Source organism: Ostrinia furnacalis, unplaced genomic scaffold, assembly GCF_004193835.3.
Source record: "Ostrinia furnacalis isolate ACB-3 unplaced genomic scaffold, ASM419383v2 OfSCF3271, whole genome shotgun sequence".
NCBI classification, from domain to species: Eukaryota; Metazoa; Arthropoda; class Insecta; order Lepidoptera; family Crambidae; genus Ostrinia; species Ostrinia furnacalis.
The window spans coordinates 493,371-637,549 of record NW_021133510.1 but is presented as its reverse complement, the minus strand read 5'-3'; the positions used below and the strand labels follow the sequence as shown (position 1 = coordinate 637,549).

At 38.3% G+C, this 144,179-nt stretch overlaps 10 protein-coding genes across 22 annotated transcripts in view; 8 read left to right on the top strand and 2 right to left on the bottom strand.

Moving 5' to 3' along the window:
* LOC114357616 (protein Wnt-5a) overlaps positions 1–723 on the bottom strand; it is a 28,704-nt gene extending 27,981 nt beyond the window's left edge. For 6 of the 10 annotated variants that reach the window (XM_028311323.1, XM_028311322.1, XM_028311324.1 and 3 more), the window contains exon 1: positions 455–720. The gene's annotated coding sequence lies outside the window, so the exon portion shown is untranslated. Of the gene's footprint in view, positions 1–454 lie in introns of all 10 variants that reach the window. The other 4 variants (XM_028311330.1, XM_028311328.1, XM_028311332.1 and 1 more) reach the window with 3 other exon arrangements.
* A 10,357-nt stretch (positions 724–11,080) lies between these two features.
* Ppa (F-box and leucine rich repeat protein partner of paired) lies at positions 11,081–14,576 on the top strand. The gene has a single exon (XM_028311313.1). It carries the CDS (start codon positions 11,267–11,269, stop codon positions 12,593–12,595), a length of 1,329 nt encoding a protein of 442 aa, XP_028167114.1. The 5' UTR covers positions 11,081–11,266; the 3' UTR covers positions 12,596–14,576.
* A 9,831-nt stretch (positions 14,577–24,407) lies between these two features.
* On the top strand, positions 24,408–33,924 carry LOC114357614 (odorant receptor 4). 3 transcript variants are annotated; one of them, XM_028311318.1, is made up of 7 exons: positions 24,408–25,110; positions 27,267–27,444; positions 28,511–28,607; positions 29,069–29,173; positions 29,483–29,571; positions 31,068–31,134; positions 33,464–33,924. In XM_028311318.1, exons 1-7 carry the CDS (start codon positions 24,471–24,473, stop codon positions 33,515–33,517), a joined length of 1,230 nt encoding a protein of 409 aa, XP_028167119.1. In that variant the 5' UTR covers positions 24,408–24,470; the 3' UTR covers positions 33,518–33,924. The 3 variants fall into 3 exon arrangements, with proteins under 3 accessions (XP_028167119.1, XP_028167118.1, XP_028167120.1); XM_028311319.1 differs by lacking the exon at positions 24,408–25,110 and adding an exon at positions 26,621–26,665; XM_028311317.1 differs by lacking the exon at positions 29,069–29,173 and having other exon boundaries at positions 24,420–25,110.
* A 12,862-nt stretch (positions 33,925–46,786) lies between these two features.
* LOC114357621 (odorant receptor 4-like) lies at positions 46,787–49,804 on the top strand. Its single transcript, XM_028311338.1, has 4 exons — positions 46,787–46,835; positions 47,063–47,159; positions 49,516–49,671; positions 49,748–49,804. Exons 1-4 carry the CDS (start codon positions 46,807–46,809, stop codon positions 49,802–49,804), a joined length of 339 nt encoding a protein of 112 aa, XP_028167139.1. The 5' UTR covers positions 46,787–46,806.
* An 11,205-nt stretch (positions 49,805–61,009) lies between these two features.
* Positions 61,010–64,212, top strand: LOC114357610 (odorant receptor 4). Its single transcript, XM_028311314.1, has 7 exons — positions 61,010–61,610; positions 61,883–62,087; positions 62,235–62,331; positions 62,550–62,654; positions 63,263–63,351; positions 63,800–63,866; positions 64,104–64,212. Exons 1-7 carry the CDS (start codon positions 61,025–61,027, stop codon positions 64,164–64,166), a joined length of 1,212 nt encoding a protein of 403 aa, XP_028167115.1. The 5' UTR covers positions 61,010–61,024; the 3' UTR covers positions 64,167–64,212.
* A 366-nt stretch (positions 64,213–64,578) lies between these two features.
* LOC114357612 (putative odorant receptor 92a) lies at positions 64,579–71,790 on the top strand. The gene is made up of 8 exons (XM_028311316.1): positions 64,579–65,292; positions 65,821–66,019; positions 66,294–66,390; positions 67,082–67,183; positions 70,276–70,364; positions 70,727–70,793; positions 70,889–70,957; positions 71,687–71,790. The coding sequence occupies exons 1-7, from the start codon at positions 64,716–64,718 to the stop codon at positions 70,946–70,948; spliced, it is 1,191 nt and encodes a 396-aa protein (XP_028167117.1). The 5' UTR covers positions 64,579–64,715; the 3' UTR covers positions 70,949–70,957; positions 71,687–71,790.
* A 200-nt stretch (positions 71,791–71,990) lies between these two features.
* On the top strand, positions 71,991–76,176 carry LOC114357611 (putative odorant receptor 92a). The gene is made up of 7 exons (XM_028311315.1): positions 71,991–72,567; positions 72,970–73,168; positions 73,675–73,771; positions 74,042–74,146; positions 74,320–74,408; positions 75,192–75,258; positions 75,812–76,176. Exons 1-7 carry the CDS (start codon positions 71,991–71,993, stop codon positions 75,875–75,877), a joined length of 1,200 nt encoding a protein of 399 aa, XP_028167116.1. The 3' UTR covers positions 75,878–76,176.
* A 3,800-nt stretch (positions 76,177–79,976) lies between these two features.
* LOC114357605 (ALK tyrosine kinase receptor-like) lies at positions 79,977–86,377 on the top strand. The gene is made up of 9 exons (XM_028311307.1): positions 79,977–80,031; positions 80,573–80,842; positions 81,536–81,664; positions 82,458–82,565; positions 83,259–83,395; positions 83,797–83,925; positions 84,624–84,820; positions 85,435–85,709; positions 86,199–86,377. The coding sequence occupies exons 1-9, from the start codon at positions 79,977–79,979 to the stop codon at positions 86,375–86,377; spliced, it is 1,479 nt and encodes a 492-aa protein (XP_028167108.1).
* Positions 86,378–90,422: 4,045 nt separating this feature from the next.
* On the top strand, positions 90,423–97,704 carry RYBP (ring and YY1 binding protein). Its single transcript, XM_028311335.1, has 3 exons — positions 90,423–90,724; positions 95,212–95,384; positions 97,371–97,704. Exons 1-3 carry the CDS (start codon positions 90,589–90,591, stop codon positions 97,473–97,475), a joined length of 414 nt encoding a protein of 137 aa, XP_028167136.1. The 5' UTR covers positions 90,423–90,588; the 3' UTR covers positions 97,476–97,704.
* Positions 97,705–113,368: 15,664 nt separating this feature from the next.
* Unr (cold shock domain-containing Unr) lies at positions 113,369–142,232 on the bottom strand. 2 transcript variants are annotated; one of them, XM_028311311.1, is made up of 17 exons: positions 142,102–142,232; positions 141,296–141,770; positions 140,990–141,219; positions 139,433–139,612; positions 138,616–138,812; positions 135,525–135,732; positions 135,256–135,441; positions 132,563–132,714; positions 131,733–131,865; positions 130,391–130,573; positions 129,338–129,463; positions 126,158–126,351; positions 122,401–122,618; positions 121,014–121,205; positions 120,050–120,221; positions 119,380–119,540; positions 113,369–116,344 (listed from the first exon to the last, which is right to left on the bottom strand). In XM_028311311.1, the coding sequence occupies exons 2-17, from the start codon at positions 141,411–141,413 to the stop codon at positions 116,328–116,330; spliced, it is 2,667 nt and encodes an 888-aa protein (XP_028167112.1). In that variant the 5' UTR covers positions 141,414–141,770; positions 142,102–142,232; the 3' UTR covers positions 113,369–116,327. The 2 variants fall into 2 exon arrangements, with proteins under 2 accessions (XP_028167112.1, XP_028167113.1); XM_028311312.1 differs by having other exon boundaries at positions 121,026–121,205.
* Positions 142,233–144,179: the final 1,947 nt, after the last annotated feature.

Sequence of the window (144,179 nt, the reverse complement as noted above, 5' to 3'; positions counted from 1 at the left end):
ATTTAGTTGTGTACTCGTAAATAAGTTGTAGGTATGTAATACTATGATTTATTTAAAATACAAGCTGTTACTATTTTGGTCAATTACCTTTTTTTAATTCGCGGTATTAACTCTACCACATGATTTTGTATCTTTGATTTTACAAACTTAAATTTTAAGATGACTGAATCAAACACCGCAATAAGCAACCTTTATGTGAGTTTTAGGATATATTTTAGAAGATGAGACATTGACACCTTTTAACAAAGTTGTAAGAGTTTAAAATATTTTATGATTTCCAAAAATGTTTAGTTACCTAGAGAACATTTTAAAGTCTTTAAATAAGTATGTATGTAGAATGAGTACCTACAATAATTTCAATTTCAAACTATTCTAGACATTTTCAACCGGCATCTTCATCAAAATGAAACCCAGCGTGAATTCAAAAACAAATAAAAGCAAAATGCAAATAAACCTCGTGTTGTGAAATCACAGTTAAATGTACACGGCATCCTACAAAAGTATTTTACGCATTCCACTATAATAATAAAAGAAACAAAAAAGTTCGCACTGGTCTCTTAACCTTGCTACACATGACTTAAACTTCACTTGAAATCACTTATACCACTTAATTATTGCTCTATTTTGACACAAAATAGTTTTCACTTAGAATATTTTACGAAAAATCGGTTTAAGTTACGATTAAGTTAGGGTTAAGTGGAGGCAAACGTGTGCCTTTCACCGGGCATGGGAACAGACTGGCTTACGTCTGGCTCTGAGGCTCTGGCGGCCTACTTGGGTATAACTTACTTAGTCGGCTAAGCTAGGTTTGCTAGCACGAGATTTGAGTCCGACATTGCGAAGTACAAAAAGTTCGACAGGTTTTGAGCTTTAATTGTTGGCTTGATGGCGACTTCATCTAAGGATCAACATTGATAGAAATGTAGTGCCCACTTCAGTATTTACTTTAAAAAGGTCGTGTGAATTTGAATTTGAATTTGTGTTATCTAATATTGTAAACATTTAGTTGCAAAACTATCTAGTTCATTGAAGTGTCATTCTTATTATGAAGTTTTATTGAACTCTAAAATAGTTAATCGTAATGGTTTTTGTACAGATTACAAATACGAATTATGAATACACATACAAAAAAGAGAGTCAAGTGACAAAAAAGCAGAAATAATTTAATTATCTTTGAATATTAATTATTTAAACGAGGTCACTTGCAAAGTTTACATTACGATTAAGTTGTAACCTGTTACTCCGGATTTCTATCTATGGAACTATTAATTTGTTTAATTGATATTATTTTATAATTAGATGCTTAATTATTTTGGAAGGCCAAATTTAAAAGGAGAAGCATGTTCTAATAATAAAAAAAATACGTCCATTTCTTCATTCGATAAAATCCTACTTTGGTGAATGTTTTCTTTCTAGTTTTTATATCCTATTTACTGTGTCGTACCATCTCTAGCACTGTCTAGCAGTGTCTCTACTTTCTATTAACTAAGTCACTTTTTGTAGTACCTGTGCAAGACTCATTTTTATGGTTGCCACATAGGTTGGTTGGTTTGCGAGCTTGGCTATAGGGCCAGCGGGTGTGGGTTCGAATCCCGTATGTTGACGGCAGGCGGGATGTTTAAGGCAAATAAAACACGAACAATAATGTAAGAAGTTTTCTCATTGTGATTGATTTAGCCACTGATAATTTTCTTGAGATTTTGACACAATCAACCAAAAAGTTTTACCAACCAAAAATGTGAAAACTAAGTTTGTCATATAATTTCAGGATTTTAAAAATCTACAATTTAAGCATCTTTTCTAACTGATAGATTGTAATTAAATAATTCTATGAGTTCGTACTTACTTAGGGCCTAGGTTTATTAATTCAAAATTACAATGTCGTCATTCCAAGCCAAGCCAAAGCTAAATCTCGTCAAGTGATCATTTACTAGTGATTATTATTCATAAATGCGCACTCCACTGTGTCTAATTGCCGGTTCCTGCTGTCTCTGAGGGTGTGTCTATGGTTTTATTCTTGTTGAGATGCCTTGAGAGTTGAGACTATGGCTGTTTTTTAAAGGGTTAAGGGATTAGTCATAACCGTATCGTGTGCCCTGTACGGCTAGCTCGAAAAACTTTCGATTTCGAATCGTTTGCGTATTCGAATCGCCATCAAAAGATTTAGTACGATAACTACAACAGCGCCCTTGTGAACGTGTCGTAATGTGAACTTAGTATGAGAAATGGTTGCACTGAGGGTTGCACGAAACTTATTTTGAGAATCAAAATTGTCACGTTATCGTTTAATTCGAAGGCTGAGTATCGAATTTCGTCGATTAAGGACACGATTCGAAGACGAAAGTTGTTCAATGCTAGAGGTACTGTACCATATTACTTAATCTGGTGGCTGCGTTCAGGTGCCACAATTGAAGAAACAATGCAGCGTTGATGTGATTCGTTGCATAGAAAATTACACAATTTTATGGGGCGCCTAATTTTCTGGGCGAGCACCTTAGACGCCTGTTATGACTAGTTCCTAAAAATTAGACGGATGTCTGTAAGCAAGTCTCTAATACACTATTTAATTCTCATTCGAGTTCGGTACACTTTGATCAGAATCAAAAATATTTTATTCAATTTCATGATGATGATGATCATGGCTTGATCAACCTTACACCCGCCATACACGGACAGCTTGAAGCAGCTAGTATTCGACAGCTTTCAATCTGCGACTGCATAGCAAACTACGGAAGCAACTGCTTCCGTAGTTTGCTATGCAGTCGAAGCTTGAAGCTATCGTCACTAACTGCTTCAAGCTGTCCATGTATGACAGGCCTTTGAGTGATTAAAATGACTTCGTAATAAAACCTACTATTACAAAAATAAGAGACATCATAAAAAATCAACATCATAAAAAACAGAATTTAGATTATTATTTATCAGTCTCAAAGGGCCAAGATTTTCATTGATACTTTGACCTGGATTAAGCAGCAATGTCCAATCACATTCTCAAAATACCTAAACAAAACTAAATAACCTGTTGTACCTCAACAGGTTATTTAGTTTTGTTCAAAATCCATAGAAGATATCAAATTATCTAGAACTCATAAACACCATCGAGGCTATCTCTAATTAAATCAACTAACGCTTATCTGGTGAACCTGGTTGTTAATCAATGGTGATCGTGACTCTTAATAGGGAATGCGCGAACGCAACAAAACGCTAAAACATGGGTAAAATGATGGTAAAAAGTTATAAAATGTAGCAAAAAATTAAGTAGTTTAAAAGTTAGCTGACACCATTATCTAATGAAACCTAGGAACAATTTCGATAAAAAATAGACTTCCATTTATGTTAAAACTGCGTCAGATATGAAGCTAACTAGTTTAGTTCAGCTTTTGGGTTTGCAATCGGCATTTGTGTCATTAGCTCCTTAGGCTGGGTTGCACCATCTCACTTTGACGAACGTCAAAAATCTGTCAAACTCCATACAAAATACACTGGTTATCGTTATAGTCACGGTTCAAGTTAGGTGATACAACTCAGTCTACGACACGTTGTTTCGAGTATACATTTTGGATACTGACTTATCTGATACTAAGGCCCGGTTTTTTTAATTGGGATTTTTACTTTTCATATTAATGCTGAGTTGCACCACCTAACTTTAACCGTAGCTATAACGATAACCGGTGCTTTTTGTATGGAGTTTTACAGATTTTTGACGTTTGTTAAGGTCAAAATAATATGGAGCAAATCGGCCTAAGAATTCAGAAACAGAGTAACTCAAATTGCGTTGTGCTCAGTTTACATCGTAATTGTTTTGTACCTTGGACGAATAGTGTTTGTACACACTAATTCTTCGTCGCAGACTGACAAGCAGATTATTTGCATTAGATATCGCGTGTTATCCAGCCATTAGGTCCAGCTTCGTTAGGGTCGGACTTAGATAGATCGCACTGGTTGAGACTTAGTGTTGACTAATGCGCGTGAGTTGAAATTAACGCAATATGGCTTGTGGAATTTAAAACTGGCCCAACACCTTGAGGTAGACGCTGATAACGGTCATCTATTATAATCGTCATTTGCTAAGATTTAAAAATGTGTAGATCATGGGTGTAGATCAGTATTTTCTGATTTAAATTTAGGAAGTAAAAAAGCTCCCCTTACCTATTACTGCTACTGCCTACTCTATACTTGGCATTGGCCTACATACATACTTACTCTACATATTTTTCTGGCGTCAGCCTTACCTGAAACTACAATCATCATGACCATCATCATTTAGTCTCCACAGCATATAAGCACGATCCTCTCCAATCCCTAAAATGAAGGATTGATCTACACTCCCCACGCTGGCCAGACGTGGTAAACTCGATTATTAAAGGATAATAAATATGGAGTAAAAGAGACACTTGAGAAAATCAATGGCTGCCTACTAACATACTATTAAATAGATAAGTAGGTACAACAACTTGTTGACTAGTTTGTGACTCTCGGTGAGGGCCGTGGAGAGCCCTCGAGTGCTTACGTTGGGCTTAGTCTCTAATCTCTATATTACTACAGTCTGTTTGTTTGTCCACTCGTCTTTAGACAAACATGCTATATTTATTATGTTATCAACGCAAACTCATGCTATAAACTTACAAGTCAAATAACGGTGTATTAGGCACGGTTTTCGCGTGGTGTGGAGACGAGAGATGTGCAGCGAAGCTGGCAGGCTATTTCCACCAATGTGGACTGGTGGCGTCCCCCTGTCAATGAGTTTGGTGGTGGGACAGTAAAATTTAGTTCATCTATATCTATGAAACACCGCACAGTTCTGCAAATCTCCGCAACCGCTCCGCTCTTCTCCGCTCTCAAATAGAAAAACAAGTGCGCCCGACACTTTGCCGCTCGATGCATTTTCACTAAAACGGAACAGAGTGGAAATCTGCAAATAATGGAATGTGATTGGTTATTCAAAAAACTTTTCTGCTCCGCTTCGCACTTGGTGGAAACCGAGCCTTAACTGGCCACCGGGCAAGTTATTGCTTAGGACTAGTTTTTCAATTTACATTAAGTACGTTTTCAAAGTTACCAGCTAGATTTACGGTTTTCTTCTAACCGCAACATGTTTGCTAGTTAACCACACACTTGTGGCTTAGCCGTGGGGTAGAAGTTATGCTGCCGGACCGGTAGGTATGCATGGCATTTTCCAGAAGATACAATTTTTTTTAAGTAAATAAGATTTAAAAAACTCAGTGACCTATATAGAGAAAATGTTAGTCTCTAGTAGTCTCTACATTCGCTGAAGACAATATTTAAAGCTTTACTTAATTAAATAAAGCTGAAATTGGCTTACAATCTTACGCATGTAAGAGATTTTTCTCTAGTAAGCGAGTAGAGAAAGCATTTTCTCTGGTAAACTAAGAGATACTATGTTTAAGGACACTGCTACTTGTGCTGCTACTGCATACCTACTTCACTTACTTAAACAATATAACTATGGTGTTAGTCAAGGTGTATATTGAAGGCGACTATTGTCACTACTACAAATGATGGTGCACTTGGTTGCACTAACTTAGATTATTGAATTGGCGAGAACAAAGGAAAACTTCAGGCATTAAAACAAAAATAAATTAATAACTTTTAAAAAAATTTAGGGTTGAAAGTTGCATTTCAAGATTATTAAATAATCTTTATAAAAAGAACCCTAAAAAGCTCTAATAACCTAATGTAAGAAGGTGTAAAAGCGCCATCTGTTATATTTTTCCTGAAATATTTTCATTTATAAACGCCATCTATTATATAGATTTTGAACTACAAGAGAACCTTAAAAGTCGCAGCTACTCACCGCTAGATGGCGGTACTACTCATTGACAAAAGATTTTATCCACTCACCGCTAGACAGCGTAACTAGTTTTAATGCGTGTTTGCATCGTCTCAACCAGAAAGTTAACTTTACTCTGTCATGAACTTTTGAGTTGGTTGATAAGAATATTAAGAGTTCAACTTTTTTGAAAATAGGTGTGAAGAAGTTTTTAAAGAAAGAAAGAAAAAAAAGAAAGAACATAAAATATTTATTTTGTGCAAAATTGCGAATTACATGTGACTTGTTCTAAACTTCAGGATTTACCCAAATTAGTACCAATAATTTAAAGTTTTAATCGATGTTGAGATTCCTTGGTTACCTGAAGACGAAAAGAAGCAAGTATGGCGAATGTTATCGAAATTAGACTAGTTCAGAGATCCTGTCTCATGCCTACACCATTTTTGGAAAGCTCATATACCTTGCAATGTTAATTTCAACCTTGCGTTTCAAGTTCACATTACTTATAAAAAGAAGTTTATTTACCCTCAAGTTTGCCTTCGAACCCAGTTTAATACAAAGTAAAACGTTACCGAATAAGCAAGCGTGAAGTTTCAACTTGGGAATTTTATTTATTTTTCGTGTTAGTGCCTACCTACCGCCGTGCATATGGCAACACTGGGTGTCTATATACACTCGTGTCAGCAGGACGGACGAGTGTTTTGTTGTTGTTCAAGATTTTGTAAATCAAGGTGACCTGAAGAAGGTCATCGAATTTGAGAGACCGGAAAAGTTTTTCTATTTACACGGTTTGACATTAACGAAAATGTTAGAGACTCAATCAATACTAATGTTTTTCAGATATCATTAAGAAAACATACATACAGTCGAACATAGAACCTCCTCCCTTTTTGAAGTTGGTTAATAAATTACTTACTATGTTTGGAATTTAGGCAGTGATTTTTCATTTTTGCTCTGCACCAATTACTCGTAGCGTGATGATATAGCCTATATATAGCCTTCCTCGATGGGCTATCTAACGCTGAAAGAATTTTTCAAATCGGACCGGTTAGTTCCTGAGATTAGCGCGTTCAAGTAAACAAACAAACAAACTCTTCAGCTTTATAATATTAGTATTTATTTATTCACAAGGTAAAATGTGTTGTTACCTACCTACTTGTTCTAGTGGCTCTGGTTATACCTACTTTTAAAAAAATAGAGTCAAAAAGATACAGTCCCTACCCTACACTACAGTTACATACACTAACGATATGTACAGAACCCTAAAAATGCAATCGAAACTATATTCTTAACTTTTCATCTCTTTTTAGCCTTCTGTCAGAATTAATTGCACAAAATAGCAGGTCCTTGCACAAAATAGCAGTTCAGTTCAAAATAACGACTCAGTATAAGTAAAGTAGGGTCGCCCTACCCAGGTAGGTGGGTCTGGGAACATACCCTACGGTCCTGGAGCTGTCACTCACGCCACAAAAAAACGGTTTCCGTGCAAAAACGCTCCTTTGAACATCGGAGACTGCGGCGGCTTGAATGAGGTTCCAAATTTGAATTTGGAGGAGAAATTATAAAAAGGTATGTGGTACTGGAGCTGAGAATCAATTTCAGTTTAGGAGGAACAAAGTTGACATAGGAAAAGAGTGCTTTTAAAGAAGGACAGATACATTTGTAGCGAATTAGAAATCTCTATTTTTTATATTTATTAATGTTACAGGAAATGTATGAAATCCGTCAAGGTATACAATTCCTAGGATTTGTGTATAAGTCCTAAAATCACCCGGAAATGTGTGATGTAAATTATATTAGACACATTTCCTAGGAAATTTACACATTTCCTAAACAGCAATCGTAAATGTAATTAAGAGTTATTTTTTTTCTCCGAAACTTAAATGGCGCTACCGCGCCGCGGCCGCTCTGTATGTGTAAGGTCGCAAGTCTAACCTAACCTAACCGAGACTTTGTTATCCAGCTACAGGAGTACTAAAACCTTCATGTCAATAATAGTTTAATAAAAGAGATGTTAAAATTAGGGTTTTCCAATACTTCAGCGTAATATGCGTGATGCCGAAAGAAAGGTATGCCAATAGGCAAATATTTTTTTCAGCCGAAGTATAATAGTGCGAAAACAACTTTCAGGTTAAACAATAATAGTTGTGAGTTAAAAGTACCTATCGGCCAATGTGGTTTGGCTAAATGAAATTTTATTCGTACTGAGGGGCACCCGATCACACGACCGCGCTTGTGCTGCTTAGTTTTATACATTTCCTAATACAATATTGGAATTCTATAAAATTCCTAGGAAAAGTATACATGTCCTAGGATATGTGCGTATTAAAAAATCTGTGAAGCAATATTTTATACATTTCCTAAATAGCTTCGGAATTGTATACATTTCCTAGGAATAGTATACAATTCCTAGAATTCATACATTTCCTGTAACATTAATACTAAATACGAAGTTGTGGGGAAGAAAAACAACACTAATTTGATCGTTTCTAAATAATATGCAAATGGATGTGAAAAAATCTAAGCCTCTACCAGGTTTTCAAATCGAATTAGGTATTGGCGTAAACTTTAATGTTCACTAACAATTAAATTTAATAAATAAGATCTATTATCAGAATTTTCACCATGTATTTCTGTAATTTCATGATAACTGTGACAAAATATTTATCTTCAAAAATTGTTGGTACAATAAACACTGGCATCTACGAGTATTATAGCTTAAATAAATGCTATTTAACGAAACATAATACACGAGTAGTTAATTACTTAATGAACCTAAAATAGTACCATAAGTTCATAAACATTAAATAAATAAAATAAATTGAAAATGTGTATGTAGGTAGACCAAGCCGTAATATTTACCTGCTTCAATCCCACATTACAAAATTATATTCTATAAAATTTACAGATTTCAATGTTATCACGGAAAATACATTGGTATATTTTCCATTTATTAAGTGAAATCGCTTGGTTCATAAGTTTCCTGTTTCATGAGCTCCCGATTTTATTTTTGCTTATTTAGGAACAAAACAGTCAACTAGGTAATGCGACCTAATCGAACGAAAAGTTATGATTCGAAAGCTAAAACGAATGTCACATTGTCTAGTCAATTTTCCGAGATGACATAAACGGGAGCTAGCGTCCCAATAATGAAAGTCATATAACATTATTTGTCTCGTATCCTTTTAATATTAAGAATCATCCTCACATTTTATTATTCACCTAACGTTTTCCCATAACTGTAGCGAGAAACGAACCATAATGTTACACAAAAATAAAATAAAAAAAGCATTTTAAGGCCAAAACCAGTCATGTGGAACGGAGGGCCTGCATGTCCCACGCACACAGCCAACTCAGCTGATTTACATCTTGATGAACCAACACGGTAAAATAAACTCTATCTTGTTCTACAAAGAATCGTCTTTCGAAGAGATACGGAGTGGTTTTTAACCTGGTACCGCTGTTCATGAGAAAATGCGCTTTATTTGTATCGTTGTAGAGTCTGTAACAGAATGGTGTCAAAGTTATGGTGCATTTTATTAGTTTCGTGTGTGCGTGAGCTTACCTGTGGAATTTGTGCGTGTTTTTAAAAATGGCCGACTCAGATTATAATAATAAATTAGTGTTTATGTCATCGGCATTATTTTTATATTCACACGGATATTTTGGAATTACTCTGTCTTAGTGAAGTTTATTGTAATAGCCTTTAAAAGTTTCTTTTGCACTCAGCCATGCAAATGAGCCTGTAAAGATTTAAAAAAAAATTAAAAGCTTTTATAAGTTTAAGTGTTAATGGGGTGATTTTCCGTATGTTTTAAACTCTAAAAGCTCTGTTATTCTGTTTTAATATAAACCTGTAACGGTAGAGACTGTCCTACTTAGATATTTAGGCATTTATTTTTAAGACCTTTAATTTTCTGTCACACTCAAACACTGTAATATTAAATTAATACAAAAATTACTTTCATGAATGAAACTCCTGAAACTTAACGTCATGAAACTTATTTAAGTGCATATTTGCTTCAGCTCTACATTCATTGGTATAATTCTAAAATAAAGAAGTCTTTATGTTTTTTTTCTTAGCAAAGGTTTTTAAACTTGAGCTCGATACGATAAATTACCAAAAGTTTATTTTCAAAAGTTACCCGACTCTACCGAAACCGAGAAAAACTTAAAACTTTTGCCACACGATGAAAAATGCACGCGCATTCAACTAACAACCAGTTTTCACAAAAATAACTATTGCATTCTCACTCTAGTCCTAAACTAGCCGACTCGTCCCAAACGGGCCGCGTTCCATTCTGGAACACGTTTCAATTCGAAATTCATATTTGGAACGTTCGCTACCGGTCGCCCTTGTAATAGTTGGCCGGTGTTATCAAACGGCCAGTATTTCTCGACCTCTGGCGGCACAAAGAAGTTTGTATTTCCGACCTTACTGGATAAGATATAAGGATGAGCTCGTGAGGTGACAGGGGCTTTCCCAAAATGGCGGTAAGTCGTCGGCAAGTGCAGCGCGAACGAAAATATACGACGCTGAGTTGTTTTGCCGCCTTATCACTCGGGCCAAAGGTTAAACAGGCGGCGGAGAGTTCATGATGTGCCTATACTCCTTTGATCTCTGCGAGCAAGGCGCGAGATAACAGTGATGATGAGTGAGGGACGTTTCAAACGTTCTATTGACAGTAGGTAATAACCTAAAATTCAACAAAACTCTATGTAGGTTACATAGAGTTTTGTTGAATTTTATACCTATTTAAATGGGACAAAGATAATAAACAGTCATTAGGAATTTTATTAGAAATTCGTAAAAAAATTAAATACATTTTAGGACTCTACATTGTTCGTAGGAAATAATTGAATTTTATCGAATGTTTGATATGCATTATTGTAGGTAGCTACTGCTCATTACTGATTAGTGATTAGTTATCATTAGCAAAATGATAGAATTACCGTTATTGATAAAGATTAAGGTAATAGCGAAATGAAGAAATAATGTTAACGTCTGATTTATAAGAAGGCCTTTACTTAAAATTGGGGAACAAAATAATTTAAGTCGACTTAGTTATAACGTTATCGACTTTTCAGAAACTATGTTTCGTTCGGAAAACAATTTAGTAGCGACACAAAGAGATGTCGTTTTGATTTTATTATGATCGAAAGCGAATTTAATTCGAATCTCAAAAAGACAAAAATGCGTAGTCAGGCCAGTCTGCACGTTGTCTAGTCTAGATCGCGGGCGAGGGCCGCGCGGGGCGGAGGCGGGCTCTCAGTCCGCCAACTTAAAAATGCCGCTCCGCAGAGCCTCCGAATCGATACCGCGCGCGTCACGTGCCGCGAGCGCGACCAATCGCCGCCGCCCCCCGCGGGGCGCTCCGCGGCCCTCAGTGCACGCCAGACCGCCGCGCGAGACGGACGCACGCCGCGCGCCGCAACCACACGAAACCGGTCCGATGCGTGACATGTTATAGTGCGATGAGTGCGTGGACGGAGGACGCGCTCTCGTGGCGCGACGAGCGGCTCAGCCTGACCGAGCTTCCGAGCACGGCGCGCAGGAAACAGCGCAGCGCGCCCTACCGCCTGCACCGGCCGCATCTGCCCGCGCCGCACGTGCCCGAGTCGCCGCCGGAGCCGCAGGGCACCCACATCTCCCGGCTCTACCCCGAGCTGCTGGCCTTAATCTTCGAGCGGCTGCCGGTCCGGGACCGCGGCCGCGCTGCACAAGTCTGCCGCGCGTGGAGAGATGCCGCCGACAGAAGATCCGTCTGGAGAGGAGTCGAGGCGGCGCTGCATCTCCGGAGACCGGCGCCGGTGCTGTTCGCGTCGCTCGCCAGGCGAGGCGTGCGCAAGCTGCAGGTGCTCTCCCTCCGGAGGGGCCTCCGGGACGCGGTCGCCGCGCTTCCCGGACTGGAGTCGTTGTCGCTCAGTGGATGCTACAGTGTCACCGATGCGGCTCTCGCCAGTGCGTTCGCGGCGGAACTGCCGGCTCTAAAAAGACTAGACTTATCGTTGTGTAAACAAGTTACGGATTCCTCGCTCGGTAGAATAGCGCAGTCGCTCAAAAACTTGGAGGAACTCGAGTTGGGAGGTTGTTGCAATATCACAGACACTGGACTGTTGTTAATAGCGTGGGGGTTGAAAAAACTGCGTCGATTAAACTTGAGGTCGTGTTGGCATGTGAATGATGCGGGGATAGCGCACCTCTGCGGCGGAGGTGAGGCGCGAGGGACGCCGGACCTGGAGCATTTGGGTCTGCAGGACTGCCAAAGGCTAACGGACGAGGCATTGAAGCACGCCGCGACGGGTCTTCCAAATCTGAAATCCATCAACCTCTCCTTCTGCGTGGTGACGGACGCGGGCCTGAGGCACCTGGCTCGGCTGCCGCACTTGGAGGATGTCAATTTGCGAGCGTGCGACGGGGTGTCGGACGCGGGGGTGGCGCACCTGGCGGAGAGCGGGCGTCTCAGGGCGCTGGACGTGTCGTTCTGTGATAAGGTGGGCGACGAGGCGCTGTCGCACGCCACGCTGGGGCTGTCGGGCCTGCGCTCGCTGTCGCTGAGCGCGTGCCGGCTGACGGACGAGGGGCTGGAGCGCGTGGCGCGGCTGTCGCAGCTGGAGACGCTGAACATCGGGCAGTGCACGCGCGTGACGGACCGCGGGCTGCGCGCGCTGGGCGACGGGCTGCTCAACCTGAAGGCCATCGACCTGTACGGCTGCACGTGCATCACGCCGCAGGGCCTGGACCACATCGTCAAGCTGCCGCGCCTCAGCGTGCTCAACCTCGGCCTGTGGCATGTGCGGTGACCACGCTCGCGCTAGTGTAGTGCTGTGTGAGTGCGACGGCCGTCCGTGAGGAGCCGCCAAGGTTGTATACTGGACTGTGGATAAAGAATTAACCAATTTTATGACATTATCGAATTAATTGTTAGGAAGTGGGGTCGCTTTCTTTTACGTGTTTCTGTTTTGGCCAGTTCCGTTGAAGTTGTGTTTGTATTAAGTTTGAAGTTCGAAATTCGGTTACGTTTCGTTTGTTTCTGAAGAAAGTCGCCCCAGCGCCTAGTCGTGATATTGAGCCAGATCTTCTTGAAGACGCCATTTATTGTAGTGTACTTGAAATGATAATAATTTGTTTACTCGCTCCATTATGCGATGACGCAAACGGCGAGCCGTCTGACTATGCAAGTGTTACTAATTCAGGAAGATCTGGTTGTTCAATATAATTGCTCCATTAGTTAGATAGACATTTAGCCATTCTTCAAATTAAAATTGTTATGGTTCGACCTTACGCACAACTAGGGAACTAACAACGTTGCTATATTAGGTTATTTCAATTGTTTTTGTGGCAAATGTTTGGGAGATAAACTGTACATTTTGTATTTACTAAACAAAGGCTCTGTATGAGTAATAAAATACGTAATATAATAGGGACGAATACCGTTAATGCTTCTTGTAAAGGGAAAAAGCGGCTTATCTTGAACTGTCGTAAAACCACTATCGTATTTTGTAAGGAAATTTTACCGTTATCCCTACAGCTTTTTATAAATTCAAAGCATGGGATTAAACAATAGTGTACACAGAACAATACAATTACTATTCAAAAGACCAATAAGGTTTTCTTTACTTGGTAAATAATACTCAATTATGTTATAACGGATTTTTATAAATAAATGGGAAATCCGGGTAGTTTAAAGAATATGTTTTAAAACAAGCGGATTTATGATATTAATTAAGTTACTAGCTATCCAGAGAGCAAAATTTTTCCTACTGCAATAATTTCTGCTATTCCGCCTCCAACAGATTATTATATAAAGACGTACATTATTCGTATAAATAAATGTGACGCAATATAAAGCTGACGTTGATTTATTCGACCCATTTATTATCTTAGCACTGTATATAATCAACGATTTTCTCGTAATAAATTACAACAAATGCCTTGACACACTTGCGTCCGGACAAAACTTGGAAAGTTAGAGATACCAACGTTTTGCCGTGCTACATTAGCTGTGCAACGAGGAAAGCAACTGTAAGTTTAAGTTAAAAAATGTCTTCCAAGTATATAAAAATTACTACCAAACGAAAAGTGAAATGTAGAATACTCAAACGATACTTAAACATTATCGGTACGCGTATAAGTCCATTTGCCATAGGTTTAGACAATTATTATATTGATAATCATAAATTGCTTATTAATTATAAATAAGTTTACTACAATTGTAATTTGACAGTATCCTTTTTGTGGATCTAAAATGTATTTCTTGCACAAGTTGTTACTGAAAACGAAAAAACCGAATCAGAACAAGTTGAGTTGTTGGTGGATTCGCGTAACTCAAAAGATTTCGCTTTTTTTAGATTTGTTTTTCTATTGTGTCCGCTGAAACGCGTGTCGGCGTGCGAAGTAAATTCCAAAATAAAATCCAAATGTACTTCCATTTTATTAGAAAGTACAACTTATTTGTTTGAAAAAGAAACTGTATACTCGAATCCAATTGTTGATTGAATTTGCTTTAGGAAATTGTCTTGGCTTATGAATGTTTTTCTTTTACCAACTTATTAAACTTTTTGATACATTTACATTTATAAATTATCTCCCAAAGTCCACGATCTCGTTCATACGTAATTTTTGATATTATATTAAGTTATTAACTTCAATTATTGTGATGTCTGCGTAAGGTCGAATTAGTAACAAGGAATACGTTGTATACTTCATCGATACGTTGTTTTTGTACAAACAAATGTAATATAGGAGAAATGTATTAAAAGTCATGGTTTAAGTTACAAATTATTCTGGACATTTTATTTTTCTCCTTGGAATATTACCTGAGATACTTGGAACCGTTTAGAAGGATGTTACGAGAGAAACAAGAAATAAAGCTGGAGTTAGCATCGGATAAAGTTAGACAACAAAAGTTAACTCTTCGCGGTGAAGGTCTCGTCGACTTAGATAGCATTGTCTAACTTTGATCAACCTACAATATTAATTTACGAGCATTTTGTAAATAATCTACGAGTAACATACAATACAAATTCATCATCTGGTCTTTTCCAAAAACAGCAGGAAGTGTGCCAAAAGAACACTTAAAATGTGTCTACAAGAAAAGCTGAAAGTAAAGTGATAATAATTGACGATGACATACCTATTTGAAAAAAGTGCAATAATAATAAATTGACAATATTTTTGAATAGATGCCATTTCTTTTGAATAAAATTAAATGATGAAATACATATTATAATATTATAATGGATTATCTGCTGTTTTATATTATGTTATTTAATTCGATAATTCGTATAATTTCTGTCGAATCAAGTTAATGAAAAATAAAGGAATATTCAATCCTAAAACTTTCCATCTACAATCGTACTGAAAGAAACAGAATCAGAATCTTTATTTGCGTAAAAACATGGTACTCGTATATGAAGATGTTACAAATTATAATGATAAACAAAACACTCTATGTGAAACAGGACATTATTTTATTCCAAGTGATGAATGGACAAACCAGAGCAATGCTTCTAAATTATTGGGTGCCGTTTGAACCAGTATCAATGAGCAAGACAATAAAATATATTGGCCTCAATGCGACAACGATAAAGCTATGTTTCTTACGTGTTGATAAATTATAACAGATATAGAGCTGTATCTATTGTATTCGGAATATATATCTATTCGGAAGTTTGATAATACCAAATTATCAAACTTCCGAACTTGCAAATCATTAAATTCTTACATCATTATTATACCGGTTCTATAATATCTATTCTAGTAGGTAAAAGTTGATGGTCATTTAAAATCTACGCTAGGTAGACTTACTTAAGAAACAACTTCCATTCTACGTTGTCTTTTGTAGGAAAGAATCATCTGGCATTTCTGATTAACATTTTAAAAATATTAATTGAAGGCATTCCTTTGAAGGAAATTTATTATTAAGGAATGACTACGACAATGTACTACACATTGTCCTAACAGTTCAAAAACAAACCATTATTATGAACTGACGGAATATCATCGGAAAAGTATTCTAATAATAATAAACCCAGTGGATATTTTATCTGCATGAAAAACCACATAGGTCTTGATGACGTTTTGGGATATTACAAACATTTCCTAAAAGTGTTTTAACTATTATTTTCTGACCTCAGGTTGACACTGTAAGTTGTTTTGTTCGTGCATAATTGGGTATTTTGATAAAATATTATTGCAACTTACTTCAAACACACAATTTTAACCTCTTAGCTGTGGCTGTGTGGTTTTGTATAGAAAAAGTCCAGCTAAGCCTATGTGATATTCTTATTTATAAACTAATATCTGAACTAGCTGGACTACACATTTTTGTAAAAGTGGCTCATAGTACCACTGAAGAAGATGCTACAGTTTTTATCACCTGGTGTCACAGTAAAATCAATTTTGGAAATTCTGAAGACTGCGCAGTGGGAAATCAATACAATGAATTATTTCCTATTTCTGTTTCCAAGAATATAAATGAAAAAAAAATATTCAACGTGAGTCATAAAGACATTGTCACCCAACCATTTCGCCGTGTAAACACGAGGAGGGAAATACCGGAGGAAATACTAGGTATTTGTAAAATGAAGTTCCAAGAATCAAGGAAAATGATTTTATTTACGAATATAATAGGTATTAAATCTCCTACCAGGTGAGGTAGATGAGGATTGAAGAACAAGCTAAACATTGGTTACTTATTCAGTCGTAATAAGTAAGATTTTGCAAGAAAAAATTATGTGATATGATGTCCTGGCAACTAAAATACAGTCGAGCACTAATAAAAGTTTTAAATTTCAGCTTGAAAATTACTTTTCAAATGCTCAAACAGAGGAGTCATTTAAAACAGTACCTAATAAATGAGATACATTTTACAATGAAAACTACACTACACTATCCTCGATTCTAAGTCAGTGTCTCTAATCTCTAATATCTATTCTGCAACTATGCTTAAATCTCGATTAAATCTTAAGAATAGTTTCAAGTCATCATCGTCTCTTTAGTCTCCACTGCAGGAGCCAACACATTTTTTTCCATTTTACCAGAAACAAAATGCAGGATTTGGCCTATAAGTAATCCTCACGCTAACCAGGCGGAATAGAGAGGCCTGATGTTCGCATATTTCTCACTTAGTCGCCCCATACGACATCCACAGGAATTTTGATAGGTCTAAAGTTCTAAACATAGTTCAGCCAATCTCTGGTTCGTACTTTGAATCGAATTTGACTCGTTTCATAACTCAAGCCCTGCTGATATTTAAAGCTGATCTGACAAGCGTTGCCCACGCGTCTTATTTATAGATTTGTTAAATCAGTAAATAATCCCATCTTTATTACGTAACGAACCTTCTTGTTTGTGAGAATATATTGAGAGAGTCGCCTCTGGAAACACTGATTCGATTTAGCTAGTAATCAAACGAATTATTCTTGTAATTTTATTCAGGTTTAAAACGGTTTTAGTAATTTTCTTATATCGAGTTAACTTTGAGATCTAACACACTGTGGGCCGAGTGTGAGTTTACATAAAAAATGTATGAAAATTTAAGGTTTTGAACGTTTCCCGCTAGGGGCGCTGTACAACCCGTTATACATTTAATGTCATTTTTGACGGCCCTCTGGTTGTCAAATTTTAAGACTTATTCTGAAGTTAAGTAGGTACCTACTGAATTTAAAATGCTTCAGATTTAGTAGCTAATCTATTAGATACATTTTACAGTTTGTTTCTTCATCCAGAACACTCATTAAATTATCACCTTCATCTATCAAAATCAATGATCTGCAATAATTAGAAGATTGTATTAATTCCGATCATTACTTTATTGTATTTAAAAAGTCAAAACACTATAATGCTTCCTACTCATTACTGTTCGTTCGTTCGTTCGTTCGTTTCAGCCGAAAGACGTCCACTGCTGGACAAAGGCCTCCCCCAAGGATTTCCACAAAGACCGGTCCTGCGCCGCCTGCATCCAGGTACTTCCCGCGACCTTCACCAGATCGTCGGTCCACCTAGTGGGAGGCCTGCCCACGCTACGTCTTCCAGCTCGTGGTCGCCACTCAAGAACTTTCCTGCCCCAGCGGCCATCAGCTCTTCGAGCTATGTGCCCCGCCCACTGCCACTTGATTTTAGCGATTCTGCGGGCTATGTCAGACACTCTGGTTCTCCTACGGATCTCCTCATTTCTGATTCGATCTCATTACTGAGTTCTAATTATTTACTAGCTCTTGTTTAATTGTAATTTTACAATATTTTGGTTTCCGTATTTGGTTTATTTCGTTTCGCCTCAAAACATTGGCCAAAGCAACTTTCTACTGCAGTCAGCCAGTCGGCCGACCAGTCGTCCGACTTTGACATGTTTTGGCTGACAGATCTTATCTGGTTGGATTAATGACAAATATTCTCAATATGTGCACTTTCTATTTCATTAGGTAGGTACCCAATTAATTTACCTACTATAGTTTTGCTTTAGAAGTAAATTTAGTTTGAGTGAGTCTGTTGCGGCGCCTCTTGTCAGTATAGTTCTTGCAACTCACGAAGGCGAGTGAGCTTTACTTGTGTGTGTACGTGTACATGCACATAACGATAGTGTAATGTCTATCAAAACTTTTGAAAAACGAACAGTAGCGAGCCACCACACATGTAAAGCTCACTCGCCTGCGTGGATAGCAACAACTACATATTATATCTACTTGTCAAATTAATGTTTGAATGAATCCTGAGTTTACTTTATAAACTTAACAAGATTTAGAAGTCTTTTTTTATCACAACTGAAAATAGTCAGAAAAAAATGCACAAAGATATTGCCACACCATAGAAAATTCCTCACGGTTCACCTACCATTGATTCAGACTTCACAAGCCATAATAATTCAGTACCTAACTACAACAATGGGAAAATTTAGTTCACACATTATTCTACCGACGGCACTTCAAGCTAAACATTCTGGCATCTTATCTAGTATTACATAGGGTCTGTTTTAGAACAAAAACGTATAGTCAGATGTGGTGTCGACTCAACATCTTTTGCTATACTTGAGTAGGTACCTTAATGAGTTACCAAAATAGTCTGTGGTCAGGTTTGCGAGAGCCAAAAATAAATTAGCATAAAAAATTGACGATGCGAGCGTGTTTTTTTTTCTGTTTTGTTGTTCCATTTATGTCAAGTAACAAGAAAATCTTGTGTAAGATTCAATGTTCTTAGAAATCTTCACTGTTACAAGAACTATTTAATCCAACGTTAATGTTATGTACCTATTTGTCAATCGTTCCATAAACTTTGATTGAATCATGGAATACTTAAATGCTGAGTTTTTTTTTCATAATCATCGGCGTCCCTTCCTGAAAAAAAAGGAAATGTCAAAATAGGTTAGTTAAAAGCTTACTGCACAATTTAAGATATTGACAAAAATGACTCAGTTTAAATAACTAACGACCCTATTATTTTGCAACTAGCTTTTGCCCGCGTGAAATTTCGTTTGTCACAGATCGTCATAAATTATAGCCTATATCTTATTCTGGGTTATAAACAATAATACTGTAAAGTTTCATCAAAATCCGTTCAGTAGTTTTTGCGTGAAAGAGTAACAAACATCCAGACATCCAACATTTCGCATTTATAATTTAGTAGGAAGTAGGATATTGCTATTATAATAACTGTTACTCTTTGAAGGTCTAACTTTAACGTCATCTTTGATGATGCCGCTGCAATATTGATCTCAAAAACAATAATAGACATTGCCTTTGAAATCCTTTTTGAACAATTACGAGTAAATGATTTTATTAAAGTTACTTTAAACGCGTTTACGGCTTCAAAAGTTTCTCTGAACCAAATGGGGTGCAATAAAAACATTTCTTGGCGTTTGTTTTTTAAATTACTTTATGGCGTCGTAAACGAAAGTCCGGGTTGGAGTAAAATAAATAGTAATTAATAAGTTTAGTTAACTTTAGTTGTTCCGTTTTGTACAAATAAAAGTGACGCCGACTGTTTTGTATTTGGTTCTGAATAACTGTTTTGTAATTTTAATGGATGAAGTCGAAAGTATTTCTGCTCTAAGAATGGTATTGTAAATCTGTACCAAAGGGTTGTTTTTCAGGCATTTTGATTTAATTGTGATGAAAAGTGACAATCATAACAGTGATTTTAAATTTTATTTTTTTGAATAAACGGGTCATTTATAGGCGCACATAGGTGACTTTTGTCTCCGTCACTGTATTGTTTCCATAGATAAGAATAAGCACTAAGTTACGTTCTCTTTTACTCTTTACAAAAGTGTAAAAGAGAAAACTATATTAATACGTTTTTACCAATTAGGTACTAATACTAATTCAATTATCTTCCGAAGATGGTCTACTCTACAAATTCCTATTATGATTATCTAATAATTTAGTCTAGTCTCTTGCACCAAATAAAATGATACACTCTACAAAAACCTTGATATGGGGCCGAGAGTGATGAACTACTATTCTCAATCTTATTACTGAGGCGTGAAGACGCTATATCCAATGGTTAATATACCAAGATGTAACAAGAAGTGTTGTGTATTTTATGCCTTTGTAGGTTCCTCCTATTGCTGTAGCGAGTGTGTGTAGATGTGGTGAGTACCTAGCTAATAGGGGACCTACTGTGTATTTGGAGTTTAAATAAAACCGTTGAAGATTTTACACTGCGTTTAATTCAACATTAATAATTAGTTTACGGTACAGAAGAGTAGAATTGAAAGTTACGAGCACTGAGTTATCGAAATAAGAAAATATTAAGAATGATAGATAGTAAGAAAGAAAGTTAAAATCACAAATTAAAGGTGAGATTGGCGTGTGTTTATAGCGTATGGTTTTTGTTTAATTAATGGCAAATCATCAGTTGTAACCTATTGAACTCTTTACGGGTCCGTAGGCATAGGAAATCCTTAGGATCGACCGTCCGTAGCTTCGCAATTAACAAGGTATTTCATGTCTAAGTTTGCGCCCTTGAACGACTACAGAGGTACATTTTTAGACAAACGTGACAAATTGACAATACTGTTACAACGCTGAATCTTCAACTAGCAACGCCCCGGCTTCGCACGGGCGGTATGCATTGTACTTACATAAAAACCTTCCTCTTGAAACACTCTATCTATTGCTGAAAACTGCTTCAAAATCCGTTGCGTAGTTTAAAAGATCTAAACGCACAGACAGCGGGAACGTTTTTGTTTTATACTACGAGTAAGTACGAAAAGATTACAAGTTAGTTAATGCCTTTAAGCTGAAGACTACAAGAATCTACAGAGTAAGTTGCAGAGTTGGAAATGAATGAGAGGTGAGAAGAAAAGAGCATTATTGTTTGCCTGTATTATTTATTATACAAAGACTTGTACATATTGATGGTCATGAAAAATAAACACAAAACTTTGTTACTTACATGGGAAATCTTAAACTTATGAGAAATTTATTTATATAGCCTTTTAAATACATACTTAGGTAAATATAAGAAGAAACTAAAGTGACTTTACTTTGCACTCAAGTCGGATATGACTCTACGATGAGTCACAATGTAAGGTCAGACTTCTCACAACATACACGAAGTTTTGTTAGGTATTTCTTTTCCTTCATAAACATCATCCGAACCGTATGTTAATTATTAAAAGTTAAAGTTTTTAATCAGGGTTTTTCATAATTTAGATAGAGTCTTCTTTCAAGTACCTAAGTACTTTTTGACAAAGCGATAAATAAATAAATTCTCCCTTTCTTTTTAATTTATTATTATTATTTATTCCTTATTCTCTAGACATCTACTCGACCTTTCTAAAATTCATAAAATTGAATTACTTGTTGAAAAAATTAGAAAGAAAACTATTTCGATTGTTTATAAAAGTCGCGACTTTTTGTTCATGAATACCTATTGTGTGCGAGTTTGTCTGTAACCGCGTATCAGCCTACACGAGGGCATACCATAGTAATGCAATATTCAATGCAAATGTATGAGACTATTATGATGAATCACCGTGCCTTCCTACGGCCTTCCCGGCAACAGATTTGTGAAATGAATTGTTTTAACGCAATAGGTATTCAGTGTTTTTCAGTCATCTGTTTTGTAGGTAAGTTGTTACAAACTCTGGAGTTATCCTAAGAAAACAGGTATTTTTTTTTGTAATCTTTAGACTTGTGTGTTTCACTTTATACGCAGGCATGTAGGTTTAAGTTACATTTTAATCTCATTAATTATACATAATTTAGTCTCTATAATCAGTTCTGGCATCCTTTACGAACTGAAAGAACCAGATATTTCAACAGAACCAAATTAATTCGATATCTGCCTTTTAAAAACGATAGGTATTGTTAATTACCTTTTTTTATCACCCTGAAAAGGAAATAATAATATTTAATAAACATAATCAAGCTAAATTTTCACGACCAATCTTTATTATCACAAAGAATTTGATAAGATATTAGACAGATGATAAGATAACAGGCTAAGACTTTACTTCCAAAACAATTTACCGCTCCTTTCCTATAATACAATCACCTTCTTTCTTCACTTTACATTATAATTATATTTATCTTAAGATAGAGCCCTATAGCAAAAAGCCAACTCAATTAGCCCGACTCGACTGAATCTCAGTCAGATTCTGTGGTTGGTCTAAATTTTAGACTCTAAAACATTGTTTAACGAATCAAAAGCTTAATAATTATGCTTGACATTAAAATTGATGGACCAAAAACTGTCATCATCATCATCTTTTCAGCAACAGGACGTCCACCGCTTCACATAGGCATAGGCTATTAACATTTCAGCCTAAATGGTCGTCGAACTGAATGAAAGTTTTTCCAAATAGCGCCAAAGGGGGCGACCAGACTTTTTCCAGCTATGCCGGCAGCACCAGGAGAAACCAAAAAGTTTAAGGCTGGTTTTAGTGTCACGTGGACCGTCCGGTGCGGACCCGCTCCGCACGGCCAATCTGTATGAACTTCTAGGGAGCGTTTTAGAGTAATGCGGTCCGGAGGAACCGCTCCGCTCCCTAGCAGTTCATACAAATCGGCTGTGCGGAGCGATCCGCACTGACAGTCCGCGTGACACTAAAACCAGCCTAAATACTTAACATCCGTAAGTATATGATAATAAAGCACAGATTAAAATTCAAGTAACAAAACAGTTGAGGTGCGATTCTGAGAATACTGGATTAACAATGCCGACGGCTAAGACCTTTTCTTCCGCTATTGGAACTTTAACTCTATTGCATTAAAATTAAGGTGCATAAGCTCAGCAAAAGGATAAGGATGGGACATAACGGTGAAGAGTATCCATATTCATGAGGCTTTCTGGACTGTACCCAGTCCTTTGTCAACACCGCTTTTTTCGGCCGCGACAACGGTTCGACTCTTCAGGCTACGAATAGGATCCTGATCTTGTAGGGTGACAATGTGGATATGATAAAACATAATTTAGATAAAAATGGCTCGTTAAATCAGACAAACACTCTACAAGTAAGCGATTTAACAAGCAAATGAATGAATTAGAAATAATAAAATCATCTTATTTGATAAGTACATTTTAATAGGTGGTTTAACATAATCTACTATAATAACGTCGTAGTTAATATGTAACGTCTTATTAAATCTCGGCTACTTCCTGGTGATTCTGATGAAGCAAGACATGACTGTAAAAATAAAACCAGGTGCGATTGCTGTCAAATACCTGCCTTGTCTTGTATAAAAAAATATTGTTAAGAATTTTATTGAGATTTGAATATTATATGAGTCTTTTTTAACATTCCCGTACAGACTAAACGATAATAAGTCGTAATTTAAAGAAAATGGGCTTACATTAGCTAAAATCTATAAAATGTCTCGTACCTCCATCTTTGTTTATTTTCATTTGGTCACCTCGAAGGTCCTTTTATTGTCCTAGCCGGTTGCATCAAAGGACCGCGAGTCCGAAGGTCCATTACTATTGTGGACCCCTAAACAATAGATTAAAACTAACCGCCGGATTCATCTTCCAGATTACATAGCTTGAAAAGAATTTGAAGACACAATAATGTCCCTTGAAAGAGCTTGTACCGTTAGAGATTATCTTTACTGTTTATTGTAAGTAAACAGTTGTAAACTTGTTGAAATATGTTTTAATCTATGTAGAAGGTACATAAAAACCACAAAGTACAACTTTTACGATGTTATGTATTTAAAGTAATGAAATATTTCGCATTCAATAATTTAAACTTTTATTTTGACAAATTGTTAATATTTAATACAAAATTATTGCTATAATATTAAAAGTAAAAAACTTATTACATACTAATTATACTATAATTAATATTACTTTTAATTTGATAAGTGATTAAAAATTGACACGTAGCGCCTGTGAATATTTTTTTAATACTGCCGCCATTTATATGAAAAAAAAAAACTACACGTACAAACGTGGAAAAACGTAGTGAACGTAGGTGTAATTAATCTGTCAGTCATCCACAATAAAGTAATTAGTTAGTAAAACAAGCTATTAATTAAAACCTTTGACAAACCAAACGGAATACAGAATCAAGATTCACAATTTTTCTCAACAAACAGAATAGCGTAGTTAGAACCTTGTAATTAAATTCATTTGTCTTTTTATTTATACTTCATTTCGAATCCGAAGTTTTTAGATTTCGAACGTCTCAGAAAAAAGTTTGAATTTAGATTTTTAAATTCTGAAATCATTAAAATGGCCAAAGAGGCGTTTGAGAATAGTCTGCGCTTGACAAAATTGTTTCTTCTTTTGTCTGGCATAAGAATCACAAGAAGAAAATGGCGGAAATCCGTCGAAAACTTCTTCGATTACTATTTGTACTATATTAGCTTATCCTGGCTATACACAGATGTGTGTGGAGAGCTAAACTGGTTAATAGAAGGAATATTAACTGGAAAAAGTTTTATTGACCTGTCTTTGACCGCCCCTTGTATAACTATTAGCATGTTGGCAACCTCCAAATCTATATTCCTGTATTGGAACAGAGATGTTGTAGCTAAAATTGTGGATAAACTAAGGGACATCCATCCTGAAGATGAGGAATTTGATGAATATAAACAACTAGGTTTATACCAAGTAGAATCCAACGAACCAGATGTAGAGAAGGAAATAGTGGAAGAATCCAGAAAATTCTTGAGCTTTGTGGTGCATTTGCTTTTCTACATCTGTGCTGTGGTGATCTGTGCCTTCCCTCTGATGCCAGTGACGTCAATGGCCTATGATTACTATACTACCGGCAGTACGGAGTGCAAGTATCCGTACTTGGTGAAGTACTTCTTCGATCCGTACACTATGAAGATGTGGCCTGCCGTTTACTTCCACCATGTTGTGTCAAGTTAGTACTTTTTTCGTGTCCATAACACATTCTATAGGATGTATTAAATTAAGAGTCTTTTTTATTGTAGGATGCTAACAAACACATGTCTTGAAAGCAAACAGAATGCCATATTTTTTCTAAGCCATAAATTATTAAGAAATGTTCATTGTTTGCACAAGAGTACTACGCAGTTGATCTTGATTTATTTCTTAATCCTTACATGAAGTGAGCTACCTCGTGCTATGTTACTTGAGAAATAGAGTAAAGTTCAGAAAATATTGACTTTACAAAAATCATCGTGTATTTAATTAGATTTCATTAACATGTCACTTCTTAAAATTGGTGATGTAGTAAAGAAAAAAAAATCATTAAAAATTTGATTAGAAAAAGCATACTTTAATATGTATGTGGCCAGCAATTTCGGCAATAGCCTAACCTAGACAAAAGACAGTAGACAGTCGTTCTATATTCAGAATTTCAAATTGTACGGTTCCATCACCATTTTAACTTCCATTCTTAATTTAAACGCTTCAATTATCAGCCAGGATTAGGGATATTCCGATACTAATAAATACGAGTAGGTACTCGATACTTTTGATTCGATACCAAGTATTTATTGTATCGAATCAATTTTGCGATACATAATCGGTATCGAAACAAAAATACTTGGTATCGAATCGAATCAGCAAAACAACCGAAAACAATAAAAAAAACCGAGAACGCATCATACAGAACTGAGAGAGCAAAAACAGTCAGCTAATCAGCTTTAATCGGTTACCGAGTTACCGGCATTCGTCGCGTGGCGGCGTGAGTGACGCGTTGTCTCGCCCTGGGCCAGCCGAATTCGTCCGACTTCAGCCGAGCCCGAGCCGAAAGCGAGAGAAGGAGACACCCACACCCGACCGCAAATCATCTCGCCATTCCGCCATTGTGAATGGTTTATTCCAATGTTATCATGGCACCACCAAAATTACCCTCAAAATAATAAAACAAAATAAAAGTTCGAAAAAGTATCGATATCAGTAAGTATCGATACTTTAGGAGTACTTATTTAAGTAGTATCGAAAAAAGATTTGAGTATTATCGAAATGAGTAGGTATCGATACTTAGGTGGTATCGGAACATCCCTAGCCAGGATGGGTAATTCGTCATATTCCATAACAATACGACGCGGTTGTATAACCCTGACTCATGAGCCACTTAAACACTACTATGACTCTTATTTTAACGGAAAAGAGTCTAAAACAGAATAACAAACTGCACAGAACTTGTCCACAGACTTGCAAAATGGTCCAAAGCAGGAAAACCTTTGTTCGAAAGGATGAACGTTTATAAATAGCGTTCTATCTGTATCATTATTAAATTGAAAACATTACAAGTATATGAATTAAACTAATGTTGATTCAATTTGCATTATCTGGGAAACTAGTTGTGAATGTAAACGCCTTTACTTTAACGACTGTAATAAGCTGATGGGAACGGGGCCCATTCTCATTTCTTATAGATTTGCAAACTGCAGTATTACAAGCTATTACTGTAAAGTGCGTATTGGTGTGATTAGCATCATTTATGGGTAAGAATATTTCAATTCCATTGACCAATTAAAAGACATTGCAGACTAAGGCTGGGTAGCACCATCTTACTATAACTTTGACAAAGGTTAAACATCTGTCAAACTCCATACAAAAACACCGGCTATCGTTAAAGTTAAGTGGTGCAAATTGTCCTAAATGTCCACCAGACGGAATCATCTTTGCCTTTTTGATTTTGAAAGTTGAGTTCTGAATCACCAATCATCTAGTAGTTATACAGTTTGAATTAAGTTTTTTTTGTACATGTTTGTTTCATAATAGATCTTATTACAACTAAATGGATAAAAACATGTGTTCAGCTAGATGTGCCAGTTTGTGGTCAGTCGTCTGAATTCTTGCGCCTGTTACTTTATCTACTAAGGGGGACTCATGGTCACACTGACCATGATTTGGTTCTCTGACCAAAAGAGAACTAGAGTGATTGTTGTTCTGGCTTCAGCATCTTTTCCCCTGCAAGGTACCCATGGAAAAGCAGTGACTTGGTACTTGGGTAACATGTCAACTGTCAAGATGATACTGAGTGGGTGACACCTTTGACAACATTTTTTTTCTCTTTTCGTTGTCAAATAAATATTTTTCCAGCCGCCATAGTAGGCGCCAACGTGTTCGGCTCAGACAGCCTGTTCTACGTGGTATGTATCTACATCCAGATGCATTTCCGAACGCTCTGCCATCGCTGCGAGTGCGCTGTGGTCTCTTCGAGGGATGGAACTAGGAGGAACGTGGCGAATGCTGTGAAGAGACATCAGGAACTGATTGAGTAAGTTACCAGTTAAAGCAGAGTAGAATAGTAATCAGTTCATCACTATTCCCATGGATGTCGTAAGAGGCGACTAAGAAAGAAATAAGCGAATATTAAGCCTAGGTCCACCCTCACTCTTCCCATGGATGTCGTAAGAGGCGACCAAGAGAGAAATAAGCCAACACCAGGCCAAACACCAGGTCAAACAGGTGACCAATGTGGGAAGTGTAGATCAAATCCTCCATTTGCCTCTGATAAATTGAAAAGAGTCGTGCTTCTGCAGATGATACTAAATGACCTGTTGGGTTGGTTGATGTTATTTATCTATAAAACTTTCATGATAAATCTTAAAATCTCTGTGATGGAATTTCTCACCCGGACGGACTACCCGAACTTACGAGTAGATAGTAGGTATATTCAATTCTACAATCAAAAATTAATGTTCGAAAAATACTGTAGGTTCTAAAAATACAGTTTGAAAGAAAATAGGGACCAGTTTCTTCACTTTATAGCATCGCGGCAAACAATAAAGCGTAGCAATTGTTACCTAATCCGTTACAAGTTTATGAGCTTGGTGAGAGAAATTAACAGCTTGTTAAAGCATTTTCCAATGCCGTGTTCGACAGAGTTCTAATTGACACGAATAGAAACCCGCGTGTGTTCTGCACCTAATGAATCAATCAACTTGACGTTGCTGAATACTTTAAAGAATTGTGGTACCAAATGCCTGAACATAATGATATGGGATGGGTGGTGTGTGCATGAACTTCTTAAGAATGTTCCTATTTCGAATATAAATAAAGATTTTCTCAAAACGCAATAGTAAAAACAATTGAAAAGCGCAACGTCAGCAACGCATAATATTTTTATCAATTCACATTTGGAACATCAAAACAAGTGAAGTCAATATAAAGCTTGTAATGAATTTTAAATAGCGAACAATGGAGCATCAATTTAAACTTTTTTTTCGGATTTTAGGTTTGTCACCATACCATGGAGGTTGCAATGCAATCCTTTGTATGAAAGACCTACTGGAATTTCCTAAGGAATTTCCCATGTAAAAATAAATGTTAAAAATTTTTAGTTTGGTGAATCAAGTGGAGCTTCTGTACTCGAAGTCGACGCTCTTCAACATCGTGACCAGCTCAGTCTTGATATGCTTGTGCAGCTTCATTATAACGGTAATGGCTATATCCTTATGCTCAAAGATTAGTTCAATCTTATGCGTAGATAATATTATTAATGAAAATCTTAAAGCCAACTTATACCACTCGGGTTCGAATACAATTTTGAGCTTCGTTTCTTAACGAGCCGCAATACGACGAGCTCCTGTGCCAATATTTTAAGTTCATATTCAACCAACTAAAGTGCCAGGTGGATTAAACGGGTTCTCTAATATGGAGACCTCGTCTCGGCGAACCCAGTAGGTACAGTATGGAACTGTGGACTTGGGACGTAATTTGGATGCCCCCCGTTCAATGGACTGAAGACGTAAGAAGATAGAATGGTATGGAATGGAAGCATGCATGGAAGGCAGAAGCTAGATGAGACGAGCGGGTGATTGTGCCTATTTTACATCCAACAATGGAAAGCGTAAATGCCATAAGCTGAAGTGATGCTGTTGATGACGTCATTTGCACAGGTGCTGGACGAAATCATCGTGGTGGTGACGTTCGCCACGTTCCTCGTCATGAATCTATCCCAGATTTCGCTGCTCTGCTACTTTGGGGACATACTCATGCGTTCAGTAAGACAAGCTTGATTAACTAGCTTTAGTCGGGGGCTTCTCCCGCGTCAGAGGACTTCATTCCGGACTTATGAAACTTGGACATCCAATGATTTTGATCAATAGACACGCGGGAGCGTGTCAAGCCAAGTTTCCACAATGAGACGCACCGTGTGTATATTTACACGAACCACTTAGAACTACCATGGAGCTACCGCTCATATTTTATTTAACTAGTAGGTTAACAATTCCAAGCGAATTTTTATAATGTACTAACTACTATGAACTTATGACTTTTAGTATTATTTAAAAAGGTCTATGTTTTTCCAGAGCACTGAAGTAAGCTCAGCTGTGTACAACTCTTTATGGTACGAGACTGACCAGAGCGTTAAGAAGAGCATGCTCGTGATACTGATGAGGTTAGTAAGAAGGATAGTAGTTTTCTTAGGGCCTACTTATTACTAATAGCTGTAAATCCATTCCAGACTTGAAGTGGGGTAATTGGGGGACAAATATGTCTCCCCAATAGTTCTAAAGCACAACTTTTTTGAAATGGCACTTTATTCTGGTCTTAATTTTAAATTACCTGTAAATTAAGATTTTTGGTTGCAATGTGAATTGAAAAAAAATAGTTTAATTGACTTGACTAAATACGTGTCTTGCTCCCATAGAAAATCTATGGAATAGTCCCGTTTTGACAGTTTTAAAAAGTACGTCAATTGATTGGCATTGGCATTGGATTGACAAGAGAAAAGAGGGTTTTTTTAAAAAATAATTACGTGGTTAAGTATCTGGCCGTAAAAAAAAGACAGGAGCTGTTTTCTTTTCCAGCCAATTGACATTTTTTTAATGAAGACAATTCATATAACTAATTAATGTATAGAAGAAAATAATAACCTAGTTACATCGCCGACGCCGTCAACGTCAACGAGTTTCGGCGCCGTGTGATCATCGGTGCAACTAGTCATACGGGCTGATTGGGTAACTTGCGGCTTTTTAGAACATCGGACAAATAATAATAGCTGAAAATCAGTAATTACTTTACTATTTGGAAATTGAAACGTCCCGAAAATATCACTATAGGAAAAGTGCTTAACTGAGGTATGGGAGCGGCACATTGACATAATTATTATGACAGAGCATAAATATGAAGTTTCGCTGACGTTTAATCGTCACAAAAACGTCAGCGACTTTAGTTCGTTTACGGATCTCCTCATTTCTGATTCGATCTCGCAATGAAACACCGAGCATAGCCCTCTCCATAGCACGCTGTGCAACTTTGAGCTTCTGTATAAGGCCTATAGTGAGAGGCCACGTTTCCGAGCCATAAGTTATCACTGGTAACACACATTGGTTATACACTCTAGTCTTCAGGCATTGATATAATAATATGAATTCATAATAATATGAAGGGACAAATGCGAACACGAAACCTTCCCGATCCAGGACCGTAGGGAGTATAGGCCAAATCCTCCATTTGCCTCTGTAAATTAGAGAGAGTCGTGCTCCTGCAGTGGAGACTTAAGGACGAAGGTCTAAGATGGCCTAAGCTATAGTCTGGTCTGTGAGCACGTAGAATTTTGTCCAATGACCCCAAGCTACCCATCCGTATCGCTCGAGCGTAATTATGTTGCTATCGGGCTCGCACACTCACTGCGGGTGCCAGTTGCACAGCCGCGACAGAAATATAATTACGCGCGAGCGATAAGGATGGGTAGCTAGGGGTTCACAGACCGGGCTTTAGACAAAGAAACTTTCGTTAGTTTTAAGTTTGAAACAGCTTCACGGAGCAAAGTAACTACTTACAAAAATTCAGGAGTGAAACGATTTCAGGATTACTGTTGATTTGTAAACGTTTGTCTCGTGAGGCTGATGGTGTTCCAATTTGTGATTTCTGATTGTGATTTCGTTTCAGGGCCCAGAAGCCTTGCAAGCTGACTGCTTGGAACTTCGCGGACCTGAACTTGACGGCCTTCACTACTGTGAGTTGTATTAGAGCGCTTTCTCGTCACTGAATAGCTCGTCTCTTTTGCTTGCCTAGTTTCTGATAAGAGCGAAAGAGATGGAGTTTAAAATAATATCACATCGAGTAATTCCAAGTTTCTTTTTTCATGGCTGTTGCTCATGCCAGCATTTTCAGCTATACTCATTAAATGAGTACAAAAGACAATGCCGGAAATTGGCGTCTTTTTTTTTCGCGCGGCCATCGACCAAACTTTGTTTTTTGATTACAAAATAGTGTAATAAACCAAACTTACTATGACATGTATACCTCTAAACTCAGTCTGAACTGAGTTACGAGCATTAGAAGTTTGATGTTTTTCATACTAGATTTGCTTCTTGCGCGCAAAGTTTTGTAAGAAATTGCAACAAAATAGTGAGATTGTATGTGTAAACAAACAATATCATCCATTAAAGGCTCCAGACATCAGTATGGAGTAGAATCAGCGCAATAAAAAAATAGCGCAATATTTTGTTGCAATTTCTTACAAAACTTGCGCACAAAAAGCAAATCTAGTATGAAAATAATCAAACTTCTATTGCTCGTAACTCAGTTCAGACTGAGTTTAGAAGTATACATGCCATAGTAAGTTTGGTTTATTACACTATTTTGTAATCAAAAAACAAAGATTGGTCGATGGCCGCGCGAAAAAAAAAGACGCCACTTTCCATACAAAATCTGGCATTGCCATTTTGTACTTGCCGAGTTTCTGTTAGGAGCAAAAGAGATGGAGTTAAATTATTACCACATCTAGTAGTTCCAAGTTTCTTTTTTCTTGGCTGTTGCTCATGCCAGCATCCCACTATATGGGAAAGAGATGAGTGGTTATGAAAATAAAATATTAAACTGATGGTAGAATGCAAATGGAGTGAAGACTTACGAAAGGTCGCTAGCAGGAGCTGGATGCGACAAGTCAAAGACAGGGTAAAATAGCAACTAATACGTCCAGATGTGGACTATTGCATGTTGATGACGATGATAATCATGATGCCAAGCTTTATATACTCATAGGGCACGATGAATTAAAAGCGAAGCTGAAAACGACAAATCGATTACGTATTTTTCGTATTTCAATAAAATTGACATGCATCTCTTTTCTTCACAATGATGATGATGGAGAAACCACTGGATGCGTGGAGCTTAAAGCGAAGCTGGAAGCATCAAACTGATTTCTTATTCACATTTATTGTAATGGTTCGATGACATGCACATTACTATAATTTATTAGTATTTTAGGCATATTTTCACTTTCATCCAATTCCAAATGTCAAACTATGTCAAACATGATGAAACGTGAGAATGAAACCAGTTCCACGTCTCGTTCGAGTTCCGCTGGGCTGCGCGTGGACACGCAGGTGTCCTGACAGCAGCGAAGCCTTCCTACGTCCTTAGTCATAGCTTGCACAATAGCATTCTATATGTAAACACTTAACTCAGTCAGTACCTGAGGTATGGGAAGGGCACGGGTGTTTTTCAACCGACTTCAAAAAAAGGAGGAGGTTCTCAATTTGACCCGTATGTTTTTTTTTCTATGTTTGTTACGCGATAACTCCGCCAATTATGAACCGATTTGAACAAATCTTTTTTCGGCGTATAGGTAATACCTCAAGGGTGGTCCCATTTAAATTTATTAATAAAAAAAACAACCCCCAAGGGTGGAAAGTTGGGGATGAACTTTTTTATACGCAATATCTCCGCCGATTATGAACCAATTTGAACGATTATTTTTTTGTTGAATAGGTATTATTTGTGTTCACGCATTTGAAGTCGGTTTTTTTTTTTAAAGTTATATTATGTAATGTCAAAGATCAGCGATATTCCAGATCTCCTACAGATTTATGAGTATAACAGTCTGCGCCTAGGCCGCCCCGGATGCCTAGCATCAGGGGGTGACAAAAGTCGCGCAGATTAGTACTCACTACTCACTGGCGCATCTGCAGTGAGTAGTGAGTACTAATCTGGGATGCGATTGGTATCGTTTATTTATTTATTTAAAGACTTTATTGCACACACAACAATGTTCAGTACAAAAAGGCGAGCTTAATGCCATAAGTCATTCTCTACCAGCTGACCTTGAGCAAAACAGAGATATCATTACAGCTGACTCGTACTAAAATCTTTCATCTTCGAATCCTGGGCCTGGAACCTGACCGAATTTTCAGTACATTGTTTTCCGCTTTGTCATGGAGTCGAACGAAATCGTGGAAAAATAGTATTATTGTACAAATTCAAATGACTTTACCATTATCTAGAGTCTGCTGGAGATTAGATTAGAGATACAAATATTTAATTTGATTTTTCATTTACAGATACTGAGCCGGTCCTGGTCATACTTCGCTTTGTTGAAGACTATGTATAAGTAGAAGAAATACTTATTGAAGAAGATTCTTCTATAGCTTTATCATAAAGCATCTACCTACATGCACGCTAGAATGCAATGCCCATAGACCCCACAGTTCACGTTATAGGATACCCTCAATTTGTATCGCATTTAATTTTATCCATGGTATTTCATGCCAGTTATAGTTATAATTCTTGCAACTCACGAAGGCGAGTGAGCTTTACTTGTGTGTGTACGTGTACATGCACATAACGATAGTGTAATGTCTATCAAAACTTTTGAAAAACGAACAGTAGCGAGCCACTACACATGTAAAGCTCACTCGCCTTCGTAAATTGCAATAACTATAACTCACTTTGGTTGAGTTTGGTTACCATCCGAGCCATTTTAGATTTTAATAGTTCAAGTCACTTTTCGTGGAACTAATAAATGTAGTGAAATAAAACGTTGGTTTAATTTTTGACGACGACGTTTTTGAAAAACGAAATGGATTGAAATAATTCTTGGGATAGTTTCTTTGAAACAACATTATCATTTAGCCAAATTCATGAAAGTAGAGTCGAAGTAGTCGAACTCGTACCATAGTAGGTCCTGGTAGCTGGTACTACAAGTTCGACTTTAGGGGTTAGATTTTTGTTTTTATAACAATTTAAAATTTGAAACATTTTCCTTATTCTTGCAGTACGTTCTTCATACAGCCTTGGTCTGAATAAGCAGTCATAAAAACGCACTGAAAGCTCTAAAAGCCAAGTTGGGCACTAGACGTGAGACTATTCCGTGTCGGGGAACTAAAAAGCCGATAGCGTTTGAGGGTTAACAAACATAACCTTTGCTTATACAACAACCCTTATTTTCATCTCCATAGAATTCAAAATTGCCAAGACACTTCCCCAGCTTGACATCTCTATTCCCGCAAAAATAAAACTGCGTTTGTTGCGGTTCGTACGTCCATGGGATAACGTCGTTTTTTGAATGGACGCGATCGCACTCTGGTTATAGCCTCTAAAGCAATGATCGTAAGAGCGTGTTCGAAATTTGAAATTCTAGACCGAATGGGGCTGCTGGTGGGCAAACTGGAATATGCAGTGGTGATGAACGTTATGGTGAAGGGTTAAGGTGTATTTTCTAGTGACTTGACTGGAGAATTATGTCGGCGAGGGGACATGACAGCGGGTACCCGTGTGCGACGGCATGCAACGTGCTGGCCGATATACAAGAGATTAAATAAAGAGATAGGCTTTGCAGTCCGGTTGCCGTAATAAATAATCAAGTGGTTTGCGGTGGAGGAATAATAAATCTAATGTACTCGTATAAGGCTAAAACTTGATTTTTGTACAAAACAGGCCATTCTTGCAGACCTTGCAAAAATCTTGCAAAAGTTAACTCTTATAAGGTTGAGTTGCACCACCTTAATTTAACCGTAACAATAACATTATCCGTTGCTTTTGTGGAGTTTGACAGATTTTTGACGTTTGTCAAAGTTAAGGTAGGTACGATGGTGCAACTCAGCCTAAGTATTTTTTAAAGATGGTCCTTTCTACATCGTATAGGATTTCGGATAATACATTGTTCTTGTTCTTGATGGATGTATCTATCTACACTTAGACAGTCATCTACACATAAAGACGAATGCGTAATAATGTCGAGTATCTGTCTATCTCTACTCTACCATTTGTAAAAAATTCAGTGTACATTAAATCAATCCATAATAATTCATACAAATCTTTCAATACACATTTTTTTCCAAAAGACAAAATGTTATCAATCCCAAGATCAATCCCGAGAAATTCCCCTCTTGTATCCCCAACCGGCCGGCGTCGGACTCCGTCTGACATGAGGCAGGCGGGGCGCGCGCCCGTCTAAGTTTTTGTCCCGAGTTTTTTTTCAACTTTTCCCTCGTGAAATCTGTATCGCACGATACACGAACTCTTTTCGTGCTCTTAAAAAGTTCCACAGGCTAAATCGGACAACTGCCAGTGTGAAAGAAGCTGACGCTGGATGCCTTTGCGTGAAAAAACTTTCTCAATGGATGCACGTAGGCTTTTGGTGCACGAAATCGAGTACGGTCACGATGATGTCCTATAAACTGAACCAATAAATTATTTTTCTTTCTTTCTTTCTATAAAGATCTGCTACGGTATTTTTGTGTTATTTTGTCTGAAGAATTACTTTGGAATACTCACGTACACCAACACTTTTGGCTAACTCTCTCGCTAAATACTTGACTCTACTAGGTTAACCTGATATCCTCCTATGTTATTCTGATTAATTTCGTTGCGGGTCCAATGACAGTTTAACTTTCCCTCGAGACAAACTTGACCTTCACTGGTTGGGTTTTTATTGGCGGTCAAGCTGTATCCTGGCTACACAGGAGTTGCAGAGGTGGGAACGAGAGGTAATAGTTCCGTACTAGGTATTACCTATCAATGCTATTTTCGGCCACACTTTTACAAAACCGAATGTATGTCCATCTTCTTTACTTGTCTGTCACAGTCATTTGCTTCTGATTTTATGTCACGAGTCACGCGCGTAGTAAACAACAACGGATTGTTGAAACAAAAAGCGCGCGCATTGTCCACAGACAAAAGACTGCAAATTAATATGGCCGCGATTGTTCGAACATGAATATTCAAGTATTCACGCATTTGTTTGCATATTATTGTCTCTGTCGCGATTATTTCAAAACATACCTGCGGTTTTTTGGGGCTGCGCAAAAATGATTTGGTAGCTACGTAGGTACAGATTTTTTAATCCTGCTCCGAACTGGGAGTTCCTAATTTCCGAACCCCTAGTTAACCTACCCTTTTTTCCCGGAATAAGACATCATCGTCATAATTTCAGCCACAGGACGTCCACTGCTGAACATAGGCCTCCCCAACGATGTCCACATCGCCCGGTTGGTAGCGGCTGCATTCAGCGCCAGTTATGACATTGGGGACTGCAGTTTATGTCGCTACTTGGCGAATGGTAATCAGCGTCATCGTCAAGTTTATTTACTACTAGCTGACCCGGCGAACTTTGTACAGCCTATGTTATGGGTATCAGTGTTACGGGAGCTGAAAAGAACTCAACTCTACCTACTAGAAAAGAACTTACAGATTTATAAAAATAAGTATTTAATAAATGGCAGTGAATCGTTTTGGGAGTCAGAAAAGTCAAGGTAAGTCAGTCACCGGCGACAAGCAGCAGCTATTTAAAGGCACTACATAATGTAACCTATTATGTGATAGGTCATAATAAAAAGCAAGTTCCTGTTTCTTCTATTTTGGTGGTATAGGTAGGTACACTTTTTCGGCAGCCCAGCCACTGATTCTAGGGTCCGTTTATGAAAAGGTAGTGTTTAGTGACCTACTTAAAGAATTATTTTATTTGGCAGAAATAGAAAATAAGCAAGTATACACACATAGAAAAAGAAATACAAATAATTACAACAACTGTTTAATGCTTAGACCACTGACCAACATATTGATGACCTAATCTTGAGAGTAGAGTTTAGCTATTCATAGGTATTTGACATTATACTTCAGTATTTACTTTTTGTCAAAGAGTTTGTATAGGAACTCAGGCATGATTGATTCCCCATACTTTTCATCCCGTTTTTTCACGACAAAACGTACTCTACATCCCGTCCCAAACATCTATAAATATCTATACAAAAATTCATCAAAATTGGCACAGCGGTTTACCATAGCACAATGGAACTAAATCATCATCTTACCCACATAAGGAAGACGTCTCGGGCCATTCTCAGAAGCTTGCATCTGTCAACCACACAAAGAGTTCGCGGGGTGTCCAGTGATGTATCTATTTGTGCCGGAATCACCCATGCTTTCACATAAATACGTCAAACCCACCAACGTCCTGTTGGTGGGTTTGACGTATTTATGTGACGTCACTACGTCAGTGATCGATGACATGAATTAAGATTTGGTGGAAGATTTGTAAGGTTTTGGAAGTGCCCATGTTTATCGTTTAATAAAAAATACGGATTCTGGGTAATACTTTTGTGTTCCTTTATAAATCTTGAAGAATATTCTAAATTCTTAAAATACATCGGTCCGACGAAAAGATGCTTCAAAATTTGATCCAATGGAGTATGTGTGAGAGGATGAATTTCAATATTTACACCGATAGCATAAATCTATTCCTAAATGTAGAGTCACGTTTGAGTGTCATATAAGTAATTAAGTGGTAGGTCTTAAGTAGTCACTCACTATAACTACTGCCTATAAAAATATGTAAATCACGCCTCTATAAGTCCATCATATTATTTAGTTATGTGCTATTCCCCAAGAATAAATAGGTAGTTACAAATTCAGCTACTCGATTATAATCAAAAGATAAAATATCGAATCTTGTTTGATATTTTTATTATATTAAGCAATGTTAATTGACCATTTCACGCATTCTCAAGTCTCATTACTTACCAATCAATTAAATTGAAAATTTTATTGTACACGTATCTCACTCTTGAGTCATCTTTACTATTTATTGTTAAAATTGCTAACTCGATAAACAATATTAAATAAACAAAATTCCACACATTATACTAAACATTTGCATTTTTTCCGTAAGACAAATGTCAAAAATAATTATTGGGGCGTCCCCCACAGGTTAATAACTCACTCGCCCCACGGTTCATTAATAATTAAAAAATGCAGGCGTAATATAACTTACAAAACTCTACCCCCAAAGAACAGGTTTCTCTATAATTTATGGTCCGTCAAAAAAAGTGCGCGTGTGTGAGTAACTCGTGTGGCGTAGAGTGTAGTCAGTTTCGTAGAGTTCGCATTTTTAAGTAGATTTAAGTAAATATTTATTAGAAAAATTATTAATAATCAAATAAATTCTTTAGCGTTTACTACGTACCTAATCACAGAAAGTATGGTGATAGAAATAGACATAAAACCTCTTTGGTTCATTGGAGAAATACTGCACCTTTTTAATACCCATATAGTTTCCATGTAACATGCTGTTAAAAAAACTGCATCTTAAAAAAGTATTTTTTTTTTGCCAAAAATGCAAAATGGCCAGTACTTACTCTTAAAAAAAATGTATTGTTCGAATTTGAAATGCGCCAGTTCTATTCGAATTTCAAACGTGTGTGCGTGTGTGAATTCACTTGCCGAACGCGACGGGGGGCTGGGCAAAGGGTGTGCGTGAACTAATTTCGTAGGGCTGATGCGTTTTAATATAAAATATTAAAACCTGTTTTTGGGCGTAGAACCGGGTGCCTCAGCAGGGAACCCACGCTTTTCGCTTGCGGTAATTTATGTAGCTCAGTGGGTAAGCAGCTTAAGAAGTTAGAAGATACGTTTTCGAGCGAGTTTTTTATAGATATTTTTAATATACCTACGCACTAAGCGCAAAATCAAAATGCAAATTCTCAATGATCATAATATGTAACACAAACTTTTAAATACAGAGCTGAGTGAGAGTTAGAGAAAATATTTTTATATTCGTTTTCTTGATTCTACCCAAACTAGAGTAGACTAGAGCACTCTAAATAATTGTAGTGTTCCCTTGGGTAATGATCACTGCTATTTAAAAATGGTGTTACAATAAAGTACTATGCAACTAAATAGAAATTTTTAACTCTACCTAAAAAACTGATCAAAAATAATAAAATAAAAAAAAGTTAATCAGGTGATGTGCCAACCCTGCGCACTGCGTTCATACGCAGCAGGGGTGTCGCACCAGCCAGATACACGCACACAAATCAAAATAATCGTACCTATACCTCCACACATGAACGCGGTACAGTCTTCATCAACATCACGCGAACTATTTTGAATCTTATGCGGTAAGGAATAGAGGTTATTAACAGGTTCGATTTAGAAATGCCGATACCCAGCTGTGACGTAGGGACAAGTGGAGTGCATGGCATAAAAGGTTTCTCTATAACGAGATTCCATAAAAATTCATAGTTCACGGAACTTTTCACATGACACCGTGTGCGTTTCATGGTATTCCATAATGGGCGGTTATCAGCGAGTTTTTTCATGGAAAATCACTGTACATAGTTTATAACTAAGTATTCTATGTAGCACCACCTTATTTTAACCGAGATTTTTGTGTGGAATTTGACAAACTTTTGACATTTGTTAAATAAAGTCAAAGTAAGATTATATTATGATGCAACCCAGCCTAAGTAAACTCTAACATAGGAAGTTAATTGCCAAAATAAAATTTTGTTAAACAGTAATAGTTACATTCAGTATTTTTTGAATGAAATTGTGAAAAAACATCCATAAATACAAGCTTTTGCGTTTATCTGGGGGCACGGCAGTGCCCCCACCAAGTCGAGCAAAAAAGCGGCACGGCCGTACCATCCTTTTCTCGAAGCAATTCAGGCCATTTTCGACCGCCTGTAACTTCGTTGTGGATAAAACTAGAAGGCTGAATTTTCATTAGCTATGCAGGCATTGTAAAGACACGGTATATTTAAAATTTCATTCAATTTGAACCAGTAGTTTAAGAATTATAACGGGTCAAAGTTACTTAATTTTGTCACTCACTGACTGACTCACTGACTCACTGACTCACTCACTGACTCACCGATCATCAAAATTCTAAGGCACTTCTAGCAGACCTAGAAGCTTCAAATTTGGAATATAAGTAGTGTTTGGTGTATGAATCAAGGAAAAACTAAAATATTTGGGGGCACGGTAGTGCAACCGCCAAGTCGAGTAAAATTTTTCAATTTCGGTCCAGTTTTCTAGATACATAACTGCTGTCTACAAAATACAAAAAGAAATGAGATCCCATCAAAAACAATACTTGTCAAAAAAACCAAGTCTCGCAACTCAGTTGTTCTACGGTAAAAAGTTGTGAGATCCATGTAATACCAAGTCCAGGCCAGGAAATCTTTAACGTTTTACATAAATATATTGACTTGGCCATCGCACTAAATAATTAAATTTACACGTGTTTTCATGCGATGGCCAAGTCAATATATTTATGTAAAACGTTAAAGATTTCCTGGCCTGGACTTGGTATTACATGGATCTCACAACTTTTTACCGTAGAACAACTGAGTTGCGAGACTTGGTTTTTTTGACAAGTATTGTTTTTGATGGGATAATATTAGCAGAGATAACATTAGAATATCACCTACTTAAAACTGTTGCAGTCTAAACTCATAATCAGTCAAAACCACTTTTGACTGCAAAAATCAGTCAAAAGTGGTTTTGACCAAGAGCGTTAGTCAAAACCACTTTTGAGTGCAAAACATTTTATTTAACCGACCAAACAAATTAAAATCTACATACTTATCTTTTACCTGAAGAGTACCTAGCACTATTACTGTTGTAACTAAGTTAGGTGTGATCATTTTGCATGCACAAATCATAAAAATTTTACACTTTAAAATGGTTTTAACACATTTTTGATGATTTCCATGTAATTGTCACTAATCATGACACTTTTTGACTGATTGGTAAAATTTTAAATCAGGTGAAACCACTTTTGGCAGATTTTTTGCACTTAAAAGTGGTTTTGACTAACGCCTTTGGTCAAAACCACTTATGACTGGAAAATTCGGTCAAAATGTATATTGACCAAGGCGCAAGGGCATCAATCAAAACCACTTTTGACTGATTTTTGCAGTCTGTCAGTTTTGACTGTAACATAACGATCTAAGGTAAACTGAATTTCACACGGCGAAGCTGAGTTTCAGGCCGAACTGGAATCTAGTCCCTTTATTAAGGTCACTAAAGAAAAATGCTCTAAAAAACTTTATTTATAGCAATTACTTGAACCGATGTAGAAACGATTTTCCTTTATTTATTACTTACTAGCGGCCGCCCGCGACTTCGTACGCGTGGATCCCGTTTTACCCCCTTCATCTATCTTACGCGGTTTAGATTTTTTCATACAAATGTTTTTTCCCGCTAACTCCCGTTCCCGTTGGAATTTCGCAATATCCTGTTTAACTAAGCTTTAAGTTTACTAAGGGACCTGCATGCCAAATTTCAAGCGTCTAACTTAAGCGGTTTAGATTTTTCATACAAAAGGATTTTCCCGGTAATTCCTGTTCCTGTGGGAATTTCGGGAATTCCTTTCTTAGTGCACCTCTACGGTACCTAAGCTACGTCCCTTATAAATTTCAAGTGCCTACGTTTAGCCGTTTAGGCTGTGCGTGGGTATGTCAGTGAGTCAGTCATACAAAAGGAATTTCCCGCTAATTCCAGTTCCCGTGGGAATTTTGCAATATCCTGTTGTAACTAAGCTTTAAGTTTACTAAGGTACTTGCATGCCAAATTTTAAGCGTCTAACTTACGCGGTTTAGATTTTTTCATACAAATGTTTTTTCCCGCTAACTACCGTTCCCGTGAGAATTTTGCAATAACCTGTTGTAACTAAGCTTTAAATTTACTAAGGTACCTACATGCCAAATTTCAAGCGTCTATCTTACGTGGCTTAGATTTTTTCATACAAATGTTTTTTCTCGCTAATTTCCGTTCCCGTAGGAATTTTGCAATATCCTGTTATAACTAAGCTTTAAGTTTACTAAGGTACCTGCTTGCCAAATTTCAAGCGTCTAACTTAAGCGGTTTAGATTTTTCATACAAAAGGATTTTCCCGCTAATGCCCGTTCCCGTGGGAATTCCTAAGTATCCTATAACCTGCCCAGGAGTATGAAGAATAATTGTACCAAGTTTCGTTAAAATCCGTCGAGTAGTTTTTGTTTCTATAAGGAACATACATGTACAGACAGACAGACAGACAGACAGACAGACAAAAAATTTACTGATTTCATTTTTGGCATCAGTATCGATCACTAATCACCCCCTGATAGTTATTTTGAAAATATATTTCATGTACAGAATTGACCTCTCTACAGATTTATTAAGTATAATTATAGACAGAAAAAGTTTATGGAACTAAAGTTGAAAATAAACAAAGGATTTCAGCAATTCTTTGAAAATGAACATGAAATCATTAAAGGTAATTTACTAGAAAAAGTTTTTAACTTCATTAGGTACTTTGACTAATTACTGAAATAATAAATGGCTTTAATGACATAAGATAATAAGCATTGTTTTTAATTGGTATTAGAGGGGGTTGGTTGTAGCATTTAAAATAATTTGTTTAAAATTAACAAAGTAATTTTCACATTATCATTATATTGCAGGCATAAACTAATAATTATAAACAGACATAAAGTAATTAAAAATATAATGTTCTTCCATATTCACTTTAATTATTTTGCAGCATTTCTCGTTAAAAAACCGTATGAATCACACTAGCACGAACCGTACGAAAACCATTTAAATTCGAAGAAGTGTGTAACGATGCATTGTATAGCTGTTTACATTTTCCATGAAAACGCGTAACGGAACGCAGAGTTATTCGTCCGTGAATGGCCGGTAGCGCGGGAAGCCAACTGTGGAAAAAAATGGCGCCAAGCAGTGGATTGGCAAATTCCGGGGCAAGTTCTGGCTGTATGGCGTTGTTCCTTTGCATAAAAGTAAATTTTAAAAAAATATGGAAAAAAAAAGTCTACGATTTGGAGATTCCATGTAAAAAAATAATAAAAACTTTTTTTACTACATGAAATTTTCGCGAGCTTGTAGTAATTATAGGTAGAACCAATGATATTAAAGAATTGTTTTTATATAATATCATTGGGTAGAACTGTATAGTTACTCAATTTTGTAATCGATCATGCAGTGAATGTACTTAATGCGAGCTTAAATCTATATTTTACCGTTATAAAAGAACTCCGTCATGCTTCGAAAAGCACAAGCCGTCGGGATCCAGTTGCTGCTTATGTGTTAAATAGTTTTTTAATTAAGTAGTGAAACAATCTTATTAATTTGCAAGTTAAGCAGCTTTTAACATGTTTATCTCCAAAATCATCCACAAAAAATGCATGACTCTACATGAATTTTGCTAAGCATTGTATAAANCAGCTCCCGCTGTACTCTGGATGCCCATGGGTTGAGCAGGCAAAACATTTATGTTCGACATTATTGCTCCCACAAAACCTTTGCTCGGTAAGATAAAAAAGCTTTATTGGAGGTTACTATCCTTGACACCAGCAATCAATATTAATTTGTATTACACTTAACAACGATCACAAAAATTAATTCGTTTATTGTTTTTTGTAACAACAACGCACCATGCAACACAAAACGAAACGACGAACGAACACATTTGATTGACTTGACAGACAACAGACAATTTTGACACTTGTGTGGGCTGACATACTCTCCAATCTGTGGGCTGCTGCATGAAGCTATAGATGAAAATGGAGGCCACACTCTGAATACCTACTTGAAGCATAAACTATGTATCACTATCTCGCTCTCTGTGGGCAAACTCTCTCTTTCTAAATAAACAAAAAATATAAATTTTCTCAAATTCAATGAAACTCAATGTAAAATCTTTATTTCTTGACATAGGTATCATTAATAAATGATAAGTGTAAATACTGGTAAAACTTAATAGGAAGAAATTATTGTAAAAAATGTGAAAAATGTTTACAATGATCCAATGTCGGAAATCACGAAATAAACACCTACGCGTGGAATCTTATTTCACTTCCAGGACACCACGTACTACCGCAACCACGCACTACAAAATTTTGCACCATTTCTTGTGATAAAACAATGATTATTTCCTGTAAACAATCTCGAACGAAATTAACTGCATAATAAACAAAATAGTAAACAACCGCCATGATGGGCCGTATTGGGCCGATGTTGCCACATGGTACCGATTCCCCAGGAATTGGGATTGTAATTCCCTGATTCGCCAACACATTAAACGTAAACGGTGGACAATTTTGTGATTTTTAATTCAACTAGGTAATCGTAGTTCAAATATTTAATTATTTATTTGTTTAACCTTGATTTGGTTAGTGATTTGGCTATTTCGAAGAATTTACTAGAAGATTTAAGTCAGGAGATAGCAATGCTACAGTCCACGCTAAAAAGAGAGGTCGGCCCACAGAGAGCGAGATAGAGATAAGTAGGTATTTGACTCAAGTTTTTGTTCCAAGTCTGGCCTCCATTTTTATCTTTAGCTTCATGGTATAAACCAATGTTTGTAAAAGTCTGTGGTCAGCAAAATACTTTCCGAGTTTCGGAACGTAACACTTGTTGCGCGCGAAGAAAAAAAGAAAAGTGCACTGTCGTTAATCATAGCGCGGGAAAACCGGCGCCCACAGATAACCGAAAAGCGGACTCCGCTGTCGAAGTTTTTTCTTTTAAGCTGTCTGGGTTACGCCGCCGTGTGCATTTTTTGAGGAAAAAATGCAAAATGCATGTTAGGTTGGAAGTTGAAAAATAACCATGATCCTATTTTTCTAACGGGAAGCGAATACGAATGATTGAGTTTGTTTATGAATTCCCTAAATTGGATTTTATCGTCAAATATTTTAACAGTATGGTTAACAACGAAGTAAAAGGGCTGAATTTAAGCTCTTTTGAACATTTAAATAATTTTGTGACCACTTGTTTTCAGTAAGTTGTAGTAGCAGTTTGGTAGAGCAGGGGATTCTTCAATATACAAAGTTTAAAATCTAGTTACAGTAAGGAAGAAAAGGCCAAGAACTGAGGATGTTCAATTTGGTTTTGGTAAATAAATACTACTAAGGTTCAGTACACGTAATAATCAAGAAGGGGTTAAAAAAAACATGTAACGCCATTTTAAGCTATTCATGTCGTCCAATGGATATTTTTTTTTTCTGTCATAACCATTCCAATTAGATTAGTTTTCTTTACATTAACTTAATCTTACAAAAGTGTTTTATCGGAAAGTCTGGAAAATCGTAAGCTCTACGATTTTACTCCCAAAACGGAATTTTCACGTCGCCATGTGCGGTACACGATCGCACCTCGATCCGTCGAGTATTTTTTCTCGCAAAACGACAAAAGCGAGTGACAGCTACAATGACGGCAGTGCGAAACACAGCCGCATCTCAGCAACAAGTGCCAGGGGTGCGAGGGACGCTCAACTGGGGCCGCGAGTTTAGTTTGGGATGGGCTGCGAAATTCCAGGACTTTCTTTGAAATTGTAACTAAATGTTACGTATCGAATGTTTTTGAAACTTTAATTTATTAAGTTAGATTTAAAAACTGTAATTAAATTAACGATATTATATTTAATTTAGTAATCTTTTTTAAATGCGTTTTTTATAAATCCAAAAATTGTTATAAATCCATCTTAAAACATCTTGTATAATAAGTAAAAACATTAATTAAACAACTTAAAAAGAAAAGAAAAGAATGAAACTTTCTTTAATAAGGATGATTAAAAGTTTTCCAATTGCTTCGTAATCAACTCAAACAAAACAAAGTTAATTTCATCGCACAGTTCGTCAGAGCGTCTCGTGCTTGGAAAAAATGAATCCTGAAAATAGGCTTCTTGAAACATCACTGGATAAAATAAAATTCACGTGCCATATAGCAGGGATAAATATCAAAAACAGCAAAAATAGTCTGAAATTTACTTTAATCTACCTTTTTAATTTGCAATGGCTTAACTTTGACCTGGCAGGCGCCATTTGGTGTCTTGCGATGGGAATTAAAGAAGGAAAAAATTTTGCCGAGATAACTTACTGTGCTCCTTGTATAACTTTTAGCTTTCTAGCAAACTTTAAATCGCTCGCCGTTGTATTAAACGAGAAAAAACTCCAACAATTGATTAGTACTCTCAAAGAAATGGAAGTTAAAGATCAACTGCGCCAGAAAAAAAAGGAAAATGATAAAATCTACAAAGATGAGATAAGTTTTCTGCACAGTCTAATAAAAGTGTTGCATATTGCTTACTCAGTTTTAGTGATGATGTTTTTGGTAAATCCATTGATTTTAATTGGCTACAAGTACTACCGGACAAAGGAATGGGATCTGGTGTTACCATTTCTGATTTTGTACCCTTTTGACTCGCATGACATAAAGTACTGGCCTTTTGTTTACTTGCATCAAATTTGGTCAAGTAAGTATCGTAATAATTTACAATATTTTTATATTAGAAATGAAAAAAATATCCGGTTGTAAACATTACCTATAACATGATATTATTAATACCTTCATACAAATTCCTCTAAAATTGTTAATTCTTTTTTTAATATTACAACTTTTTTGTAAAACTAATTGCTCATTAGTTTGTTCTCATCATTCTAATAATATACAATTTTCATTTACAGATGTCGTAGTAAACGTTTACATATGTTCGTCAGATTTTATTTTATACACTTGCTGCACATTTATCACCATACAATTCCGTCTTCTACAAACTGAAATAAAAGACTTAGTTAAGGAGAATACAACATTGAAAAACTTCAAGACCAGTTTTCGGGAGATGGTAATGTGGCATCAAGATTTGATAAGGTAAAGAATGCTTAAATTAAATTAATAGTCCTAATTATTAGAAAGAAAAAACAAAATATTAGAAAGAAAAATATTTTCATAGAAAAAGAATACATAGCTACTGAACAAAAAAATACGGCATCAAATTGTACACAATTTTTTTTAACTTGGCGTTAAAGTGCGTCGTCTGATGTGTCCGCGGACGAAACTTGATTTTAATTGGAGAGGTGTTGAATTTTATTTTGCAGGTGTACACAGACACTTGAAGTTATTTACTCCAAGAGTATTCTCTTCAACTTCATATCAAGCTCCGTTTTAATTTGTCTGACTGGATTCGATGTGTTGGTAAGTATACCCGTGATACTTTTCTAAATTCGTTGCATCCAACTTGTTTTTTTGACAATTCAACTTTTTTTTAGGTATTGACAGACAAGATTATGGTTATCTCGTTCGTATCATTTCTATTGACAAGTCTACTGCAAATTTTCTTCGTGTGTTTCTTTGGAGATCTATTGATGAGATCGGTAATTTCTAATATTTGGGTCATTCCACCGGCCAAGAAAATCACCTGTCCGGGGCCAAAAAGTACCCGAATATCATAATATTTTAGTAACAAATATTTTTATCTAATAGTATAACTTTGGTTCTAGTTGTTAAACCACAGAGATAGTTAATAATAGTTAATTAAGTAATTTAAAAAAAATCGTAAGTCGTCAAAAATTGATTACCACGACGTGTCCGCGCTCCCGATTTCAGAACAAATTTGCTCGTATAAATTAATCCGTTATTATTACCGCTTTCAATGCTTATGTAATCGATTACTGATTAAATAAACATTGATAAATTAAATACGATATAACTATATGACTAAAAGGTTTTGTAAAATAACTATTTGAAGTTGTGTCCGGGCGTTAACCGTGATTACCCCGACACGTCACTAATGTGCGCCTACGTCCCTAGCTACGCAATTTAGAAACGAGCTCTATCCTCCCCCGTGAACCTTTAGTGGTGGCCTGCGTGCCGAGGTGATCGGTAATGCAACTCGTCGCAGGATTTCGGAGTTATCGAGATAAGAATATGATTACCCCGACCTTGGTTCAGTGCACGATTGATTTACTCTATCCTGTTTTTTTAGGTTTCTTTACATGGAAAGTTCTTGAGAATGTACAGGAATAATGGTCCATGTAACCGCATTTTTGTGTATTAAAACATATGGGATTCAACTTACAGATTGGGCAGGGCTCAGGATAAACCTTAATTTTTTGACTACCCCGACCTTGATTACCCCGACTTTTGTCACCGAGTAATCAATAATACTGTAATTTTACTAATGAATGATTAACTAAATAACGTTTAATAAGCAAAATTACCCTTTACTAAAATGAAATCCTATCTCCTATTAATACATAATATTATCCCTCAAAATTGGCAAGACCCCTGGACTCGACCTTATCACCGCTGAAATGCTGTAAGCCGATGTAAACTCCGCCGTTAACGTCCTGACACCTGTCTTCGAAAACATCTGGATGGAAGAGGAACTCCCAGACGACTGGCATAAGGGGCTTCTAATTATTGTGCCGAAAAAAGGGTAAAGCAAGGGTATCAGTACCGGAAGACCCAAGAGATGCGATCTGGAGTGAGGAATTGCACACCGTTGGTGCAGAGGATGTCCAACGAGTCCACAATTTCACTTACCTCGGGAGCATCGTTTCAGAGCCTGGAGGTACCGAAGAGGACATCACTTCGCGCATTGCCAAGGCCAGAGCTACCTTCGCACAACTTCGAGCCGTATGGCAGTCACGGAAATTGACCCAAGCAAGATCAAAATATTCGGGTCCAACGTCAAACCAGTTCTGCTCTATGGGCGTGAAACGTGGAAGGTCACTAAGGTTATCTCGCACCAGCTGCAGATCTTCTTCAGCCGCTGTCTTCGCCGAATTCTCCAAAATCTTCAAACGACGAACTTTTGGAACGCTGCCACGAAATACCGATCTTTCAGCAGAATAAACGCTGCAAGTGGAACTGGATCGGCCACACTCTCCGAAGGGACCCCGATCACATCCCCAAGCAGGCTCTAGATTGGAACCCCCAGGGAAAATGCAAACGTGGTCGCGCCAAAAAAACATAGCGGCGCACTGTTAAGACTTGGAGCGAGATCAAACACGAAGCTCAAGACCGAATGCGATGGAGGACTGTTGTGGACGCCTTCTGTCCCATATAGGAGACATAGGACATTGAGTCACTAATATTATATGTATAATATATTTGTATGTTTTTTACTCTTTTACGCAATAACTACTTAACAGATTTTGTTGAAACTTTACAATATTGTCGTTTATACATCAAAATAACAAATGGCTAGTTATAATAACATTTATTTTACCATAACTTAAAAAAACCTTAGAAAATAAAATATTTTGTTTTATTTTTGATTACTCTGACTCCCAACTTTGATTACCCCGACCATGAAAATTTTGATGTCGCATAACTTTTTATTCCTGCTTGCTACAGATGGGCCAATATAAAAAATATGCTCGTAATAATGTCTATTTTGAAATGTTTTACCTAAACTTACTCTAAATTCAAAAATAAAAAAGGTCGGGGTAATCAACAAAATAATCCAGATCCGGAGAATGACCGATTTGATCGAGATCGAAATTTATTGAATTCGAATTTTAATGTTTTTCTTTTGTTTTCGTAGAGCATGGGAGTCGGTGATGCTGCTTACAAGTGCCTATGGTATGGTAAAGAGCCAATTATCGGCAAAAATTTGCTTTTGATATTGATAAGATCAAGCAAGCCCTGCAAGATGACTGCATACGGGTTTGCTGATGTAAACCTAACGGCATTTATGAGGGTGAGTGCGTAAATCAATAAAATCAAATAAAAATAAAAGTTATTTATTTCACTATTGAGAAAACTTTTTTTTTCAGATCCTAAGTAACGCCTGGTCGTACTTTGCATTGCTGAAAACTATCGTATTCGGTTGATGGTGTACGGCATCTATAAGTATATTTTTATGTTTAAAAACGCATGCAGTTAATTAAATCTAGCTATGAAATAATTGTAATACTTATCTAATTCTGTAGTACTTAAATAAATGAACATCACAATTGATATCTTTTAATAATTTGCAAGACTCACGAAAACTCCCGAAACTGTTGGCCCCCACTTGCACCTCCCTCAAGATACGACAGCAAAAACCGACCACGCTTCCCGGCCCGCGATCCGAGCGCTCACCTGAGTAATGGCGTGCGGTTACTCTATGCACAGCATATCAAGCTTGACACTTGCACCTTATTTAGTTGGGATAGGTGTTATTTTGCAACTAAAATGCATAATTTCATGTGCAAAGTGTCGCTTGACGACGTGGAAAATTGATTGTTTATTGCGAGTTGCATGTTAAGGAGGATTTAGTTTCATCTAAAGGAGCATTCGGATCAGAAATGAGGAGATCCGTAAAAGAACTAAGGTCGCTGACATAGCCCAACGGATTAGCAAGCTGAAGTGGGAATGGGCAGGGCATATAGTACGCAGAACTGACGGCCGATGGGGCAGCAAGGTTCTGGAGTGGAGGCCACGTACCGGAAAGCGCAGCGTAGGACGTCCACTCACAAGGTGGACCGACGACCTTATAAGGTAGCGGGTAGGCGCTGGATGCAGGCCGCCGCCAACCGGCCATTGTGGAAATCATTGGAGGATGTCTATGTTCAGCAGTGGACGTCCTTTGGCTGAAATGATGATGATGATGATGAAAGGAGCATTTCGTAGTTCCGTACTCCAGCGTGGAGCTGCTATAGTAATGGCGTGCGGTTAGCTACTTTATGCACAGCATATCAAGCTTCATATGCACCTTATGTAGTTGGAAAAAGTGCTAATGCATTCTCATGTTGTACAAAGTGAGACGGTTCTAATGCGTTTGACGACGTGGAAAAGTGTTTGTTTAATGCTAACGCTTCATATTATTACAGGATTTAGTTTCACCTAAAGGACCATTACGTATTTCTGCAGAACACTGTAAAGTACTTACCAACACTATAGGGCAGGATTTCCCAATTTTTTTTTCGAAGGAACCCTAATTGATTATACTTTTCCTAGCGGAAACCCCGTACTACTCCGCCCGCACGCCCTGCCCCTCCCTTGTGCGTAAACAAGTCGGTGCGCACAACGTCGGTCACGAAACGTGGGATAATATTTTTTACGGAACCCTTGCGGCCTTTCCACGGAACCTCAGGGTTCCGCGGACCACCTTTCGGGAACCGCTGCTATAGGGTATCCTTGGGTATACCTATTCGTTCGTATACTTTGGATCGTCTTTATGGAGAATTTAGATAATGGAGTCTATTTCATCAAATTCTTAATGTTTCTAAAATATTTACAACTGACGGTTGTTGCACCTAAAGTACTTATTATAGATATTTTTTTAATGCTAACTTAAATATTTTTTTTTGTTTTCTTGTACATTTTTTTATTATCAAATTGAAATAGTAAATTCATGGGTATTAGGTATTACGTGGCATTCAGTTTTACAAAATTATGAAGCAGAATATTCAGAATTTGTACCTATTGTAAGCCTACTTATATAATTCATTATTATATTTATATATTTTCAACGTGTGTATAGATCTGATAATAATAGTTTTATTTAATATTGTAAGTTAACCTTGATTATTGAATGCAATTATGTAATGATATCGACTACTTCCGTTTCTTTAGGAAATACTTCATAGTTTTGTTTATACAATTTATTAACGTGCTGTAGGTAATTGATTATTATTATTAAATTATTTATTAAATTATTATTGTAAATAAATACAAATAAATCAAAGTTATGAAGTATTGTAATTAATAAAGACAGTGTATTGATACCCGCGGTTGTCGATAGTTCTGTGCCATGGCGGCATTCTTGTTCGAGCTGTGAAACGAATTGTATTGCACAAGAAAATATACGGAGTGATTGGTGAAATAACTGTGTTTGAGTTTCTACGTCTTCCATTTCTGAGGCTGTCCCATAGCTTCAGAAGTGGGATCGACGAAAACAATTATAGTTTTCGATCTACGCCTACATAGGAGAAACGTAAGTACCGCTGTTTTATATTTGCAATTACAAGTGTGTTTATTATATTAAATTCGATAAGAGGAAATACAAGTAATTTATTGCGTGATTGTTTACGATTTTTTTTTCTTGAACTTTTTTTTACCTTGCCTCATTTGACGCCGTATTATTCCTATTCGTACATTTAAAATTATTATGAAAGTGAGACCGAGTTGCTTTAACTAGAAGTACTAGAAGTAAATCAACGAGTAAACAATCACGTTTTAACTAACTATTAGACGCTAATATACTTAGCAAGTTAGGAGCTGGATTCCTACTAAGGTAAATATACCCTTATATAGAATTATTACGTGTACTGGCGTTCGTCTGGCACTGGTAGTTTGCGTGCGAGACAAATAGCTACGGTTGCGGGTTCGAAACCCCGCAGGATACAAATATTAGGCAAGATAAGCAATAGAAATAAAACCAGACAGTACTATTAAAATCTTAGTTATGGGGTTTTCTTTTTTTTTTAAATCTGGTAATGATAATTATTTCACAAAACAATTATATGGTTAGGTTTACCTACTTTCTTCGTCAATAAGAGTCAAATTATACGATAATTCTGTGGTTAAACGTATCTACCTGATCAGATATTTATTTTATCTATCAGATAATTATTGTTAATCTCGATATTAGACAACGGCTATGTTGTCCTTGTACAAAATGAAAAAGGGTTGTTTTCGGTTTACTAAGCTGTGATTTGTCAGTTTCAGTTGTTGCAATGGACCGAGATAAAAGGAAAAGTCGAAACTATGAGACTTTTAGTCCAGACCCAGGTGTGCCCAGGTTTGAGGGCCAGGGTCGAGAAGACCCAGGTGTGCCCAGGTTTGAGGGCCAGGGTCGAGAAACGCTTAACTCGAGACAGCGTGAGTCCAGTTTTGCGACGTGGCCAGGAGAACCCAGGTGTGAGGGTCAGGCTAACACGTGGAGACAATCGTCGGAACAACCAGGGGTATCGCGGGCGCGCTTTACCGAGGTTGGTCGGCATGATGGTTCAGATGGAGAGCATCGCGAACAAAAGAGGGCACAATCGAGAAGGGGTCGGGAGAACGAGAGGTCTCTTCGCACACCTTCACGGAGAGAGCGGAGCCGGTCGCCGAGCGCTGCATCTGGTGAACATTACGTCAGAGGGAGAAGCCCGAGTCGGTGCGTGCGGAGACGAGAGGATGAGAAGAATCTGAAGTCGGATTCCAGGTATGAAAGGAAAAGGAGACGTAGTTCGTCACGAGAGTCTGATGAACTACATCCACCTAGTCCTAAGAAATCTAGGGAAACAGATTCGACTGATGCCATATTAAATAAATTTTTGACAATTTTGCAAACAGTTAAGAGTTCAGATAAGTCTAAGTTAACCTTTAATACCAACATTGTACCCGAGTTTGATCCTATGGCAAAGGAACAAACCGTTCTAACGTGGTTGACAAAAGTAGAGGAGTGCGCCGAAATCTACGGCTGGGATGACAGGGAAATAATCCACTACGCTCTCCCCAAGTTAACTGGCGTAGCGAGATCCTGGTATCAAAGTTTACCTACAATGATGTTCACTTGGGCTGAATGGAAAAATAAATTAGTGGAATCTTTCCCTGTTCGCGAAGACTATGCTGAACTCTTGACTGAAATGCTTGCTAAAAAGGTTAAGTACGGCGAATCGCTTGAACACTACTATTATGCTAAAATAAATATGTTAAATCGCTGTAAAATTTATGGGCGACAGGCGGTTGACTGTTTGCTATATGGTGTGGAAGACAGAGCTATAAAAGTAGGTGCACAAGCTGCACAATTTTCCGAACCCGAGCAGGTTTTAAAATATTTTAGAACCGTTAAGGTAGGACATACACGCGACAATCATGACTCGAGTTCTAGGTCCCGTAATGATCGTAAGGGTTTTGTAACTGCAAAACCTGGTAGTTCAAGAATTACTTGTTATAACTGTGATCAAACAGGGCACCCCAGCTTCAGATGCGACAAACCTCCCACAAAATGTACCACTTGCGATAAACTAGGTCACTCGTCAGCTCACTGCTTTAAAAATAAATTCCCAAATAAAGATTGTGACAAAGATACGAATCAAAATAAAGGCAACAATGAAAAACAGGTAGCGCAATTGTGTTCAAATCAAGATGTTACTGCAAAATACATATTTCAAATTAAAATCAATGGCCATTCTATAGATTGTCATTTAGATTTGGGTAGTCAGTGTTCCCTCATAAAACTGACCAAAGCCACGGAACTTAACCTAAAAGTAGTCATGCCAGAGGATTTACCTGTTCTTAGAGGTATAGGTGCTAATTTGATTTCTCCGGTCGGAATGACGACTGTTTCGGTTGAGGTTCAGGGAATAAAGGAATCAATAAACTTGTACGTCGTGGACGACTACGTTATCAATCAGTCAGTTCTTTTGGGGCATTCCTTTACGGAAAAACCCGACATAATCATCACGAAGACTCCTACGGAAGTTATATTTAAAAAAATTCAGTGTGTTAAAATGCATCTTGTAGCAAGTAAAAATGTTGAAATACCGTCGAATACGTTGCGTGTTGTTCAGATTATTTCAAGTCCAGCTGTGAATGCACGTGTCTACGTAAATGGTTCTGTAAGGGGTCCTGAGGGAAAGGAATACTACCTTTTGCCGGGAGAATACGAGGTGAAGGATGGTGTTAGTGCACTTTTAATACACAACGCGTCGCCCAATTCAATCACACTCGATAAAGGTACTCTTTTGACACGTGTACTGTACAATGACACTGAGAAATCAACAACAGTCTTAGACTCTTGTAACGTTACATTCTGTGAAACCCAAAAGAATGAGGCATTAAACTGTAACGACAATTTAAGTGAGGACGAAAAGTTAAAATTACAAAATTTAGTACAAAAATATAATCATTGTTTTTCGAACGGACTTCATGATTTGGGCTTCACAGATTTAACGGAAATGGTAATCGAGTTGGAGGATAATGAGCCAGTTGTCTACAGACCCTACCGTATGTCCTACGCCGATCGTGCTCTGGTAAGGAGCATGATACAGGAGATGGCTGATCACGGTATCGTTAGGGAGTCGACGTCGCCTTATGCTAGCCCAATCGTTTTGGTTCAAAAAAAGACGGGCGATAAACGATTATGTGTCGACTACCGGGCGTTAAATCGCAAGACAAAGAAGGAGCACTACCCACTCCCTCGAATTGAGGATCAGTTAGATCAACTGGCAGGTAACAAGGTATTTACATCACTTGATCTGGCCTCTGGATACTACCAGATACCGATAGCCGAAGAATCACGACATAAGACCGCATTTGTGACACCAGACGGCCAATTTGAGTACAATAGGATGCCATTTGGCTTGGTAAATGCGCCTTCGGTGTTCCAGCGAACGATTAACAAAATATTACTCGAAGCGAAGATTAAATACGCTATCGTGTATATGGACGACGTCCTTATACCAGCCAAAGACGTCAATGAAGGCTTACAACGATTAGAAGAGGTTTTAGAACTTCTTGAAAAGGGTGGTTTAACCTTGAAACTGAGTAAGTGTCACTTTTTCCTCGACAATATCGATTTTCTTGGGTATGAGGTGAGTTCCAATGGCATCCGGCCTGGAAATCGTAAAACTGAAGCGGTCTCAAAATTCCCGACACCTAAAAATCAGCACGAACTTAGACAATTTCTTGGTTTGTCAGGATATTTTAGGCGATTTATCATGAATTACGCCCTGATAGCGGCGCCGTTGACTAATTTACTAAAAAAGGAAGCGAAATGGGTTTGGACTGAACTGGAGGACTGTGCGTTTAGCAAAATAAAAGAAATGTTGATCAGTAGACCCATTCTCGCGCTCTATGACCATAAAGCCGAAACCCAACTACATACCGACGCAAGCAAAGAGGGACTAGCCGGTATCTTACTACAAGCCAACTCTAATGGAGTTTTCCAACCTGTGTCATATTTTAGTCGCAAGACAAACGCAGACGAACGAAAACTCCATTCTTACGATCTTGAAACGTTAGCAGTAGTAGCATCACTGAATCGATTTAGGGTTTATCTCATCGGCATTGAATTCAAAATATTCACCGATTGTAATGCGTTGCGTTCAACGATGATCAAGCGTGACTTAATCCCGCGGATTGCTCGATGGTGGGTGCAGCTCCAAGAATTCAATTGTACAATTGAGTACCGTCCAGGATCGCGAATGTCACACGTTGATGCGTTGAGTCGCAACCCTATTGAGGGAGATGAAACAGAGTCTCCCAAGTGTTTTGACGTTTTGGCCGTTGAAGGGGATGAACAAGACTGGATTGCCACTGTACAATCCGCTGACGAGGAGGTAAAAAGGATAAAGGATATTTTATCAGATCCTGATTCGGAACAGCTAATAGATGTTCATAAAAACTACAAACTCAAAAATAATCGCGTATATAGGATCGATGGGGATCAAATTAAGTGGCTTGTACCAAAAGGGGTTCGTTGGCAGGTTTTGAAAATGAACCACGATGACGCTGGTCATCTTGGTTATGACAAAACCTTACAACGAATACGCAAAAACTACTGGTTTGCCAAAATGCGCAAATTCGTAAAAAAATACGTATCGTCATGTTTAGAATGTGCACACCATAAGGCACCTGGAGGTAAACGCGAAGGTGAACTACACCCAATAGACAAACCAAGTATACCCTTTCATACGGTTCATGCGGACCATTTAGGTCCGTTTATAAGAAGTAAGAAGGGCAACTGCTACTTACTTGTTTTAGTGGACGGATTCACAAAATTTGTCAATATAAGACCGGTAAGAGACACCAAATCAACGACTACCGTAAGGGTTCTTAAAGATCACGTCAGTTGTTTTGGAGTACCAACANACCAACAAGACTTATTACTGACAAAGGCACTAGTTTCACCAGTGCAGTTTTTAAGGAGTTTGTAACATCACATGGCATCAAACATATACAGAATGCTGTTTCAACTCCGCGCGCGAATGGTCAAGTAGAAAGATTCAATAGAACCATTCTTGATGCACTTTCTACTTCGACCCATGGCAAAGACGAAAAGTCTTGGGACGAACAAATTCTAGATATCCAGTTAGGCCTAAACACGACAACTCACAAAACAACTCAAAAGTCGCCATCAGAGTTGCTTTTCGGGTTTAATATAAAATGTAGGAGTGATGGAATATTAAGTGAAGTCTTAGACGATACAGTGAATATGACAACGACAGAAGAATTAGGAGACATTANATTTGTCCAAATGAATTAGTTGCGAAAAGTACAGTTGCTAAAAGTTCATTTGGGAAATGAAACTTTGGCGATAAGTTGTTTGCGAAGTGAAATTTGGCGAAAAGTAATTTGGCCAAACGGAAGGATACCTTATTAATTAGTATCTCTTGATGATATTTTAGCAAGTTAAACCTAAAATCATGTTTTCCGTAAATAATTTAAATAAGAATGCAATTTACGAGTTTGTTGTTTGATTACTCAATTAAAAATTTAAATTTAAAAAATTAACACTTCTAATGGTAGATGGTAGGTATGGCTGGCGGCATACATTTAGTATGAAATTCGGAAACATTGAATTTTTGCATAGATCCAGTTTATTCTTTGACCTATTTATTGTTATTGTTTTAAAGAGCTCATGAAGCACTTACAGGAACAGTAAACAGTTTCTCGATATCTTGTATAATTAAAAATCAATCTTCATTTAATAGGTATTTGTATTGTAGATACTTATAGGTACAAATCAATCATTTGTACCTACCTATAAGTATCTACAATACAAATACCTAACCAACTTAGTTGACGTTTTATAAAACTATTTGTCTAAGTGTCATCGAGCGACCGCTGGTGGATTTGCCATTTACCTGACCTACCCCTTTATTACTAAACGTTTAATATCAGATGAATAGTTACGCACCTATTTCTTTCATTCAGTCGTCAGTAATAGAACTTTCGGAAAAACATGACGAAGCGTTGTGTGACCATACAGACGCTATTCAACTTTTATTAGTAAGGAAGAGTATATTTTATGTTGATAGAAACACAATATCATAGACTAATGTTTTGACACGCTGTTAAAATTTTTATTAGTCATTTATTATTTCCTGACCAAACAGATACCATAATAATATCTTTTATCTATTCTACCCATATTCTGTAAGTAAAATAATAAAAAGTTTGAAACGAAAGAAATTACAAGTCCGATTTACCTAAACAAATAAATTAAAAATATTTGCAGATCAAAAGTACTCAATCATACTACAATTTACGAAAAAATCACGCGTGACGCATATACGTCAGTGGGCAGTCAACTGACATAGACCCGGCGTCTACGAGTGCCAAAGCACGACTGATTTATGCGATTTGATGCACCCGATTTTATAGTATTTCAGGTGAGATACAGGCCAAGAGCTTCCTCGTTGTGGATAAAAAAAAAAAAAAAAAAAATTAATTTTTCATTTGAAGATTGAAGATAGATATTTTTTCTTTTTCACACAATAATAGTATTATGTTTCTTCTTAAGTATAAAGTAGTTTATGTTGCCAAATGACTTTTAGATTATGAGATGTGACCTGTTTTCTTGCAGTAATTTTCTCGAATTTTGACTATCTTAGACATGATAAAAATGCATTTTAATTAATTAAACATCAAAATTTTCTCAATAGACTTTCTTCTTCAGGGTATGCTTATTCTAATGAATACATTCTATCTTCTTACTTAGAAATACATTTGTTGTAATATTAGTTCAAAGTTGTGCCTTCGCGAGTTACCTGGAAATCAGGCTTTCGAAATTCGCTGTTTTCGTAGGCAAACATCCAATTTGAACGAGATTTTGTCAATAGACATTCCGTAAAAACGTATGATAATTACGATGATATAACTCAAAAGAAGCTATAACAATAAATTATATGACTAAAATCATTTCGAAATCTGCCAAATTCTCGATTTCTGCATGAAAAATGTGACAACGCTCTTAAGTTTCGGAGAAAAAAAAAGAAATCTTAATTACATTTCCGATTGCTGTTTAGGAAATGTGTAAATTTCCTAGGAAATGTGTCTAATATAATTTACATCACACATTTCCGGGTGATTTTAGGACTTATACACAATTCCTAGGAATTGTATACAATGACGGATTTCATACATTTCCTGTAACATATACATTAGCTATAACAATTGTTTTCTATGCAAATACATTACTAATTATTTATTTTGTGTTTAAAATCCAATTAGAGTATGTATGATTGTACTTACTTTATGTGTCAGTTATGTACATATTATTTCATAGCGAAGGGACTCGCTATCAACAGGACGGCCGAGTTGTAAGCCTACTTATATAATTCATTATTATATTTATATATTTTACAACATGTATAGATCTGATAATAATAGTTTTATTTAATATTGTAATTTAACCTTGATTATTGAATGCAATTATGTAATGATACCGACTACTTCCGTTTCTTTAGGAAATACTTCATAGTTTTGTTTATACAATTTATTAACGTGCTGTAGGTATTGTTAAATTATTATTGTAAATAAATTTGTGTTTATTAAATTNCAAAGTTATGAAGTATTGTAATTAATAAAGACAGTGTATTGATACCCGCGGTTGTCGATAGTTCTGTGCCATGGCGGCATTCTTGTTCGAGCTGTGAAACGAATTGTATTGCACAAGAAAATATACGGAGTGATTGGTGAAATAACTGTGTTTGAGTTTCTACGTCTTCCATTTCTGAGGCTGTCCCATACTATGAAAATCTTAACGATTTTTTCATTGATTTTTTCACGGTATTTGAAGTAGCGTAGGTACCTTCCAATGCGACACTGATGGGAGGAGCTGTTGGTTTAACGCCATAGACTTTGGAATATGGTGATACGATAAAACTGGCTAAAACACATAAAAGTAAAAAAAATACTGAATGGTTTTTTTTAGAGTAGAAAATGTTGCAGTTTATAGTCCACATAAACTAGCCACCTTTTCTACCTACGACAATATTCTCCTTTTTTAAAGTCGGTTAAAATACCACTGATTGCCTCATCCTGACATGTTTCGAGCTAGTGGAAAAATGGTAGTACATAGTTCTTTGGACCAATTACCAGAAAAGAAATCGGTAGTTTGAAAGTATTTTATGTTTCAATCTTTTATAATACTATAAGGCGTTTTTGTATAATACTGGTACCACTTATTATCCTTTTAGTCCTTTATTCTTGAGTCGGCTTTTGTCCAGCAGTAAACGTCATTTAGCTTAAACGAACGAACCACTAGGTACAATGCAGTATCCTAGTAAAGTGCAAATTCTAAGCATTATCAACTCTACTATATCAAACAATGACATTTTAATTACCCAATATTACGCGGCGTTGATTTAGTTCGTGAAAATGCATGACACAGTGCGGGCTCCTATATTTCGGTTGAAAATAAAGCTATTTCCAAGTAACTGACTATTCCCACCTCTCGTTCCCACCGCTGCAACTCCTGTGTAGCCAGGATCTACAGCTTGACCGCCAAAAACCCAACCAGTGAAGGTCAAGTTTGTTCTAGGAAAGTTAAACTGCCATTGAACACGCGAAGAAATTAATCAGAAGAACATAGGTGGAGTTCGGAGTTAAGGATCGACTTCCCTTCAGTGCATAGCGGATGGCAGGTGTCAAGCAAAATCTTATGTAACCTTTAAGAAGAGATTATACACCAAGGACTGTAAGGGTCTATCAAGTGAGCTGTTAGCTAGGTAGTTGCCAATAAATATTTATTGCAAAATCACTTGAAAGTTACGGAAATTTTTCATTGTCACGACAAGATCGGGCAAAAACAGGTGTATTTTTTTATGTAGGAACGGACAAAACTCACCACATTATAAAGGAAGATATACTAACAGAATAAAACGAAGTAAAAGGGCGCGAAAGTAGCATTTATGGGATCACTCAGAACCTCTAATTATGGTGACTTATTAATTTGACCTGGCTCACTAACCCTACGGTTACAATTCAAGTTACTAATTAATCCTGATTTCAAATTCAAATTGCATAGCGCCACGTTCAAGGTAACAATGGTTAATCATACAGATGGAGAAATTGAACACTTCACACTAAAAACATTTACCGATCAAACGAGCGATTGTTCGGACGCAAAAATGGAAGAAGAATCGCTGTTTGACAAATCTTTGAAGAAGATCACATTCGCTTTTCGACTCACTGGCTTAAATATCGAAAACGATAAAAGAAACTTCAAGCAAAACTGCGTCTATCTCTTCAACTTTCTTTGGCTGAACACCGACATCGTTGGAGCTCTGCAATGGGTCTTATACGGTATTGCCAGCGGCAAAAACTTCACAGAGCTTACGTATGTCGCTCCTTGTCTAACCTTGAGCATTCTTGGAGATATCAAAGCTGTTTTCATGATCTTAAACGAAAAGAAAGTACACATCCTAATGGACAATATACGAAGCTTAGAACTTAAAGCTAAGGAGTTTGAAAACTCTGAGCGAGAGGACATGATCAAACCAGAAATAAAATTTTTGAACATTATAATTAGCGTACTAAACGTATTGAATTGCCTGATGATTGTCGTTTTTGATGCAAGTCCTCTCATTTTGATAGCAGTTAAGTATTTTACTACGGGGCAGTTAGAACTTATGCTACCGTTTTTGGATGTGTATCCATTCGATTCCTTTGATCTCCGGTATTGGCCTTTTGCGTATATCCACCAGATTTGGTCAGGTAAGTCTATACCAAGTATATTTACACAAATACATGAATTTTCTATAACATTCATCAAACAGAGAACGGGCAGCAGCGCTCTCCGAAAAACATCAATGTTTTAAAATGCGATCTCCAACCCGCCTGCCAAGCGTGGGCATTATGCCAAAACCCTCCACTATAGCGGAGGAGGCTCATAGTTCAGCAGTGAACTGTAAACGGCTGTTGATGATGATGAAGTTTTCTGTCTCTACTAGCAAAGATTTATCAGCATGTTGACTATTCTAATCCAGAATGTATCGTTCTTCTGGAGATCTGCGCCACTGATTACTTCTTCTTCACCTGCTGCACCCACATCAAGATCCAGTTCAAGCTCTTGCAGCACCAGTTCCAAGAGATCATTCCCAGCAGGAGTGTCTCTGCGGTGGATTCCATCTACCAGGCTGCTATTCGGACCAAATTCCAGGAGTTGATCAAGTGGCACCAGGAAATTATAAGGTAACTGTTCATAGATGTTACTATTCTTTATTGGACGTCCAAAACTTACAAATGCTTATAAAATCCAAAACTTCTCTATTTCTATGTTCATAAGACTAAATAAGTAGTATACCCACTGAGATATTTAAATTTTATTTTATTTTTTAGATCCGCAAACATGCTGGAAGGAGTATACTCCAAATCCACTCTCCTGAACTTCTGCACCAGCTCCTTGGTTATTTGCCTCACTGGTTTTAACGTTACGGTAAATAATTTTATTCATATCATTTTTTTTAAGAATATCCCTTTAACCCTTCAAGATAGGCTAAATAAATGCTTGTGTTTCGTATTTGCGGCGGGATTCAATTTTTCCTCGTATCACGAGTTCAGACAATTCACCGTTCGGCTATTATCGCTTCAAAAACCTTCGCTTCATTAATTTGGTACAACCAATAGACAATTTTCAATATTATTTTCTTTCAGACCATAGATGACAAGGCGTTTGTGATGACGTTCATCATTTTCCTCTTCATGAGCTTGCTGCAAGTGTTCTTTCTATGCTTCTTTGGTGATATCCTGATGAGTTCTGTAAGTAGATTGCACATTAGAGGAGCAAAAAATTGAGAAAGCAAATTCCTTGGAAGCGTATGCACATTGCTCCAGTCACGTACGTATGTAAGTACGTACTTGCCGTCAGCTTCTTCATACATGCATGCAAGCTTCTTTTTCATTTTACTTACATGGGTATCGTCTTTATGGAGAGCAAGATGTCCACACGATGGCACTTTAAGCTAAACACTTTGGCATCTTTCTTATTTACTATTGTAATAAGGATGATTATACAAGAAAATGTACGTGTCACTGGAAAATAACAAGACCGCAAAATTTTGTGGGAAATTGATAAAGTTCCGTAGGCTTCTATACAAGAGATTATACTCGTATTGTATTAATTTAGCCCAAATTTTCGCAAATTGATAAACTTACTGAACTCACGCGTAAAATAATAAGTAAGCAATAACCATGCCATGTGCGCTTTGATTGGTTAAATAAGTCACGTGTTCCTTCTTCTTCCTCTCCGCCGCCATTGTTCGCCACTTACAAATACACATATTGCATAGATACACTATAGTTGATCTAAGTCTGTTTTCGCCTCTATGATTATTGACTGATGATGTTGAATGATAATTGGTTTCCAGAGCATAGATGTGAGCAACGCCGTGTACAACAGCCGGTGGTACCTCACCGATGTAATGATGGGAAGAAACGTTCTTCTGGTTCAAACTAGGTGAAAATAGATTTATAGATAAAGACAAGAAAGAAAGAAATACACAAAAAAGACGGCTCAATTTAGACTTTCTTATACATAGAGTGATCTCAACCAGACAACCTAGGGAGAGTAAAAGTAGAAAAAAATCCTTATCATAAAATGTCGTGTTGTGCGTTTTTTTAAACTTTATTTAGTCAGTCAACTGGTATTAAAATTTGTTAAATCTCTTGTTACAACAAATTAAAAGCATTTTAGATTAGTATTTACGTAGGTATTTAGGAGTTTTGAAGAAAATTGCTCAGATAATTAACGTAGGTAACATAATTAAGCTAATACGGTACGAAAATGAAAAAGTTTTTCTATAAGAGAAACATGAATAGGAAAATGAAAAAAGTAATTTAATATAAAATACGTAGGTAATTATTATTATCATACTATTTTTCTATTTAACTCTTTACATTTGTAGAGCCCAAGATCCGTGCAAGCTGACTGCAGCTGGATTCGCAGATGTCAACTTGAGAGCTTACATGAAGGTAAGGTTTTACTTACTACCTAACTTAGATAAATGTACTATCGGCAACAGTGTCACCTACCCATTGCCTGTCGTCATCTCGTTCTATCGCAAAGAATCACTATTTGACGAGAGCGAGAGCAAAAACGGAAATGGATAGTTAACAGTGTGGCCGTGTGTACATTAACTCTTATTTAGTAACTAATAAATATAATCTTTATTAAAACTTTAATCGATATGTTTAAAACGTTTGTTTCAGATATTGAGCACAGCTTGGTCATATTTCGCACTTCTCCAAACTATCTACAGTACACGGTCTTAAGTCCAAAATCTACGTAGTATTTGTGCTACTGGTAGTAAACTTAATGAGCAAATTCGTCTTTTACTTATTTATTCTTTGTTTATCCAATATTTAATTAGTTTGAAACTCAAATAAAACAAAATAATTGTATTTATCAACCTGTAGTCATAAATTTCTCGGTAAACTATACTAAAAGAGAAAATAAAGGTGCCCAAAGTATTTACCTCCCATTAAAAATCAAAAAGCAGCTTCCAATTTTCTACAAATTCTTCTTTATTTTGTCTGCGATAGAAAACTACTTTACTTGGCAAGGTGTATAGCACTTAAAGCATTAGTTGACACTGAAAAGAATTTCTTACGAAATAAATAAAATAAAAACCAACATGTTACCCGACCGTCATTATAATAATAGTTCGAATTTAATATTTAACGTTAATACATAATTATTATATGCCACATTATTTTCCGCATTACCTATATTTACGATAATGAAAGGGTAATTACTTGAAACTTTACTCGTATTATTTAAATATTCTTTAACTTTGACACGGGTGCGTTGCACAAGAAAAAATGGCGGAACAACCAATAGACAAATCTCTTCGGAAAATTAGATTCATATTCAGATACGCTGGCATGAATCTCGAAGAACGCCCGAGAACTTGGTGCCAGAGCTTCATTTATGTGGTCAACTTTCTGTGGATAGCCACGGATATAATCGGCGAAATCAACTGGATATTTGAAGGAGTGAGCAAAGGGACAAGCTTCGTCGAACTGACCCATGTAGCCCCTTGTCTCAGTTTGGGAACGATGTCAGAGTTCAAAACTGCGTTTGTGGTCGCCCACGAGAAGAGCCTTTTTCGCCTCATAGGCAACGTTAGAGAGATGGAAAGAAAGAGGCTGGTGGGTCCAATCGCGCATAAAATTGTGAAGGAAGAGTCCAAGTTCCTGTACAACCTGGTGTTTGCGATGAAGATGGTCAATTGGGTCCTTGTGGTTGTGTTCGACTTCGGCCCTTTGGTCTGGATCGTAGTGAAGTATTTTATTTACGGGGAACTGGAGCTCCTTCTGCCTATTATTGACATATACCCATTTGACTGCTACGACTTGAGGATCTGGCCGTTTGCCTACATTCATCAGATCTGGACTGGTATGGTTTATTTTACAGTTTTTAAAGTCCCCGCAAACTACAGACTTTTAGTCGGCCGATAGTTTAGTCGGCTACAAATACAGGGTGTGGTTTCGTAAAACAACGCCTATCTCAGGAGTGGTAGTACACATGAAAGTAATTACAAGAAAAATATAAATAAAGTTTTAACTATTATTTTATTAGTAAAAAACCTTGTTCAAACGTCTCCGAAAACTTTCAAAATGGCGTTTGCTACCGCCCCCACTGCCCCCGCGTACCCCGCTACACCACCGAGCACATGCGACCGTTCGCCCGCGTAATAATACCATTTTCCTGATTTCATAGATTTTTCCATGAATTTCCACAAAAACTTTGTGAGTAGAGTGGAGGCCACGTACCGGAAAATACAGCGTGTGCCTCATAAAGGTGGCAGGAAGGCGCTGGATGCAGGCCACTACCAATTGGGCTACATGGAAATTATTAAGGAAGGCCTATGTTCAGCAGTGGACGTCTTCTGACTGGAATGATGATAAAAAACTTTTTTTCCAGCATGGGTAGTGGTAACAGAGATCCTGGGGGTAGACTGCCTTTTCTACATCTGTTGTACGCACGTCATGATCCAGTTTAAGATCTTGAGTCATGAGGTTACTAACGTCATAGCAGAGAGCAGGAGCGCGAAGCGGATAGAAGTCACACAGCTTCGGGAAAAGTTTAACGAGCTGGTTAAATGGCATCAGGATATTATTAAGTAAGTAGTATGATTTAAGCCAAAGTTTTTAATGTGTTGTAGGTACCTGCCTAACATGCAAATTTTTTGAAGATAGGTACATATAACTAGATAAATGAAAACACTGTAATACCTCAAAACATCATCAATTCCTATCTACAGTTTCAAAAGAACTAGTTTATTTGTTACGTTCTTTTCGGGCCACCCATCATTATTGATGCCATCAACTTAGGGCTACTCTCAATGCAATTAAATCGTCTTGCCTGTAGTGTAACCTCAATTCTATTGTTTACAGCTCTGCAGGCTTGCTTGAAGATATTTACTCGAAGTCGACCCTGGTCAATTTCCTCACCAGCTCTCTTATCATTTGCTTAACTGGATTCAACATGACGGTAAATTTATTAGCTATTATTATTATATTATTAGGCTTTTGACAACAAATACAGATATGTAGTAGGTAATTATAAAAAAACAAACATTGTGCCCGTGCCCTGCTTATCAAATAGAGGCCCGCTCTCAGCTCCGCTTGCTTATTGGTTGAAGAACTGATTAAGCTAAGGATTAGCAAGCTGAAGTGAGAATGGGCACATAACTAACATGGGGCAGCAAGCTTTTGGAATGGAGGCCACGTATCATAAAACGCAGCGTGTGACGTGCACAGATGACTTTATAAAAATTGCAAGAAGGCGCGTGATGCAGGCCGCTGCCAACCGGCCAATCTGGAAATCATTGAAGAAGAAAGAATTTTATAGTGTACCTCCTGTGGCTCAAATTATGATAATGAAGAATCTCGCCATTCTTCTTAATCGTTTCGCTCTTGGCAGAGCGGTCGTGGTCACATTGAGGCGTTGTTCACGTCGGTGGTAGAGGCGGATACAACTCTCCGCACGATTTCCCGCCAGCTCTCACTGTTGGCAGACTGTCTGGTGCAGTCAAATACGCCGTCTACCACTGCCGATTTCTCTTGGTCGGTACAGCGCATAGGTGACCTGCCACGCGATCATGCCATAGCGAGTTCTATCACACAGGTTTGCTTAGTTTGGGACGACAGTGTAAAATGCTAAAAGTTTATAAATATTTCAGGCATTAGACAACGTGAGAATGACGGTAGCCTTTGCCTTCTTCGTCGTGGCCATGCTGCAGATTTACTTCCTGTGCTTCTTTGGAAACATGCTCATGGATGCCGTAAGCTTCATTTGTTAATTTCTTTTTCAAAAGCGAAACGACTACAATGTACATAGAAGTACCTAAACGATGTACTAGGTATGAGTCCCAGCAGGCTTCAAACTTTTTGTCGGCCGCTATGTAGATTGGTTAAAACTGGTTGGTTATTATATCGATGGGTGCCTGGAATAAAGCCGCAATCGACAAAACACAATTTTACAGGAGAAGAGATTTAGTGAAATTTTTGAATAATAACTAAACTACGAGGCGTATCCAAATGGTTTGTATATCAAACGATGCGTTATTTTTTCTGGAGTAACATATAATGTGCATAAGGTTATAGTGCTTAGAATATACCTTAAAAAAGGTAGAAATACATATTGCCGCTTCATACATTGAAAGTCGGTTCCGTAAGAGTCCATTGTGGTTTTATTCCGGTAAAAAGTGCAAAAGTAATCATACAGCAATAGTGCATTGCAGCGTTGTGCGCTGATCTGAAGGATGTATGGCGAATACAGTAATAGCGGTTTGCTTGAATTTAATGATCGACTTGGAAAATGTACTGGTGAATGCTGTGTACATTGTATGTTCATATGGTCCGTATCGAAATGAGTACAAAGTTGAATATCTAGAGTGTTTAGTTAATATCTTTATATAAAGTAGTGGAATTCATTAGTACATAATGATAATATTATAATATTACACGCTTTTGCCCGCGGCTTTTTCGTAGTTTAGAAGTTATCAATAATTTTGTAACTTTTTTTCAATTTTTAGGTGAGGGGTTTCAAAGAGCTTCCAAATTATGAATCCAGAAACAACACCGTTTTTTTAGAGACGCGGAACCTCGCTCGGAATTGCATGTCATTATAATAATATTTTTCAATAGCGTTCAGCCTTATTGCATTCCTGCGATTAGATCTAGGTATTTCCTCGAGGCTCGAAAGAAATGATAACGATGACACACATTATTTACCACTATTTAGGTCGATTTAGGTATAAGAATAGGATTTAAGATACCGCGCAAGCACTCTCAAATTTAACAGCTGCTTATAGATGACCCACGCTGAACTGTCCCACCAAACTCAATGACAGGGGGGCGCTACTATCGTTCAACTATATGGTTTCCAACATGGCAAAAATCGGAACCAGCGATCTGGTATTGACGGTGGCGCCCCACTGTCAATGTCATCTATAGGACAGTTCACTATTTTGGAACTATAAGACGATTTGACAGTTGTTTGAGTAATGCTTAGCGTTGAATGGCGTTTCAGTATGCGAAAATTCATTTAAGTGGCGTTTGAGTGCAACTTAATTTGAGAGGTGCTTAAAAATTGAGAACTGCTCAGATGTTGTTTTGAGTATGCGAAATGTAAGTTTAGGAGCTGCTTAACTATTTGAGAAGCCGTCAAATATTTAAATGGCGTTTCAGTATTCGGCCGTAAACCATTTGTACCACCGAATAAACCGAATCATTAGCAATAAAGATACGGACGAACAATTTGAATTTTGCGTGTCTGAATTTAAAAAGTATACAGATATTTTAAAAATTAATACAGATACGGTTACCGATTCTTTAATACCAACAAGCAATTCAGAATGTCCGACTACCTCTGCTGCCCCACCTCTAAATATTTCTGTCACTTGTGATCGTGGAGGAGCAGTAGACTTAGGTAGGCTTAAATATGACGGTAAGTCTTGCGTACGAGCGTTCATTCAACGTCTTACTGAATTTTGCGTCGCTAGGAGTATCTCTGATACTAAGGCCATGTCTTATGCCACTGAAATTTTCACCGGAGACGCACTTCATTGGTTTAGAAGTGTTAGGGATCGTGTGTCTAATTGGAACGAGCTAATTACCCTGTTGAGACAAGATTTTGACCAGTCTGACTTTGATTACAGACTGCTGTCAGAAATTCGTAACAGAACACAAGGCGAATCGGAAAATATCACGATTTATTTGTCGATCATGTCCGGATTGTTTTCGCGTCTTTCGAAAACTCTGTCGGAAGAAGATTATCACACCTGGTGGAAACTGTGATCAGGCTCAAGGTAGAAGGAAACTTCAACTACAGAGAAACTATGGCTTCCTACCTCCAATGCCGAAACATATTGTTATTATAAATAAGCTTTAATGAACATAAACCAAATATCCCTCCTTCTTCTCTTCCTAAGTCCCCTTTATCTTCCTAAATCTGTCGCCATAACAATAATGTTGACAGCATTACTGTGTTCCAGCAGTTGTCAGGTAGGTACACAGCATTGCTTAATGTAAATCCAATCAACTTATTTTTATTGCATAGAAGAACACCATGAAGTATTATTACTTAAGAAAGTTTAAAGAAATTGTACAAGTAGGTAATGTTTATTGTGACTTGGTACACATAGTTTGTTTCGGGGAACAAAGCCGCAATGGCCGTTACTTGTAGAAGTTTGAAATAAAACTTTTAATATTGAACATGCCACGATTATTCTGGTAAACAAATTTCCGGGAATAACGATTCAATATCCATAGTGCTTTTGGTAAATCAGCCAGTTTCAAAGATAAAATTCTGAAAAAAAATCACAAGGTGTATAGAGACCCCCAGATTACGAAAATCGCTTAATCGGAAAACTGCTGCTATGGCTATTGCGGCTTTATTCCAGGCACCCATCGATATTAACTAAGGTATTATTATATTAACTAAGGTTGGACTATTAATCAAGCCTATTATTTTGAAGCCACGATAGCCGAACGGTGAAGGGGTCGGACTGGCCGACTCTTGATCCGGTGAACGCGGGTTTGGGTGAGCTCACTCGTGATACTAGCATATTTAGCTTAGTACGAGGGGCTAACGGGACTATTAGTAATTTGTTACAACTAGTTAGTAATCTTTTTAAAAGAAAAAAAAACAGCATGAAATTAGTATCCACATTACACCGATTTGATATCGGCCGATTCCTCACAAAAATTAGAAAGCCGATCAAACTATCGCCCGATATAAAGCCTGTAGTCTGCGGGGGCTCTACAAATTCCTAAAGTTTCATGTTGTTACTTACATAAGTACTTACAAATCCTTAAATTTTTAAATAAAAAAATAAGGCTTTCGAAGTACTAACATGTTTCGATTTCGTAGAGTACGGACGTGAGTACCGCAGTGTACAACAGCAGATGGTACCTCTCGGATGCTGCCTTCGGGAAGTCTGCCCTCATCATGCAGATCAGGCAAGTGTTAAACGCTGGTCCATTAGAGGTTGCTACAAACTGCAACTTAGCAAGCTGAAGTGACAATGGGCAGGCACATAGTACGCAGAACTGACTGTCGATGGGGCAGCCAGGTTCTGGAGAGGAGGCCACGTACCGGAAAGCCCAGTGTAGGACGGCTACTCACATGGCAGCAAACTTCTTAAAGGTAGCAGGAAGGCGCTGGCTTCCGCAAAGGCTATCCCTTACCTATAGCAGTATTGTAAGCACTTGATTTACCTGTTCTTGATACTCCTTACGTGTATAATCATCATGATTTACTTAATACTTATCTGAACTTCAAACTTTAAAACCACTAAAAGTTTCTTGATTGTGAATTTCAGGGCGCAAAAGCCATGCATAGTGACCGCTGCTGGTTTTGCCGAAGTCAACTTGAGAGCTTTTATGAAGGTAGGCAAAAGCAGAATCTTTGTTCGATATTAATATAATAATTGGTCTATTAATACCAGGGATATCAGTGATAAAAGGTACATATTTTTTTGCAGATTATTAGCACGTCGTGGTCGTACTTCGCGCTCTTGCGAACAGTGTATCAGGACATCTAAGCGTTAAATGTAAGCCTTCACAGAGATTTATTCATCATGTTCACATGTGATTCTGCCACCCCACACTAATCTATATCTAATATTATAAATGCAAAAATAACTCTGTCGGTCTGTCTGTCTGGTGAGCCGATTTTGATGTTTGGCATAGAGATAGTTTGATTCCCGGGAAAGGACATAGGATAGTTTTTATCCCGGTTTTTGAAACAGGGACGCGCGTGATAAAGTTTTTCTGTGACAGACAAAATTCCACACGGGCGAAGCCGCGGGCGGAAAGCTAGTTTAGTTATAAATGCGATATAGGTATAGCATTTTTTGTTGAAGCAAGGAACTGAAAAGACACGGCTGTAATTTAAAGCATGGGAGTGTAGTTTTCCCAGACAGAAAGCTTTTTTATACTACCTAGGCGCAGACCACCAATTTAGTCGGCCGATAGTTGGGCCCAATTTTAATTTGTATGAAAATCAAACCGGTGTAATGTGCGCTCTTCCATTTATGCCCATACTGATTAACTGCCCGACTAAAGTATCGGCCGACGAAAAATCGGTGGTCTGCGCCTAGACTTAGCTCAAAACTTTTATTAGAGCCCAAGATCCAAGTAAGCTGACTGCAACTGAATGTCATCATTTAATACAAACTTTTATTTTTTTGCCAAGTAAATAATGTGCTCTCGATTCATATTTTACTTTTCATCACATAATCTGAATAAAATATACAGTATCCTTTTTATTTTTCTTTCAGATGTTGAGCACTGCTGTCATACTTTGCACTTCACCAAACTATCTACAGTACGCTCTTTTAACTCAAATATTAAATATACTTTATAATTTAAATCGTAGTAAATGTGTGAGAAAATTCGTGTTTCATTTATTTTTTAACCAGTATTTAATATGATTCAACTCTCATTATAATAATAATAGTTCGGATTTAACGTTAGTACATAATATTTACGATAATGACAGGGTAATTAATTACTCGAAACCTTTTCCTTACATTTATTTTAAATACTCCTAACCATTGACTCGGGTACCTTCCACAAGTTAAAATGGCTGAGCAACCAATAGACAGATCTCTCCGAAAGATCAGATTCATATTCCGATACTCTGGTATGAATCTCGAAGAACGGTCAAGAACTTGGCTGCAGAACTTCATTTACATGTTCAACTTCCTCTGGATTTTAACCGATATTATCGGGGCGTTTAACTGGATATTTGAAGGAGTGAACAAAGGCAGAAACTTCATCGAGCTGACCATTGTAACCCCTTGTCTTAACTTGGGAATGATGGCGGAGTTTAAAACTGGCTATGTGGTTGTTCACGAAGAGAGACTCTTTCGTCTCATCAACAATCTGAGAGAGATGGAAAAAAAACGGCTGGTTGGACCCTCCGCGAATAAAATCGTAAAGGAAGAATCCAAGTTCTTGTACGCTCTGATATTTGCGTTGATAGTAATCAATGTGGTCGTAATAATCCTATTTGTATTCGGCCCTTTGGTCGTGATCGTAGTGAAGTATTTCGTTTCGGGCAAACTGGAGCTCACTCTGCCTTTTCTTGACGTGTATCCCGTTGACTGCTACGATTTGAGGATCTGGCCGTTTGCCTACATTCATCAGATCTGGACAAGTAATATTTTTTATTCTATTAATGCTTATTAATATTTACGTCTGTTACGTTTTTCGTCTTTTTATTTCGGGAAATGATTTGTGCATGGATTGGCCCAAGGGGACGACCAGTGGGTTATCTGGGACTCTCCCCGCCAGTCTACCCACTAAAACCCAATGGTGTCCTCCGGAGCCCAATGAAACGGAGCCGCGTTGTAGTCCTAAGCTGTTGTAATTTTAATGTTGCTATAGTCTGGTCCGCGAGCACGTAGAATTTTGTCCAATGCGTAATTATATTGCTGTCGCGACTGTGCGACGGGTCCCGCAGTGAGTGTGCGAGCGCGACAGCAAATAAGGATGGGGCCATTGGACAAAATTCTACGTGCTCACAGACCGGGCTTTATCAAAAATCTTTTTTCCCAAGCGGTGATAGTGCTATCCGAGATCTTTGCGGTGGACTTCCTATTCTACATCTGCTGTACGCACATCAAGATGCAGTTTAAGGTCTTGAATCTGGAAGTCACGAAGGTAATAGCAGAGGAACGAAGTGCTAGGATTACAGAAGATGAAAATTCTAGAAAGAAGTTTAACGAGCTTGTTAAATGGCACCAGGATATTATTGGGTAAGAGGTCTTATATGATTTATTTAATTTTTATAGGGTGTCCCAAAAACGTGTTTTTTAGAATACAGATAGGTGTGACAAGACAAACAATAATACAGGACCTAAACGGTAGCAGTAAGGCGCTGGACACAGGCCTCTACCAACTGGGCGATGCGATGTGGAAATCATTGGAGGAGGCCTATGTTCAGCAGTGGACGTCCTGTGGCTGAAATGATGATGATGAAAAGTTTACTCAAAATGGGTTTCCCAAATCATTGCAATGTCTCGAATTTCGAAAAACTAGTAGGTATAGTTGTTTTTTCTGTTTGTAAGCCCACTTCTCAGTACCTTTAAGTTTTTAAGAAGTGTGTCAAGTTCATTTTGGAACATATTATATGACGCTACTGTCAGTACGACTGAATCATCTTGGATTCCTGGCTTAGTAACCTTAGTTCTATTATTTTTATTTCTGTATGTCTTTTGTAATAAATGTTTCTTTCTTTACTTCTTTTCTACTTTGTTTACAGCTCTGCTAGTATGTTAGAAGAGATTTATTCCAAGTCAAACCTGGTCAACTACCTCTCCAGCTCCCTTATCATTTGCTTAACTGGCTTCAACGTTACGGTAAGAATTAACTTCTGTATTGGTTGAAGAACTCCTCATGAGTCATTGGTACATCAGTCATCAGTCCTACTAAATATGCATGCATTCTTTGCTTAGTTTGTCATCTCGACAATCTATTTGTCAAGAATATGAACCGTTAACCCCTCGTGTTAAGCTAAATATGCTTGTGTTACGAGTGGGTTCACAATAGACAAGCGGCGGTTAGTCAGACACCGTCCTTCACAGTTCGCCAATCGTTGCTTCTACTTTATGTTTATTTACATATTTCAGGCAATAAACAACATGCAAATCGTAGTCACCTTTGCGGTAGTCTGTGTTGCTGGCATGCTGCAGATCTTCTTCGTCTGCTTCTTTGGAGATATGCTTATGGATTCCGTGAGCTTCAATTGAAACTTCTATTTCTCAATTTGTTTTTCTTTTCTTAAGCTTTAAGAATGAGTATCTAGCTACATATACCTTTTAATCTACGTTACATACATTTATTTATCTCAATGCTATCTTTAAGGTCAAAGAATTTGAATATAATTATTTTGATTTCGATTTCGCAGAGTACGGCCGTGAGCACGGCAGTGTACAACAGCAGATGGTATCTCGCGGATGCTGCCTTCGGGAAGTCTGCCCTCATCATGCAGACCAGGCAAGTGTTAAACTTGCACTAGACTTATAACATTTTAAACTTTCGCGTTCCATTTCGTTCGTTCATTTGTTTCAGCCAAAAGACGACCACTGCTGGACAAAGGCCTCCCCCAAGGATTTCCACAAAGACCGGTCCATCCAGCACCGACGCATCCAAGCACCCCCGTGATCTTCACCAGATCGTCGGTCCATGGGAGGCCTGCCCACGCCACGTCTTCCGGTTTGTGGTCGCCAGTCTAGAACTTTCCTGCCCCAGCGGCCATCAGCTCTACGAGCTATGTGCCCCGCCCACTGCCACTTGATTTTAGCGATTCTGCGTTCATTTCGACTTAAATAGAAAGACATGGGTCTTAACGCGACATTTATTAATGAGTTACATTATGTAGGTACTCACGGCTTGACGTTTCGGCTGCCATGCTGCAGCCGTGGTCACAAGCAGACTGGCGGCTCGCGGCGCCAATTAATATTTTAACTTTAAGATTTACAGTTAACGGCGTAACAGTTTAACAGTCCCCCGGGACAAACTTGACCTTCACTGGTTGGGTTTTTATTGGCGGTCAAGCTGTAAATCCTGGCTACACAGGAGTTGCAGCGGTGGGAACGAAAGGTTGGAACAGTCCCGTTTTAGACTTAATAATTCTGCTTGTTGTCTGATAGAGACCTGACCTGATAAGGGACTGCGAGTTTTTTAAAAAAATATTGGAATTAAATTGATGCAGATTTGTATCCAATAAGAAGTTCTAGTGCTTCGAAAATGTGGCACTAATCTCTTGTGAAATTTCAGAGCGCAGAAGCCGTGCACAGTAACCGCCGCTGGGTTTGCCGACGTCAATTTGAAAGCTTTTATGAAGGTAGGCAAATGAAGAAGGAGTTTATTGTACTTACTTCTAGGTATTTTTTTAACCACAGCCGAGGTACTCTAAGGAAAAGTCGCTGGCAGAAGGTGGATGCGACAAAGCAAAGATAGTTTTTATGGGGCGTCCACACTGGGTGCACATGCTCGCACGGCACGCTGGTCATCCTGCTCACCCTGCTCTTGAGTGAGCAGGATGTCGATCGAAATCCTGCTCACTCAAGAGTGCCGCGCTAATATGCCGCCCAGTGTGCCGCGCGAGCCCGTGCTCTCAGTGTGGACGCACCATAAGGTGGCGCGTATTGAAGAACGCCATGTCCAGTGGACAATACAGACCTGTCCTGAATAATTTGTATTAGCTTGATTCGGATCTGAGTTTCTTACTTATTCTTCTCAGCACTGGTCCGTATCAGTGGTAGGGTGGCACCTGTAAAAGTGCTTTTAAAACAATGATTTTTACTTTTTGAATTTTGTGAATTAGTCTAAATATCTATTACATAATATTATCAGGGTCCATAATATTAGTGTTGAAAGGTAATTTTTTGTTGCAGATTCTTAGTTCGTCGTGGTCGTACTTCGCGCTCTTGCAAACAGTTTACAAGACATCTGAGAATTAAATCATCAAATCATCACCATACTAAGGCTTAGTTGCACCATCTTAATTTAACTTTGACAAACGTCAAAAATCTGTCAAATTCCATACAAAAAGCACCGGTTATTGTTCCGCCTAAGTTCACAGTTAGTTAACTAAGAAAATAGAAATGGGACTGATGAAAAGCATTTTTCTTGAAGTGATTCTGAAAAGTAGAGTGTAGTTAACTATGGGAAAAACTACACATCAAAGAAAGAAAACAATGCACTTAAAGGATGAAGGGAAATTGGAACTAATTTATTAAAACTTATAGATATTCCACAAGCTTTTGTTTTATTTATTTCTACCATTTTAATAAACACTCAACAAAAAACCTAAACACTTTTAAAAACCCACAAAAATTCGAGCTCACTTATAATGATTAAAAACTTAAGTAAATTAGTATGTACGCTAATAACAATATGTGCTGAAACCCATAATTATGTACTGTAAACTATATTTATGAAGTTAAAAATATTTAACTTACAAATGTGTAATTATGTAAAAACTTGGTTAATATTCCGTAATACTCGTAATTATTCTAAATTGCAGATCGCGTAATTTTTGTTTCCATTATGCTTGGAATCAATTAAATATAAAAATATTATTCGAAAACTTAAGAACGGCTGCACATTTAAGTTGTACTTACCTACTGTACATTTTGCCTTTTTACATTATTTTCTTAATTGATCCAGTAAAAGTTCATGCGTTAATATTTTGTTAATCGTTCAACTATTTTTATCCAATTGTTTTATTTATTATCTATGGGATTTACGCCCGTATTCACAAACATTACAATGAGGTCTCACAGTGCGCGTTGACGCACAGGGTGTANGTACTTTGTCCTTCCAGAGGTTGTGGTTCCTATTTGCATTCCGAGACATATTTTCTAATCTCTGTGTGAGTGATTCGCTTAAAGTATAGTCCAATAGTGTGGGTTATCTGCCAGACGAAGGCGGGTATTTTTTTCTTGACAGCAAGAAAGACCGGCGCCTCTCGCGATCAATTATTTACTAGACCAAGCAGTAACTTGAATAATGTACTTGATTAACTGTTAGTATATTAAGTTATCAACGGCATTAAGTTCGCCTTGTGTACCAATTTATATGGCATTAAAGAATAAATATTATAGTTAGTTCTTCTGTTATATGGTTTACTGATGGGTCAAAAATGGGCCCTAACGTAGGCTTTGGCGTGTATGGAGAGCAGCCGAAGCTTAGGCTATCTCAAAGCCTGAGTAAATTTGCCTCTATCTTTCAGAAGTCTACGCCATTATTGAATGTGCGGAAGCTAACCTGCGAAAAATTATACCAACCACATAATTTACATTAACTCAGACAGTCAGGCCACGATGATGGCCTTAAACTCCAACTTAATCACCTCAAAATTGGTAGAAAACTGCATGAGTCGACTGAATACCCTAGGAAAACGTAACAGAGTAACGCTGAGATGGGTTCCAGGTCACGCGGGAATCGTGGACAGTGAAAATGCCGACAAACTGGCCAGAGCGGGAGCGGAGGGAACACAATATGGTCCAGAACTCTTTTGTGGTATTCCCCAAGTCTCGCTCGAATGACCCTGGAGAACATCTATTTAAACAAAGAACATCTATTTAAACAAATCCTGTAAGGCATGGTCAGACACGCTAGGATTAACTCATTCCAAAGCTCTTATAAAAGCCTATGACCGAAAATGCTCAAAGCAGATCATAGGACTGAGTAGGATCAAAATGCGCATCTTAGTTCGAGCCTTCACTGGACACAGCAGCTTAAACAAGCACTTGTCCACTATAGAACTGTCCGAATCAAGAACGTGCAGGATGTGCCAACAGGCAGATGAAACGCCACTACACATTCTCACGGACTGCGGACCTTTGATGCGCAAGCGAAGCTTACACCTGGGCAAACACATCCTAAGCCCACAAGATGTAAAACATATCGCCCCCCAAAAGATACTGCAATTCATAATGGATGCAGGACTCGGAGGCGAACTGTAAGGAAAATAGCGGCGATCACAATAGATCGGTACCGGTCGCAGTAATACTAGGACTTTATTGAACTAGAATAGCCGCTCAACTCAATAAAAAAGTAGTTCTTCTGCGTTTGAAACACAAATTAGTACAGTATAGGAGAGGAATAAATTTCAAATAGTTTATACAGTATCAGTATCGGCGCGCCGACAGCTAGTCGTCGGCGGCGGCGGCGTGAAAAAATTCGCGGCGGCGGCGGCGCGCCGGCGTGGCGCCCACCTCTAACAGGGTGACACACGAACCAATCACAGAGCTCTATTCAACGCTGTGCGTTCGATTTACTGATTCACTTATGTAAACATCGTTTGTGAATACGGGCTTTAGGTCTCCTTTAGTAAAAGGGGACTTGTAAAATAAGGAACGGAGTTACATTCCTGTAGTTAGCGAATACCGGTACATTACAAGCTGTACCGTAGAATTCCTTCGCCCTTCTCCCAACATTAAACTCGCTATAATAAAGATAACATCATTTATTCAACGTAAAACTTGACGTAATTTTGAATCGGAACGCCAACATAACATTAAATGGAATTGCTTTGGGCACTGGCAGGTAGGCGAAATTCACGCACACTCTACAAAAAAGGTACGTTTTTCTAAGAATTCTGCCTTCCCGAGGTTTTGTAAGATTCTTTTTTGTCGTCTACAAGGATAGACAACCTTTTTTCCCACATTCTTCATAATGTTCCAGATTCGAAAACGAAATTTCATTCGAATTTCAAATCTCTTTTAGGAAAAAAAAAACTGTTTTATTTTCTTAGAACCGGTTATTGTTAAGGACCCTTCGGATTTTCGATTACATATGAGTTAATGTGAAAGTAGATAGGTAATGATAAAGAAGTGGTACAAGGTGGACCGACGACCTAATAAAGGTAGCAGGAAGGCGCTGGATGCAGGCCGATACCAATCGTGCGATGTGGAAGTCATTGGCGGAGGCCTATGTTCAGCAGTGGACGTCCTGTAGCTGAAATGATGATGATGAGGTAATGATAGTAATCTTTTTTCTAAAAAAAAAAGATGATAGGATTCCTAATCACAATAATCGTCTTTGTCAACTTTTGCTCTTTTGGAGTTTTCTCTGACAATGACCTCTGTTAAGTATTGAGTTCTTAACAATGAATGGTAGGTACTTTCTTTAAAACGCTAGTTACCATAGAAACTTGATAGAAATGAACAAGAGCTTGTTTTTAGTATTGGATCTCAATTTATGGGTCTTTGTAGGGGCCCACAAAATACGAATAATTCCGCTTAAAAATTGTAACAGGTGAACTCAAGTCACCGTAGAAAATTCTAACGCTCCTGTAGCCAGTAAAAAGTTATGCTTAGGGATCGCGAACCGGTTTCGCTCATACATATGCATGTGAAATGATACGGAATTAACCGTAAACTAGTGATGTGGCTGCTTGAAACGTTTGTGATAGTACCCAAGCAACTGCACTCAGGAGGGTTTGATGAGTGCTGCTGACAGCGCCACTCTTGTGGCGGAGTTTTGGGCTGACTCTGTGTAGGTTTGTTGTCGACACGAAAAGAAGAAGATGGAGTTTGTAGATAGACCACTGATTGACTTAGGTTATTTACTTAGCAGAGCACAACCCCAGTCTAATACCCAAAGCAAATAGAAAATTTGACCTACACTCGCCACCCTGGCCAGACGGGTTGAGGAGTCCCGATGTTCGCTTATTTTGTCCCTTAATCGCTTCTTACGACATCCACGAGCATAGAGCGAAGTTGAGGACCCCTCCCACTCTTTCCGTTACTGTTGATATCATGGAGAACCAGCAAAGTAGAAGTCCTTAGCTAAAAAACACATGGAGATGAATGTTCCTATTCACTCAGCTAAAATCCATACGCAGACAGATGAATGTAAGTACCTAGGTATGAGGAGGTGTACCAGCACAAGTTTAGACATCACTGGTCTCTTCCACACAGTATAATAATAAGCGAACAGGATAGTGTAATCAGGTATTAGATGGAAACTGCATCATTTTTTCATGCAAATTACCAAGTTCCAACTGGTTTTGATGGCCCTTACGACAAGTAATGCCAGTCATCATAGAAGATGGTCATTTCGGACTATAGGTTCTATGAAAATGTGCCTATCTACTGCCATTTAGGTACTTACGATCCATAGTGCCATAAGTGTACAGCTTCATTTAACTTCGCGCTCGGAGCTAGCAGCGGTTGGCGGTTGCGGGTTCGAAACTTTGAAATCATGGTACAATTTTAAATATTTGCGAGATGAACATTACTTTTTTTATTGGTATTATTGATTCCTCAGGGAGTTTTAACTACGCCGATACCGTCATAGGCGAATGTATCTATGGTTACACTAAAAAGGTCATTCAGCGGGTGCAGAATTCCTGCGCCCGATTCTGTTTCAACATCCCGCGTAGAGCCCATATCTCGCCTTTCCTCAATCAAGGAAACCTTCTTAATATGAAATCAAGACGTGCATTCCATTACGCGTGTTTACTATTTGGGGTTGTGCGTACTAAAAGTCCACCATATCTATATGAAAAGCTTTTACTTTNTTTTAAATACCTTCGCGAAGTAAACCTTCTGTACGAAGTACTTATTATTATTCTGTGGTTTAATTGATATTTTCACAAGATACGAGAGGTATTCAGTATAATAAACACTAAAATATAATTTCAGAAGGCGAGCTACCACCAGCAGAATCCACTGGGGTAGGCGGCAAAGCAGTGGTGGTCTCCATATCAGTAGCAGCCGCGTATATGCTGCTAGTCCTGGCGCTGATGTTCTACTGCAGAAGGAGACGGCTGCAGAGGCGACAGAGAGGTCAGATGAGTGTTATGACGTCACTGCTTGTAGGTGTCTCCATATCAGTAGCAGCCGCGTATATGCTGCTAGTCCTGGCGCTGATGTTCTACTGCAGAAGGAGACGGCTGCAGAGGCGACAGAGAGGTCAGATGAGTGTTATGACGTCACTGCTGTATGTAGGTGTCTCCATATCGGTGGCGGTCGCGTATACAGGGTGGAAACGATAAGTGATCTCACTCGATTATTTCTAAACTATACGAGGTATCGCAAAACTGGTTGGTTACTGATTCTAAAAGTGCTTCACGAGCTCTTTCAAACGGTACCAATAACAGGTTACAGAATAAATTGGAACTATCTGAAAATTCAATGTTTCCAGCTTCGCTGAAATAACAAACAGCGTTCCATACATAGAGATATAGAGAGATGCCAACTAATGCGCTGAGTTCGAAACTCAGTGTCGCATTAGAAATTGGCACGCACAAAGTAATCAAAATATGTGCTCATTATCCACTGCGGTATCAGTACTCAACGTTCGAATAATCTTTAGTGCTACGCAAGCAATGTAAACTGTTTACATTATGACGTCGCTGCTGTCATCATTGCTGTTACGAGCAATGTGTTCTGTTTTTGGGCATATTGCTGCGACACAGGCCCCGCCCCCTTGTCACATCTCCCTTTAGTTTCTGTGATCTGTGGTCCCATACTAACGTGACATCACGATTAGCTCATTCCATACTTGATGTGGGGGTTGAACCGGCTGCCTTTGGCAAACCACCTGACTAAGCGGCTAGTATACTAAATTAAAGTGACAATAAAAACATATCCAATTCTTCTCAGGCGAAAAAGAAGAATTAGAGATGGCAGAAGGCAGAGAGAAGTTGGTGGAAGAAGAAGAAGACAAACAGAAGATTGGCAACGGCGCTCCCGTGCAGAACGGCCGGCTGCTGCCCCACGATAGGGATAGCGGTAAGTTATATTCAAATTCAAATAATTATAAGTTTACTATTTTATCATCATCATCATTATTAGCATATCAGCCACAGACGTCCACTGCAGAACATAGGCCTCCCCCAATGATTTCCTCATCGCCCAGTTGATAAAACCCAGTCGCCGAGCAGATAAAATTTCGTACTATGACCCCAAGCCACCTTATAGGCTCGCCAGTAATTATAATGCTGTCGCGACTGTGCGACGGGCGGCCGCAGTGAGTGTGCGAGCGCGACAGCAATATAATTACGCGCGAGCGATAAGGATGGGTAAATGGGTAGCTTGGGGTCATTGGACGAAATTCTATCTGCTCGGCGACCAGATTTTAGCAGCCGCCCGCGACTTCTTACGCGTGGATCCCGCTTTACTCAGGGGTTGAATTTTGCATAATCCCGTCTTAGTGAACACTTACGTTCTAAAAGGAACCCCCATTCAAAATTTGAGACTCCTAGCACTTGCTTCATCCACAAAAACGCGTGTTTCGGCACCAAATTTATGTTGCTTATGACATAAATTAAATATAAAATGTATGAATTATTGAATTACTGAATAATGTATTGAAATATGGATGTTAAATGTATGAATAAAACGACGAATGTACTTTTCTCCGATAGAAAGACTTTAGACTCCATAGATCTTTTAATTTAAGGTGTCAAATGGTGTTAATAAACATCAAAAACTCAATAAATGAATAAATAAATTTACTTTTAAATTTTTATTTAGAGAAGAAAATAATTTCTTTCCTATGAACCTCATATCTTATTTGTTAAAGGTGCGGACAACTCAGAAGTGTCGGGGGTGTCCCGCGCTTCGAAGAAATCGGGACAGTACGACCATCTCACTGTCCCGAGGGGCTTGCTGACCGAACTAGTGACGCTTGGTAAGTGACATCTTTAAATTCATAAAATTATTTTCAAAATGTCTGAATAAGTAATATTTTAAAAAGCGAGCTCAAATGCCGGTCACAAACACATTATGAAGTTATTGGCAAATATTTGTACAAAATATTTATGTTCTGTTCTGTTGCTCTGTTGCTATACGTTGTACTCATCAAAGGAACTTTAGTCCATTATGTGCCTTAACGTAGCTAAAACTGTAACAAAAATGTTTGCGAAACATATATGGGAAGTCGTATTTTTAACTGACTTAAGCTTTTAAAGGTGGATTTATATTTGTCTGACATGTGTCGTGACGCATCAGAACACAATCGGTTTTATAGTTATACATTTTGTGTGGCAATGTCAGAAGCCATCACGACACGACACAACACAAGTTTAAAGCTTAGTTGCACCATACTCAATACTCAATAGTTTATTTTGCATGACCACATTAGCATTCACATTACTTTAACTTTAACAAACGTCAAAAATCTGTCAAACTCTGTACAAAAAAAATACCGGTTACCGTTATAGTTACGGTCAAAGTTAAGTGGTGCAACTCAGCCTAAAAATATATATATAACAGATTCTGTTCAGATGCGTCACGACAAAACACATCAGACAAATATAAATCCACCTTATTATTGTTGTCATGGCGACTTTTTCTTTAATTTATATCTTATTGTAAATCATAGGTCGTGGAGAATTCGGCGAGGTGTCACTAGCGAAGATAGATGTGAACCAAGTGCGGAAGCTCCGCAAGAAAGAGGTGGAAAACGCGGAGCCGATCATGACTCATGTTTTGGTTAAGGCTTTGACAGCTAAGGACGAGGTAAGAAGACCCATAGGATAGTTTCCTAAAAAAAAGTTTTTAATCCGTCAATTATATTATTAAAAAATATTGGACACGTATATTTTTATTTGACAATCTAACAAGTAATTATGAAGTTATGGTGCGTTGAAGTTTCGCGTGACGTCACACCGTGCTACACTTAACCATCCCTTGACGTCACGGGCCTCTTCTTTTGCACTTTGGCGCGCTTTCTCTCTGTCAATATTTATTCGTTTGAAAAGTGAAATAGAAAAATATGTGTCGAGTATTTTTTGATAAGTTAACTGACGAATTAATTCAAATTTTGCTTTATTACCCAGAAAACACCCCTATTCTATTAATGCTATAGATGGATTTTTTACTTTTTCACGCAGTTGATTGATGGTTGTATTTTGCCTTAGGTCCAACTGGCCGAGTTTCGGCGGCAACTGGACTTATTCGGCCGAATCCGCCACGAGAACATAGTCCGGCTCATCGGCCTATGTAACGATGCCGAACCACACTATATGCTGCTAGAACACACTGAGTGGGTGAGTTGTGTTTATTATTTATGCTGGAACTTACTTAAGTGAGTGAGTTGTGTTTATAACTAGTTAGGGACGCACTGAGTGTGTTTGAGGTGCGTTTGTATCTAGTCAAGACCACGCTTGACTAGGCGAGTTGTAATTTTATAGTTAGTTTATTAAGACACATTGAGATGATGAGTTGTGTTTACAACTAGTCTAGGAGTGGGTGAGATGTGTTTATAAGTGGTCTAGGAGCGGGTGAGATGTGTTTATAACTAGTCTGAAAATGCTGGGTGAGTTGTGTTTATAACTAAAGCCCGGTCTGTGAGCACGTAGAATTTTGTCCAATGACCCCAAGCTACCCATCCTTATCGCTCGCGCGTAATTATATTGCTGTCGCGACTGTGCGACGGGCGCCCGTAGTGAGTGTGCGAGCGCGACAGCAACATAATTACGCGCGAACGATAAGGATGCGTAGCTTGGGGTCATTGGACAAAATTCTACGTGCTCACAGACCAGACTATAGTCTGAAAAGTTCTGGGTGGGTGAGTTTTGTTTACAACTAGTCTAGGTGTTAGAGTTGTGTTTACTACTGGGCTTATATTATTACATCATGCAACCTCTGCAGTTGCTTTGCACTTTGTCTATGATTAAATAGTATTTCGACCGGAATACTTCCAAAACTGGAATGCAATACTTATTTATACTTTTTCCTTCCCCAGGGCGACCTAAAGAACTTCCTAATCGCCACCCGGACCCCAGAAGAGTCCGAAGAGTATTTATCCCGAGCGGGCACCGCGCACCCGCGGCCCGTGGTCTCTCGGGCCGCGCCGCCGCTGTCCGCGCAGCATCGGGCGTTGCTTGCTGCTCATTTGGCAGCCGCCGCCAGCCGCTTGGCTGGGAAACGACTTACGCACAGGTGAGGCACCAAGATGGTGACGTCATCATCATCACCATAGTGACTGCTCAAACTTGACTGGATGGATTTCGTTGCTTTACCAGGAAAGGGCTTACTCACAGGTCAGTCATCATCATCATCATCATCCTATGATGAGTATGATAATCACTATGAACTGCTCAATCATCACTGCTTGAGTCTCATTACCTAGACGGGATTCGACTCACTCAAGGTGAGGCACTAATATGGTGACGTCATCATCATCGCCATAGGGAGGGACTGCTCACTCACAGGTTATGCATCATCATCATCATCATGGACTACTCACTCAACCTTCAGTCAGTCACCAGCTGGAAAGAGCTCACTCACAGGTCAGTCTCTAAGATGATGATGATGACGTCATCATCACCATCATAGAGACTGCTCATTCTTCACTGCTTGGGTTTCATTGCCTATATGGGCGATTGCAACATTGTTTAGTCATCATCATCACTATCATCATCAATATCATCACCATTATCAAAGGAGTAAGTATTCAACCTGTGAAAGTTGGTTGGGAAACGGAATACACAGTCTTAACATTATCATCACCCCTTCATCATCATCATCATCAGTCATCACCTTCATCATAACAGCAACTCTACATGCCTGGATGTGAAATGGCTCACACCAAAGTCAGTTGAGGTCATTACCATCATTGTCACCATCATCATCACCACCCTACTCCTACTAAAGACCATCACCACCATGATCACGAGTCCGAGGAGTACCTCTCTCGAGCGGGCACCGCGCACCCGCGGCCCGTGGTCTCTCGGGCCGCGCCGCCGCTGTCCGCGCAGCATCGGGCGTTGCTTGCTGCTCATTTGGCAGCCGCCGCCAGCCGCTTGGCTGGGAAACGTCTCACTCACAGGTCAGTCTTCCCCATCATCATCATAGGGACTGCTCAACCTTGACTGGATTGGTTTGATTACCTTAACGAGACATGATTTATAGCTGAGGCGTCTTCATCATCAACAAGATAGTGTCTAGTTGGGTTAAAGGTGGCTGCGAAGCGACTCACTCAGGTCATTTATCATCATCATCATCACCATTGTCATCATCAATGACTCAACCTGTCTGGATCGGAATAGGCTCACGCACAGGTGAACAGGATCATCATTGTCATCACCACTATCATCATCATCACCATTATCAAAGGAGTACCTAAGTATCTATGAAAATTGGTTGGGAAACAGAATACACAGCTTTATCATCATCATCACCACCTTCATCATCATCAGTCATCACCATTATGATTAGAACAACTAAACATGTCTGGGTAAGAAATGGCTCACACTAAAGCTAGTTTAGATCATCATCATTATTGTCACCATCATCATCACCACCCTACTCCTACTAGAGACCATCAGTCATCATCATGAGTCCGAAGAGTATCTATCCCGGGCGGGCACCGCGCACCCGCGGCCCGTGGTCTCTCGGGCCGCGCCGCCGCTGTCCGCGCAGCATCGGGCGTTGCTTGCTGCTCATTTGGCAGCCGCCGCCAGCCGCTTGGCTGGGAAACGTCTTACGCACAGGTGAAGCACCAAGATAATGAAGATGATGACGTCATCATCTTCATCACCACCACAATAGGGAGACAATTCAACCTTGACTGGATGGATTTCATTGCTTTATCAGGAAAAGGCTTACACACAGGTCAGTGCTCATCATAGATACTACTTCAGTGGTACTACTTTTCTAACTAGAGGGGTTTCATTGCCTGGCTGGGAAACGACTTACTCACAGGTGAGGCACCAAGATGATGACGTCATCATCATCACCATAGGGACTGCTCAAACTTAAACTTGACTGGATGGATTATATTGCTTGACCAGGAAGGGGCTTACTCACAGGTGAAGCTTCATCATCATCATCATTATAGACTACTCAACCTTCAGCCGGAAAGAGCACACTCACAGGTCAGTCTCTAAGATGACGATGATGATGACGTCATCATCATCATCGAGGCTGTTCATACGTCACTGCTTGGGTTTCTTTGCCTATATGGGCGATTCCAACATTGTTTAGTCATCATCATCACTATCATCATCAATAAATAAATAAATAATAAATAAATATCTTTGGACAATCTCACACAGCGCCATCTAGCCCCAAAGTAAGCAATTAATATGCTTGTGTTATGGGTGCTAGCCTAACGGATATACTACTTATATACATATCATCACCATTATCAAAGGAGTAAATATTCAACCTGTCAAAGTTGGTTGGGAAACGGGATAAACAGCCTTAACATCATCATCATCAGTCACCACCATTATCATTAGAACAACTCAACCTGTCTGGATGTGAAATGGCTCACACCAAAGTCAGTTTAGGTAGGTCATCATCATCATTGTCACCACCATCATCACCAGTTTTCTCCTACTAGAGACCATCAATCATCATCACTAGTCCGAAGAGTACCTCTCCCGAGCGGGCCCCGCGCACCCGCGGCCCGTGGTCTCTCGGGCCGCGCCGCCGCTGTCCGCGCAGCATCGGGCGTTGCTTGCTGCTCATTTGGCAGCCGCTGCCAGCCGCTTGGCTGCGAAACGACTCACTCATAGGTAAGTTTAGTGATATTTGTTTACGTATAGAATTTGCGAACCAAAAAAAATTATAGGTTAGATTAAACTTGATTTTTTTTTTATGTTTACTACCCGCTCTTATGTTATAACGAGATAAAACTTACCAAATTCAAAATAAATCACTCGAAAACTCGCCACCACAACAAAACAAAAAAACTAACAGCAAACAAACAAGCGAGCGAATCACGACATTGGCTCTGATCGGATTCAGTCACTCATTCAACGCGCCGAACATGACCGATAACAGCGCGGAAACTCCTGAATGCACATTCGGTTTCGGTCGTAGTTTCGGCAAGTTTGCCGCCGAAAACGAAACTAAACCGAAACTCGTGTTTTTACCGAAACTCAACCGAAAACGAAACCGAAACCGAACATTCGGTCGGACACTAGTTTAGTGATAATGGTGACGTCATAATCATCATCGCCATCACCATCCTATGATAAGTATGATAATAGTCTAGTCCCTATAATCTGCTCATCTAACACTGCTTGGGTTCCATTACCTAGACCAGTCTTTCCCAAAGTGGGCGATAACGCCCCAGAAAAAAATCGGGACGTTGTGTAAAGCAGGGTTTCCCAATTTTTTTGCCAAGGAACCCTAATTGATTATACTTTTCCTAGCGGAACCCCCGTACTACTCCGCCCGCACGCCCTGCCCCTCCCTTGTGATACAAAACGTGGGATAATATTTTTTACGGAACCCTTGCGGCCTTTTCACGGAACCCCAGGGTTCCGCGGACCACCTTTCGGGAACCGCTGGTGTAGAGGCTTGGGAGGCGTCATCTACTAGGAGGACTCTTAGACATCGACTGAGCTCGACTCCTGACTAAAAAATTGGGGGCGCTAAAAATAATTTATTCTCAAAGTGGGCAGTAGACGAAATAAGTTTGGGAACCGCTGACCTAGACGAGAAACGCACACGCACAGATTGAATCTTCATCATCATCACATCATCATTGTGACTGATCAACCTTCAATGAGTCGCCAGCCGAAAAGCAGCTCACTTATAGGTAAGTCGCGGTCATCGTCTTCATCATCATCACAACTTTTATCATCATCACCAACATCAAAAGGAGTATTGAACCTTCACTGGTTGGGAAACGGATTACATTTAGCATCATTTAGTGAGTTTGGATCATCAGCATAAAGAGGCACTCAAACTACCCTAGATGGGTTTTATTGCTTGGCTGAGTAGCGGCTCACTCACAGGTATGTCGGGGTCATCATAATAGTCATCGTCATCTAATAATGATGACGACGTTATCTCTAACACCATCAATTCTTCATCATCAGTATTACTACTTCAATACAGTTTGGCTTTCATTGGAAGCCAAACTGTATTGAACTGTAGATCCAGGCCATACAGAAGTGCGAAAGAGCGGTGGAATTTTTATTTATTACATAGAAATTAGTCAGATATTTATTACATAGAGCAAGCCACGAAGTGAACCGCCAAGGCATTTGAATTTTATAAATGGCCTTATGAATTTATAGCCTGACCAGGAACATAAAAACCCTGGCATAGAGGCGCGTCAATTGCATTTGATAGTGCAACACTGAGTACAGTCGTACCTGTGTTAAATTAATAGGCTAACTTTATGTATCAGGATTCAGGATTACGTGCTAATTTGATATTTTCATAAATTAACGAAAAAATATTATTTTAAGTAACCTGATTTAAATAAATTAAATGAAACCATCAATCGAGCTAGTAGAATTTATTTTATTATTCATCAATAATCAAATTCAGAACTTGAATATTCAACTGCAATATCTGCTCATGAACGCTTCAAACTCGGTACTTCTTTCCCAATCCCATAAAATTCAACACTTAGAAAGTGACAAAAATTTTTAAAATAGGTAGTTGAAACAAACCACAGCTAATTTTCATAGTGGACTGTACTATACGATAAACATGTCAGTCAATTTGACAACCTTTGTCGGAAACATTATTCAATGAAAATATTGTCCGAACCCTTAGTATTTCTCTTCGACAAATACTTTAACACATTGTGAACCACTTTTCTTTCACGACTATAAAAATATTTTAGCAATTTAATTCATAAAACCAATTGCGCACATTTAAAATAAAGTTTGTTTACACTTTGACAGCAATAGACTGACATGCAAGGTGACATGTCAATGAAGTTTTCAGTTACTGTTGCCATTAAAAGAAATTAGTACCATTAGTTTTCCGCAACATGGCGAGGGTTTTTATGTTCCTGGTCGGTTGCGGAGCGATAATTGTGTAAGGTTGTTCATGGATGGAAAATGAATACAATTATTATTGATCATATAAATTTGAAAAGTGACCAGTCGTATAAAAACGTTTCATGGATTATTTGCGTTTTATTATCGAAAAACATTTGCTAAAACTCATTTTTTTTAACAAATAATAAATCAAATTCAAGTTTAAATGCACTTTAACCTATTTTTCATTTTAAATCAAAACATTATGTTATAGGCATCATGGAAAAGTAATATTATGCAAGAAACATTCCAAACGCATTATGCCAAATTATATTAATATATGAATGATATCAAAACGTTCAAAACTTTGGCTATACACGAGCACAAGATGTTGTTCTCTTTTATGAAATTTGTTAGTACTAAGGTTGAATTATTAAATAATCACTGTTAAATGTGATTAATTTATCACTTTTACCGCGACTGTCGGTAATTATTCATAATAACCGGTTATTATTAATAATTATCAATAATTTATCACATTAACCGTAACTTCTGAAAAATCACCTAAAAGTAACCTTTTCATTAGTGTAACCTAAAAGTAACCACAGCAGTTCAAAAGTAACCTAAAAGGTTACAAAAGTAACCTTCTGGCAACACTGATAAAGAGCGACAAAATCTAATTTACCAAAAAGTAGTCCGAAAAGTGCTGCCATCTATTATCAGTTTTTCTTATTAGTTAAGTCGATAAAACAGTTTGATAAAAGTGGCGCCAGTGCTGCTTTACCGACTTTATCAAGACTGACTGACAATCTGTCATGGCGTGTTGAAGAAGTGTACATTTTTGTGCACGGTAAAACATAAATAATGATTCCTAGACGAATTATTACACTAGTTAACGTCAAATTATTCAGTGGTTACTGTAAAGTATCATGATCAATGTGCATTAGTTTTATTTAGACGTAAGTGTGAGTTAAAATGGACAAGAAAAATGCGATTCGCAGGGCCAAACGGCAGTCGAAAGTGCTTGAAGAAAATTATTGGGATTGTAGTGTTTGTACGTACAGAAACAACGCAGAAGCCTTCAAATGTTCGATGTGCGACGTCAGGAAAGGTATTTCTGTAGTTTAATTACCTTTAAACCCGTTCCTGTGTCTTCATTTTCTTAAGTAGACATGCCTAACTTACAGTTCTTCTCACATCGATTTTGTAGTCTACTTCGTATTGGACTAGGTCAAAACGAATTTGTCGAAGAGAATAACCAGTTTCCCAATTGTAACAAGGTACATTTCATGTTATTTGTAAGCCAGATTCTAAAATCAAAGGTGTCTTAGAACAAACAAATTTTCTCATTCTGTTAGCCAGCTAATAGTCAATCCCTCTGACCAAAATTCTAAGCTCCAAGTAGAAATCAATGGGTTTTTGAATTTATCAATAAAATGGGTTGATATAATAATTTAAATTTACTATTGAAATCATAATTTTATTTAAGTTTGAGCTTTAAAATTGACATAGAAAATAAAAAAAATTTCCTCAATCAATACTTGTCTGCCAAATGTTACCTAATATAGTTTGACTACTAAAACATTAAAAATTCAAAGCAAAATTCTGTGAGAACTCGAAGAAATTTATTTCAATTGGAAAATTTCAACAATCAAACTGATGAGCTATTTTGTGAATTAAATTATTTTATGAATTTTTTTTTGCGGATTCAATTGAATCAACAAAACTATTGTTAAATAATTTATAAATTACTAGTTTATTTAAATTGAAAAACATTAAAATGCTGCCATACACATTTTATTATTTTTCTTTATATTTCATTGTACACTGTGATTTCACCGTTACAGAATAAATTTCCCCATTATTATCTTCTGCATTAAGCGAGTTTGGTTTAATGTATGAAATTATTGTATAAAGCTATGAATGTAATTTATCTTTCCCTAGTAGGTATTGGCAGTGGGCATCTAATGTATTTATGACTAGCTGCCCCGGCGATTTTCGTACCACCTATTTTCACCAGAAATAATGCAGGATTCTACTCTTTTGCAAATCAGTCCAGTAGTTTCGGAGCCTATTCAACATCAAAAAACAATCAAATAATATTTCCTCTATAATATTATTGTAGAAAAGCAATTAAATTTTTACATAGTACCTAGATATTTTGCATTTTTAGGGTTCCGTAGTCCTGACAAGGAACCCTTATAGTTTCGATATACAGTGTGAGTCACGTTAAAGTGTACATATGAAAATAGATGAAACTAGACCTGTTTTTATCGACAAAAAAGAGGTCAAAAAATTTTTGAGATTTTTTTTAAATTTTTTATAGAATTTTTTTTCTTCCAATTACTTATTGTAAAGAAAACGTAATAACTTTTAAACTAAGCAGTATATCCTGATAAAATAAAAACAGTAATAATGCTAAATAACAGGGGATACTAAAAAAATACATACAATACACAAAAAATGCCAACAAATAATAAAAAATGATACTTTTTGAAAAAAATCTGCTTAAAAATTCGTGTTTTTTTGGTTATTTGATAAATTTCTCCGAAAAATGCCCCTATAACAGGAGGTTTTTATTATTTTGTATTATTCTCTATTGTATTACCTTTGTAAAACCAAAAATTGCATGTCTCTATCCCTATCACAACGNTTCTGTCACGTTAGTTTTGTGGCACAAAATATTGCCTGTTTTGGACCATTTCAAATTAATTTAATGTTAAAATACGATTTAATACGAATAAAGACATCATGAGTTTCAATAATATGGATAAATACACTTATGAGTAATAAATTTATGAAAACAAATATTAGGATACATCACATTTATGAATATTATAGTTATTTATTCGAATGATTATGAGCTTCGATCATTAGTATAGAAAAATATATGAAAACAAATATTAGTAAAAACTAAGTGTATGATTAGTGATATTATGAATATCAATGATTATGTTTTTAAATATGTAGGTTTTAAATTTTTTATGAAGAATGATCATTATGGTATCAAATTGTATGAGAAATATTTTCGGAAATCCAATGATAGGAATTGAAAAGTTATGTAAGAAAATGCGCTACCGTGCATAATATATGGCGTTACTATGAAAGGCTCGTACCGTATATGTTCTGGTTTAAAATGGAGGAATGTTTGATATGTTTCTACACACTTTATTTGGGTAACGAAGTTATTCGTGATAAATGATATGGCTTTATCAAAGTTCGCGGTAGTTTCCTTATTTGTTTGTACTCTACTTGAAAGCCTGGTATTAGAAGTAATAAAATTGTTAGTCATTAAGTTTTATTTGTGATCAGAGAAAGTAACGTAAAAGAAAAGCTGGGGTCAATTTCGCGCCATTCGTCAAAAAAAAAGTCTCATACCGAAGAGAATTTGGTAGTTGGCACCACCAATCGATGGTCACGCTTTTTATGAGCTTACAAAATGCAATTTTTCAGTGATCATTATCAATTCAAACTCTATGATTGAAAATTGATGGAGTTTCAGGCATAAAACGAAGTTATGATTTCCAGATACTATTCACATTTCTTTATTGCTTATTATCATCATCATCATCATCAACAGCCCTTTACAGTCCACTGCTGGACTATGAGCCTCCTCCACTATAGTGGAGGGTTTTGCCATAATCTCCACGCTTGGCAGGCGGGTTGGAGATCGCAGTTTAAAAGATTGATGTTTTTCAGAGAGCGCTGCTGCCCATTCTCTGTTTGATGTGTAGTCCCTAAGTCGCCTCTTACGACACTTTTCACTTAAGTAAGACTATGTTCCTGTTTTCTGCTTTGGCAAAATTAAAATTAAATGTAAGCCATTATGTATTTTATATTTTTGTGTTCGCCTTAATAGTGATAAAGGCTACTAAACACTTCCGAATACTCGACTATTTATTATTACCATTTTGTATGCCCTTTCTGAAACCACATGTCAAAGGAACAGCCGTGGGAGGAAACCCGGTAATGTTCTCGAAACTAGCCAAAGGCGATGGGTAGATGAGCAATTCTAAACTTGTCAATGAAATGAGCACAAAGTTGGATCAAAAGTTGGGTTTGACTCGCTCAGAAAGCTTTTCCGTCTCAAACTGTATGTGTAATGGGACTATTATATTCACTACTTTAGTGTAGGATCCATCCAGTATCCACTAGTTTATGTACAGTCAGGAAAACACTTTTGATAATTAGAAAAACAGTGTAGGGAATCGCAAAAGTGACTGAGTTTCTTCCGCCACTTCGCGAGCCGCCAGCCGATATGTCCCGAAGTGGTGGTAGGTCAAGCTATGTTTGGGACGTGTATAATAATTGCCTTGGAAAGGGCCTACATACTAATAAATTATTAGAATTTGTTCCTAAATCCCTGTGGTCTGTAACAGTAACTGTTACATAAGTCCACAAATCCTGTATCTTACTAGTTTTGAGGATATTCTGTTCTAAAGAACAAGTTGATGAACTTGACCAATGAAAGTTTTAATTCAATCAAGAGTTCAGAGTACTTCAGAGCGAATATTCTTGCCAAATTGAAATGGCAAGCGACTTGATCGTCTTATAAAGTTTGTCAAAACTATGGTTAGTGATTAGTTGGCAATGAGCTGCGACTATTGTTCAGATGTCTTTTGTATTGTTGTATAGAAACATTTACATTTTAGTTTTGAACTGCTAAAAAAAAATTCATGAACATTAGTTTCAGAGGACCAAATACTTAATGGCCTCGTAAAACTAATCATCTATGTATGGAAAACCAAACGTATCAATCTAAACACTTTAATAGTTGTTATCGGTATTTTTTGCAACAAAAATGTGTACTTTGAATGTGCCAGTAAAGCTGCACGAAGCAATCGAATATTTCCCCAGTTGCAGAATAAAAAACAACTTCGGCAAATCACTGCCGAGCGCGAAGTAAAATATGAACAGTCATAGCCAGATAGCTTTCAAACAAAAATGCCTCGTGAAAACTACCCCAATATTGCCTGAAACGAAAACGTAGTTCCTCGCTACACTTAAATCTTTCCCATTGTGCTTTTGTTTCAACTTCCAACCCCAGGTTTCGGGGTCTACAAATTGTTTATGCGAATTTCACCTTTATTTGCAAAGGCATAAACGCCGTATTGGTGTGCCCACAAGTTTGCTCAGTCGACTGTTTTGGGACGCATAGACTACAATATACAACTCCCCATGAGGTTGTGTGTTGCGGCCGTAATAGGTATAAACAGAGATTTCGGTCGAAAATAGAAGTTAGAATGCTGGTGTAACATGTTTTAGTGGGTAGTTTGCAAATGGACATTTTATTTATGCAGACTGTTATGTACCACAAACCACAAATCGCATCTGTTTTGTCTTGAATTGTTGTTGCCCTAAAATGTGCTTGCAATTCGTTTCCATTTTCTATGTTGCTCGAAAACATTTACAACATTTCAAATGTTATCCACGAGTTTTGTGAAAGTTTGATGTAAGAATTCAATTAAGAAACCTATGAGGCTCAGTTGTAGAACTACCTACTGATCATTGTGAGGCAGGAATCAGAACTACTGGCAATATAAGGCAAGAAATCTAACCTAGATAGATACGTCTAAAACTTAACTCGTTCCTTCTTAGGCACGTCAACGCGCAAACCTCGCATCAACCCGGCGCTCGTGGCGGCTCAAGCGGCCGGCACAGCGCCCACCAGCTCACAGAAACGGCCGCGGTCGGCCAACTCGCTCAAGAAGAAGCGACGGCATCCACCACGGCTTAGCAACGTGGATCGGAGCTCGGCGCAAACCAGAGAGGTGAGCCACGCGATAATAAACCCTATTGCTCGCTACTTATAGTCCCAGGATCTGATAAGGAGCTCCCAAGTCCATAGAAGCGATAATGGCCGGCGAACTCCTTCAAGAAGAAGCGACGGCATCCACCACGGCTTAGCAACGTGGATAGGATAGGAGCTCGACGCAAACCAGAGGTAAGCCACGTGATAATGGACCCTAATCCTTGCTACTGAGAGCATCATCATCTCTCAGGATCTGATAAAGAGCTCGCAAGTTCATAGAAGCGATAATGGACCGCCAACTCCCTCAACAAGAAGCGACGGCATCCACCACGGCTTAGCAACGTGGATAGGATAGGAGCTCGACGCAAACCAGAGGTAAGCCACGTGATAATGGACCCTAATCCTTGCTACTGAGAGCATCATCATCTCTCAGGATCTGATAAAGAGCTCGCAAGTTCATAGAAGCGATAATGGACCGCCAACTCCCTCAACAAGAAGCGACGGCATCCACCACGGCTTAGCAACGTGGATAGGATAGGAGCTCGACGCAAACCAGAGGTAAGCCACGTGATAATGGACCCTAATCCTTGCTACTGAGAGCATCATCATCTCTCAGGATCTGATAAAGAGCTCGCAAGTTCATAGAAGCGATAATGGACCGCCAACTCCCTCAACAAGAAGCGACGGCATCCACCACGGCTTAGCAACGTGGATAGGATAGGAGCTCGACGCAAACCAGAGGTAAGCCACGTGATAATGGACCCTAATCCTTGCTACTGAGAGCATCATCATCTCTCAGGATCTGATAAAGAGCTCGCAAGTTCATAGAAGCGATAATGGACCGCCAACTCCCTCAAGAAGTAGCGACGGCATCCACCACGGCTTAGCAACGTGGATAGGAGCTCGGCACAGACCAGAGAGGTGAGCCACGCGATAATGAACTTTATTCCTCGCTACTTATAATCCCAAGATCTGATAAGGAGCTCCCAAGTCCATAGAAGCGATAATGGTCGGCCAACTCCCTCAAAAAGAAGCCACGGCATCCACCACGGCTTAGCAACGTGGATAGGAGCTCGGCGCAGACCAGAGAGGTAAGCCACGCGATAATGAACCCTAATATTAGCTACTAAAAGCCCCAGGATCCGATAAAAAGCTCACAACTTCATAGAAGTGATAATGGTCGGTCAACTCATTAAAGAAGTGCAGGCATCCACCACGGCTTAGCAACGTGAATAGGAGCTCGGCGCAGACCAGAGAGGTGAGCTACGCGACAATAAACCCTATTGCTCGATACTTATAGTCTCAGGATCTGATAAGGAGCTCCTAACTCCTAAGCTCATAAAAGCTATAATGGTCGGTCGGCCAACTCCCTCAAGAAGAAGCGACGGCATCCACCACGGCTTAGCAACGTGGATAGGAGCTCGGCGCAGACCAGAGAGGTAAGCCACGCGATATTGAACCCTATGATCCTAGCTACTAAGAGCCCCAGGATCTGATAACATAAGGAGCTCCCAAGTCCATAGAAGCGATAATGGTCGGCCAACTCCCTCAAGAAAAAGCGACAGCATCCACCACGGCTTAGCAACGTAGATAGGAGCTCGGCGCAGACCAGAGAAGTGAGCCACGCGATAATGAACTTTATTCCTCGCTACTTAGAGCCCCAGGAGCTAATAAGGAGCTCCTAACTCCTAAGCTCATAGAAGCAATAATGGTCGACTAACTCCCTCAAGAAGAAGTGACGGCATCCACCACGGCTTAGCAACGTGGATAAGAGTTCGGCGCAAACCTGAGAGGTAAGCCATGCGATATTGAGCCCTAATCCTAGAGCTATTAAGGGCCTCACCATCACTCAGGATCCTCACGTCACTCAAATCCATACAAAAAATGTTTGTCCTGCCCTCTGCCACTTAAGTTTGGAAAATCAGCAGCCTATGTGGTTATTTTGGTTCTCCTACTTCCTTCAGCTATACTCTTCAATAAGACTAAGCAGACCGTTTGTCACCAGGTAACCGTCAGCGGCGTGACTGTAGTCATAACGGAATACAAACCGAAGAAGTCCGTGTCGAGTAGTTCCAGCGACGTCGAGTCTTCGAACGACGCGAGACCATGATGCACCATCAACCCTCTATACCCCATTATTCGTCTCACGCCTTTGCCGTTGGATGTATTGAAACACTAAGATAAGTCCTAAGTTTAAGCCTAATAGGGATGTTTCCTGGATAAAAGCAAGAGTTTGAATTTGTCCGTCAGTTAACTTATCAAAAAATACTCGACACGTATTTTCGCTTTTTTTAACCAATTTAAAGAGATAAAGCGCTCCAAAGTTCAAAAGGAAAGGCCCGTCGCACAGTGGTCCCGATTTAATAAAACATGGACATTGATGCTAGAGGCACGAAAATTTTTTTGATGGTTACTGCTATGATAACTAATACGGCAAAAAAATATTACAATCCTACGACGTCTATTTCGTAGTAAAAAAAAATATATACATATTTTTTGTATGGAAGAAATTACGTTTCTGTCAATTTTTCGAAATTCTTTAACGATGTCAAGATGCCGATCACACATGTTATAAAACAAGTGATTCTGAGTATTTCATGCGAAGATACTTGTCACTTATCTCTGCGTACTTTTGAGTTATCGAGGGTTGAAAAATCGATTTTTTTATATTAAATATTTCCACGAAAAATTGCCAAAATTACAATATGGTGTATAAGGGACACCTTTGATGACACATAACAACGACTCGCACTCGCGCGCGCTCGTATGCATCAGCTTTTAATAAAATAAAAAAAAAAATTAAGGGAAATACTTAATACAACGTTGTATGTATAGGTCCGCTGGCCGTCAAAAAGTAGCTTATACGAGAGGTTGCCCAATTTACAATATGTCCATCATTGATAACTCACACAAATATCGTCTCTCTCTGAAGGATAACAAGTTTTTTTTGTTTCCAGAAGCTCTTGATAGGATGGAAGCCCATAAATACTCTCTGAAGCGAGAATGAATCTCAAATTGCGATATTGCCATTTTGACAAATTACATGATGTAACTAGCGCTAACGTTTATCTTCAGGTAGACACAGTTTTAAGTTAAAAGATTGTCTACTATTTCACACTGTTCTTCGTTTTGGAACAGTTCTTTGATTATAGGTAGTCGCTAATTTCGTTTTGTTAGACTCTTTCAGTTTAGCACATAAAGCGTAAACTAATTCCTCCTCAGAATGATCTAAAAGTGTTAGAGAGCGCCTCTTCTTCTGCAGAAGAAGAATTTTGCATAAATCTTCAAAAGGTTTTTTATTTATACCAGAAGTCGATGGTTGCACATCTACTTCCGCAGTCTCATCAACTGGAGCGTCTTCCTCAGTATTAACGTTGTCTATGCGTTGTGTTAACTCGGTAAAAAACATTGTTTAAATCTATATTTTTACAATTCGGCCAGACAATTTCAGAGTCTAGCCAATGCGAATTCTGGTGCAAAAATGTCTTTTGGGCTCTGCTGGAAGCAGACCATATCTTCTTTCATATATTTCTTGTAAAATTACGACTTAATGATTTGATAATTACTCAAATCTTCGGAAGACAATTCAATGCCAATACGTTCGTCATTTTAGTCTGAAATGGTCTGGCCGAAATGTAAAAATATAGATTTAAAAAATGTTTTTTACCGAGTTAACACAACGCATAGACAACGTTAACACCGAGGAAGACGCTCCAGTTGATGAGACTGCGGAAGTAGATGTGCAACCATCGACTTCTGGTATAAATAAAAAACCTTTTGAAGATTTATGCAAAATTCTTCTTCTGCAGAAGAAGAGGCGCTCTCTAACACTTTTAGATCATTCTGAGGAGGAATTAGTTTACGCTTAATGTGCTAAACCGAAAGAGTCTAACAAAACGAAATTAGCGACTACCTATAATCAAAGAACTGTTCCAAAACGAAAAACAGTGTGAAATAGTAGACAATCTTTTAACTGATAACTGTGTCTACCTGAAGATAAACGTTAGTGCTAGTTACATCATGTAATTTGTCAAAATGGCAATATCGCAATTTGAGATTCATTCTCACTTCAGAGAGTATTTATGAGCTTCCATCCTATCAAAAGCTTCTGGAAACAAAAAAAACTTGTTATCCTTCACAGAGAGATGATATTTGTGTGAGTTATCAATGATGGACATATTGTAAATTGGGCAACCTCTCGTATAAGCTACTTTTTGACGGCCAGCGGACCTATACATACAACGTTGTATTAAGTATTTCCCTTAATTTTTTATTTTATTTTATTAAAAGCTGATGCATACGAGCGCGCACGAGTGCGAGTCGTTGTTATGTGTCATCAAAGGTGTCCCTTATACACCATATTGTAATTTTGGCAATTTTTCGTGGAAATATTTAATATAAAAAAATCGATTTTTCAACCCTCGATAACTCAAAAGTACGCAGAGATAAGTGACAAGTATCTTCGCATGAAATACTCAGAATCACTTGTTTTATAACATGTGTGATCGGCATCTTGACATCGTTTAAGAATTTCGAAAAATTGACAGAAACGTAATTTCTTCCATACAAAAAATATGTATATATTTTTTTTTACTACGAAATAGACGTCGTAGGATTGTAATATTTTTTTGCCTTATGAGTTATCATAGCAGTAACCATCAAAAAAAATTTCGTGCCTCTAGCATCAATGTCCATGTTTTATTAAATCGGGACCACCGTGCGTCGTGACGTCAAGGTGTGGTTAAAAGTGTAGCACTTTGTGACGTCACGCGGAACTTCAACGCACCATAACTTCGTAGTTACTTGTTTGATTGACAAACAAAAATATACGGGTCCAATATTTTTTGATAATTATAATTGACAGACTAAAAGTTTTTTTTAGAAAACTAGCGTGTTCTATGTCCATTGTCCACTCACTAACATCTCATGATTTTACAGTAACCACTGTTACTAATAATAAGGTTATCCCGATATAATACTAATGAAACGAATTCCCGCTCTATGTTATAATTTTAAAAACATCAGCATTTCTCTAGAAGGCTCATATTTTGAAAACGACGCTCTGAAGGAAATATTAATATCAATAACTAGCTGACCCGGCGAACTTCGTACCGCCTTAGCGTAGAGATTTTCTTAATATTTTTTTCCGTAAGAACCATCCTTGGACTTCCACAAACATTTAAAAAAAAGAATTATCGAAATCGGTTTAGCCGTTCACACGTGATGCCGTGACAACGCGAAACGGGTTTCATTTTTATATATATAGATAAGCCAACCAAAAAATCTTATTAGGTACGCTTAACTCAGTCAGGGTCTGACATATTATGACGTCACAAAGAATACAAATCTAAAGAATATCTGAAGTCTCGCTCACGTTTGACGTCTCAAAAACATCCTCCCGTGTCGCTCCCATACCTCAGGCTCTCAAATTCAAAGCGCTAGACCTTATAGTATTTATTCTGTGAGTACTTGATTTTGAATAGTGTTCATAGTCTGGTCTGCGAGCACGTAGAATTTTGTCCAATGACCCCTAGATACCCATCCTAATCGCTCGCGCGTAATTATATTGCTGTCGCGACTGTGCGACTGGCACCCGCAGTGAGTGTGCGAGCGCGATAGCAACATAAATACGCGCGAGCGATAAGGATGGGTAGCTAGGGGTGATTGGACAAAATTCTACGTGCTCCCGGACCGGGCTTTAGAGTGGCGTTTCTTTCATGATATAAGCCTTAAGTTTCTGGACTGAGGGCGTGGTGTGAGTTTACATCAAACGTCGTCACTAGTAAGCGCGTAAAAAATGACATTAAGGCTGGGTTGCACCATCTTACTTTAACTGAGGCAAACGTCAAATATCTGTCAAACTCCATACAAAAAACACCGGTTATCGCCATAGTTGCACCATCTTACTTTAACTGAGACAAACGTCAAATATCTGTCAAACTCCATACAAAAAACACCGGTTATCGTCATAGTTGCGGTCAAATTTGGGTGGTACAACTCAGCCTAAATGTATGACGGATTGTACAGCGCCCCTAGCGGAACCTTTCAAGAACTAAAATTTTCATGTTTTTTTAACGCGATCACTATTGAGAACGTTTGATGGAAACTCACACTAAGCCCTCTGGATTTACATTAAAAACATCGTGGTCTGATTGCTTTAAAGAACAACATTATTGATTTTAATATCAGTAGCTACTATCTTGAATGACTAAAGTTCTAGGAAAGTTAATAAAAAATCTCAAGTTTTCGGAATGTAGATCAGACATGAAATAGGAAAGAGTACCTCTATACTAAAGAAATAAATTGGTACAACTAAATTTTAAATTAAGTGAACTTCTTCACTGAAAAGTTTTATAACATTCAGTTAAATATTTGCGCAATATTAATAAATTTTCACGCCAGGAAAATACGCACAAAGTGTTAAATAAATTAAATTAATTCGGCCTTTAAATTAATTTGCCAATGCTCGCACGCGCAAGCATCTAAGCATAGAGTATGAAGCGGCACTTTTATTTTAAATTGCTGACTGATTGACTGTCAGTCAATATTTGAGGCTTCCGGCGACTGGGACCGCAATTAACTAGGACCGCGGTCCCAGTCGCCGGATCCATAAAAAAAAACATTTTTCTTCCGGCGACTGGGACCACTCATAGATAACTTAAAAGAAAATATTATTCAATCTAAAATTGGTACAGTACTAAAATCCATGAGTGGTCCCAGTCGCCGGAAGAAAATTATTTAATTTTTACGCATCCGGCGACTGGGACCGCGGTCCCAGTTAATTGCGGTCCCAGTTGACGGAATCCTCAATATTTGTACAATACCTATTAGAGGCAAGAAAACTGACGAGTATTGTTATAAATGTATTTACGAGGGCGGCACTGAAAATTTCGGGAATCAAGGAAGTGAAACAACATTACTATTTAAAAATGTATTTATTGCTTTTTAAAGTATTCTCCGCGAAATTTGACACATTTTTCCATACACGAAACCAATCATTGAAGCAACCATTTCATTCGGAAGTTTGGGTCTCCAAAATGGCCGTTTTGTAGGCTTCCACAGCTTCTTCAGGTGATGAAAATCTCTGACCACGCAATTTATTCTTTATTTTAGGGAAAGTATGGAAATCATTAGGGCTTAGGTCGGGGCTGTACGGCGGATGGACTAATAATTCTATGTTTTCTTGCTCTAAAAACTCTTTTGTTCAGTGCGCAGTGTGAGAACTCGCATTGTCGTGATGGAGGATGATGCGGCGGTTGCAGTTCTCTTTACGGAGTTCAGAAACGACCTGTGGCAAACAAATGCTAGCATACTAATCTGCATTAACCGTTCTTTGTCCCCCAAGAGGAATAGTCGCAACATGGCCGGTTTTGGAGACAACGGTGGCCACCATTTCTTTTGCAACACTCCGTGAACGAACAATTTTTGTTGGCTTTAATTCATTTTCGAACACCCAAACTCGTGACTGGTTTTTTGTTTCGGGCTCGTACGCGTATATCCATGATTCGTCACCTGATACGATGTTGTATACAGCATTTGAGGATCCTGCATGTAATCTCCCGAGAGTTCTGACGCACCAAGTAACGCGAGCCGCTTTTTGCTCTTCACAGAGCGAATGCGGTATCCATCGGGAAAACAACTTTTTTACACCTAATTGTTCATGCAAGATTATTTGTATTTGACTCATGCCAATGTCTAAAGTTGCCTGAATTTCGCGGTATATCACATGTCGATCTTCTTCAATCAGCTTACGCACAGCATCAACGTTTTCTTAGGTGACTGCAGTTTTTGGACGACCTTGACGGGGATCATCACTGAGCTTGACACGTCCACGTTGAAATTCAGGAAACCAGCGATAAATTGTGGTTTTGGATGGGGCTTCATTACCAAATGCAGAAATCATCCGGTCAACACACTGTTTTTGTGTTAAACCACTTCAAAAGTCATAATAAATCATCGCTCTTGAATTTTCTCGAGTCAATTCCTTTTTCTCAACGACTAAACAAGTTTGACAAGACCTTGTGATACGACCGAGAATCTTTTTTTAAATAAATAAATGGTATACGATTTTTAAAACCCTGGAGTTTGTAATTAAATAGATTTTAATATGACTGGAACAGTGGAAATATTCCATTCCCGATACTTTTAGTGCAGCCCTCGTATCGTCGACTGTAGGTACGTTTCCGAAGTGACGTTGAAAACATTAAATACTCCAATTAATTATTGTAATTGATTCCGCAAAGTGAAAAGGCGAGGGAAAATAATTTGTAAATAGTGTAATTTTTCTTCGAATAAGTATGCACTTTGGGATTATGGTAACAAAACTAAAATTACCCTAGAAAATAATAATTTTGATTAAAAAAATAACTCTAGGCATAATTTCAGTTTTTGTATCGTAGTCCTCATAAGTTCCTTTTTTGTATTAATTAATTGGAAATAAGGTGTGGACTTTACTTTATTCGTAAAACGCTTTTAATTTATTTTATCGCTTAATTGAATTGGTAAGGAATAGTAATGGTACGAAATGTAAATAATGAATTGAGACCAGCTGGTCACTGCCAAATAAATTGAATTGTATATAGAGATGCTTTGGCGGTTCGGTAATAGATGTAAAATGAGGAAAAAACGGTAAAATAATTATAATGAAAAATATAATTGGCCCGAAGCACGAATCAATCGCGCGGGAAACGAAAAAAATATCGTCATTCTCTGTTTAAATTTGGAACGAGGAAAAGAGAATTAGGCGATAAACTTTTTTTATTTTTGAAGTGGTTCAATACTGAAATTCAAACTTAAACATAGATTGAACCCTATGATTGATGAATATTAATATTAAAAGCTGGTCAAGATGACGCTTTTTAATCGCGCGATCGTGAGAAGCTAGAGGTTCATCATTTGCTTATGAAAACGCACGAATGCATGTGGACAGAATGTATGGATCTCTAGTATCTCAATAACTAACATCCGTATTCACAAACGATGCTTGCTTAAGTGAAGCAGCAAATCGAACGCATAGCGTTAAATAGAGCTCAGTTATTGGTTCGTGTGTCACCCTGTTCGTCCACGCGCACTGTGAGACCTCATAGTACCTAATATTTGTGAATACGGGCGTAAGACCCATCTATCACACAAGTTTGAGTTTGAATAGAGTTTTGAATAACTTTTTAGAACACGTGCTTGACTGGAATTAGTATTCTTCTAAAAAAGAAAAATAAATCACTAAAAAAGTTTTGTCATTGTATTAATTCTGATCTATCCTTTTTAACTAAGGAGGGAAACACCAGTGACCGTGAATTGTGAATTACGTGTAAAGAGGTGCTACTAACTAACAATAGTTAGTTATTTATGCTTAAAACATGTTTCCTCAATAACATTTTATTTAATATTTAACTATTTTTGTCTTTCCCTTTTGTACCTGCGGTAAGTTTTAAGCCTAGATACATAATAACGCGGGCCGTGCGCGGGGCGTACGTTGTGCATATTTGTCAATTTATCACAAAAACGATTGTTATAGTTTTGTAAGTTTCTTAAGTTGAAAATAAATTTGTCACAAACGTGATCAAGTACAGTAAAGTCTTGTTAATTTGTCACGAAAAATTAAGAATTGTGACGAATTTACACAGTGATTAGTCTACTATGTGGCAAATATGAGATAGGCATCGTTCTGTTCAATACAAAATACGCACGCCCCGCGTATGCCCCATAATGTAATTTTAATTTTCCGTACTTACCTTTTCAATGTCTTCAAAAACCGTGCCTAAAATGCAATATAATAATTTTAATCATAATATCTTCCAAATAATAGCTACTTCCCTTAAAAAGTTATTTATTTACCAACATAATAATAATAAATTAAACATCCTTTGTAAATAATTTAAAAGTTCCGGAAAACTTTTTGATATTTTGTATAAATAATTAATTGATGTTAATATGTAATTAAATAATAATGTTTGACTGTGTGTGATGGCGTTTTGTACTAAGTAGGTAGAACAGATAGTTTAACCGTATAAGGCCCGGTTTTTTGATTCGTAGTTAAAATAACCAATAGTCAAATTTGACAGATGTCAAATGACAAGTGGTTAAATATCAGAAAAAAATGTTTTTCGAACAATGGTTAGCTTGACTTTTAGTACATTTTTTAACTATCAGTTAACATTTTGTTAATATTTAACCATTAGTAGCAAAATTTAACAATTTGTTATTTTAACTATGAATCAAAAAACTGGGCCTTAGTATAATAAAAAAGCTTTTTATACAGTTTTCATAGAAGATATAGGTGTTAGAAATAACTTATGATATAAAAACGTTAAAATATAATTTGAGCGTCTGTTTTGAAGAACAGTTTGTATGTAGAAATAATTGGCTTTAGTCACGCTGTGGTTACAAAATACATTTTTAATAAAGAAATAGGATAAAAATTATACTTATTTATACAATACATTATTTCAAAGTCGCATGTGATACATGTTCAAGTTTTTTGAGAACTATTGAGATATACATTTCAGAAACCAATAAATATTTAATTAAAAACTGTGTTACTTTTATTTCACTGATGAGGAGAAACATTACATTTTATGTTAACCAGTTTTAACCAACTTTATAGTAAGTGTATGGAAGGCAATCTAATAGAATTATGGTACACTACTTGGCTTATTAACATTTTTAATTTCTGGTTTGTGAAATGTATTACGTGTCTCGTGCGGTAACGTATTTCTAAATACATAAATTGCATGTTTAATGTTTTGGAATAAACTACTTCACTACAAGTTAAATCTAGGTCAGGTTCAAAGAATATTTTTCATTAAATCTTTTAATTCCCAAAATCAACCACTGTCACCATTTTCGATGCACCTCTTACATTTTACGTAGGTAGGTAAATAAATTGCATGTAATTATTTATTATTTATAAAAAAAACTATGTTTTAAACTCGATGTCACCAACGGCAAAATAATTTTAATTTAACTTGCCAAAAATACAAAAATGTTTACAATCCCGTTTTACATCACATTGTCATAATAATATTATTTATGATTTTATTTATTTTCCCTTTTAATTTATTTTAATTTTTAATTCAAGCATAATGATCACTCACGTCACATAGGTATTTTATTCTTCTATAAGAGCTAAAAATACTAAAAGTAGGTCCCGTAAGTATGTGTTCCAAATCTTGTAAGTATTTAATTATCATTTTACGTTAATATCACGAGTTTTCGCCAGTTTATTTACAAAAACCGGTGTAGTAAATAAATAAATAAATAAATATCATTGGACATTAATTTACACTGCGCCGCTAGCCCCAAACTAAGCAAAGCTTGTACTATGGGTATTGATGTGCCGTTCCCGAGAACGCTCTCCTCACTGAGAATATTCTCGGGAGCGCTCCCGGGAGCGTTCTCCTAAGTGAGAAAGGTTGAGAATCATGTTTATCAAATGGAAATAAACAAACTTTCTTAAGTAAAATAGTTTTAAATTAAGTCGACAGATAAGTGTATATTAAATAATACACTCTATTTGCAGAGAAAGGGGCCGTCCATAAATTACGTCATCGATTTTTTCAGATTTTAGACCCCCCCCCCTACAATCATCCTTTCTTAATGACCCCCCCCCCCTTCTCCCAAAATTGACGTCATTACCAGTTTGACAAAATTAAAACACTTGTAGAATCACCTTTTATTTTTTTTTAATAGATAGAGTGATTCTTAAGGAAGGTTTATATGTATAATACACGTNTACCTTTGTAATGTGATGACTGAAGCCTGTTGTTGATGATGATGGTACCTTCATTCTATTTCGTAATGTAGACAGTATACATTTCCAAATTGCGTTGTTGTGGTATGAAAAAGGGGGGGCCCGAAACGAGCTGTGCCTAAGGGCCCCGAGAAGCTTAATCCGGCCCTGCCCTAAACGCCTTTAATTCTCGGTTTATGTCCACCCTTAGCTCCTTGACGCACTCCTTCACAATTAATCCTTGAAGCTCCTCACGCATAATGGTACGCAGCTCAGAGCGAGATACGCACGAGCCGGAGCAGCCCGTCGATGAGGGCGCCGCCGCCGCCGCCGCCGCGCCCGGCTTTTTAGAGTTGCCCCGCGACCCTCGGGTTAAAGTTACATTCGCGCTAGCGCCCGCGCAATGCGGTGTTGTCGGGCGGACCGGCGTATTTGTGTTGTCACCTCGCGGTTTTCTATTGCGACATTCCGGACACAGCCAGCCCGCTTTAGCGTCGTGAGTAAGCTCCTTAAGATCGGACGGTGATATACCAACACACAAGCCATGATATGATGATGAGCAAAAGTTGCATTCCAAGCAATCGCAGTCTTTTATAGTTGACTGACAAGCGGCGCAATCCATGATGATTCGATAACTTAGCGAACCGGTTGTGTGGTGGGCGGAGCCAAAGCAGACAGCTGTAGCAGCGAGCACACAGCGAGCGAGCGCCGAGCGGGGCCGAGCGCGATCGCGAGACGCGGCGCCGGAGCAAGAAGGCAATTATGTCAGCTGTCTCTTATCGTAGCGGGGGTGCAGCGGGGCGTCCCGCGCGGCCGCTGCGAGGTGACCGTGCTTGCTTAGTCACAACCACTCACAATGCACTCGCGGAACTTTAGTTGAAATGTGTGTACGTATACTGAGCCATAAGCAGCAAAATCGCGCGCGCGGTCCACAGGATTTCGCCAGCGAAACGAATAGCACGTCCACTCTCAACGGTTATGCGGACGAGAAGGAGTCGCATCGAGTCGCTGGCGAAATGTTATTCCAGCTAAATAATACTCGCTGAAGAAACTCTTTTCTTTAAGTGTAGACACTATTTATGTACCTATAAGTCCACTATTGCATGCCGTGGCAACCTATAATTAAGGCAGCACTTAGATTAAGTTAAATACGTTGTAAATATTGATTGTCTTCCAGTGTATGTCTTGTTGGTTGTCCTATTAAATAAATAAATAAAAAAAAAAAGCACCGGTTACCGTTATAGTTACGGTCAAAGTTAGGTGGTGCAACTCAGCCTAAAACTAAGAAAGATTGAAGAAAAAGAAACATTGCGTTTTAAACCTTAACCGTATGACAATAAAGTGCACAATGGTATTTCGTATTGCAACCTAAGCCCTGGTTGTCTCTTATTGGTCGTAGTAAAAATATAGTAAAATGCGTAACCAATTAGAGACGGGGTGAGCACGTGACCGGAGCGATGCGCTTACGCTAAAATTTCTACAAAGTGGTCAGGCGGAAGAGTCCCCGATAGTACCTACTGGATTAACGATTAACGGACTTAGGATAATTTAACGGAAGTTAACGAGTCCGTTAACATTTTTTAAAGTTAACTTAAAAGTTAATCCGTTGATAGAGATGTTAACTTCGTTAATTAACGATTAACGGATTAACGAATTAATGCGCAGCTATGGATACCCCACACGTAACACATACTATGTGTTTGATGAAAAAAAAAATTGAGTTTCAGTTTTAAGTATGGGGAGCCCCCAATATTTATTTATTTATATTTATTTTTGAATCAAAATCTTAATGCGGTTCACAGAATACATCTACCTACCAATTAAGTTTCAACAGTATAGCTCTTATAGTTTCGGAAAAATATGGCTGTGACATAAAGATGGACAGACAGACATGACGAATAATGTGGTTCCGTTTTTTGCCATTTAGCTACGGAACCCTAAAAATAAGCTTTTATTCTGAAATGCATTTGTACCAAAACGAAAAAAAATAATTATAAATTATAAATAAATAAAAATATCCTTGGACATTTAACACTGCGCTTCTAGTCCCAAACTAAGCAAAGCTTGTACTATGGGTACTAGACAACGGATATAAACATACTTAAATACTTTTTTTTTGTAAATACATACTTATTATACATAGAAAACACCCAGTCCAATACAAACAAATATGTTCATGAACACAAATGTTTGTACTGTGCGGGAATCGAACCCGCTACCTCCGGGATAGTAGTCCGTTTCGAACCACTACACCAAACGGCCGACTTATGCAAGCCTAGGTTCAAATAACTTCGAAAGCTTGTAGCGCAAACATAAAACAGGAATAAATTGCATGCGCGATACAAGCTTTCGAAATTATTTGAACCTTGCATACAAAATTTTTTTTTTTTTCGTTTTATTAGCATGTGTTAACGGATTCAAAGTCAAAGTCAAAGTCAAAATTTCTTTATTTGTTTGGACTAATAAATAGTTCTTACAAATCGTCATTTTGCTCTTAAGGAGCCTCTACATGTCTCATAATCTTTTTACCCTACCATTAACCTACGATTAACGTTAACTTGCGTTAAATCTTCCGAAATGTAACGTTTTAACGTTTAACGAAGCTAATTTTATTATTAACGGTTTAACATTTAACGAAGTTAACTATTTGATTAACGGTGCCCAGCTATGCTTAAAACGAATTTTAATAATGGAGAAGTTTCCTGATGTTGAAAACATTATACTTCTCTGCATGGGATTAAAATATAGACCAAAACTAAAAAGACGGTGAAGGTTTTTTTGAAATCCATCAAGAAATAGCTGAAAATTAATTATTTACCTACTTACATATTTTCGCGTGGAACTCAAACAGGCGGTGCCGTAATGTCACGCAGCCCGTTCTAGTTTCAAAAACAATGCTTATGTACGGCTGGTCTTAGTGTCACGCGGATTGTCCGGTGCGGACCCGCTCCGCACGGCCAATCTGTATGAACTGCTTACTAGAGAGCGGAGCGGTTCCTCCGGACCGCTACTCTAAAACGCTGGGGGCATGCGCTGACAAACTTTCAGCCTTTATAAAATAACATGGTTAAAGATGACCCAAGCTGAACTGTCCCACCAAACTCAATGACAGGGGGGCGCTACCATCGTTCAACTATATGGTTTCCAACATGGCAAAAATCGGAACCAGCGATCCGGTATTGACGGTGGCGCCCCACTGTCAATGTCATGCATAGGACAGTTCAGTATTTTAGAACTATATGTGGCGTACCTATATTGGAGTATAGTTCCAAAATACTGGACTGTCCTATCGATGACATTGACAGTGGGGCGCCACCGTCAATACCGGATCGCTGGTTCCGACTTTTGTCATGTTGGAAACCATATAGTTGAACGATGGTAGCGCCCCCCTGTCATTGAGTTTGGCGGGACAGTTCAGCGTGGGTCATCTATAGCGCTTTGTTGTTGTTTTTGTATCATGTCAATGAGGGTTTTCGCGAATGAAAGATCCGCTAGATGGCGGTGGATGTGGGGTCTTACTGCTGCGTGATTGGTGGATTTTGACATATCTGTCAATGTCATGTCAAAAATAGCCAATCATGCAGCATTTGGAAGGATAATATTTGGAAGAATATTTCTTTATTATTGATTTAGAGTAGAATTTACACAAAACACCTATAGTTATGCAGAGCGTTGTCTCCTGGCACAGGCAATCATACGCCTAAAAGGAGGCTTCGTCTATTAGTATTTATGTAAGCCTTTATAAAGAAATAAAGAATTTAGAATTTTTTTTTTTTTTGGACCTCGCGTCTACGTATTGCCATCTGGCGGATTTTTCATTCGCGAAAACCCTCATTGATTATTCCTTTTTGTGTCAATTTGTTACTCAATTTTCTGTGCATAGATTGGGTAAACTGCTATTGCTGGGATTAAAACGGAGGAAAAAACTCGATTGGAAATAGAAAAAATACTTAAATATTAAATAAATAATACTCTGTTTTAAATAGTATAATCACATCGTTTATTAGTATATGTTTAGTGTACCTTATTGCATGACTTGATATAAGCTATAAGTATTTCATGTAGCTTGGCATGGCAACACTTAGGTTTCACTCGACAGCGGGTGGCGGGCGAGCGGAGCGCGCGGGCCGCGCCGGCGGGGCGGGTCGGCCCGCGCGCTCGCGGCGGCGCGGCGGCTTCGCCCGCTATTGGGAGTCAGTACAAGTCGGACAGATGGAATACATTGTTTTAGTAACAATTTTCAAAACTGTACAGTGTATAAACATTTGGCATTGATATAAACTCATTTTATACATACATGGAGAGTACCCGTGAACTAAATAAAAATAAATTCTTTGTGTATAATTTTAGAAATCAAATTTTATAGGTTTTAAACGATTTAACATTTTTAATTAACGTTCGGTATGGGTCATACCATAGAGGTTCTTTTAGGCACTGAATAACTCGTTTCGGTTCGCCAAATTCGTATTCTATATGAAAAACGAGAACATTGAGGTCGAACACTACAGTCCAGTCAGATCTCACAAGACTCACGGTCGGAGGACTCGCAGGCGGTGCTGCGCTCACGTGGATATCGTAAGACTAGCATTAATACCTATGCCCGGGCGGGCGCCGGGCGACTCATACACTACAACACCGAATATGCCGATTAATACATTTCACTATTACTATAATGGTTACATGCGAAGATATAAGATACAGCAAAAAAAGTCTGTCCACATTAAAGCATAATATAAGCATAAAACGTTTGTTCAAAATTCCTATTTCTTTGGATAATAGTAAGCTTTACAAGTTACTCTTAACGATTTTAATATACAAACACCGAAGGGAGCGCTGTGCTCCCGTGCTCGTCATTATTGCTCGTTCCTCATGCGTCGCGCTACGTTAAGCCTTCGTTCGTATCGCACGAGATTGTCATGAAAAATATTAATAAACCTTAAGTATATAAAATTTCAACATTAGGCATAGCTTATAATTTCGGGTACCTAATCTATTGAGTCCCCAAATATATCGTTAACATCGACTTTAATATAAACCGGTTACAACATTACATACTAGGAGTCGGATCTATAATTCGAGATCACTAATGTAAACAAACGTGATGCCGTTACAATACTAATAAATAACATTTTGACACCACAAGTTACACTTTTTCCCCGATAGAAATTTCACATAATCCTAGTCGGTGTTGTATAACTACAAGTCATACTATTAAACCATTTCCGCGGTCCTGTTTGGACATCCTAAGAGACATGGTAAAAATGTGAAATTGTATTCAAGAACTAATACAGACTCGTGGCACAGTAGATATATGAGCTAAAGCAGTACGGAAACTTAGCCCTTTCGGCGAGTTAAATACCTACACTTCAACTGAGTGTTAGGGTTGGCACTCTTAATCTTTATAAAATTAATAAGGTTCTGACTTACTTATTTATTAAAACGTTTATTTAGGTTTTTTAATTATCAAATACCTAATGGAATAAATTAATTGACTTAGGGCTGATTTTTCAATAGTCGGATAACTTTATACTTGAGAATAAGTTTGGCACATTGACAGTTTCAGTATGGAAAATATGTCAAAATGACAAGTTTCTTCTTCAGATAAAAGATATCTGACGATTGAAAAATCGGCTCTAAGNTTTCGATATCGCAGTAAATGTCACGGCACTGAATTCGTTCGTAAAAATGTTTACTTTTTTTTATTTATAAGCAAAATACCAATGGATTTGCAATACTTACATGTGGTAAATGACTTCATTGTTCCTGTAGTTCTTCGTTTCACTTATGTTATTGCACGTTACGACGCATTATCCAACAATATCGGAGAACATTTCCTCAGTACGACTGAATCGCGACTAACCTGGCGTCGCGGGCGATGTTCGTTTCTGGGCATATCGCGGAGACACGCGCCACGCCCCCGTTTCACATCTATTCCCTTCTATGATCTGAGTAAAAACACAACGCGCGCGACACTCGCGACGGATGGACTGCGAGGTTCGCTTAGAGCTCGTGTAAAGCGTGCGTCTGTGTGCGTGAGTCTGATTTCGAGCGTTTGTATGAAGCTTCCGTACTGTTTGATTTATCTACTGTGCTCGTGGTTTGCACAGAGCACTTGACCGCTACCAGTTCACCACGTCAACACCGACTTGCGAATCAGTCGTGCCGGCTGGTGGCCGTCCTGTAGTCGCGGACGAGAGCAAGCTAGCCTTGATGTCGGCATCTGAGCTTACTGAGACAGTAAGATAATGCAGGTTTTATGAATAAAAACAATATAATAAATTAACTGTAATTTATTAAAGTTTTTACATTGTACATTAAATTTAATTTACAGACAGTTGGGTACAAGTGCCTGCGACCGCCACTGCAACTTCGCGTAGCATTAAGAAATTCGGAACTTCACTGGATGCAAATTAAAGCTTAAAATCTTTTTAGTTCCAATGCGTAGCTTTAATGTTTTAAGTAAAAGGTATTATTAGTATGCAGGTTCACTGGTTTTAAATTAAATATAAATGTTTGATAAAGCCTGCACACTATTATGGTGTTACTGGGTTATATTACTAGTACTTGTCACACGTGTAGTGGTGTACAAGTACAAATAACTTCAAGAACATTGAAGGCCTTCCCGAGCGCCCGGAGCCGCGCCGAGTGCTGCACTACACAAAATCAAAAAAATTTTTCTTTAAATAAAGTTTGGCAAAATTATACCAACAATTTTTTTAGTAAATGATCGTGACAATATTAATAGCTAGGTTATTTAAAACCTTTTTATATGTCAAAACAAGCACATTTGATGTCCTTAATAATTTGTCGTACCTTTTGCCATGCATTTGCCTTTTGCTTTGCACTCTCCAGAAAATAGTTAACTAGTATACAGGGTGTCCCGTAAAGAGCGTGCCAAACTTAAGGAGATGATAAGAGTTATTGAATTTGAATTTATGGATGACCATTTATACAAAATAAGCGAATTTTTCATAAGCTATAACCAACGACATCAAAATTGAGTTCGAAAATTCATGTTTCCAGCTTCCATACATTTAGCTGCCACAACTTACTAGTACTGTTAAAAAAATTAACTCAGAAGAAACTCGTGAATTGCATTCCTATTTAAAATTATTCATGGAAAACATTGGTTTTAGGCTTTTTTGCAAGAGATGATGTTCCATGTGACTGTAGGTACTAAATGTATGGAAGCTACAAACATTGAATTTTTCAATAGATTCAATAAAGTGAATCTATTGAAAAATTCAATGTTTGTAGCTATGTAACCTACAAATGACACCGTTTAATAAAGCTCGTGAAGCTCTTTCAGGATCAGTAGGTAACCAGTTTCTTGATATCAATAGTTAAGAAATAATCAAGTGAGATCACTTATCGTTTTCACCCCTTATAATAGTAGTAAGTAGTAGTAGTAGTAAGTAGTAGTAGAAAGAAGTAGTAAGGATATTAAATTATACATATCACTGTAAAAAGTTGCAGAAATCGGCAAATCGGACTTTCCAATATATCGTAAGAGATAGCATAACAGAAAAGTAATGAGCAGTGAATACATTTTCACCTTACGCCCACGTACGACAGCGAAACGGTCATGACACATGTTTAGACTGAGGTGTACTGTTAGAAGCTTGGCTATACATGAGATTTGATAACTTTTTCCAGACCAGTCATACGACGAGCTATACGGTTCCTTTTGACATTTTACATGAATATGTTTTTGGTACGATTTCCTTATTCCAGACTTAATATTTGGCGTTGTCTTTGACTAGTACCAGGGATATGACATATTTTAGTGTCCTTTTATTTGTTGTAACAGAATAAATTTAAGATTTTGAACTTTCGCGTTCCATTTCTGCTTAAATAGAAAGACCCTAAACGTCAAGCCGTGAGTGCGTAACGTAACTCATTAATAAATGTTGCGTTAAGACCCGTGTCTTTCTATTTAAGTCAGAATTAATTTGTATTAGACTTAAAATTCGAAATTGAACTCTCCCGCCATCGGCATTTGAACAACATTGAATCAGTATTTCCACCAATGATTATAAATCAAAGCCGGTTTCAAGACGTCATCGGATCCAAGGCGAGTTGTTCACACAACAACACGCTTGGCACGTGTCACACGTGTCGTGCGTTTGCAAGACCACACACTATAGTCAATTTTATTCCGAGTCAGTTGTCATACAATTTACCGCGTGACCTGCAAACGCACGACGACCGACACCAAACGTCTAAATTGAAAGCGCCCTAAGTAGCGACTGAGTACAATCCAACAATGTTAACGAATACCAGTTTGACAACGATATGAGTTTATTTACAGTTGTGATCTCAAATTAAAAATCTGACTGTGAAGATTAACTACGATAACGTCGAAGCGTTGTGCGGCGGCTCAAGCGGCGACGCCGGCGGGCTCTCGACGTAAGGTTAATTAACATAATCTAATACCAATATTATCATTGTAATAAATATTTTTCAGTCTTTGGTTCCATTCCAGTTCATTGCATACGAGACACGAGTACGAAGCGTCGCGCGGCCGCGCGGCGGCGCTCGCGCGTCTCTAACTCTAGTATCGCCTACCAGTAACACATCCAATATTCATTATTACAAAATGTATTGCACGGAAATTTAAGTTCGTCAAAAATCACAGGAAGTTTCGCGAGATCTAACATTATCAGCAACGAGCCGCCGCAAGCGAAGCGGGGCTCCGCGGCACCGCGCGCGTGCCGAGCGATCTATATCATACCAACACGACTATAAACACTTATTACCATTACTGTACAAATCAAAGTCCATTCTTAATAATTTAACTCGCACTCGCCAGTTGGAGCGGTGTCGGGTGCAAGCGTCACACACTATGTACACGCCGGCCGCGTCGCCGCCGGAACTTGGCAAACCAACAAGCAGCGCGGAATTTTGAACAACGTCTCTATGCGAAAAAGAACCTCTTATGAGCTCTAACGTGCAACAACAAACAATCGGTTCATAACTTGATATGTTCCTCACGTGACCGCGCCACGTCGCTCGCGCCGCGCGGTCGGCTGAGACATGCGCGAGCTGACAATAATTTATTACAATTTTATTCCCTACGGCGAGTAATATTAACAAAATAATTTTAAATGCTTCTACAGAAAGAGGATCAGTCAGTCTCTCATGAATACAAAGAAACATTTTGAATTTGAAATCAAACCACAGGTGTCCTACATAGCTGTAGAGTGTTCAGGCTTGCGCAGCGGCGCGCGCTCCTCATTCCGCCAGGAGGTCTGCGGACAAACAGGGCGGTTACTGACTGTCGCTGGTGGAGGGTTCCGTAGTTGCCCATCTTGGTCGACTATAACTCTAAGACAAACTGATTACAGCTCTCCAGTGCCAGCGGTTTCTTGTCAGGGCTTGATAGGACTACAAGCTGATTACAACTCTCCAGTGCCAACAGTTCCTTGTCAGGACTTGATAGGCCTACGGAACCCTAAAAAACGGTTGGGTTACGAGATAATGTATATGTTGCAGTCAAAACTCATGAATTTTTAATTTTAAACCTTTTTCCTTTGCAATTTGAAATGAAATGGCCATCCAAACACGAGAGGAGTAAATCCGGAATTGTATGCTTTTTGAGTTTCGCGAGTGTAGTAACACATCAGTTGCGACCAAAAACATTTCCGATTTTTATACAAGTGCATTAGACGTTCATGAATCATCATCATATCAGCCACAGGACGTCCAATGCTGAACATAGGCCTCCCCCAATGACTTCCACATCGCACGGTTGGTAGCGGCCTGCATCCAGCGCCTTCCTGCTACCATCCATATCAGGTCGTCGGTCCACCTTGTGGGTAGACGTCCCACGCTGCATTTTCCGGTACGTGGCCTCCACCCTTGCTGCCCCATCGGCCGTCAGTTCTGCGTATTATGTACCCTGCCCATTGCCCTTCAGCTTGCTAATCCGTCGGGCTATGTTAGTGACTTTAGTTGTTTTACGGATCTCCTCATTTCTGATTTGATCTCGTAAAGAAACACTGAGCATAGCCCTTTCCATAGCAAGCTGTGCAACTTTGAGCTTCTTTATGAGGCCTATAGTGAGAGGCTACGTTTCGGAGCCGTATGTCATCACTGGTAACACATACGGATTAAAGACTTTCGTCTTGAGGCATTGAGGTATTTTGGACGAAAAGATGTTATTTAGCTTCCCGAATGCTACCCAGCCGAGTTGGATTCGACGATTGACCTCTTTCTGAAATTGGACCTACCTAGTTGAATCGTTTGTCCAAGGTGATAAAAAAACTCATAAAATTCATTTATTTCTGCAAATAAGCTTTAAAAAAGCACATTTACACATCCCAACTTGTCAACAATCTCGAGAATCGAGCTCCCAACCGAAAACGGGTACGGATATAAGCTTCGTTTTGTCCATGTTTATCCGAATGTTCCGTTCATTTTCTTGTTCCGTTCATGAATGCCTAAGATGGTTTTCCATATCCAGATCAGCTAATTTGGACCTTTTTTACTGCTATCGATCAGGAAGCTCATCGACATTAAATGACGGACATCCTAATGGGATAAGTGGATTAAAATCCATTTCAAACACTCGAGGAACTGTGAAATACCGTAACTAGCCTTGGTCGATCATCCTGAAACATTTACAGCAGATTCAAAAAATAAGCAGATCAAATTTTCTGGTCTCCCATAATCTTTAAGAAAATGAGGCCAGCTGATCCATCAAATGCAACTTACTGCTACAACAGCACCATGCAGAACCATTTTTTTATCACTGGAGACGATAAATGGGTTCTATAGGACAAACCAAGACGCAAAAGGTAGCGACTCTCTTCAAATGAATGACTACGAAAAACTGCGAGCCAGGGTCTAAATTTCGAAGAGGCGTTCCAGTATTAGGCTCGTCATTTCATCTCAAATAAAAAAAAGTTGAATATTGGTTTATACACGAGTGTACGTACACGAAGACCCAAGAGCTAGATTGACCCGACACTATACCGAAGATATCCCGGACGTCCAGTCTGTACGAGATTAGAATGGCTCTCAAACAGCTGAAAAACAACAAGGCACCCAGTGATGATGGAATCATGGCTGAGTTTCTAAAAGCAGGCGGTACGCCGGAACTAAAGGCTCTTCAAAGGCTGTTCGATTCCGTCATACTCGAGGGAAAAACGCCTACGGCTTGGCACAGAAGTGTGGTGATTCTTCAAAAAAGGCGACAAAACCTTGTTGAAAAATTATAGACCGATCTCACTTCTGAGCCATGTCTACAAGCTGTTTTCGAGAGTCACCACGAATCGTCTTGCACGTAGGCTCGACGATTTCCAGACTCCCGAACAAGTCCGTTTCCGAAAAGGCTATATAGTACCATAGACCACATACGCCACACTCGTAATTGTTGACAATTACANCACAGATCGACGCGAACACTTAATGGTTTTCGAAATTTCAACTTGAGATTTCCCTTGTTCAAGAAGAAACTGAATTTTTATGCGTTTTTCTAAACTAAGTTCGTTCGTTTTTGAAAAACGCAGAAAATTAAAACGTTAAATCTTCAAAATGCACTTGTTTACTGTCGTTCACAAAGAGAGATATCTCCGAACTGATAATGCTTTTACTAACAATACTACAATATCATAGCTAAACATGTCGAAACGTGTTTTATTTCACGTTTGACGTGAGTTTATGTTTCGAATCCTTGCAAAGAAAGGTTTCATATCAAATATCTTTGAGTTTCTTTTATAGTTATCATGTATATGCAGTATTTACGGGGTGCTCAATACTTTTGGCCAAGGCTGTATGTATACCTGGGACAAACAGTCCAGTTAGGTAGGTCCAACTTCGAGAAAGAGGTCAATCGTCGAATTCAACTCGGCTGGGCAGCGTTCGGGAAGCTTCGCGATATTCTCACGTCCGAAATACCGCAGTGTCTCAAGGCAAGTCTTTGACCAGTGTGTGTTGCCAGTGATGGTATACGGATCTGAGACGTGGTTGCTGGTCGTGGCCCTTAGGGCCTCATAAGAGGGCTCAATGTCACCCAAAGGGCGATGGAGCGTACTATGCTCGAAGTTTCCCTGCGTGATCGAATCAGAAATGAGGAAAACCAGAGTGACTTACATAGCCCGCAGAATCGCTAAAGTCAAGTGGCAACGGGCGGGGCACATAGCTCGGTAGAGCTGATGGCCGCTGGGGTAGCAAAGTTGTTGAGTGGCGACCACGAGCCGGGAGACGTAGCGTGGGCAGGCCTCCAGGCCAGGTGGAGCGTGCGCGAGGGGGGGGCGAGGGGTGGAGACGGGAGGGCACTGACCGGCGAGCGGGCGGCGCGGGCGGAAGCCGCGGCCGCCGTCGGGCCCGCGCGGCGCGCGCAGCACCACGACGCGCGGCCCGGCCGCCTCCTCCAGCGACGCCGTGCGCAGGCGCGCCAGCAGCCGCTCCGGCCGCTCGCCGCGCGTCTTGCCCGCGGTCTTGCTGGAACACGCATTCGCACTCTTGAGGCCACACCGAACAATGTGAGCGCGGCGTTTAAGTTTTATCATTATCTGATTCCTACAGGAGCGTGATCCTCCTAACTTTACCAGAGGAAAATGAAGGATTTGTTTTTGTTTGTCCTGCACTTCCCACGCTAGTCAGATTACTTGTGAAAGTTTGCATATTTATCACAGTCGCCTTTTACAACATGAAATGAAATAATGCTCTGCCCTATTTTACTATATCGGATCTAATCGGCTATGGTATGTAATGAAATTAAACGTTTTAACTTCAATGATCAATACCAGATTTGACTAAGTATATACCAACATAGATTACAAATCATTTTAAAATCATTCCAACCATTATAGCGATTAGCCCGATAGCCTAGAAGCTATCAGATATATCTGTTGCTATTAGATATTATCATAAATGCCAAAATGATGGTCCAAATTGAATAAAATATTGTTGATTCGATTTGTTGTGTGGGTGTCTGGAAGGCAACTCACGCGACTTTGACGACGTTGCAGGCGGAGGACTTGCCGTTGCGCGGGTTGGTGAGCATGACGAACTCCACGGTGTCGCCGGGCGCCAGCTCGGACGGGTTGCCGCGCACCTCCGACATGTGGAAGAACAGCCGCCGGCAGTCCTCGCCCTCCACCGACAGGAAGCCGAACCCGCCTGCGGACAACGCTCACTGAGCCACGCGCCACGAGCCACGAGCCACGCGCCACGCCTCCAGCCACACGCGCAGTGGCGCCGGCGGCGGTCTGTACACTCACGCGAAACTTCGCCGCTTGAGGCAATGGATGACAAAGGTCTGTTCACTGTATAAATAGGTCCAGGGTACAAATCACTACTATTTAAATATTAAGCTGTCTCTTAATTTGAGAGTTTCTAACATAGTTTGTGGGTGATAGAAGTCCACTCTTGATAAATGAAAATAATCCGTAATCAAACTTTAAGGGCGTGGTCTATGGAAATTTTTATTGATGAAAATACTTTACACTTTTTAATACTTCCACACCATCCTAAATGAAATGTGAAAAGTCCTCAATGAACGATCATTTAAAAAAAAAGGTTTCGAAGTCCCAAGTATTTTGCATTTTTCCGCCAAGTAGTAAACATATCATAAGAGTAGATAAGAAATAGTAGTAGACTATAGAATTATCTATTAAAATTGTCCTTACTCCTTTTAAGAGTCACGGTTTATGAGGTAGAACGATTCAAAAGTCAGTCCCTGTATTACTTAAACCCTACCACTGCTTCGGGACGGTAAATGCAATAGGCCAGTGTTGGGAAGAAGCAACGCAAGAAACTCTTGAATAATAAACTTAAACATAAATGAAAGGTGAATTTAGTACGAATGCAGGTTAGGGCCAACATAAAATAAATGTAGCGGCTCGGAGCAGTTCACAAGCGAACACGGACTAGCATCAGTGCCACATTACGTATGTAGTGAATGATATGTACATGCGTGTGAACCTTTGATGGCATCGACCGTGGCGCGGCGCTTCTTGCGCACGGGCACGATGTTGGCGGCGCGGCCGTCGGCGTCGGCCTGGAACGTCACGGGGTCGCCGACCTGCAGGATCTCGCGCTTGCACGCCAGCCCCGTGATGCCGAACTCGTACGCCGCGCCCGACCCGTCCGCCTGGATCATGCCTGCGCACACACACCCACACACCCGTCTCCGTCAACTTGCTCGCCAATCGCCATGCGATCGACTCATTCGCATTTCACGGGACAGGACGGATACTGTCTCTAGTACAATCAATGCGATCATTTACTAAAGTGGAGTCATTTTAATAGGCAACATTTGACGACTGTCAGTTTTATCTTCATAGAGATGACGTGCTTAAAAACGTCGATTAAAGCGAATGAATCGATCGGACTTCAAACATAATGTGAATTTTCAAAATCATCAGACCAATCCCTGTTCAATTATTATTTTTCTTTCGTAAATTTAAGGAGCAAAATAAGACAAGTACATAATTTAAGAAAAAAAAATGCATTTATTCCGTTGAACTATCGGAGCTGTTATTATAGTTCCAATATACAGAACTGTCCTATCCTTGACATTGACAGCTGGGCGCCACCGTCAATACCGGATCGCTGGTTCCGATTTTTTGCCATGTTGGAAACCATAATAACTGAACGATGGTAGCGCCCCCTGTCATTGAGTTTGGTGGGACAGTTCAGCGTGGGTCATCTATTGTCATCTTCATCACTGCTGACAGCACTCAAGAGATATTTTCATTTTCAATAATATAACCTTATATTCTCACATCTCGTTCAAAATCTTGTAAAATTATTTTCTTTGTTGTCTCTACGACTTTTTGCCAGTCTTCTGTAGTGACTTCTGCACACGCAGTTTGTAGCAGTCATCATTGTAGCAGTACTGAAAGGTGGTTCAGTATTGTTCCGCGCTGCATGACCCTTTATTTGTGCCCAAATAAGCTCGATGGCGTTATAATAGCAATGATAGGGAGGCAATCAAATAACTTCGTGTTATCAGCTTTCGATTTTAAGAATAACATCCCTAGTGTTTTAAACGTTTAAAAAGAAAAAGGGTTAACTGACGCAACATTGTAACGACGTTCAGTTCTTTAGACCAGAAATTGTTTATTATGTTCAGAATGGTTTATTAGGGAAAGCAAATCTTATCGGTCATTATTATAATAAATATGCAATCGTAATTGAAAAAAGTTAAGCAATTTAGCAGTTGTAAGAAAAAGAAAATTTTTTTATTTCAAGCTCGCCGTTACAAGGTTACGTTTTTGAATTTGGATGCGTGGAGTGTGGAGTGGAGGCTCCCTGCAAGTGTCGGGTGGCGGGTGTCGGGTGGGGGGTGGCGCACCTGAGTAGTGCTGCTGGTCGGGGTTGAGCGCGCGCAGCGTGCGCGTGACGGTGCCGTGCAGCGTGGGCTCGAGCGGCGCGGCCAGCGGCACGGAGCCCCGCGGCAGCGCGCGCACCCACTCGGCGCTGGCGCAGCCGCCGCCGCCCGCGCCGCCGCGCCCCACGCTGTACTCCACCTCGGCGCCCGGCTCCAGCGCGTCCGGCGACCCGTCCAGGTTGCTGCGCACCACACCGTTACACATCACACCGCTGCACGCTGCACGAACACCGACCATTTTCAACTTTTTGGTCGATGTGCGTAGCAACGTGGTACATATTAAACAAAAAGAGTTAGCCTAGGCAAGTTAATAGAATATAAAAATCGTAAAACAATCTGTACTTGACAAATGACGATGTATAATAAATAGGGGGTCAATAACTTTTAAAACTTTGTGATAAAGATAATACACTCAGCGGCACGGAATTTGGCCCAAACCTAAACAACCAGATATGAGGCCAAATAGCTGTTGTATACCTAAGTTTTGTGTGACATGTTAACAGAACATATGTTTTTGTTAATTTAAGAGACTATATTTATAAAAAAAAATTCCGTCTGTTTAACTTTTTTCACTCTAGAAACGCATTTCGTTGTTGGAGGGTAAAGAGTACGGGCACGTACGGGTAAGTTTAAATTCTATAATATTAATTGACGTAAGGGTTTGGAGTTTTTTTTTTCTTTTTAAATTAATGTTAGGGTTATTCTCGTGTCCATGATTTGAGAATAATGCCCATAACTCCAGCTCAAGTTGCTCAAATAGTATTGCTTAGAAGTCAAGGGAGTCTGCAGCGGGAGATGGAAACTTTCAATTTATCGCGTACAAACTTAAGATACAAGTTAAAAAGGCATGACAAGACCTCCCTTTACACAAGAAGACTAAGAAGTGGGGGATTAAGGTGTATACCAGCGCGCGATGATCATCGTACTTGCAATATCAAGAAATCGGGTTCTCACTACGTTTGAGTTACGCCAGCGTTTACAAACAGCAAGCCCAGTGAATGTCAGTGAGCACACAATAAGAAGAAGAATGGAGGAACATAACCTACATACTCGAAGACCAGCTCGAGGACCAGAACTTCTCCGATACCTTCGCGAAGTGCGACTTAGGTTTCGTAGAGAACAAGCAAATTGGACGCAAGGCTAATGGAGTTCGAATCACGATTTTTCTGTTCAGTTTGGGTGGTATTTAAAAAAATGTATGCTCAATGTCATTAACAATATGGTGTAATTTAGCTTGTCTCAAGACTCGAGCACCATTTTGTTGACAAACGTCAGTGATCGGTACTGACTACTGACCAAAGCCATAGGGCTGACTTCGGTAAAATGATGTGTGACGTGAGGTGCCCAACTGCGAAAAATGGCGGAGGAAATACATGAAGAAGCATAAATTATATTTTGTGTTTCTATTATTATTCAGGCATAGATAAAAGTTAAAAGTATGCCAAAATAGTATGGAGAGAAGTGTATTAGGAGTGAAACTTAAACACAAGATAAACCTAAACACAATAAAATCAAAAACCAAATTCAGAAGTGTTGTTGCAACAATTAGAAAGTTGAAATGGAAGTGGACGGGACACCTAATGAGGGAAAAGAGAGAGAAATGGACAAGAGCCGTAACGGAATGGTATCCCCGTGAAGGAAAAAGAAGCAGAGGCAGACAAGCGAAAAGATGGTAGGACGATATCCGCGAATTAGCAGGGCCATTATGGCCACAAATGGCTAGAAACAGAGGCTTCTCTGAGATCATTGGAGGAGGCCTATGTCCAAGGACAAACTGGAGATGAGTGCAACTAAATTGTAAAATGAAATGTTAATGTTGTAAAAATACCTTGTAATCCAGTAATAAAGGCTTATATTATTATTATTATTATTCAGGCAGTTAAAAAATACTATACTACATATACCAAGCGACGTCGTACTAAATGGATTCTACTGTATTTTTAAACTAGCTGACCCGGCCAACATTGTACCGCCTATGTTTATCAGAATTAATGTAATGGTATTCTAATGGTAAAATAATTTTTCAAATCGGTCCAGTAGTTTCGGAGCCCATTCAATACATCAAATATTCCCTTTTTCAATTTTAACAAAAAATAATTATTTATGAAACAATACTTTAGTAAGTAAGTATTCTCATGTTATCAAAACTGAAATATTCTCTAATGGTATATCGCACAAATGAACATGTAAATGAATATGATATGTATATTTAACATTGCAACAGAAAGCAAAACAAAGCTACAAAATTGGTCGCATAGCAAACAAATTCAAATAATATGAAATTAATTCAACAAAATTTAAACAAGCAGGTTTTTCTACATTTTGTATACGATATTTAAATGTGTTCAAGTTACCGATGGTATTCTAATAGGAGGCATACGTCAAGATCTTTAAATGATTACAGGAGTTATCTGATGACGCAAGCCACTGTACTTCTAGGCGGTTTTCGGCGATGGCTCTCTCGTTATAAATAACTAGCCTGTCCCCGCGACTTGGTGAAAATCATTCGAACATTTTTCCTTTTGCGCAACATTTTTCATTGAGGCTTTGCTTTTATTGTTCGTAGTTGTAATCAGGCCAATAGTTACTGAGATTAGCGCATTCAACCCAACAAATAAACAAACAAACAAAAACTTCATAATATGTTTAAAGTATAGTAGATGTTCAAAGGGAATTTTCGAATACTTCACCATAAAGGTTTTACCACGCTGGAAGCGGTCTGCGGTCAGGTCAAAGCGAACGCAGCCCGCATCATGTTTGAACAACATTGTCAATCTTTATACATTTTAACAGGTGAGGGCTGCGCTTATTTGACGCAGCACGCATTCAGCATGACAAATGCTAATTCACAACACATAATGTTTACAACAAAAACAAGCTAATAGCATTCGCAAACAGCTTCGCGCGCGTGAATTCGATTTGTTACAGTAGTACATTATCGCGAACGTGTTTTCGTTTCAAAAACTTTTCTATGATATTATTCCTAGGTTAGAAAATATCTCTATACCAAACACCATCTAAGTCGATTCAGTGGTTTAAGCGTGAAAAGGTAACAGATGGGTAGAGTTATCATCATCCAATAATATTGATTAGGCCCGGTTTCCACCAAAGGGAAGCCGGAGCAGAGGACTCTGTTGCATAACCAATCAGATTTCATTATTTCCACTTCTCGTCGTCTCGGGCCGCCGCTGTCAAATTCTATAGAATATTTTGACGGCCCCACACTTCTCCGCTCCGCTCTGCCTTGGTGGAAACGGGCCCTTATGATAATTACCTGCACGTAAATCTGCTTGAGCTCATCAAATGTTCTCAAGTACATAATATAGATAGACAATAAAAAATTAAATACTTTCGCAAAAGCTGACTGACCACATAAGTGTTAGTAACATTTCTTTATTTGACACGATTCACGATACATATTAGTATCAACGATATAAATGAGGGTTTTCGCGAATGAAAAATCAATTCAAGGCAATACGTAGAAGCGAGGTCCAAATGCTGCAAGTATGGTTATTTTTGACATGACATTGACAGATATGTCAAAATCCACCAATCACGCAGAAGTCAGACCCGACATCCACATCCCGCAATCTAGCGGATCTTTCATTCGCGAACGAAAACCCTCATTGATGGTAAACAGTAATAATATTTTTGGCTTTGAGACAAAAACTCGTCGTTTATAAGGATGCGCACTTTTTTTTGCGATATTGGGTATGTTTACCTGAAGTGGAAGAAGACTTCCTTGGTGTGGTCGGCGGTCTCGATGAAGCCGAAGCCGTCCTTGAGCGCGGCGATGAAGCCGTAGACCAGCGGGCGGCCGGCGCCGTTGGGAGCCGCGCCCGCGCCCGCGCCCGCCGCGCCCGGCGCCACCGCCACCGCCACGCCCTGCGCCACCAGCTCCTTGCTGCGCTTCACCTGCAGCTCGAGAAACGATCACGTTTCACTACTGACAAATGCACTGGACAATAAAAAACAATCACACTTTCGCCAGGAATCTCAATCTTTATAACATTTTGTCTTCGAGTTGTATTACATGCATATTAGAAGTACTAAAGCGTCGTGTCTTTCCAATATTATTTACTCTGTAGTCCTGAGGAATGTCTCCGTCATCCGTTTTTCGATGAAAGAAAGAAACATTTATTGCTATGGACATCACACAAAGACAAAAAAAGGTAAATATAAAAAAGACAAGAGCTAACACATAAAACATCCAATGGAAGAGAAAGTGAACTGAGCAATGCCACCCTATCGCACAGCTATGCATATCGCAATGGGACTCAGCATAATTATGCCGTGGCAGTGGCCAACGGTGAGGAAGGCCACGACGCTGGTTTCCAGTGTGCTCCATGCCGAGTTAGAGTCACGGACACTAACCTATACTGCATAAAATATACATACAGAAATAAATAATAGTGCGCGAATAAATTTTAAATGTACAGTAGTAAAAGATGTGATAAGATAACGGCCAGAAACCTAAACAGCTATCCTTACTTATATTACGGTCAGCCGCGGACACACGCGTTGACGAGCCCGTTATATACGAATAGAAGATGGCGATGTGACCGGTGCGGCCTTCAAAGCGCGACTGCCCTCAAGTAGTCAATAAAAATACAACTCGAAGGACGGAGCGCATAAGCAGCACAATATCGCTGCGTTTTGTCACTACATTGATACTTATGCAGAGACATCGATACCCGCGATTATTATGAAAATTAAACGAAAAGTTACGATGACGGAACATCCCGGGTTTCGGCACCAAAAAGGATGTAGCAAACGCACCACGATTAAAAGGCGATTGATGGCCTCCTGCTACACCTGGATCAAACCGTAGAAGGCTTGCCGGTAAAAAGGGATCGATGTTATGTACGAGCAGTACGCAATGACAAAATACTATGCACTCACGTACCTTGAGCAGATCATTGACAGTTCCACCTCGAGTATATTACAATGCGAAAGTTTGTGAGCATGGATGTATATTTGTTCCTCTTTCACGAGTTCACCACTAAAATGCAAAAGCAAGTAACATAATAAAGCCAACTAAAGTACGGCCGACGAGAAGCGATACCAAATGTAAACAAACCCAATGTCATGGTCAATTGGAATAGTAGGAATGGGTTGCACCACCTATCTTTAACGGTAACTATGACGTTTGACGTTTGTCAAAGTTAAAGTAAAATGGTGCAACCCAGCCTAAGGGTTAGACTTTGACGAAGAGACAGAATAGATTGTCAGTTCGACAGTCGAATCGACCTTTTGTATCGCTGCTAGTTGGCCGAACTTTATGTGCTCTTGTTCATGTCTGCTGACCACATAATAGGCTAGTTGCCTAAAAAAATTTTTTTAGTCCGTAATGTTTAATATCAAAAAATATTGGACACATATATTTTTATTTGTCAATCTAACAAATAATTACATAGTTATGGTGCGTTGAAGTTGCGCACGACGTCACAACGTGCGGCATTTTTAAGCAAGCGTTGACGTCACGGGCCTCTTCTTATGAACTTTGGGGCGCTTTATCTCTTTAAATTTTCATTAGTTTGAAAAAGTGAAAAATACGTGTAGAGTATTTTTNAACACTCACGATGAAAAATACAAAACAAAGCGAATGACAGATAACAGCTGTGACAATATTTTCAGTGTTGCCATGCTAATAATGTGGTGATGAATAAAAATAATCGATATAAAAATCGATAGTATTTTTTGATGACTCGAAATAAGGTGTATAATAAGGTGTGTGTGAAATAAGGTTTCATTTAGTTATTTAAATATTTTTGGTAGTGTTATTGGAATATTAAAAACCTTTATAAATGTCATTTTAATGAATACGTATTTAAAAAAATACTACTTGTTGTCATAGTCGAGAAACAATCGATATGAATCGATTCTTACCGATAAGATTCATTTTGGCAACACTGAATTGAGTGTTAAAGACAGGAAGTTGTAATTATCACTTAAAGTACTATTTAAAATGGATTTTTATAAAGGCAAATTGATACAAAGTTACACTAAGTGAATACTTTAAAAATTGATTAAAAATTTTTGGCAAATTCATATTTTCATTAGCAGCTTGTCCACGCCAGGCCAGAAATGAACATTGTCCTTTGGCGCGTATTAATATTACATGATATTGGCTAACTTACCTCAAAGTTTGATTCATCTGACCACACAATATTTTTCCAATCTTCCTCAGTAAAAGTTTGGTATTTTAAAGCCCACTCGTAACGAGCTTTTTTGTTCTTTTCTGAGAGCCATGGCTTCTTTCTGGCTTTACAGCCCTTAAGTCCAGCTTCGTGGAGTCTTCTGCGAGTTGTTCTTGCAGAAATTGGCTTATTAATTTCAGATGATAACTCAGCAGCGAGGTCGGAAGAAATTTTTTTCCGATTTTTCAAAGACTCTCTCAGTAAAATTCGGTCTTCTCGTGCCGTAGTGATACGTTTTCGCCCCGTTCTCGCCCTGTTATTGTGGGACCCGGTTGTAACAAAACGTTTAATAGCATACTGCACAGATCGACGCGAACACTTAAGGCGATTAGTGTCCTCAATCCGCGTGAAATGGTCATTTTGTAAAGCCTACTCCTCTTTTACTGCTGGACAGAAATAGTTGAAAAAAATATATGTTATACAACAGTTCAAGGACTACATTTGANTAATTACATAGTTATGGTGCGTTGAAGTTGCGCACGACGTCACAACGTGCGGCATTTTTAAGCAAGCGTTGACGTCACGGGCCTCTTCTTATGAACTTTGGGGCGCTTTATCTCTTTAAATTTTCATTAGTTTGAAAAAGTGAAAAATACGTGTAGAGTATTTTTTGATAAGTTAACTGACGGACTAATTAAAACTCTTGCTTTTTGACCCAGGCAACATCCCCATTGGGCACAAGCAGTTTTGCTAAAGCTCACCTGGTAGACGTCGAACACGACCTTGTCGCCGAGGCGCGGGCTCATCTTGGACTCGCACTTCTTGGCGGAGAACGGGATGGACTTCTTGGCTCCGTTGATCTGACACGTGATGAGTCCGTTGGATTCCTATTTCGAAACCATATATCACCTTAGTTTGTGCACAGTTTTAAACTTTTCACAACTTTCCTATAGAGGCGAAATTGCCACGTGCTCGCATTAGTTTTTACTTTCCGCTACCGCTTTGCAGCTGCGCAGTATTTATTTGAATGATACTTGCATGACGAAGTGGTGATAAAAGAATATCTAATATTTAGTGTTTTATATTCAATGTATATTTGAAGCAAAACAGCAGCAGGGGGCTTATGGCTGATTGAAGTATTTTAGTGTGAGAGTACATCAAACGTATTCGATATCGACTGCGTAAAAAATGACATTAAATGTCTGACGGATTGTACAGCGTCCCTAGCGGATACTTTCAAGATCTAAAATCTTCATACTTTTTTGACGCACTCGATATCGAATACCTACGTTTGATATAAACTGAAACTGAGGATAGCGTTGTGGGCTACATTACTATTATTGTCATGTATTTATCTTTATTATGTTGTTTTGTAATAGTTTGCTCATCCCTTATAAAATAAAGGACTCCCTTAACGGATCACTTTGTTGTCTGTCCGTCCGTCCGTCTGTCAAGATTATTCACAAAATTAAATGATAGTAGCTCGCTTGTCAAGTCATTTATTTATTGTTTTTGACCTGAATAATCCTACAGGTTGTCATCTATTTTGATCCCCTTAAATTCACACAGGTATGACTAAATTCAAATGTTGCACTACAAAATGCCTCTACACCAGGGTTTTTTTATGATTCTGGTCGGGCTATACTATTTCTACCGATTCTATCTATGTGGTTAATTCCAAAATTCCGTTTTGTTACCGTTCGTTTCTCTACCTTATCGTAGCACATGCACTGTTTCACAACACGTGCAGCATGGCAATATAAAAAAATGTGAGTGTGTGATGATGACCCGCCAGCGATGGTGTCGGCACGCACCTGGGGCTCGTGCGAGTGCGTGGGGCTGGCGGGCGGCGGCTCGCGCGTCACCACGCCGCGCACGCCGCGCTCCAGCAGCGCCTCGAAGCTCACGGAGCCCGCCGGCAGGTGCTTGATGCGGATGGCCGACTGCCGCGAGCTCATGTTCGAGAACGAGCTCACCGGGTCCACGGTGAACTCCACCTGCACACAGCGCATCGACCGACATCAACGCTCCACGCTTGTCTGCAAGTCTGCACCGTCACCGTGCTCGTGCGCTATCTCAAATACCTACAATCCAAAATCTCACAATTTGAGGAGACAATTTATTACCCGACAATGCAGATTAAAGACCGCTAATTCCGATTCTCATCGACCGTTGGACTATTTGGGATTGGGATTTTTGAATCTATGAATTAAATGGCAATTCCTAACAGTTTATTCACCTACGCGTTTTTTAACGTCGCCCCCTGACATTTTTCTACGCCCCAAAAAAAAGTTTATTTAAAATTGTATTCATTAAAACATTTTCTCTTTATTTTATTATGCTAGCAGTACACCTTATTGTGTCACGCATACAGTTACGCGTGTACAAATATGAGATTTACCACATGTAAAATTTTTATTATGTCAATCGTTGAATAGACGTATTGACACCACCAATCAATCAATTGACGTACTTTTTAAAAATGTCAAAACCTGACTCTCCCATAGATATTGTATGGCAATACCTGGCAATACAAGCTAGGAATGAAGTGTCTTTTTAAAAAAGTTGTGATTCCGAATGGTGTCAAATTAGTCTATTGGATGCATATCTATTAGACTAAGAGCTAGTGAACGCCAGACCTACGTCATTTTATAAAAGCTGAAAGTTTGTTAGCCTATGCTCCCAATATAGGATACAATGTTGGTGAATTATGAAGTTTGGGTCATGGTGGCTACCCTATTGGGAGCTACCCTAAAAAATCTGTCTGGCAAGGAGTTGGAACTGTCAAAACTGTCTGGCTGTTGGGGAAAATACTTCTAATTATTACCCAAATATCATACATAAAAATCAGATTTTATGGTATAACGTTAGTAGAATTACAGTCTATTGAATATACAGTAAAAGCCACCGTAAAAGTTAGACTAACGGACGAAATCGGCTCGCATGAGCGTGTCGCACGGATAGTGCCAATCTTAATCAATCGCGCAGGTCGCGCTCCTACTTGACCTGACTGCGATGTCAAGGATAACGAAATAATAATGCACTACTGTTTCAACAGCCAGCTGACAGCTAGTTCCAGAGTCACAAGGAGTGGCTTGCCACGTGGCGAGCGTGTGTGGTGTGTGTGTGGTGCGTGTGTGGTGCGTGTGTGCGTACCTCGTCGCCCACGGAGAGCTCGTGGCCGAGGCGCAGCACCTCCGCGAAGTGGAAGAACATGGTCTGGTCGCGCTCCACGCAGCGGATGAAGCCGAAGCCCTCGCGCAGCGAGCACACCACGCCCTGCTCGCGCCTGCACACAACCCGCCGTCAAACAACACAATGCTTCTCAAAACTGATACAATAAGAAATGCATCAACTCGTTACTTGGCTGGCCGTCCAAAGGCTGGCTGCTTGAAGCGCATCTCATTACACCCCTACCGAAAACAGTTGATATTCAGTCAAGTATTTCATTCAAAAACTGATGTCCAAGCTGTGGTCATTTATCAAAAATGCAAGTTGTTCACAAAAATGGAAAATCATTCCTGGATGAAGTGAAAATGTAATAAATAATATTTGTATAATACGCCCGAAAAGGTAGAATTTGAAGCGTTTCTGTTGTTAAGCCGTGTATCTGCTATTTTTAGCTAAATTCACATTCACAGTATTTTCATATTATTTCATTTTAAAAAAATACATTCTTTGTTAAAACAGTATCGAACACCCTGTCTGTGATATATTGTAGAAACAAAGTATGCCCAAATGAGTCAGAATAGTAATTATTATGTCAAATTGACAACGCTTCAAAGCGTTCAGATATGGCCAGTAGGCCAAGGAAGCGCGCTGTGAAAAGATTTTATCGCATCATTTTATAGATGTAACGCGATAAGCCGCATTCTAAAAAAATCGTTTCATTTGTCTAAATGTAACACATCGATAAGATTGTATCACGGCGCGCATCCCGCAACAGACGCGCACGCAGCACGCAGCACGCAGCACGCAGCACGCACCGCTCGCCGGAGACGTTGAAGGACTCGTCGAGCAGCGAGATGTTGGTGGCGCGCTTGAGCTGGTCGCGCCGGTCCGTGGCCACCTGGAACTGCACCCAGTCGCCGTGCCGCAGCGTGAACTCGCCGCACTGGTCCTTGTCGCCGAACGGCACCTGCGCCCGCCCGCACACTCTTACTCTCATCGATCGACAATACGGATTCAACACACGCGGTAATATACTAAAATCTCAGTCAATCGCCCGTAATTATTAAATGTGCGATTTATTTTGATATTGGTGTTCAGCAAAAACGTGAATGTTTCTTAAATTGTTTAGCGACGTTAAGCTCATCCTAGTCACTGACACGGCGTCGAGTGTCACCATTTAGCTGTAATTATATGACCTTTACGACTAATATAATTTTGCTTGATCGTTTGTACTTTACAGCAAATTGATCTCAATATTACTAACTATCAATTTTTAATTTGTTGACATTGTACAGGTGCTTCTGCATACCTATTACAAGTACCTACAAAATATTTCATGTATAGCCTGACCAGGAACATAAAAACCCTGGCATAGAGGCGCGTCAATTGCATTTGATAGTGCAACACTGAGTACAGTCGTACCTGTGTTAAATTAATAGGCTAACTTTATGTATCAGGATTCAGGATTACGGGCTAATTTGATATTTTCATAAATTAACGAAAAAATATTATTATAGGTAACCTGGTTTAAATAAATTAAATGAAACCATCAATCGAGCTAGTAGGATTTATTTTATTATTCATCAATAATCAAATTCAGAACTTGAATATTCAACTGCAATGTCTGCTCATGAACGCTTCAAACTCGGTACTTCTTTCCCAATTCCATAAAATTCAACACTTAGAAAGTGACAAAAAACTTTAAAATAGGTAGTTGAAACAAACCACAGCTAATTTTCATAGTGGACTGTACTATACGATAAACATGTCAGTCAATTTGACAACCTTTATTGGAAACATTTTCAATGAAAATATTGTCCGAACCCTTAGTATTTCTCTTCGACAAATACTTTAACACATTGTGAACCACTTTTCTTTCACGACTATAAAAAGATTTTAGCAATTTCATTCACAAAATCAATTGCGCACATTTAAAATAAAGTTTGTTTACACTTTGACAACAATAGACTGACATGCAAGGTGACATGTCAATGAAGTTTTTAGTTACTGTTGCCATTAAAAGAAATTAGTACCATTAGTTTTCCGCAATATGGCGAGGGTTTTTATGTTCCTGGTCAGGCTATATAATATTGTCTAAAATGATGTAATATCTTGTTGGTTTTAATAAATAAATAAAGAGGGTTCAATTAAATCCTTGCCATAAAAGACAATGCCGGAAATTGGCGTCTTTTTTTTTTCGCGCGGCCATCGACCAAACCTTGGTTTTTTATTACAAAATAGTGTAATAAACCAAACTTACTATGACATGTATTGTATACCTCTAAACTCAGTCTGAAATGAGTTACGAGCATCAGAAGTTTGATGATTTTCATACTAGATTTGCTGTTTGCGCGCAAGTTTTGTAAGAAATTGCAACAAAATAATGACATTGTATGTGTAAACAAACAATACCATCCATTAAAGGATCCAGACATCAGTGTGCAGCAGAATCAGCGCAATAAAAAAATAGCGCAATATTTTGTTACAATTTCTTACANCATAAAGTTAATATTCCTTCGGAATAGAGCAACAATCACGAGCTGTCAAACGAAACCAAAAATGAGATGTCATTTGTGTGTGTAAATATAAATATGTGTGCATGCTAGTGATGTATGTCGTTACTTTTCACATGAATATCGATATCGATTTATATTAATTAACACCTAACAGTAGTAATATTAATGGAACTAAAATAGGATAGAATGTCCATATACAATCCGTATATGGGAGAGTGGAAAATAAAAATAAAACTCAGAAGATTAAAATGATTTAACTGATTTAATTGAAAGAGCAACAAACATCAAGACATCCATACAAACTTTCTGATTTCTAATTAGTAAGAGTAAGTCAATAATTAAAAATGATAATTCTGACGATAATGTAAAAAATAGGATTCTAACGAATGCGATGTAATAATAAAAGACAATGCCGGAAATTGGCGTCTTTTTTTTTTCGCGCGGCCATCGACCAAACCTTGGTTTTTGATTACAAAATAGTGTAATAAACCAAACTTACTATGACATGTATACCTCTAAACTCAGTCTGAAATGAGTTACGAGCATCAGAAGTTTGATGATTTTCATACTAGATTTGCTGTTTGCGCGCAAGTTTTGTAAGAAATTGCAACAAAATAATGACATTGTATGTGTAAACAAACAATACCATCCATTAAAGGATCCAGACATCAGTGTGCAGCAGAATCAGCGCAATAAAAAAATAGCGCAATATTTTGTTACAATTTCTTACAAAACTTGCGGGCAAAAAGCAAATCTAGTATGAAAATCATTAAACTTCTAATGCTCGTAACTCAGTTCAGACTGAGTTTAGAGGTATACATGCCGTAGTAAGTTTGGTTTATTCCACTATTTTGTAATCAAAAAACAAAGTTTGGTCGATGGCCGCGCGAAAAAAAAAAGACGCCACCTTCCATACAAAATCTGGCATTGCCATTTTCAGCAATAGCATTAACAGTTAGCGGGCAGCGGGCAGCGGGCAGCGGTTACAGTACCTCGACCTCCGAGTGGTCGGCGGCGCGGTAGCGGATGCGGCCGGGCAGCGGGTCGTTCTGCGGCGCGCGCGCGGCGCCGCGCTCCAGCGGCTTCAGCACCTGGCCGCGCATGACCTCGGGGCTGACGTCCTCGAACACCACCGAGCCGCCGGGCAGCTTGGTGATGTTGCACGCCACCTCCTTGCCCTGCACACACACACACGCGCGCGGTCACGAGCTGCACGCGCGAGCCACACACGAGCTGCGCGTGCGCTGCGAACCGTTCTTACGTTTCTAGTCTGGATGATGAACTCGACGTCATCTCCGAGAGTTAAATCTTCCTTAGTTTTAGTTTCAGAATAATGAAAGAATATTTCTTTCACCACGTCCGCTCTTTCAATGAATCCAAAATTTTCTTTCATAGAACAGACAACGCCATGATACTTGACTGGATGAACGGGATTTTCAAACCTTACGTGGCAGGCGCCCAGAGTTCCCCTAAAACAAATAAAACATTCTCATAATTTAATAGCTTTATATTTCACATACTAATTTAATAAAAATACGTGTATTTATTATTTCCGTTATTGTTTATATTATGTGGCCCCGCATAGGTAAATTATGAGGCTTTTACTCAAAATCTGACAGTTCTTATTAAAATATTGTATTAGGCTAGGCTCCTCCCGTCATTTCTGAAATATTGAGGACCTGAGCTGAGGGGAAATGCGCACATACCCACCAAGCACTTGCTGTAACCTTTTAAGAAAGAAAACCAGCCAAGTGCGAGTCGGACTCGCGCACCGAGGGTTCCGTACAAAACTTTGATTTTATTACATTTTAAAGGTACCTACTATAAACCTGAGTATTTGATAAGAATTTCAATTTAATACCTCTACGCGTTCATGAGGAAAGGAGTTGTAACTTTAAAATTTATTTAAAAAAAATCTACTAACTATAGTTCATTCAACTTATGATGGTGATTTAGACAGATAAAACGTTTTGTTTTATGATTATAACTTTCTACGAATAAAAATATTGAGTTGTAAAAATCAATTACTTTTGTGTGTTTTCATCCTTCCAAAATATCAATCACTAATCTTTCTCAATTAACCTAAACAAGAATTTCTAATTATTTATTAGTTTATTATTTAGTAAAAATTGAGAAAAAATATTAAAGCAATTGCTTCTGCGTTAGTCGGAACTTTTGCTCATAGGGATGAGACATAAACAATCGCAATAAATCAGTAATCGGCATGGTGGTCATCTTACCATCGAATCACGATTATTATCTCAGGCAGAGCCCCGATTACGGTAACTTTTATAACGTCTACAATCCAGACGCGTTTCTGATTCTGCGATACGATTGGTCAAAACAGCTGACGTACGCTGTTGAACGACCAATCGTATCGCAGAATCGAGAAGCGTGTCTGGATTGTTGACGTTAAAAATTAGCGTAATCGGGGCTCAGGTCAAAGCTAAGTCAGTACGTGTGCGTTTGCCTTTGATGACGGTTTTGTTTTAAGCGATTTCTCCACGTATTGTTTGTTATTGTTATTTTGATGTTTTATTGAATAAAATGCATATATTTAATTCTTTGTGATTTATTTTGTACCACTAAGAATATTCACGTTTATTCCATTTCCAGATAGTTCAAATTCATAGATATAATTTTGATCAAGATTAAAAACCAAAGAAATAAAAGGCGATTAGATTTCTATAGAAAATATTCTCGATTCTAAAAAAATATCGATTAGGTTTATAAGGAGCGCCTCACTAAATAGAACTGTCATAATCACCATCTTACGCTGAATGGACTATAGATCTCGATCAAAACAATTTTCGTTGGAAGTTTGCATAGTAATGTATAGCCCGACCAGGAACATAAAAACCCTCGCCATGTTGCGGAAAACTAATGGTACTAATTTCTTTTAATGGCAACAGTATAGTTCCAAAATACTGAACTGTCCTATGCATGACATTGACAGTGGGGCGCCACCGTCAATACTGGATCGCTAGTTCCGATTTTTGCCATGCAGGAAACCATATAGTTGAACGATGGTAACGCCCCCCCGTCATTGAGTTTGGCGGGACAGTTCAGCGTGGGTCATCTAACTGAAAACTTCATTGATATGTCACCTTGCATGTCAGTCTATTGCTGTCAAAGTGTAAACAAAGTTTATTTTAAATGTGCGCAATTGGTTTTATGAATTAAATTGCTAAAATCTTTTTATAGTCGTGAAAGAAAAGTGGTTCACAATGTGTTAAAGTATTTGACGAAGAGAAATACTAAAGGTTCGGACAATATTTTCTTTGAATAATGTTTCCGACAAAGGTTGTCAAATTGACTGACATGTTTATCGTATAGTACAGTCCACTATGAAAATTTGCAGTGGTTTGTTTCAACTACCTATTTTTTAAAAATTTGTCACTTTCTAAGTGTTGAATTTTATGGAATTGGGAAAGAAGTACCGAGTTTGAAGCATTCATGAGCAGATATTGCAGTTGAATATTCAAGTTCTGAATTTGATTATTGATGAATAATAAAATAAATTCTACTAGCTCGATTGATGGTTTCATTTAATTTATTTAAATCAGGTTACCTACCTATAATAATATTTTTTCGTTAATTTATGAAAATATCAAATTAGCCCGTAATCCTGAATCCTGATACATAAAGTTAGCCTATTAATTTAACACAGGTACGACTGTACTCAGTGTTGCACTATCAAATGCAATTGATGCGCCACTATGCCAGGGTTTTTATGTTCCTGGTCAGGCTATANCTATCAAATGCAATTGACGCGCCTCTATGCCAGGGATTTTATGTTCCTGGTCAGGCTATATGTCATATATTTTTTTTAATTTTGTCATTTTCCTATTTTAGAAGTTACAGGGGGGGGGAGGACGACACATTTTACGACTTTGGAAGCGCCTCTCGTGCAAACTATTCAGTTTAGAAAAAAATTATATTAGAAACCTCAATATCATTTTTAAAGACCTATACATAGATACCCCACAAGTATGGGTTTGATGAAAAAAAAAAATAGAGTTTCAGTTGTATGTGGAACCCCCATAAAAAATATTTGATTATTGTTATTGTTTCATTAAACTGGCCATCCTGCCCGGCTACAGGAGTGGAACCCGGGAAGAGAGCAGGGCAGAGCTACGCATGTGCCGAACCTGCTTGCTCATTCACACATTTATATTGACATGCTTGACTCGAATACCAAACAACAGCCGCAAGAAAAAGCAAATGGGTGACTGTATGAGAGCTGTATCAGTAATTCAATACATAACAGTAGCAAAAGCCCTGCCCTGCCTCCTTCCTTCTGGAGTTGGGTCGTTTACTCCATCTCTCGATGTAGTATTTTCTGCACTTACCTTTGGTTAGTAGCTATCTGGAAGCTCACAGCATCACCAGTGCGTAATGTCACATTACCCTCAACATCATCTTTTGTGTACGGTAAGAAAAAACATTCACCGCGGTTCTCATATGAAATTCTCCCTGTATTATCTCCAGATCCTTCACCTTTCACCTCAGTCGTGACCGTACCGGTGACGCGAGCTTCGCTCAGCACCTTATTTAAACATAAATATTTTAATAGATAATTGTTTGAGAAAATAACACAAAATTATGTTATTATTTTTATTACTATCTTAATACATTATTTCTTATCTTCTACATGGGAATTTGTTAGCCTGTTCACGTTCTAGAGTCACACTGTGCTTAGCTGGAGAGATTTACGGGTAAATAAAAAAAAACATTATAATATCTATACTTTCTTTGACTTAGGCGATTATCACACTGCCGCGTGATTTCATATAAAAAATATTTAAAATGTATGTCTTTCATATGGCACTGTTTCGCTTTTTTCAAATGCTTTTTTACTGATTTGTGTTTAGTGTCAGTAAAATAAATAGCTCTTTAAATAGGGCAAGAATGCAAACATCGTGTATAGTGTGATATTAAGCCTAGGCGCAGACCACCGACCTTTTGTCGGTCGATAGTTGGGCCCGATTCTAATTTGTATGAAATCGAAATTTTGCGCACTTCCATACATGCCTATACTGATTAACTGTCCAACTAAACTATAAAAGTCGGTGGTCTGCGCCTAAAGCTTTTGAAAAAAAGGAGGTAAGCCAAAATATACATTTGTATATTTTGGCTTACCTCTATGCAATCTAAGATTAATCATACCACTTCAGGAGCAATCTTAGTGACTGTGGATGCGATGGGTTTCCCAGTGCGCCGGTCATATGTCATTTCAAATTCCACAGGGTCTCCGATTTTAAGATGTTCAATATTTCCACTGAATTGACTAAAGTGAAAAAACAAGCGCGCTTGCCTCTCACAGCACTGTATGAATCCATATGAATGCTAGAAAAAAGCAATAATCTTGATTACATTTCAGATACACACACACAGTTATTTTTAAAATTTTACTGGTGTCCCAAAAAAAGTACATCACGCTGATACGATAGCGGAGGTTAAATTCACTGAAAAAGTCTAACATATCCATAGAAAAGTTTCATGAGTTTTGAGATAACCAATTTAAGTGGTTAAATAAATAAATAAAAAAAATTAAAAAGTTTTTATTTCGAACAATGAGTTGTTCATAGTGTGGTTAGTAAACACACCTTAAAAGCTAATGTTAGTAATCATTATCAAGTGATTATTATTTTCCAATGTACATAATATCAATATTATAATTAAATCAAATCAAATTAAAAAAATTAATAAATAAATTAAAAATCAAACTAAATTAAATCAATTAAAATGTGATTAAATTAAAAATCAAATTAAATTCAATCAATTAAAACCAAATAAATAAAAGTAAATAAATAAAAGTTAAAGAGCTCTTTAAAAAAAACTGTGATACAAAACAATGTTATACAGACATTATCAAAAATCTGTTATTTTTACAATAACTAAAATTGGTCATATTTTAAAACTCGTGACACTTGCTATAAAACATGTTAGGCTTGTTGTTCGGTGCAGCATCTGAGACTCAGCTATCTGACCTCCAGCGGCAGTGTGACGTACTAATTTACGTGGACAAAAATTATGTAATCATACCATAACTAGGATACCTAAATTTTTAATTAATTTAAATATCATTAGCATAGTAGATAAAACAATAGCAACTTAAAAGGGTATCTCTTTCATTACAATGCACATTTTATCGCACCAAAAGCTCATTGAAATCAAAGTGGTTTAGAAGTTATAGACTGACTAAATATGTATGAAAAATCATGAGTTACTTGTGATTTTTACCAATTTTTACAATCTATGTTGCAGCCAAAACTCATTAGTCAAAACCACTTTTAAATGCAAAAAATCAGTCAAAAGTGGTTTCGCTTTTAAAATTTTACATTCACTACAAATTCATACAAAGTAATTATTAGTAAAAATTACCAGGAAATCATCAAAAATATGTTATAAAACAATGTTAAAACCTAACTTTAATGTGATTTGTGCATACAAAATGATGACACCTGCCCTAGTTAATAATCTACCTATCTTTAATCTGACAAGTATCTAGATTTCTTAAAAATAATGAGAAAAAAATAAAATGCAACATTATTGTAGTACCTACATAAAGTAGATGTGATCAATTTGTAGACACAAATCACTTAAATGTTACACATTAAAATTGATCATATCATATTACTGTGCCTAAACGGTTGGGACACCAGTGACAAGACATACTGCATAGACAGATGTAGATATTTAAGTACATACTTATACACTCACCAATAGTTTTTCAATGATTCCGGTCTCTCTTATAGGGGGGTGGTTCATGGAGTCATATTGAGATGAGGAGTTGTTGGTAGAGCCAGAAGATGAGTATACTCCGACGGAGTCACCCATGGGGCACCCATCCAGGTTGTAGTTGCCGAGAGGGAATCGGTTGCCACCACCCGTCTTACTCATGTTGCTAAAGTTGTCCCTGGGTGAGCTGGGGTACTCACTGCTGAAGGTGCCTGCAACACAAGGACCGAGTGAGCGCCGAGCGGAGGCGACTGCGTGGCGGACAGCACTGGCGGCAGCAGCACTTACCATTGCGGTAGGCCTGTTTTGCCTGCATGTTTGAGTGCTGGAGGTCTAGTATATCCTGCAGGGGAGACGGGTGGGAATCTGGCGGTTGGAACATTTTCCACTGAGGATTACTGGACATTGCTTTTTGACTGTATTCCTTGTATATAGGTCGAAAATCTCAGTTTTATTAATGAATATAAGTATCACAGAAAATCGCGTGGTGTTCAAGTTCCTAAACAGCAGCAGTATTTTTAAATCAAATCACATTTTTTAGTCTTTGTGTTCAAGAGAACACCACTGAGATAGATTGCAGTCACAATTTAAACACCAAAACCACTAATGTTGAAACATAAAATAAAACTACGACTATGATAAAATATATCCTCAGATGTCTTCAATGCTTGCTGAATCGGAGCTCTGCGGTGCATTAGATCGGTTCGGGAGGGTGTATCGTGTGCGGTTACTGTCTGATACGTCCTGACCCGACTCTCACAAGCTGCAACGGACACCGTGATTATTATCGACATACGAAAACACGGGTAAAAATTAAAGCATTAAAGGTATAATAACGACCGATTGCAACATAGCGTTGCCTCGAAATATGCTTCTACATTTTAATATTGCTATGTAGTAGGTAGATATCGGCCGCCCTGACCGACCGATGTGCAAAAATTATAACGCTCTAAAAGACTCGTTTGACTATTTCCATTAAGGCAAACAGCGTATCAAATACATTATTAAGCACTGGATACCATTTTTTAACGAACTTAACCATATATTTTTACAAAACTAATAGTTACAAAACCATGAAATTTAACAAATCTCACCACGACACAGCATAGCACTGACGACATACCGCCATATTGAATGTCAACATTATCACTTTGATTCGGCCATACACAATTGTATTATTATTTTGTGAAAAGTTTATGAAAATATTGAATTTATTCTGGCCTACACTTACGGTAACAATATGAATTTTTAAATTTTGTGCTTATTTTTTTGTCGAAATGCGAGAGACTATCGTAAAGATTTGATTTTTCTCTTATTTTGTGGCTATAGAAAAGTGGCCATTTATTTTGTGGGTATTAAAAAATTAAGTAGTAGTTTTTAAATATTTAAGTCATCAAAATTTAAAGTACCTTGATTAATTTGCTCAAATTCTAAAAAGTAAAATTTTTATTACAGCCTAATGAAACATTGTGGGTGTTTAAAAATGCCGCCTATTTTCCTAATACTAAACCATCATGCATGCATAATTTTTTAAGCAAATTACATAAATGAGATCCAAATCAAATTTAACCCAACTTGGAACTTATTTTATAATCAAATTTGAATTATGTGTTATAGCAATCTCTACAGTTTCCTAACATGATGAATCAGTGTGAAAACTACCAAAATAAATATTTTTTTGGAGTGACAACACATTGGGTCAAAGATTGTATTGTAGCCATGGAGCTATCTAAAAAGAGTAGAAATTAAACCAAACGAGGGCACCACTGATGCGTCGTTTACATAGCAACCCTTAAATTATAGGGTAAACCAGAGAGTGATTGCCCACTGGTAGTGATTGCCCGCTTTTAGAATAATATTGTCAGGTGCTGACTTTGAATCACTCTAGTTAGATTTGAATTTACTAAGTAGATAGCTCCGAGATCAATGTACAGTATATTTAAAATTTACAATAGGAAACACTAAAAAACAACAGTTATGGCGGATTTTGTCAAGACGGGTGATAAAGTTACTCAAACAGGTAAAGACTTTAACAATTTTACTAAGGAATTACTTGCTTAGAGGTTAATTTTTTTTTGCAAATTATTTAGTATTCAACTAATGGTGTATAGTCATGATGAAATTATAAGTTTTTTCTCCATTATCAATGAAAATAACTGATAAAATTTGATTTCTAACGGTCATTTTAACGGTGGGTAATCACTGCACGTAAATCTGTATATTTTTAGTTATTGCCCACCATCATTTCAGTTATTGCCATATGTTAATGTATAGTTATTGCCCAGGGAAATTATTATTAGAGTGTTGCCACCATGCAGTAGCAGTGTTTAAGTTGCTCATTGTTAGACTTGTTTTGCAATTTACAGGCATAAATATTGAAATGGCTTTTAATGTTTCATTTTCAGTATGCCAAAGACTCCAAAAGTTCAATATAGCATAGAAAATTTGCAAAAAGCGATCGAAGCTGTACAAGATGTATCCAACAATTTATCTACAAGATAAATTGCTGAAAATATGGTTTGGCTTGAAAAAATTGATAAAAATTCTAACGCAAATACATAAAATGAAAATCCTACGTTAAATCTACTAGTGAAAATGTTAATTGTAAGGAAATAGATACAACTTTAGGGAAGAATAACCAACAGCTAATTGAACATTCTGAGCAACCACTTGAACTGATATCAAAGAAGATAAAAAAATAAATACATATAAAATTCAAATTTTTGCGTCATCTATGTTTTGAAGTAGATGATTCTGTCTCTACCGATTCTAACTCATCAACATCAGCTCAAGAAATATTTGATAATATAGTTAACTAAGGCCAAACGCAATTTATTTTGAAATTTTGAAGACTGTACTACTAGAATTTAAGTTAAATGTTTTGTTTTGTTTATTTAAAGCCTATTTTGTCATTTTAAAATTGATTATTTTGTTTTAAGATACTGGGCAATTACTGTGCTTTGATGTGGGCAATTAGTGTAAGTAATGGGCAATGACTGTACTTTTTGGAGGATTTTAAATTTATTTCAATATTTTCTATGTTACGTAAGTTTTAACTAAAAACTGTTAATATTCTGTTTAACAGTTTATTGAGTTATAAGAAAAAAGTCATAAATGGTCGATAATTAAAATACTTTTTTAAATTTTTCATCTCAATGTGTTTGAAATATTT

Excerpts from the sequence above, each read along its gene's own strand:
- Ppa (XM_028311313.1), top strand. The coding sequence starts at position 11,267 with ATGAGTGCGTGGACGGAGGACGCGCTCTCGTGGCGCGACGAGCGGCTC.
- LOC114357614 (XM_028311318.1), top strand. The coding sequence starts at position 24,471 with ATGGCCAAAGAGGCGTTTGAGAATAGTCTGCGCTTGACAAAATTGTTT. Across the intron at positions 29,572-31,067 it reads ATGCTCGTGATACTGATGAG|GGCCCAGAAGCCTTGCAAGC; the intron begins GTTAGTAAGAAG and ends ATTTCGTTTCAG. Across the intron at positions 31,135-33,463 it reads ACTTGACGGCCTTCACTACT|ATACTGAGCCGGTCCTGGTC; the intron begins GTGAGTTGTATT and ends TTTCATTTACAG.
- LOC114357621 (XM_028311338.1), top strand. The coding sequence starts at position 46,807 with ATGGTAATGTGGCATCAAGATTTGATAAG. Across the intron at positions 47,160-49,515 it reads TGACTGGATTCGATGTGTTG|AGCATGGGAGTCGGTGATGC; the intron begins GTAAGTATACCC and ends TTGTTTTCGTAG. Across the intron at positions 49,672-49,747 it reads ACCTAACGGCATTTATGAGG|ATCCTAAGTAACGCCTGGTC; the intron begins GTGAGTGCGTAA and ends TTTTTTTTTCAG.
- LOC114357610 (XM_028311314.1), top strand. The coding sequence starts at position 61,025 with ATGGAAGAAGAATCGCTGTTTGACAAATCTTTGAAGAAGATCACATTC. Across the intron at positions 61,611-61,882 it reads TATCCACCAGATTTGGTCAG|AATGTATCGTTCTTCTGGAG; the intron begins GTAAGTCTATAC and ends ATTCTAATCCAG. Across the intron at positions 63,352-63,799 it reads GTTCTTCTGGTTCAAACTAG|AGCCCAAGATCCGTGCAAGC; the intron begins GTGAAAATAGAT and ends TTACATTTGTAG.
- LOC114357612 (XM_028311316.1), top strand. The coding sequence starts at position 64,716 with ATGGCGGAACAACCAATAGACAAATCTCTTCGGAAAATTAGATTCATA. Across the intron at positions 65,293-65,820 it reads CATTCATCAGATCTGGACTG|CATGGGTAGTGGTAACAGAG; the intron begins GTATGGTTTATT and ends CTTTTTTTCCAG. Across the intron at positions 67,184-70,275 it reads GAAACATGCTCATGGATGCC|AGTACGGACGTGAGTACCGC; the intron begins GTAAGCTTCATT and ends TCGATTTCGTAG.
- LOC114357611 (XM_028311315.1), top strand. The coding sequence starts at position 71,991 with ATGGCTGAGCAACCAATAGACAGATCTCTCCGAAAGATCAGATTCATA. Across the intron at positions 74,147-74,319 it reads GAGATATGCTTATGGATTCC|AGTACGGCCGTGAGCACGGC; the intron begins GTGAGCTTCAAT and ends TCGATTTCGCAG. Across the intron at positions 75,259-75,811 it reads ATTTGAAAGCTTTTATGAAG|ATTCTTAGTTCGTCGTGGTC; the intron begins GTAGGCAAATGA and ends TTTTTGTTGCAG.
- LOC114357605 (XM_028311307.1), top strand. The coding sequence starts at position 79,977 with ATGGTCATTTCGGACTATAGGTTCTATGAAAATGTGCCTATCTACTGC. Across the intron at positions 82,566-83,258 it reads GACCGAACTAGTGACGCTTG|GTCGTGGAGAATTCGGCGAG; the intron begins GTAAGTGACATC and ends TGTAAATCATAG. Across the intron at positions 83,926-84,623 it reads TGCTAGAACACACTGAGTGG|GGCGACCTAAAGAACTTCCT; the intron begins GTGAGTTGTGTT and ends TTCCTTCCCCAG.
- RYBP (XM_028311335.1), top strand. The coding sequence starts at position 90,589 with ATGGACAAGAAAAATGCGATTCGCAGGGCCAAACGGCAGTCGAAAGTG. Across the intron at positions 90,725-95,211 it reads GATGTGCGACGTCAGGAAAG|GCACGTCAACGCGCAAACCT; the intron begins GTATTTCTGTAG and ends GTTCCTTCTTAG. Across the intron at positions 95,385-97,370 it reads GCTCGGCGCAAACCAGAGAG|GTAACCGTCAGCGGCGTGAC; the intron begins GTGAGCCACGCG and ends GTTTGTCACCAG.
- Unr (XM_028311311.1), bottom strand. The coding sequence starts at position 141,413 with ATGTCCAGTAATCCTCAGTGGAAAATGTTCCAACCGCCAGATTCCCAC. Across the intron at positions 139,613-140,989 it reads GAATCATTGAAAAACTATTG|CATTCATATGGATTCATACA; the intron begins GTGAGTGTATAA and ends GCTTTTTTCTAG. Across the intron at positions 126,352-129,337 it reads TCGTGTTCGACGTCTACCAG|GTGAAGCGCAGCAAGGAGCT; the intron begins GTGAGCTTTAGC and ends CTCGAGCTGCAG.